The sequence below is a fragment of the Pseudorca crassidens genome, chromosome 2 (assembly GCF_039906515.1).
Source record: "Pseudorca crassidens isolate mPseCra1 chromosome 2, mPseCra1.hap1, whole genome shotgun sequence".
Taxonomy (NCBI): Eukaryota; Metazoa; Chordata; class Mammalia; order Artiodactyla; family Delphinidae; genus Pseudorca; species Pseudorca crassidens.
The window spans coordinates 88850770-88994948 of NC_090297.1; the positions used below are offsets into that span (position 1 = coordinate 88850770).

Consider the following 144179-nt stretch of genomic DNA (forward strand, 5'->3'; position numbering starts at 1 on the left):
CTAGTTTTGTGTCTTACTACTTCAAAGCTCTTCTCCATTTCTTTATCCCTAAGGGAAAAGAAATGTGATCAGTAAATATTTCTTCTTCACTAGGTTGTTTTGAAAATATCCTTCCTTGAATTAAAAAAAAAAGCCACCCCTTAGAAAAATCTTGAGGAAGGGACAGGAGGGGGAAACTGGTTTATAAATCCTTATCAAAACCATTTTTTAAGGCTTCAGTTGAACAGAAAATATAGAATACTGTACTGAAGCACTACAGTCCTATTTTCTGTGGTAGCAAATCTGCTGAATACTATTAACTGAAAACCTATTTTGGGACCGACTTCAAGGCAACTGGAAAGTTAACAAGCTGTATAATGACATGGTGATTCCTTCTAAGACTCACTTTTAGCAAATAATAGACAATACATATCTCTTTCTTTATGCATAAAGTAAGGACAACAATTTCCTCATTCAAGTAAAGTTCTACTCATTATTCAAAGACCTCTCCACACTTCTACTTTATGGGAGTGGATCAGATAAAGATGAGTGTGGTGAATCACTGTAGGACAGAGCTGAGGAACAGGTCAAAGTGGAGGTTTAAGTTCAAGCCAGCTGTGCTCTCAAAGAGGCAAAAAGTCTGGGACTTAATTTAAAAGCCACCCTGAAAAATTTCCATTTGATGTAATTTACATTTCTTCCCATATTATTTACTTTGTAAAAAATTCATGTCCCTAAATAAGATGTGGATGTGCCATACGTGGTCATTTAACTCCAGGTAGCATTCATTTTAAATACCTATTCTGGCTTTCTACATGCTTGGCAGTGGACTGCAGGGATGGGAACTGTGTATCACTGTAGATTTCTAGTGGTCCTTGTGGTGCTTTCCTTGCTGTGGTCAACCTGACCCCAAGAGGCCTATACATGCCTCTAGTCATTGTCAGTTCTGGGGTTTCTGTAACAACTACTGGAGCAGGAGATGTTTGTACAGGAGCTGTTTTATTCCAGGTACCTGAAGATGTTTCTACATCACCACCACCACCTCTACCTTCTTCCCGATTATCATCTGGTTCTTCTCTTTTTTCATTTTCTTTCTTTTTTTTTTCTTTTCATTTTAACATCTTTATTGGAGTATAATTGCTTTACAATGGTATGTTAGTTTCAGCTTCACAACAAAATGAATCAGTTATATATATACATATGTTCCCATATCTCTTCCTGCTTGCGTCTCCCTCCCTCCCACCCTCCCTATCGCACCCCTCCAGGCGGTCACAAAGCACCGAGCTGATCTCCCTGTGCTATGTGGCTGCTTCCCACTAGCTATCTACCTTACGTTTGGTAGTGTATATATGTCCATGCCTTTCTCTCGCTTTGTCACAGTTTACCCTTCCCCCTCCCCATATCCTCAAGTCCATTCTCTAGTAAGTCTGTGTCTTTATTCCTGTTTCACCCCTAGGTTTTTCATGACATTTTTTTTCTTAAATTCCATATATATGTGTTAGCATACGGTATTTCTCTCTCTCTTTCTGACTTCATGCTGTATGACAGACTCTAGGTCTATCCACCTCATTACAAATAGCTCAATTTTGTCTCTTTTTATGGCTGAGTAATATTCCATTGTATATATGTGCCACATCTTCTTTATCCATTCATCCGATGATGGACACCTAGGTTGTTTCCATCTCTGGGCTATTGTAAATAGAGCTGCAATGAACATTTTGGTACATGACTCTTTTTGAATTTTGGTTTTCTCACGGTATATGCCCAGTAGTGGGATTGCTGGGTCATATGGTAGTTCTATTTGTAGTTTTTTAAGGAACCTCCATACTGTTCTCCACAGTGGCTGTATCAATTTACATTCCCACCAACAGTGTAAGAGGGTTCCCTTTTCTCTACACCTTTTCCAGCATTTATTGTTTGTAGACTTTTTGATGATGGTCATTCTGACTGGTGTGAGATGATATCTCATTGTAGTTTTGATTTGCATTTCTCTAATGATTAGTGATGATGAGCAATCTTTCATGTGTTTGTTGGCAGTCTGTATATCTTCTTTGGAGAAATGTCTATTTAGGTCTTCTGCCCATTTTTGTATTGGGTTGTTTGTTTTTTTGTTATTAAGCTGCATGACCTGCTTATAAATTTTGGAGATTAATCCTTTGTCAGTTGCTTCATTTGCAAATATTTTCTCCCATTCTGAGGGTTGTCTTTTCGTCTTGTTTATGGTTTCCTTTGCTACGCAAAAGCTTTTAAGTTTCATTAGGTCCCATTTGTTTATTTTTGTTTTTATTTCCATTTCTCTAGGAGGTGGGTCAAAAAGGACCTTGCTGTGATTTATGTCATAGAGTGTTCTGCCTATGTTTTCCTCTAAGAGTTTGATAGTTTCTAGCCTTACATTTAGGTCTTTAATCTATTTGGAGCTTATTTTTGTGTATGGTGTTAGGGAGTGATCTAATCTCATACTTTTACATGTAGCTGTCCAGTTTTCCCAGCACCACTTATTGAAGAGGCTGTCCTTTCTCCACTGTACATTCCTGCCTCCTTTATCAAAGATAAGGTGACCATATGTGCGTGGATTTATCTCTGGGCTTTCTATCCTGTTCCTGTTTTTGTGCCAGTACCATACTGTCTTGATTACTGTAGCTTTGTAGTATAGTCTGAAGTCAGGAAGCCTGATTCCTCCAGCTCCGTTTTTCGTTCTCAAGACTGCTTTGGCTATTCGGGGTCTTTTGTGTTTCCATACAAATTGTGAAATTTGTTGTTCTAGTTCTGTGAAAAATGCCAGTGGTAATTTGATAGGGATTGCATTGAATCTGTAGATTGCTTTGGGTAGTAGAGTCATTTTCACAATGTTGATTCTTCCAATCCAAGAACATGGTATATCTCTCCATCTATTTGTATCATCTTTAATTTCTTTCATCAGTGTCTTATAATTTTCTGCATACAGGTCTTTTGTCTCCTTAGGTAGGTTTGTTCCTAGATATTTTATTCTTTTTGTTGCAATGGTAAATGGGAGTGTTTTCTTGATTTCAGTTTCAGATTTTTCATCATTATTATATAGGAATGCCAGAGATTTCTGTGCATTAATTTTGTATCCTGCTACTTTACCAAATTCATTAATTAGATCTAGTAGTTTTCTGGTAGCATCTTTAGGATTCTCTATGTATAGTATCATGTCATCTGCAAACAGTGACAGCTTTACTTCTTCTTTTCCGATTTGGATTCCTTTTATTTCCTTTTCTTCTCTGATTGCTGTGGCTAAAACTTCCAAAACTATGTTGAATAACAGTGGTGAGAGTGGGCAACCTTGTCTTGTTCCTGATCTTAGTGGAAATGCTTTCAGTTTTTCACCATTGAGGACGATGTTGGCTGTGGGTTTGTCATATATGGCCTTTATTATGTTGAGGGAAGTTCCCTCTATGCCTACTTTCTGCAGGGTTTTTATCATAAATGGGTGTTGAATTTTGTCAAAAGCTTTCTCTGCATCTATTGAGATGATCATATGGTTTTTCTCCTTCAATTTGTTAATATGGTGTATCACGTTGATTGATTTGCATATATTGAAGAATCCTTTCATTCCTGGAATAAGCCCCACTTGATCATGGTGTATGATCCATTTAATGTGCTGTTGGATTGTGTTTGCTAGTATTTTGTTGAGGATTTTTGCATCTATGTTCATCAGTGATATTGGCCTGTAGTTTTCTTTCTTTGTGACATCCTTGTCTGGTTTTGGTATCAAGACAATCTGTATCTTTTGGTGGGAGCATTTAGTCCATTTACATTTAAGGTAATTATCGATATGTATGTTCCCATTCCCATTTTCTTAATTGTTTTGGGTTCGTTATTGTAGGTCTTTTCCTTCTCTTGTGTTTCTTGCCTAGAGAAGTTCCTTTAGCAGTTGTTGTAGAGCTGGTTTGGTGGTGCTGAACTCTCTCAGCTTTTGCTTGTCTGTAAAGGTTTTAATTTCTCCGTCAAATCTGAATGAGATTCTTGCTGGGTAGAGTAATCTTGGTTGCAGGTTTTTCTCCTTCATCACTTTCAATATGTCCTGCCACTCCCTTCTGGCTTGCAGAGTTTCTGCTGAAAGATCAGCTGTTAACCTTATGGGGATTCCCTTGTGTGTTATTCGTTGTTTTTCCCTTGCTGCTTTTAATATGCTTTCTTTGAATTTAATTTTTGACAGTTTGATTAATATGTGTCTTGGCATATTTCTCCTTGCATTTATCCTGTATGGGACTCTCTGTGCTTCCTGAACTTGATTAACTATTTCCTTTCCCATATTAGGGAAGTTTTCAACTATAATCTCTTCAAATATTTTCTCAGTCCCTTTCTTTTTCTCTTCTTCTTCTGGATCCCCTATAATTCGAATGTTGGTGCATTTAATGTTGTCCCAGAGGTCTCTGAGACTGTCCTCAGTTCTTTTCATTCTTTTTTCTTTATTCTGCTCTGCAGTAGTTATTTCCACTATTTTGTCTTCCAGGTCACTTATCCGTTCTTCTGCTTCAGTTATTCTGCTATTGATTCCATCTAGAGTATTTTTCATTTCATTTATTGTGTTGTTCATCATTGTTTGTTTCATCTTTAGTTCTTCTAGGTCCTTGTTAAATGTTTCTTGCATTTTGTCTATTCTATTTCCAAGATTTTGGATCATCTTTACTATCATTATTCTGAATTCTTTTTCAGGTAGACTGCCTATTTCCTCTTCATTTGTTAGGTCTGGTGGGTTTTTATCTTGCTCCTTCATCTGCTGTGTGTTTTTCTGTCTTTTCATTTTGCTTACCTTACTGTGTTTGGGGTCTCCTTTTTGCAGGCTGAAGGTTCGTAGTTCCTGTTGTTTTTAGTGTCTGTCCCCAGTGGCTAAGGTTGGTTCAGTGGGTTGTGTAGGCTTCCTGGTGGAGGGTACTAGTGCCTGTGTTGTGGTGGATGAGGCTGGATCTTGTCTTTCTGGTGGGCAGGTCCACGTCTGTTGGTGTGTTTTGGGGTGTCTGTAGACTTATTATGATTTTGGGCAGCCTCTCTGCTAATGGGTGGGGTTGTGTTCCTGTCTTGCTACACGCCTGTGTGTGTAGGTCGCCCGAGGGCATCTGTTCTTTGCTCAGACAGGACAGGGTTAAAGGAGCCGCTGATTCGGAGGCTCTGGCTCACTCAGGCCGGGGGTAGGGAGGGTCACGGAGTGCAGGGCGAGCCTGCGGCGGCAGAGGCCGGAGTGACATTGCGCCAAGCCTGAGGCGAGCCGTGCGTTCTCCTGGGGAAGTTGTCCCTGGATCCCGGGACCCTGGCAGTGGCGGGCTGCACAGGCTCCCTGGAAGGGGGGCGTGGACAGTGACCTGTGTTCGCACACAGCCTTCTTGGTGGCGGCAGCAGCAGCCCTAGCGTCTCATGTCTGTCTCTGGGGTCTGCACTTTCAGCCGTGGCTCGCGCCCGGCTCTGGAGCTCCTTTAAGCAGCGTTCCTAATCCCCTGTCCTTGCGCACCAGGAAACAAAGAGGGAAGAAAATGTCTCTTGCCTCTCCGCAGGTCCAGACTTTTCCCCGGACTCCCTCCCGGCTAGCCGTGGTGCACTAACGCCCTGCAGGCTGTGTTCACGCCGCCAACCCCAGTCCTCTCCCGGTGCTCCGACTGAAGCCCGAGCCTCAGCTCCCAGCCCCGCCCGCCCCGGCGGGGGAGCAGACAAGCCTCTTGGCTGGTGAGTGGCGGTCGGCCCTGATCCTCTGTGCTGGAATCTCTCCGCTTTGCCCTCCGTACCCCTGTTGCTGTGCTGTCTTCCGCGGCTCCGAAGCTCCCCCCTCCACCACCCGCAGTCTCCGCCCGCGAAGGGGCTTCCTAGTGTGTGGACACTTTTCCTCCTTCACAGTTCCCTCCCGCTGGTGCAGGACCCGTCCCTATCCTTTTGTCTCTGTTTATTTTTTTCTTTTGCCCTACCCAGGTACGTGGGGGGTTTCTTGCCTTTTGGGAGGTCTGAGGTCTTCTGCCAGCGTTCAGTAGGTGTTCTGTAGGAGTTGTTCCACGTGTAGATGTATTTCTGGTGTATCTGTGGGGAGGAAGGTAATCTCCGCATCTTACTCTTCCGCCATCTTCCCGGAAGTCTTCCTCTTTTTTCATTTTCATCTTCTTCCTTTTCACTTATTTGCATTGTTTGAACTCTTAGGCTGCTGTAATCAACCTCTTTTTGCTCAGATTCTTTCCACTCATCTGCATCCTTTGTCACAACCTTGGTGGCAGCTCCGGGGCCCATGGCCTCCCTGCCTGCCGTCCCGCTGTAGCCCAGCCAGGTCCCTGCACCCCACCCTTTTGTCTTTATGTCCATTTGTCTTTATGTCGCTTTTTCATATTCCCATCTCAATTAAGAGAAACTCTCATTCATGGAGCAATGGCTAAATCTCCACCTCTTTGCTACTTCTAGTCATAGAACTGTGCAAGTATCATGTGATCTGCACCTTGGAGAGATAACCTACCATGAGCTGGAGTCCAGTCCTATGTTGTTCAGGTTAAGAAACTCAGTTGACTCACTAACTAAATCTTGCTTATTAACTGAGGTGCTATGGTTTATGCATTATAATAATGTGAATTTATCCTGTTATTATTTTGAATCAATAGTATGGCATCGTATCAAAGAGACTTTGTTATACTAACATACCAAATATAGTGTACAGAGTTATAGCAGAGATTTCTAAGACCCCAATGAGTGTAGTATATAGAAAGTACAGTGGATTAGAAATAAGGAGGCCTAACATTCTTATCTGAGTTCTGCTGATATTATCTATGTGTATTTGAGGCTAATTATTTAAATTCTCTGGGCCTTGACAAGAAAGGGAAAAGAACTAGAAGGTACACCCATTCCTTTTTAGAGTATGCTCCAGAATTTGCATGTATCACTTCTGCTCCTGTACCTTTGGCCAGAGCTTAGTCAGTTGGTCACATGTAGCTGGAAAGGAGACTGGAACATGTAGTCTGTAGCTAAAACTTGTAGGATTTTATGACTAAAGGAATTGGACTTTTGAAGGACAACTAACAGTCTTAGTCATTTTCCCCTTTTATTAGGAAAGTAAATGCTCTCTCAGCACCTTCCTTCCTCCCTCACCCCCAGCAGATTTCTGCTTAGGCTGGAATTGGCTCATATGGTCACCTCTAGATGCAAGGAAGCTGAGGAAACAGGAAACAGGATTTACATGATTGGCTTTCACCAAAGGTTTCCAAAATTTCATGGTTCACAGCTCCCTTGGGATCTCAGTAAATATTTTCATGGTGCCAAAAGAAATACGTAAAAGTTCTATTTACAACTTAGTAGCTGTTTGAATAAATTATGCACATAAATTGAAAGAAAAGTAATCCTTTTTCATTCTTAAATAAACATGTGTTGTTAATGGGTATTACCTGTGGGGTATTCCATAGCTTCTCAAACATTGGCGTCAGATTGGATAGTGTCATTTCTCATTCTACATGCTTTTCGTGACATACTTTCTTTGTTTTTTAGTCACAGCAACCACTGAAAATCCAGTTTTGCAATGATATGGCATGGTCTAAAGGTATGTAGTGATCGCATATGAAAACTGTACCCTAAGCTAGTAGTACGTGCTGTCCAACAGATGTTGAGTCCCACTGCGTTTCCCTTGAAAATTAAAATATGCTATTCCCCTGCACCCAGTGAATTTATTCTGGCACCCTTGGAGACTGGGCACACAGTTTGGGAATCATGGGTTTAAACTAATCATCATCCATTTTGTGGGGCTGGACATATTGCTCCCCGTACAAGAATCAGGTTTCTTTTAGAGAAGAAGAGAGAATGGAAATTGTTTAGGAAACTAACAATTTCTGCCTCAGTCGGCCCCAGGCAGACTATATGTTCTTTTAGAACAGAGGGCATGGCTGTTTTTTCATACTGTTTTGTGTGTAGCACAATTCTAGGTACTTAGAAGGAGCTCAGTACATATTTATTAAATGAATGGAGAAATGAAGACTATGTGGTTAACAGTATGGTTGATTCTATCAACCATAGAATGTCAGGTTATAGGAAATTTGTTGTCTGTTGGGTAAGTCTCTATGTAAATTCAAGGGCCTGGACTATGGCTTCCTCATTTATTAAGCTCAGAGCCCAGTGATATTGTAGGTGATAGAAAGTGTTGGTTGGATGAATGAGTGAATGTCTCAGTGAGAGCTAGTTCTGTCTCCAAACCCATTACAAAGGAGTTTCATTACACTGATAATGACAAATGCTTATTAGTGAGCTCTCAATATAAATGCCCATGCTGGCTGCTGAGAAAGAAAAATAACCACTCCATCTTATCACTAGAATCTAAGGCTTTCTTTTGTTACCACAGTCACCACTAGAAAAACTGACAAAAAAAGAAAAGCAGAACTTTTCTGAGATATGAGAAGGACTTTTTCTGCAATGGTTTACATTGTCAGGAGCTAAACTGTTTCATAATTCAGGATCATAAAGACTGGAAAGTGACTTTTTAAACAAAAGCCATGAAACTTTATAAGTATGATAGCCATTTGAGCAAAATCTGTCTTTCTCCTCTTTCTTGTCTCAACTCAAATTTATTTTTCTGTGTTTTCATTGTTTTTGCAACAGAGGAAGTCACTGAAGCTCTTTGCCCTTGGCTTCCCTCATAGTAAATTGTATAACTCTGTGACACTCTATAGAAGAATGTGCATGTGCTAGCATGTTAGTTACGTCTATGTCTAAAAATTGCCTATAGTTATTTGATTTTTCTAGTCATATATTTAGAAAGTTATGTATGTATCTGTCTCTATCACTAAATCAAAAGTATTTTGAAGGCAGGTTCTATGTCCTTTTCATTTTGGATCTGGTACAGAGTAGGTACCCAGTATATATTTGTTGAATTAGTAAACTATTTCTTATGGAGATTTTCCCAAAAGCATTAAGCAGTGTTTTGTTAAATACTCAGTGTGTGTATGTTTATTTTGTGAGAGCCAAAACCATCTCTACTTTAACTCCTTCAGTATTCCTATAAACTAAGGAAAACCAGAATTTATTTTCATTGTTTTGTAAATGGAAAAATATAATTATCTTTAATGTTGGATACCAAATCTTGAATTTGTACTATGAAAGAAATAAACTAGTTAATATATTTTAAAACCCCTTTTTTTAATATACATAAAATTTTATTTATTTATTTATTTTTGGCTGTGTTGGGTCTTTGTTGCTGCATGCCGGCTTTCGCTAGTTGTGGTGAGCGGGGGCTACTCTTTGTTGCGGTGCGTGGCCTTCTCATTGCGGTGGCTTCTCTTGCTGCAGAGCACAGGCTCTAGGCGCGTGGGCTTCAGGAGTTGTGGCTCGCGTTGTTTCTCTCATTTATTTATCTTCATTGGAGTACAATTGCCCCACAACGGTGTGTTAGTTTCTGCTTTATAACAAAGTGAACCAGCTGGACATATTCATATATCCCCATATCCCCTCCCTCTTGCATCTCCCTCCCCCCCTCCCTATCCCACCCCTCTAGTGGTCACAAAGCACAGAGCTGATCTCCCTGTGCTATGCAGCTGCTTCCCACTAGCTAGCTATTTTACATTTGGTAGTGTACATATGTCCATGCCACTCTCTCACTTCGTCCCAACTTACCCTTCCCCCTCCCCATGTCCTCAAGTCCATTCTCTACGTCTGTGTCTTTATTCTTGTCCTGCCCCTAGGTTCTTCAGAACCTTTTTTTTTTTTTTTAGATTCCATATATATGTGTTAGCACACAGTATTTATTTTTCTCTTTCTGACTTACTTCACTCTGTGTGACAGACTCTAGGTCCATTCACCTCACTACAAATAACTCAATTTCATTTCTTTTTATGGCTGAGTAATATTCCATTGTATATATGTGCCACATCTTCTTTATCCATTCATCTGTCAGTGGGCACTTAGGTTGCTTTGATGTCCTGGCTATTGTAAATAGAGCTGCAATGAGCATTGTGGTACATGACTCTTTTTGAATTATGGTAAAAACCCTTTTTAAATAGAAGAATATTTATTCTTTTGTTTGTTTGTTAATGTTTTTCTACCAATGTAATAAAAGCTTTCACTGAGCATTTACTAGATGCAGGTCAATGTCCAGGTGTCAGATTCATGCTGCAGTCAGTTTTACAACCTTAAATTTAATTTTATTTATTATTTTTAATGAGAACTTTTGCAGTTTACTCTCTTAGCAACTTTCAAATGTGCAATGCAGTATTATTATTATTATTTTTAATTGGAGTAAATTTTATTTTTTTAATACATTTTTATTTGTTATTTTTTTCTGAGCACAAAAGAAATACATATGCTCATAGCAAACAATTTAATCATTATAAAAATATTTAATAAAAATACTAGAGATAACTTCTGTTGATAGTTCAGAGTATATTCCTACAATTTTTTTCTGTGGATTTATAGCCACATAATAATATTGTTAAAACTTTGAGGTGCAACATTTTAAATGAAATCATAATGCACACCCTAGTTTGCAATTTCTTTTTTTTCACATAATGTATCTAAACTTTTAAGTGTAGAAGATTTTCCAACTAGTAAATATAAAATTTCCTGTCTGCTTAATTGCTGAATCTTGCTTTTAGATGTTGACAGTACCCTATACTCTCACTTAGAATTACTTGTCACAATTGTAATTTGAATTATTATTTATAAAATTGTAGGTTATATACCTGTCTTCCTAAGTAAATTGTACATTCCATGCCTAATGCACACTAACTGAAACATACACATAACAGCAATAGATGCTATGAATGAATGAGTGAATGATGGGCTTCTATCTCAAGACTTTCTTTACAAGGCTTGTGTTCTTACCACATTTCATACTGCCTCCCCTTAGTGGTTTTTTAAAAATATATTTTGAGAATTTTCATATTCTTGCTATTTATGTTTACATTATTTTTAGTTTTGTTTAGTATGTTTTAGGTCAATGTGAAAACAGAGAAATAAGCATTTTAGATATTTAGAAGTATAGGAATAATTATTACATAATGATAAAAATAATCAGCATTTTAAACCTGTAAAGTTATTGGAGCTTACTACTTTTCAAAATTAAAAAGACAATAATAGGGGCTTCCCTGGTGGTGCAGTGGTTGGGAGTCCGCCTGTCAGGGCGGGGGACACGGGTTTGGGCCCTGGTCCAGGAGGATCCCACATGCCGCGGAGCACCTGAGCCTGTGCGCTGCAACTGCTGAGCCTGTGGGCCACAACTGCTGAGCCCTACAGCCTGTGCTCCACAGCGGGTGAAGCCACCGCAGTGGGGGGCCTGCGCGCCGAGGTTAAGAGTAGCTCCAGCTTGATGCAACTGGAGAGGGCCTGTGCGTGGCGGCGAAGACCAAACGCAGCCAAAAATAAATAAAATAAATTAAAAAAAAGAAGAAGACAATAATAAACATTCACAGAGCAGCTTTATTTCAATTTTCTGACATATTTCTTAGCCCATTCTCTTTCTACTCATTCAAGAAGAAAAAGTTTCTAAACTGAAATAATTATATAAATTAAATGATAAATGGCAGAGACTGGTAGTTATCCCCATGTAGTTTTTCCCAGGTTCTAGAAGCTCAGATTTGTGACCATCTGCAGTGGGCATTCCATTTCCAGCTTGCAACCAGGCATGGTCAGTAGCATGCAAAAGGAAGTGTCTTGTGGCAGTTTTCATGAACATTCTTCAGGAGACAGTGAGGTGTAGGCCCCTTTATTCTTGTCCTCTGACCCTTTTCCTGTTTGCTCCTCTGGAATATGATGCTATCATCTTGGACTATGAGGTTGAAGCCTTGCAGTTCAGAACATCAAGATGCATGGATCCTGGGTTCCTGGCGACATGAGTCACTGTGCCAGTCACGAACAACTTCCTGGACATTTCTATGAGACAAAAATAAATTCCCATTTTTATTAAGCTATTGTTTCTGTCATTTTCTCCCAAACTTAATCTTAGTTAATACAGATATTGAATCTGGAATTTCTAAGATGGTCCCTATAAGCTTATTATTTGCCACACATAACCAGCCCCTACCAATAGCATTTCATCAAAGAAACCATATGCAGCATTACTCCCTATTTATAGATTAAAAAAATAAGGACCAGAGAAGTTTCAATTCAGATTCTAGGGCCAATGTGCTTCGTAAAAGACTGCATTTACATACTAATTGACAAGTAATAAGATAGAATACAAGTCAATAATAGCCTGTTTTTGTATACAGTTCTGTTATTTGTTTCAAGATGTTAATCTCATCTAGTTCCTCAAAAGCACTCTTAAAGTAGGTGCATATATGACAAAACTGAACCCCAGAAAGTGTCATCTGCACAAGGTAACAAAACTAGACAGTGGACTAATTTCCTGGGTTCTAGTTCTTTATGCTTTTTATCATATTGTTCATCAGTCTTTTAAAGCCTCATCATAAAGTATATTATTTTGCATTTTATTAACCAAGTTTGAGAAATAATTTTTTTCATCTTCATTGTAGACGACAGGACGTCCTTTTCACATCCACATGTGCACAACCGAGAGAAGTGCATGAGCATCAGAGAAGAATTTATTGTGTATTAAATAAAGGTACTGTTTCTCTCTCCCTCTGAGAAGGAGGAGATATTGGAAGGAAGAGTAGAAAAAATATATCTGACTTAAAACACTCTCTTGTTTCAAGAAAACAGTAGTATTAATTGCTACCTATACTCTTGACCTAGCTAATGGGTAATGATGTATCATTTCCAGTCTCAAATGTAAAATAGATAACTAGTGGGAAGCAGCTGCATAGCACAGGGAGATCAGCTCAGTGCTTTGTGACTGCCTGGAGGGGTGAGATACGGAGGGTGGGAGGGAGAGACAAGAGGGAGGAGATATGGGAACATATGTATATGTATAGCTGATTCACTTTGTTATAAAGCAGAAACTAACACACCATTGTAAAGCAACTATACTCCAACGAAGATGTTAAAAAAAAAAAAAAGTCAAGCAGTCCTTTCACTGACCAAAACAATATAATCCTAATTGAAAAATCCACATGCATAAAAAACCCAATTGCTGATTTGAGCATCCTAGCTAGTTGAAGCTGAATTTTTTTAGTGTGCAATTTGCATTTGGGTTCATGCCCTAGTGCACCCAAATTTCAGTATTATTCAGTTTCCTGAGGAACCCATATACGGACAACCTTAGTGAACAATATTTCCTCCACTTCCTATATAATTGTTTAGGTAACTGCTCCATATTGTTGTTGGTGTAGCCTTAGATCCTCTGAAGGATAATCCGTATTTTAAAATAATCTGACCTTGACTTCTTCTCCAATGTACTTTAAAAATAAACCATTTTGGGGGGTCTCTAATAGTTTCTCTTTTGATTTGTCTGCTGTTCTTATTGTTTAGTTTACTCCTTTTTGCTTGTGTGGGATAGGGACTGAATGTTGATTACTGAAAGTTTGGATTCCTTCCAGGCATTTATTCTGGGACAGTTCTCAGTCTGTTAGCACTAAAACCTACCTATTGCCCTGTCCTACCCTTTCCTACCCATAATATGATATACACCCACTCTTTTCCCACCATGTAGTGGGAAGGATGGGAGTTCTTTTAAGAATCTCTGTAAATTTAAGTATACCTAGAATATTTCTGGGTAAACATAAATAAGGCCCAGGGAACTTATTAAGGATAATAAAATTACTTACTGTACTATTTTTTTTAAGGAAATATTTTTAAACCACTTTCTTGCAGTTCCATCATTAGAGTTGCCTCTAACTAAACTTTCCTTAGTAGTCAATTCTTTTTTCAAAAAATTAATTAATTAAATTTTGGCTGCATTGTGTCTTTGTTGCTGTGCGGGGGCTTTTCTTTGGTTGCGGTGAGCGGGGACCACTCTTCTTCAGCATGCGCGGGTTTCTCCTTGCGGTGGCTTCTCTTGTTGTGGAACACAGGCCCTAGGTGCATAGGCTTCAGTAGTTGCAGCACTCGGGCTCAGTAGTTGTGGCTCGTGGGCTCTAGAGCGCAGGCTCAGTAGTTTTGGAGCACGGGCTTAGTTTCTCCCCAGCATGTGGGATCTTCCCGGACCAGGGCTCGAGCCCGTGTCCCCTGCATTGGCAGGCAGATTCATAAACCACTGTGCCACCACGGAAGTCCCAATAGTCAATTCTTATACAACTTCCTTTTCCCCTTCTACCGTATGTAGTATTTTACTTAAATGACTTTTCCTGGTATAAATTACATTTGCTTTTTAGGGAACTGGGAGATGTAACTCATTGTAGTCCCCTACTCTTTTTCTACATCCCACTGCTCATTTGAGGGTCCAGATTCCTAGTGTTTTCACTTTCATATTTCCATGCTATGATAACCTGAGTATAGTAAAGTTTTGAAATATAAGTTAGAAGTCCTGAATGTTACCAGATAACCTTGGACCAATCAATGACCTCTACATTTCTTACTAGTAAAGTGTATGTATAATAACTAGTAATCAAATGATCTATATGCTTGTTTGGGCTTGTCTAAAGTCAGAGAAACAGTAATTAAGTACTAGTAATTAATGCTAAAAGAATTACAAAGCAAGGGATTCTCATCATTTAATTGGCTTGGATTGAAGAAAAGGAAGAACAGTTTTTTCAAATATTATCACATGAATAGTTTTAAAAAGCTAGCAACCATTTTACTGAGTATTATAAGATATATTTTCAAAATGTACCTCCATAATTATAGTGATTTTTCAACAGTTCTAACAAAGTAGGTAAAATAAAACCATAATTATATTTAATTTATTAAAAACAGAAAGTAAAGTATCCTCTTTTATGAACCCTTGATTCTTTCCCTTCCTTGCAGACCCAGCTTCATTAGGCATAAAAACTCCTGCAATTATTTCATATCCCCAAAGTTTCTACCTTCTCTGAATTGTTGTATATCTCATGTATCTTATGACACTCATTCTAATCCTTCTTATGTACAATGTTGTAATTGTTCTCTAGAATTTTTTTTAAATGGCTTTCGTCTTCTAAAGGGAATTTTAATTTGCTGGGAAAAAAAAGGACTGTACACTCTCATTTACTCTCAAAATTTTATCTATTAACACAGAATAAATCTTAATAGATAAACTCTGACTTAAATAGCTCTATAGTTCCTTGGCACTAGAATGTATAAACACAACTGATGGGGCAATTCATATTAGTCTATGAAGTAAACAAGAAAGTTAGTTCTGATCAGTTTCTCAAAATTATATACTATTTCCTTCAAAAATAAACTTCTTCTTGACAAATGTAACATTTCATGTAATCTACTGTAGGTTCAAAGCATAAGAATCTTTGACTTATGGAGAGGGAGGTAATAACTAAAGCTTTACAATCATAATATTTTAATTTTTATAATGTTATATATATAATAACATTTATAATATTTTAAATTTTATAATGTTATATATTTTTCAAAATGTTTTCATGTATCTTGCGGGGGGTAGGCACAAAATATACTTTAATGTTACAATACATCATTTAATAATGAATATTAGGGGCTTCCCTGGCGCTGCAGTGGTTGAGAATCTGCCTGCCAGTGAAGGTGACACGGGTTCGAGACCTGGTCTGTGAAGATCCCACATGCCACGGGGCAACTGGGCCCATGAGCCACAACTACTGAGGCTGCGCGTCTGGAGCCTGTGCTCCGCAACAAGAGAGGCAGCGACAGTGAGAGGGCCACGCACCGCGATGAAGAGTGGCCCCCGCTCGCCACAACTAGAGAAAGCCCTCGCACAGAAACGAAGACCCAACACAGCCAAAAATAAATAAATAAAAATAAATAAATTTAAAAAAAGAAAAAAGATAATGAATATTAGGTTTTAGCTGAAATTCCTTGAGATCCAGTATAGAATAGTGGAAAACTAGAATCAAAATACTTGGGTTTGAATCCTGTTCCCACTTACAAGCTGTGTGACCTCTGTCAAGTTACTTAACCTCTCTGTATCTCATCTATAAAATATACATAATTATAATAATTGGTTGTAATAATTAAATGAATTAATACATATAAAACACTTAGAATCATGCCTAGAACTTAATTAGAATTAAATAAGTATCTTATTACTATTTTGGGAAAATTTTAATGTATTATTTCTAAAACATTAGTTGAATTTAGATTTATTACAAGTTTTATATAAAAATGGATCAGCTGTAGTTGATACAATAATTTCATTTCTCTAACTACAATGTGAGAAGCAAAAGTTTAATCACAGTGTCTTAAACTTTTCTATAAACTATCTCTCATCAAGCATATGGGACAATTTTTATTATTTGCTCATAAAACACTTGATTTACTATATAATTCACTTTCTATTGCTGGATAAATATTTATTGGAACATATTCAAATTTGGTCTCTTTTAATTTGCTTTTATTGCTAAACTGTCTTGGACAAGTTTTTTTTTGGTCAATTAAAACACATAAAAGTAAATATATGTGTTACATATATATACGTATATACCACCAAAAATATATTTTAGGAAAGGTATGAAATCTCTCCAATGTCACTCTATTTCTCCCAAAAGCATCCTTAAATCCCATTCTCCAGAGGTTTGCTACATATTCTCCATGTTTTTTTATATACTATATAAGAATGGTGACATGTCCATATGCATGCATACATGGTACATTTTTTCTCATAAAATAAGGATTATACCATGTCTAATGGTCTTTATGGTCTCATGTTTTTTCTTAATATATCCCATACATCTTACTATATTAATACATATAGATTTATCCTCATTCTTTCCTTTTCATTTTTTGGTGGAAATTCAGAAGCATGTAGAAACATGTACAATTATATATGCAAACAAATATATGCATAGTGAGCATCCAGACATCCATTACTCAGGTTGAGAAAAAGAACATTGCCAGGACGTTGGAAATCCTATCAGTGCCCTTTGAAATGGCTGCAATTTTTATGTTTACCCCTTCATTCATTGAACCATTCACTTAACAACAGATACATACGCTGTTCCTAAATTTTTGCTATTACTAACAATGTTGTAATGACCATGTTCTATTTTATTTTTACATTCTCATGAAACCATATCTATAGGATGGATTCCTAGAAGTGGGATCACTAGGTAACAGGGTATGTACTTTTCAGATTTTAATAAGGAAAATTCCATTATCCTCCAAAAGTTTTTACAAATTATATTTCCATCAAAAATGTAAAGCTCATTTCCCCACACTTCATACTATCCAAAAGTTATTGATATCAATCTTTTAAATTTTTCTAATCTGATTAGAAAAAATCATATTTATTTTAATTTATATGTTTTAACTGGTGAAGTTTAGCATTGTTTCATATGTTTATTATGTATTTGTACTTTGTTGGTGAATTGCCTTTTATACCCCAAACCCATTATTCTATTGATTTGTATATATTTCCTTACTAATTTGTAGGAATTTTTTATAAAACAGATATATAAATCACCTGTCAGTTATGAGGCAGAAGGATTTTCTTTTGGGTGTAATTTTAAAGTTTTTTTAATGCATCATTGAATGCATGAAAGCAGATGCCTTGAGGTTCAAGAATGAATATTTAATAAACCATTTTTTCACACTTCCATTTTCTCACAGTATCTTAACTTCTCACAGCAAAGGTTATTTAAAGAACATGGAATTTTTTTTAACATCTTTATTGGAGTATAATTGCTTTACAATGGTGTGTTAGTTTCTGCTTTATAACAAAGTGAATCAGCTATACATATACATATATCCCCATATCTCCTTCCTCTTTCATCAAGAACATGGATTGTCGAATCTAAAATTGTATTTATCATTTTGGGTTTCCATTCCTCGACATGCACCTGCATTTTAAATCATTTGCACTTAATTATTTTCATTTCTCATAGGCAGAAGCTGTTAAATTGTTAATTGTTAAGAACAGTATAGTCTGAACTACTATGCATAAAATTAAAAAGCTACAAGGATATATTATACAACATAGGGCATATAGCCAAATTTTATAATAACTATAAATGGAGTATGACCTTTAAAAATTGTGAATCACTGTGTTGTACACGTGAAATTTATATAATACTATACATCAACTATACCTCAAAAAAAGAACCTTATAGTCCATGGATACCATTTTAGAGTTGTGTATCTAGTTTTCCAAAGAAGCAATTTATTACTATACTAAGTAAATCACTATACAGAAGCTGCATATTCCTCAGTAAAGGGGAAATTACATTAGTTTAGAGTTAAGAGTTAAGACTTCAAATCACCTTTCTTAAAGGTTTTTATATATACCACTAACCTTCTCTTGGTATTTTATGTTTCTTGAATCGTTTGTTAAGATTCAACTTTGGATGTGATGGAAAGGTGATAAATATCCTAGAAAAGCTGACAATATTTAAAAATTACTTGAACACTCTATTGTTAATATAAATGAATACTTGCTCCTGTTAGAGAGGAAACTATGCTTGACTTTACTCTTACAAAAAATCAGAAAAGGACATACACACACTTTTGCAAAAGATATTAAATTAGAACCATAGGTAATTTTTCCACTTTTCCTTTTTAAAAATGTTTTCTTTTCTTTTTTAATTGAAGTATAGTTGATATACAATGTTGTGCCAATCTCTGATGACATCTTTTCCTTTTAAATCTATGGATTATATACCTTTGAGAAGCAAGGAATCTATCTTAATTGTAGCCTGGAGATAGGAAAGATATTCTGTCATTTGATAATTTTTAAAATTTAAAATTTCTAACTTGACTAAAATTTTATTTTGGCCTCTATCTATAGAAAAAAGGAAGAATAACATTTTGAGAAATAGGAAAATCTGATCTATAATTTCTTAAGATTATAATATGCTTCGGACTTCCCTGGTGGCGCAGTGGTTAAGAATACACCTGCCAATGCAGGGGACACGGGTTCGAGCCCTGGTTTGGGAAGATCCCACATGCCGCAGAGCCACTAAGCCTGTGTGCCACAACTACTGAGCCTGCACTCTAGAGCCGGCGAGCCGCAACTACTGAGCCCACGTGCCACAACTACTGAAGCCCATCACCTAGAGCTTGTTCTCAGCCACAAAGACAAGCCACAGCAATGAGAAGCCCGTGCACTGCAATGAAGTGCACGGAGCTGCGTGCAGCAACGAAGAGCCAACGCAGCCAAAAATAAATAATAAAATTAATTTTAAAAAGGTTATAATATGCTTGAAGGTAATTTCTTTTTAAATGTTTTAATGTATTTAATGTTTTTAATATGTTAGAAAAGAAGTGTATTCTCTATTTTTTTTAATCCTCTGCTAATTGTATTCTGTTTGTTGTTTAGTTCACATGCATGAAATAACTAAACCTTGGCAAGAGTTTTTAGCTGGGCTCAGCTTTTTGTAAGCCAAATGATTTTGAAAGAAGATGGGCATTCTTTAGCTTCCAAAATGTTGACTCTGGATTCAGCAGCTACCAAGTAATAATAGACTACCCACTGACTTAAAGGTCAAAATCATAGAATGATTAGAACATCATGATTATGTGAAGAAAAAACATTGCATCAATTAGTGCCAAGTTTGAATTAGATTGTGCTCTGTGACCTACTTTCCTCAGATTCATTTGGTCTCTATGGATAGAACATGTACCAGTATCCTCTGGAAACTATTAGTTATTTAAAATTTGAAGGTTTTAAAGAAATCATATATTAGTGAATCTTACCTTCCTGACAATACTAAAGGAGGTTAATTTGTCAACAGCTATGTGAAATAAAGAATATTACAGTGTACAAAAACTAAGACAAGCAATACTACTGGAGCCTTGATGTAGGCAAGTATTATAAATTTCACTGATACTTATACAGGTTACACTGGTTGTGTTAGTTTGTATACATATATATAAAACGACAAATGTATATTCATATACATAAAATAACAAATGTATTATATATAATTCAAATGCATACAATTCATCCTTTTAACATGAACAAGTCAGTGGTTTTTAGTATATTCACAGTTGCACAACCATCACCAATATTTAATTTCAGAACATTCTCATCACCCCCAAAAGAAACCCTGTACAAATAACAGTCATGCCCGAAAGCTGGTTCTTTGAGATAAGCCTCTGACTAGGCCGACCATGAAAAAGAGAGAAGACACAAATGCAGATTTTAAAGGGATAATAAGAGAATATCAGGCTTCCCTGGTGGCGCAGTGGTTGAGAGTCCACCTGCCCATGCAGGGGACACGGGTTCGTGCCTCGGTCCAGGAAGATCCCACATGCCGCGGAGCGGCTGGGCCCGTGAGCCATGGCCGCTGAGCCTGCGCGTCCGGAGCCTGTGCTCCGCGGCGGGAGAGGCCACAGTAGTGAGAGGCCCGATTATCACAAAAAAAACCCCACAAACAAACCCAGAATATCATTATCATCATTATTAGTAACAACTTTGTCAATAAATCCAAAAATTTAGATGGAATGGACAGATTCCTAGGAAAATATAATTCACTAAAAGTAAAGAAAGAGAAAAAATAGGAAAATCTGAATAGTCTTATAACTATTACGGAAAATGAATTTCTGTCAGCGGCAACATCATTTACCTCTTACCCAAGCCAGAATTAAAGGTGAGACTGCTTCCAGCTATGTACTTCCTTTGTAGAAATCAGAAAAAGGCACTCCTTGAAAATGCACGTAGCTCCATGCCAGGGGACAGGACTTTGTGAACTAAGTGTGTGCTGGATGTCAGCTTCCATGTGCCCTTGTCAGCTAGGGACACTTTGTCAGTGAACATCCTATACAACTGTATGTGGCAGCCCTGCCTTGATCTTCCCCCTTTTTTCTCTTTTCCCCCAATTCAATTAATTCACAAATACTGCCAAGTGTCTCCAAAGTATATCTTTTCCACTCTTTCGACCTTAGCTTAGCCACCATCATGTCCCACCCTGACTACTGTACAACACCCTCCTGTCTGGTCACTCTGTGTCTACACTTACCTCCTCCAATCTATTCTCCACACTGCAGGTGAAGTGATCATCTTAAAACATAAATCCAGGGACTTCCCCAGTGGTGCAGTGGATAAGAATCTGCCCTCCAATGCAGGGGACACTGGTTCGATCCCTGGTCCAGGAAAATCCCACATGCCGCGGAGCAGCGAAGCCCATGCGCCACAACTACTGAGCCTGCGCTCTAGAGCCTGCGAGCCACAACTACTGAGCCCGCGTGCTGCAACTACTGAAGCCCGCACGCCTAGAGCCCGTGCTTCGCAACAAGAGAAGCCACAATGAGAAGCTCGTGCACCCAATGAAGAGTAGCCCGCACTCACTGCAACTAGAGAAAGCCTGCGCTCAGGAACAAAAACCCATCACAGACCAAAAATAAATTTTAAAAAATTAAATCTTAAAAAAAACCCCACATAAATCCAGTAACATCAATCTCCTGCTTAAATTCTTCAGTGACTTCCCTTTTCACTAAGAAAAAAAATCCAAACTCTTTACTATGAACCACAAGGCCCTGAGTGATCTGACGCTATGTTTCTAGTCTCATCTTGTGCTACTCAGCTCTTTGCCTACTCTGCTCTAGCCACACTAGTCTTATCTCAGTTTAATTAATCTGCCAAAAATCTTTCCTGCCTCAGGCTTTTGCACTATTCCTTTTGGAATAGTAAGAATAACTAGTATTTATTTTGCTCTTGCTACATGCTAGGCACTGTTCTAAGTACCCTCTGTATATGCACACATTTAATCCTCACAAATAAATAAATTTATTTATTAAATAAATAAAATAAATAAAGGTTAAATAAATTTCCCAAAGTCCCACAGTTTGTACTTGATGACACTAAGATGAGCTTCTACACACTCTTTGTATAGCAGCCTCTTCTCATCCTCTAGGTCTCAGCATATCAATTCCATCCTTGGGGAAGACTTCTCTGGCCACTGTACCTAAGGTAGGTCTCATTGTTGGTCACCATCTCAGCTGTTAGTCTGTGTGCTTCATAGTACACACTATGACTTATTGTTATTATTTTTATCTTTTTTCTCCCTCTCTCACTAGAATGTAAGCTCCATAAGGACAGGAACTTACTATAGAAACATCAATATGCGAAATGCTTCAAAATACAAAATGATGAAAAAGAATACTCTTTCAGCATCTAGCACATTGTTTTGCACACAATAACTACTCAATCAATGCTACCAAATTAATAAGAATAATATATCTTTCCTATTCAGATACTTACCTGCAGAAGAATAAATCCCTTACAATTTAAAACTAAATGAAACAAAACTACTTTAATTACTCCTCAGTCAGCTTAGGTTTTACTAGAAAAATCCTGCCTGTGCTCAATTTACTGTGAAGATAACCAGACAGGAAAGAATGTGGCTAAGTTCTCTTTTTCATGAGAACTCATTTTGAGATCTTTTTTGATTCTGGACAACATTCCATGGCTTTAGTAATAACAATTATTTCAATTAGTTAGGAAATAAACATCCAGTATTTTCTTTTTTGTTGAATGACTTAATTTAATCTGATGTTCAGCTAAGTTTCTTATCAAAAGTGGCAGAAATTAATTAGCTAATTGAAGCAAAGGGGATTTGTTGAGAGGACATCAAGCTCACAGAACAAACAGAAGACTGGAGCATGGGAAGCTTCCAAATAGACAGGAACCAAAAGGTCCCTCGAGTCAAAAGCCAGAAACAGCCCAACAGTTACTGCTTCATCACTGGTTGGCCTGATCAGGGTGCCACCACAATACTGCCCTTGTCCCCCACCCTTGCATTACTCGTGAAATACAAAATCCCATGAGAAAGCATCTGATTAACCTAGCTCATGTGCTAGACTGCCCAAGTCTCAATTCTGACATTGAAACTACACACAGTTAATTTCCCAGAAGGAAATTGGAGACGTGAATGCTGGGAAGCCAAAAAAAAAAAAGAATGTCTTTTATATTTATGTAAGGAAAACCAAAAATGTATGTTTTCACCATTTCTTATTTTGGGATTTTAGAACTTTGTTAAAGACATAGATTTTAGGGACTTCCCTGGTGGTCCAGTGGTTAAGACTCCGTGGTCCCAATGCAGAGAGCCTGGGTTCGATTCCTGGTCAGGGAACTAGATCCCACATGCTGCATCTAAAGATCTCGCACGCGGCAACAAAGATCCCATGTGGTGCAACTAAGTCCCGGCGCAGCCAAAGTAAATAAATAAATAAATAAATAATTTTTAAAAAGACATAGATTTTACCCAAATATAGAGATCAGAATATTAGAAGGGACTTTATTCTTCCTCTAGCCAAACACTCTTATTTTGACATAAGCATTAAACAAGAAAAAAACCCTGCGTATTCTCACTGAATAGCGAAATATATGATGAACGTTTGTGAATAAGTCATGTGTGACACGAACTTGTCAGAATCAAAAGCCCAGAATGCATCCATGATCTTGGCAGAAGTAGAGGGGTTTGTTTCATTCAGGTCATGACCCAGTCACATTTTCAACCTACCTATTGGCCTCTTCACATGGTTTTCCATGCCAATGAATTTAATTTTGGACCTACTGAATTTGAACTCTAACTCAACATGTCCAAAACCACACTCGTCTCTTCACACCATCTACTTCTCCTGTTTTTCCCAATCTTGATAGGTGTACCACCATTCAATCTAGCCACCCAATCCAGAAACTCGGCACTCATATATGACTATTCCATACTTCACCCCACACACGCAGTCATATCACCAAACATTCTTCCTCCAAATTTCTTTTCAAATCTATGCCTTTCTCTTCATTCCCCCTTGCCAGTGTCTTGGTTCAAATTCATGACATCTGTATTTCTCACCACCTAACATATCTTCCAGTTTTGATTAATTTTAGTAGGTCCCAGAGGCTTTCAAGTTTTGCCCACTGGCTACAATTCTATCTGTATATACCATTGCTTCTTCCCATCTTACTGAACAACCTGAATTCTGAATATATCCTGTTTTTTCATGTACTCCAGATTTTAATGTGCTGATTCTTTTTTTTTTTTTTTTTTTTTTTTTTTTTTTTGCGGTACGTGGGCCTCTCACTGTCATGGCCTCTCCCGTTGCGGAGCACAGGCTCTGGACGCGCAGGCCCAGCGGCCATGGCTTACGGGCTCAGCCGCCCCGCGGCATGTGGGATCTTCCCGGACTGGGGCACGAACCCGAGTCCCCTGCATCGGCAGGCAGACTCTCAACCCCTGCGCCACCAGGGAAGCCCAATGTGCTGATTTTTAATTAGTTAATCTTTCCATCTGCTTCTATCAGGCTTGTTCTCTTAGTGTGCCTGCTAAACTTCTACTCCAGCCTTCCAGACTTTGTTTTTCGAATTTTTTCTGAAGACCTTCCCATCCCAGCCGTCACTATCCCCAAGTAAACTCAAGCCTTTCGCCTGAACCCCCATAACGCTTGTACATACTTCCTTACACTGTTTACTTACTCTCATTATTTGTTCATATGCCTGTTTTTCCTTTTGGATTGGGAGCAGGGACTGTGGCTCATTTAGAGTTTCGTTTTCTCACTGAATTCATTTAGTGCCTGGTACACCACAGGCAACAAAACATGTTTCTTTGGTAAACACATGAAGCGTGTTTCACTGAATGAAACCCCTGGATGAAGATGAGACCTTCGGAAACTCTAGAAGTTGAGAGAGTGAGCATACATCCTGACCCTGTTATGCCTGTTACTCCAGCTATGTAGCTGCACCCAAAGGGGAGGAGCTTCAGGAAAGCAGCCCTCATCACATCTCAAGTTCTGGGTCCTCTTCTCTCTTGCTCTCCCTAATTTTTGTTGCCTTATTGCATTTATCTAGAATACAAACTGCCCTTAGCTCCCATTTCTAGCCTAGGACTTGCCTCAAAGGCTTAACAATGGTCTTGGTTCATTCAGTTGCGAATCTCCATGTTTCTCCTTACCCAGGGTTTATTCTATCTTCTCCATGCTATCCATCACACTACTGCATGAGCCTTTGACCCCTGGACCATGCCTCAGTGTTGGCTCTCATGGGCCACATTGTTTTTGGGGTCAGGACTAAAGATAAGGACACTTTAGGCAGTGCCAAAATGAGTATCAGTTTAATTCCAAGAGAGAAAAAAAAAAAAAAAAAGCAGAGTCACGGGAGAGTCCAGAGTGCAGCCTTGCCGGTTTTACCTAGAAACATGTCTTCGTTTTAAAGCCACTTTTCATAGTCTTGTGTACCACATATGTCCACACATGCACGCATTCTTCCTTTCATTTATTCCTTTGAGCACCTACTGAGCTCAATCACTATGCTAGGCTCTGGGGTAAAAAGATTTGAGAACAAAGACATTTTTCCTGCTCTTCAGATTGCCCATAATCTGGGAAGGAGAGATAGTGTCATGAATGGTAATTAGAAAATAATAAAATAAATGTGTCAATAGAAATAAGCACAGGTCCAATAGTAGCAGAGGAGAGGGGGTCTGGAGTCTTAAAGTTGGCAGGTAGTGCCTGACTAAATCCCGAAATGTTAAATATTTCATGCAAGGCTTTCTATAACCTGCCCACTCTATCTTTTCAACTTTATTTCTTTATGCAATTTTACACTCTAAATTCCAACCATATGTGAGCCTACCATGGAAAATGTTCATCAGGAATTTTAGACAGTTTTTATTTGGGGTAGGGGGCATTTTTTTTATAGTAAATGCACACCAAATGCTGCTATGGCGGCAGCTTGTACGTTCTATAAAGTCTCGTAATTCAAGGTTATGAATTAAGATGGATTTGTTTCAGGGAGGAAATTTGATACAATACCTTTGTGTTAAATACAGTCAACCTTCTACCAGCACTATGTATAATCCCAAATGGTAAATAATCTAAATTTAGTTTCACAGGTAATTTTAAAATCATGTATAATTAGATTTAGAAAGTGTTTTTTGCTTTTCTGCTCTACCATCTACCCTAGGAGGTATACCCTATAGGTTTTCCCTTTTTTAGGCTGTCAACATTTAAAATTTAAAATTAACATGCATCTCCTAAACACATGACAGTGTTGATAGGTTTCTGATGATGAGGAAGGAAACTAAGGACTAAAATTTGTCTTGCATAATCCCCACATGAATAACCAAATAAATATAAATGGCTGTTTTATTGTTTTCATGTGTATGTGTCTAGGTACAGGTAGTCAAGATGTGAACAACTTGCAGAAAAATAACTCCTACCAAAGAAGTCTACAATACATGCAATAGCAGTGTTCACAAGTGTGTCTTAGAACCGACCTTTGGGTGGAGTTATATCACTGCCAACGGTTCAGTTGTTGTGGTTTATTCTAACACTTACTGTCACTTTGAACGATTAAGGTTGTTTGATCCAACGTTAGAAGAATGCGTTTCGTGAGAACCAAGACAACATATACTCTAGCTGTCTGGACCAGCAGTGTGCGTCAGACCACAGACAGCTTGCCCAGCCACTTCTTTCCGGTTCTTGTTTTTAATCTGAAAAATGGCAATGTTGGGAATTTAAAAAATAGTTGTAAAAGCCCTTAAATGTGATTCTTTATAATCAAAAGTCAATATAAAGAAAAGCATACTTGGTTTTGTTATCAAATATGAAAGTACACAGTATTATTTCATTTTTAAAAGAAATTTAATTATATCTGATGAAATAGCACAGTTTCTCTCTCTCCCTTTTGTGTTTTCAACCTAAGAACACTGCCTCTCTAGCCTTCAATGACAAGCATGTTCTAGTTTCCCTTTGCCTGAGACACTCTCCTTGGTAACTAACTGCACTGCTACCTCTACGTCCTCATTTTAATCTCATGCTTCACCAAATGCAGTCCAACTCTGCTCTCAAAAAACTGCTTAGGGCTTCCCTGGTGGTGCAGTGGTTAAGAATCCGCCTGCCAATGCAGGGGACACGGGTTCGAGCCCTGGCCCGGGAAGATCCCACATGCCACGGAGCAACTAAGCCTGTATGCCACACTGCTGAGCCTGAGCTCTAGAGCCCGCAAGTCACAACTACTGAGCCCATGCGCCACAACTACTGAAGCCCAGGAGCCTAGAGCCCGTGCTCCACAACAAGAGAAGCCACAATGAGAAGCCCGCGCACCACAACGAAGTGTAGCCCCCGCTCACCACAACTAGAGAAAGCCCGCGCGCTGCAATGAAGACCCAACTCAGCCAAAAATAAGTAAGTAAATAAATAAATTTATATTAAAAAAACCCCTGCTTAATCAAAACTTGCCAATCTCCCAACCCCATTTGCCACTTTTTGGTCATCATTCTATGCACGTTTTTTTGAAGTCTTCAGCACCTCCTAGCTAAGCACTCTTCTCTTAACTGTTAACCCTCAGGTATCTTTCATTCCTCTTTTTCCCCTTTCTATCTGACTCTCAAATTATATTTATGCTTAGAGTATTTCTCAGGTTCCTGCCTTTGGTCCTTTTCTTTCCTCCCTCTATACGCTCACTTGACAATCTTATTTTTTTCCACAGCTTTTTTTTTTTTTACTCTAAAAAGAACTTAAAACAGAAGCAATGAATGTGCATTATAACAATACAAAGAACACAGTGGATATCCAGTAAAAGATTAGTTGTCTTCCCCCTCCCATATATTTTTTCTGTATATATGTCTATAAGTATGTATATGTGTTATTTGCTTTTACACATATGTATATAATATATTCATACATATATGCATTTACATATATATTTTGTTATGAAAGTTGGATCACGTTAAACATTGTTCTACAACTTGTATTTTTTCTTTATAATAAACCATGAATATCTTTTCTAATTGATGCATATGGAGCTATCTAATCCTTTAAAAGTCTGCATAGTATTTCACAGTATGGAAGTATCATACTTCTAAACTCCTTATGGACATATCCACATGGTTATTCTACCAGCTAATCAAATGCAACAGCAAAAAAATATATATAATTTTCATTGTTAACTGTTGTGTATCTCTAAACTGTATTCCCTACCTTGGTTAATAATGTCACCCTGAGAAGAGCTTCAAGATGGCGGAAGAGTAAGACGTGGAGATCACATTCCTCCCCACAAATACATCAGAAATACATCTACATGTGGAACAACTCCTACAGAACACCTACTGAACGCTGGCAGAAGACCTCAGACCTCCCCAAAGGCAAGAAAGTCCCCACGTACCTGGGTAGGGCAAAAGAAAAAAGAATAAACAGAGACAAAAGGATAGGGACGGCACCTGCACCAGTGGGAGGGAGGTGTGAAGGAGAAAAGGCTTCCACACACTAGGAAGCCCCTTCGCGGGTGGAGACTGAGGGTGGCAGAGGGGGGAAGCTTCGGAGCCACGGAGGAGAGGACAGCAACAGGGGTGCAGAGGGCAAAGCAGAGAGATTCCCGCACAGAGGATCGGTGCCGATCGGCACTCACCAGCCCGAGAGGCTTGTCCGCTCACCCGTCGGGGCAGGCGGGGCTGGGAGCTGAGGCTCGGGTTTCGGTCGGAGCGCAGGGAGAGGACTGGGGTTGGTGGCCTGAACACAGCCTACAGGGGGTTAGTGCACCACGGCTAGCCCGGAGGGAGTCCGGGAAAAAGTCTGCACCTGCCTAAGAGGCAAGAGACTTTTTCTTCCCTTTTTGTTTCCTGGTGCGCGAGGAGAGGGGATTAAGAACGCTGCTTAAAGAGCTCCAGAGATGGGCGCGAGCCGCGGCTATCAGCATGGACCCCACAGACAGGCATGAGACACTAAGGCTGCTGCTGCTGCTGCCGCCACCAAGAAGCCTGTGTGTGAGCACAGGTCACTATCCACACCCCCCTTTCAGGGAGCCTGTGCAGCCCGTCACTGCCAGGGTCCCAGGATCCAGGGACAACTTCTCCGGGAGAACGCACGGCGCGCCTCAGGCTGCTGCAACGTCACGCCGGCCTCTGCCGCCGCAGGCCCGCCCCGCACTCCGTGCCCCTCCCTCCCCCCGGCCTGAGTGAGCCAGAGCCCCTGAATCAGCGGCTCCTTTAACCCCGTTCTGTCTGAGCGAAGAACAAACGCACTCCAGCGACCTACACGCAGAGGCGGGGCCCAATCCAAAGCTGAGCGCCTGGGAGCTGTGAGAACAAAGAAGAGTAAAGGGAAATCTCTCCCAGCAGCCTCAGGAGCAGCAGATTAAAGCTCCACAATCAACTTGATGTACCCTGCATCTGTGGAATACATGAATAGACAACGAGTCATCCCAAACTGAGGAGGTGGACTTTGACAGCAAGATTTATGATTTTTTCCCCTTTTCCTCTTTTTGTGAGTGTGTATGTGTATGCTTCTGTGTGAGATCTTGTATAACTTTGCTTTTACCATTTGTCCTCGGGTTCTATCTGTCTGTCTCTCTCTCTCTCTCTCTCTCTCTCTCTCTCTATATATATATATATTTAGTATAGTTTTTAGCACTTGTTATCATTGGTGGATTTGTTTTTCAGTTTGGTTACTATCTTCTTTCTTTCTTTCTTTTTTTTATTACTTAAAATTTTTTTAAATTATTTTTTATTTTAATAACTTTAATTTTACTTTATTTTATCTTCTTTCTTTCTTTTTTTCTCCCTTTTATTCTGATCTGTGTGGATGACAGGCTCTTGTTGCTCCAGCCAGGCATTAGGGCTGTGCCTCTGAGGTGGAAGAGCCAAGTTCAGGACACTGGTCCACAAGAGACCTCCCAGCTCCATGTGATATCAAACGGCGAAAAACTCCCAGAGATCTCCATCTCAATGCCAAGACCCAGCTCCACTCAACAACCAGCAAGCTACAGTGCTGGACACCCTATGTCCAACAACCAGCAAGACAGGAACACAACCCCATCCATTAGCAGAGAGGCTGCCTAAAATCATAATAAGGCCACAGACACCCCAAAACACACCACCAGACATGGACCTGCCCACCAGAAAGACAAGACCAGCCTCATCCACCACAACACAGGCACTAGTCCCCTCCACCAGGAAACCTACACAACCCACTGAAACAACCTTAGCCATTGGAGACAGACACCAAAAACAACGGGAACTATGAACCAGCAGCCTGCAAAAAGGAGACCCCAAACACAGTAAGATAAGCAAAATGAGAAGACAGAAAAACACACAGCAGATGAAGGAGCAAGATAAAAACCCACCAGACTTAACAAATGAAAAGGAAATAGGCAGTCTACCTGAAAAAGAATTCAGAATAATGATAGTAAAGATGATCCAAAATCTTGGAAATAGAATGGAGAAAATATAAGAAACGTTTAACAAGGACCTAGAAGAACTAAAGAGGAAACAAACAGTGATGAACAACACAATAAATGAAATTAAACATTCTCTAGAAGGGATCAATAGCAGAATAACCGAGGCAGAATAACAGATACATAACCTGGAAGATAAAATAGTGGAAATAACTATTGCAGAGCAGAATAAAGAAAAAGGAATGAAAAGAATTGAGAACAGTCTCAGAGACCTCTGGGACACCATTAAACACACCAACATTCGAATTATAGGGGTCCCAGAAGAAGAAGAGAAAATGAAAGGGACTGAGAAAATATTAGAAGAGATTATAGTTGAAAACTTCCCTAATATGGGAAAGGAAATAGTTAATCAAGTCCAGGAAGCCCAGAGAGTCCCATACAGGATAACTCCAATGAGAAACACACCAAGACACATATTAATGAAACTACTGAAAATTAAATATAAAGAGAACATATTAAAAGCAGCACGGGAAAAACAACAAATAACACACAAGGGAATCCCCATAAGGTTAACTGCTGAACTTTCAGCAGAAACTCTTCAAGCCAGAAGGGATTGGCAGGACATATTTAAAGTGATGAAGGAGAAAAACTTACAACCAAGATTACAAGACCCAGCAAGGATCTCATTCAGATTTGACGGAGAAATTAAAACCTTTACAGACAAGCAAAAGGTAAGAGAATTCAGCACCACCAAACCAGCTTTACCACAAATGCTAAACGAACTTCTCTAGGCAGGAAACACAAGAGAAGGAAAAGACCTAAAATAACAAACCCAAAACAATTAAGAAAATGGTAACAGAAACATATATATTGATAATTACCTTAAATGTAAATGGATTAAATGCTCCAACCAAAAGACATAGACTGGCTGAATGGATACAAAAACAAGACCCATATATATGCTGTCTACAAGAGACCCAGTTCAAACCTAGGGACACATACAGACTGAAAGTGAGGGGATAGAAAAAGATATTTCATGCAAATGGAAATCAAAAGAAAACTGGAGTAGCAATTCTCATATCAGACAAAATAGCTTTAAAATAGGGACTATTACAAGAGACAAAGAAGGATACTACATAATGATCCAGGGATCAATCCAAGAAAAAGATATAACAATTGTAAATATTTATGCACCCAACACAGGAGCACCTCAATACATAAGGCAAATACTAACAGCCATAAAAGGGGAAATCGACAGTAACACAATCATAGTAGGGGACTTTCACCAATGGACAGATCATCCAAAATGAAAATAAATAAGGAAACACAAGCTTTAAATGATACATTAAACAAGACGGACTTAATTGATATTTATAGGACATTCCATCCAAAAACAACAGGATACACATTCTTCTCAAGTGCTCATGGAACATTCTCCAGGATAGATCATATCTTGGGTCACAAATCAAGCCTTGGTAAATTTAAGAAAATTGAAATCATGTCAAGTATCTTTTCCGACCACAAAACTATGACACTAGATATCAATTACAGGAAAAAAATCTGTAAAAAATACAAAGACATGGAGGCTAAACAACACACTACTTAATAACCAAGAGATCACTGAAAAAATTAAAAAGGAAATCAAAAACTACCTAGAAACAAATGACAATGAAAACACAACGACCCAAAACCTATGGGATGCAGCAAAAGCAGTTCTAAGAGGGAAGGTTATAGCAATACAATCCTACATTGCGAAACAAGAATCATCTCAAATAAACAACCTAACCTTACACCTAAAGCAATTAGAGAAAGAATAAAAAAAAAAAAAAACCCAAAGTTAGCAGAAGGAAAGAAATCATAAAGATCAGATCAGAAATAAAAGAAAATGAAATGAAGGAAACAATAGCAAAGATCAATAAAACTAAAAGCTGGTTCTTTGAGAAGATAAACAAAATTCATAAACCATTAGCCAGACTCATCAAGAAAACAAGAGAGAAGACTCAAATCAATAGAATTAGAAATGAAAAAGAAGTAACAACTGACACTGTAGAAATACAAAGGATCATGAGAGATTACTACAAGCAACTATATGTCAATAAAATGGACAACCTGGAAGAAATGGACAAATTCTGAGAAATCCACAACCTTCCGAGACTAAACCAGGAAGAAATAGAAAATATGAACAGACCAATCACAAGCACTGAAATTGAAACTGTGATTAAAAATCTTCCAACAAACAAAAGCCCAGGACCAGATGGCTTTACAGGCGAATTCTATCAAACATTTAGAGAAGACCTAACACCTATCCTTCTCACACTCTTTCAAAATATAACAGAGTGTGGAACACTCCCAAACTCATTCTATGAGGCCACCATCACCCTAATACCAAACCCAGACAAAGATGTCACAAAAGAAGAAAACTACACACCAATATCACTGAACATAGATGCAAAAATCCTTGACAAAATACTAGGAAACAGAATCCAACAGCACATTAAAAGGATCATACACCATGATCAAGTGGGGTTTATCCCAGGAATGCAAGTTTTCTTTAATATACACAAATCAATCAATGTGATACACTGTATTAACAAATTGAAGGAGAATAACCATATGATCATCTCAATAGACGCAGAGAAAGCTTTTGACAAAATTCAACACCCATTTATGATAAAAACCCTGCAGAAAGTAGACATAGAGGGAACTTTCCTCAACATAATAAAGGCCATATATGACAAACCCGCAGCTAACGTCATCCTCAATGGTGAAAAACTGAAACCATTTCCACTAAGATCAGGAACAAGACAAGGTTGCCCACTCGCAGCAGTATTATTCAACATAATTTTGGAAGTTTTAGCCACAGTAATCAGAGAAGAAAAAGAAATGAAAGGAATCAAAATCGGAAAAGAAGAAGAAAAGCTGTCACTGTTTGCAGATGACATGATACTATACATAGAGAATCCTAAAGATGCTACCAGAAAACTACTAGAGCTAATCAGTGAATTTGGAAAAACAGCAGGATACAAAATTAATGCACAGAAATCTCTTGCAATCCTATACACTAATGATAAAAAATCTGAAAGTGAAATTAAGAAAACACTCCCATTTAGCATTGCAATAAAATGAATAAAATATCTAGGAATAAACCTACCTAAGGATACAAAAGACCTGTATGTAGAAAATTATAAGACACTGATGAAAGAAATTAAAGATGATATAAATAGATAGAGAGGTATACCATGTTCTTGGATTAGAAGAATCAACATTGTGAAAATGACTCTACTATCCAAAGCAATCTACACATTCAATGCAATCCCTATCAAACTACCACTGGCATTTTTCACAGAACTAGAACAAAAAATTTCACAATTTGTATGGAAACACAAAAGACCCCGAATAGCCAAAGTAATCTTGAGAAAGAAAAATGGAGCTGGAGGAATCAGGCCCCCTGACTTCAGACTATACTACAAAGCTATAGTAATCAAGACAGTATGGTACTGGCAGAAAAACAGAAATATAGATCAATGGAACAGGATAGAAAGCCCAGAGATAAACCCACACACATACGGTCACCTTATCTTTGATAAAGGAGGCAAGAATATACAGTGGAGAAAAGACAGCCTCTTCAATAAGTGGTGCTGGGAAAACTGGACAGCTACATATAAAAGAATGAAATTAGAACACTCCCTAACACCATACACAAAAATAAACTCAAAATAGATGAAAGACCAAAATGTAAGGCCAGACACTATCAAACTCTTAGAGGAAAACATAGAACACTCTATGACATAAATCAGAGCAGGATCCTTTTTGACCCACCTCCTAGAGAAATGGAAATAAAAACATAAATAAACAAATGAGACCTAATGAAACTTAAAAGCTTTTGCACAGCAAAGGAAACCATAAACAAGACGAAAAGACAACCCTCAGAATGGGAGAAAATATTTGCAAATGAAGCAGCTGACAGAGGATTAATCTCCAAAATTTACAAGCAGCTCATGTAGCTCAATATCAAAACAACAAACAACCCAATCCAAAAATGAGCAGAAGACCTAAATAGACATTTCTCCAAAGAAGATATACAGATTGCCAACAAACACATGAAAGAATGCTCAACATCATTAATCATTAGAGAAATGCAAATCAAAACTACAATGAGATATCATCTCACACCAGTCAGAATGACCATCATCAAAAAATCTACAAACAATAAATGCTGGAAAAGGTGTAGAGAAAAGGGAACCCTCATGCACTGTTGGTGGCACTTTAAATTGATACAGCCACTATGGAGAACAGTATGGAGGTTCCTTAAAAAACTAATAATAGAACTACCGTACAACCCAGCATTCCCACTACTGGGCATATACCCTGAGAAAACCATAATTCAAAAAGAGTCATGTACAACAATGTTCATTGCAGCTCTATTTACAATAGCCAGGACATGGAAGCAACCTAAGTGTCCATCAACAGATGAATCGATAAAGAAGATGTTGCACATATATACAATGGAATATTAGTCAGTCATAAAAAGAAACGAAATTGAGTTATTTGTAAGGAGGTGGATGGACCTAGCGTGTGTCATACAAAGTGAAGTAAGTCAAAAAGAGGAAAACAAATACCATATGCTAACACATATATATGGAATCTAAAAAAAAAAAAAAAGGTCATGAGCAACCTAGGGGCAAGACGTGAATAAAGACAGAGACCTACTAGAGAATGGACTTGAGCATATGGGGGGGGAAGGGTAAGCTGAGACAAAGTGAGAGAGTGGCATGGACATATATACACTATGAAACATAAAATAGATAGCTTGTGGGAAGCAGCCACATAGCACAGGAAGATCAGCTCAGTGCTTTGTGACCACCTAGAGGGGTGGGATTGGGAGGGTGGGAGGGAGGGAGATGCAAGAGGGAAGAGATATGGGGACATATGTATATGTATAACTGATTCACTTTGTTATACAGCAGAAACTAACACACCATTGTAAAGCAATTATACTCCAATAAAGATGTTAAAAGAACAGCAACAACAAAAAAAAATAATAATGTCACCTTGCTTCCAAGGGTGTAACTTGAGCACTAGCACTAACATTTCCCCTAAGTCATAGACATAAATTTCACTGTCTACAGAAACATTCCCTTGGGTATGCCGCAGATGCTTCAGACTCTGCTTATACCAAACCGAATCTTCATTTGGTGGCACAACTCTCAACCTAGTAGTTCAATCAGAAAACCTTGGAGTTGGTTGTTTCACATCCCGTATCACTGAATTTGTCCAATTTTATCAACTAAATATCTCTATTTCATTCTCTCTCTCCTTTCTCTATTATCACTGTCTTAGTAGGACTTCACGGTCTTTCAATCGACCTGTTGCAATAGACTCTTTGCCATTACCATTCTATCCTCACACCCACACTGCCCTCCTCCTCCCTCCCTATCCATTCACCAAGCTTTCATCAACGTGCTCCCCATTTGCCCTTTACTGATGGGTAGATCTACCAGCTGCTACAGAGCTTAGTAACCTTCACTGACTCTTATCTACGCACAGAATAAAGTTCATTCCCTTTAGCTTGCAATGCAGAGACTTTTTATCCCCTACCCAGCTCTCCAATCTCATTTCCCGTTAGTTCTCAGTTCCATGTTGCAATTTATGCTTTTGCAATACCAAAATACTTATACACATACGCACACATACAAATATACACACACACGAGAGAAGTTTTTTGAGACCTCCACATACTTAAAAATGTTAATTCCTCTGTGTGAGATGGGCTCCTGCGCTTCCTTACCTTGAAAACTCCTATTTATTCTCCAAAGTCCTACTCAACCACCATTTGCTCAATGGAGTCTTCCCTCATTCTCTGCAGAGAAAAATAAATTACTTTTCTTTGTTATTTGTGAACTTTGTACACACATTATTGCATATATATATATATATATACACACACAAAATTATTCTGTATTATTTATTTTTCTGTATTATTATTTATCTGTTCACTTAATGTCACCCCTAGTTTTTTGATAGTAGGGACCAGATATTAATTCATATTTATATATTTAATATCTACAGCACCCTGGCACAGAGTAAGTGCTCAGTAAATTTTTATCAGGGTAAATTGAGTAACGATTTTATTTCTTTGTCTCCCTCAGTATCTACATCCAGCCAGATAACATCTCTTTACAATGTCACCACCTCAGTTATACTGTCTCTATTGCATTTCTTTTCATTCCCACGGCTGTTTGCATAGTACAAGAACCAATTACCTTTCATCCATGCATTCAGCAGCACTTGTTATATATGTGTGGCTTGGGGAGTATAGCGTTGTGGAAAACATGGTGTCTGGCCTGGAGATGCTCATGACAACTCTCTGGGGGGACAGACAGACAGACCAATCACTAAAGTACTTCACCACTGGTTTTGCCACCATAATTTTCTTTTAATTTTATGTCCCATTCACAGTTCCCCCGAGTACTCCTCATAGCTCTGATCATATTACTTTTGAGCTCAAAAATCCGGTAGCTTTTTATTTATCACAGAATAAAGATTCAGCATTTAGACGAGCAATCAAGACTCTATGCCTTTTATATACTACTCCAGCCCTCTCCTTTCCTCTCCACTTCCTGATCTTGCCCATTTGTTAAAGATTAATTGAAATTATATCTTTTCCATGAAGTCTTCCAGAATCCTTCTAGGAATAATTAGCATGCCGCTTCTTCTTTTGTTGCAGCATTAATGTGCATCCTTCTTTGTGTTATAATTATTTATATATAAATCTATCTTTATTATTAAAGTGGGACAGCAATAAGATTTGGGAGGCTTTTTTGTTCTTGCTTCACAAAGTTAATACTAACAGAAATACAGTGGTCTTTTGAATTTGAAGATTATTTCTTATTCAATTTGAAGATTTTTCACTCTTCCCATTTACATAGTTCTCAGTGATATTTCTGTCTACAAGCTTTACAGAATCAAATATCATGATGGTAAAATTTATATTTTATAAAGAATATGATTATTTTATAAAATAAGTTCACACCAAATTTATCCAATGCTCTAGAAAGGGTATTATTGCCTAGAGCCACAATGAAATTACATAGCAACAAACCTTCATTAATGAAGAATAATTATTTTAGCGTGGTAATCTCAAATGCAAAATAGCATTACAATAAAGTATATGTATCACACTTGCCAAAATGAATTAATATTGCTTACTCTTTTGATTAAAAGATCAAAGATTTTTAATCATGTCTTTGCACATTTTGCATGTAATCCGCTGAATCCAGTAGTAAGTGGTAACAAACCTATCGTTTATGTAGATGTTCAGAAGCTTGGCAGAAATTAAGTTTGGATTAGTTCTTATGGAGAAATGAGGAGTGCAAATATGTAATCTTCTCACATGCATGCAGGGAAGGATAATTCTTTTTTTTTTCCAGTCCAGAGTCCTTTACTGATGCAAAATGATACATTGGGCTGGAGGCCGGATTACTGAAAAGAGTCGCTGTGAAGCTCAAGTAGAAACATGGAGAATTCTATTCCATGGCTGAATTACATGATAGAGATGAGTTTGCTATGCTTGTTACAGTTAAACTTAAATACCACTCACTCAGATACACTAAATTTCTTACTATTAGAAATCAAATTTTCTTTCAAGATGTGTTTTTTAAATTGATGTATCCTTCTATTTCTGTTTTACTGAGAGGCAGTACAGCTGTTGTAAGGAAAAGAACATGGACTTTAGAGTCTGATTACCTTCAACTTTAATTCTGGCTCTGGCACTTACGAACATTGTGGCTTTGAGCAAAATACTTATATTGTCTTAACTTCAGTTTCCTCATTTATAAAGCCTGAAAGGATCGTGACGATTAAATTAGGTAAAATACGTAAAGCATCTGGCACAACACTTGGCATATCACAGGCCACAACTAAGTGGAGATCGCTGGTATAGTTGTCATCATCAGCATTGGACTGTGTTCCTTAGACTTTACCATTTTTGTTATTGTGAACTGGGGAATGGCAAAACCTGAGCTCATAATCTGAATTTTTATGTCTGGCTTTGCCTGCGTTATCAACCTTTTAGTACTTTATACTTTGTTATTCCGTCTAGCACCTATCTATCTCATATCAGATTGTCATGATTATGTAGATAACGTTCCCAAGGTCATTTTAGTTATTTTTTTAAAATAAATTTATTTATTGATTGATTTTTGGCTGCGTCGGGTCTTCTCTGCTGCGCGCGGGCCTTCTCTAGTTGTGGCGAGCGGGGGCCTCTCACTGTGGAGCTCGGGCTTCTAGATGCATGGGCTTTAGTAATTGTGGCACGTGGGCTTCAGTAATTGTGGCTCACGGCCTCAGTAGTTGCAGAGCACGGGCTTAGTTGCTCTGTGGCATGTGGGATCCTCCTGGACCAGGGCTCGAACCCATGTCCTCTGCATTGGCAGGTGGATTCTTAACCACTGCGCCACCAGGGAATTCCCTAGTTATCTTTTAAGTTATACAGTTTATGCAGTGTAGAGTGTGGAAGTATGTGAAGCAGAGAGTATAAGTACCCTTTCCTGCTCATCTGTAATCTCACTGCTCAGAGAGAATCAATTCTGTCTCTTTTCAAGTCACACCTGTGCATACATATTTTTGACCCAAATGAGATCATATATATATGTATATATATGACATATATTCACCACTACAGTATCATACAGAATAGTTCACTGACCTAAAAATCTTTTGTGCTCTGCCTGTTCATCCCCTTCCCCACAACCCCTGAACAACCACTGATCTTTTCACTGTCTCTGCAGTTTTACTTTTTCCAGAATATCATACTATTGAAATAATATAGTCTGTAGCCCTTACAGATTGGCTTCTTTCACTTGGTGTTGTACATTTAAGTTTCCTCCAAGTCTTTTCATGGTTTAATAGCTCATTTCCTTTTATCGCTGAATAGTATTCAGTTGTCTGATGTACAGCAGTTTATTTATCCATTCACCTCCTGAAGGACATCTTGGTTATTTCCAAGTTTTAACAATTATGGATAAAGCTGTCATAAACATCTGTGTACAGGTTTTTGTGTGGACATTAGTTTTCAACTCCTTTGGGTAAGTATCAAGGAGTTCAATTGCTGGATCATATGGTAAGAAATTATTTAGTTTTGTAAGAAACTGCCAAACTCTCTTCCAAAGGGGCTATTCCATCTTGCATTTCCACCAGCAATAAATGAGAGTTCTTGGCATTCTGTATCCTTGCCAGCATTTGGTGGTGTTGGTGTTTTGGATTTTGGCTATTCTAATACGTGCATAGTGGGCTGTTAGAATGTTGATTGCAAGGTTTATTATTTAATTTGGGGTTAGCTCTCCATTACTTAAATTTTCTTTTGTGTCTTTTAATGGAGATTTATAATTTTTTCATGTAAATTCTGCATATTTTTGTGAAACTAATTTATATATGTATGCTATTATCAATAACACAATTTCATTTACATTTTCTAAATTATTTTGGAATAATTTGTGTCTGACAGTTATTGATTTTTATATATTTATTTTCTTCTGACTACCTTACTGAACTCCAATCATAGATGACATGGTATAATCATAAGAATAATTTAATCTCTTCCTATGGAAATTCAAATTTCTTATCTATGTGCCTTCTTGAGAACTCCATCTACACACTCTTCTTTCATGCATCTGGCATGAATTCAGTTCCCTCCATTTTAGCTGCAATCCTCAAATCTGTGTCTGCATTCCCTGCTTCTCTCCAGAACTTGAGACTCATTTATTTATTCATTCAAAAAATATTTATTGAATAGTTATTGTGAACTAGACCCTGTTCCAGATATATCTCTGGGATAGTAAAACAACTAATTCCTAAGAAGGCAAGTTCTACTTAGAACAGCACTGCTGTTTTGTTATTATAATGTTTAAGTTTTGAAAGATAATGGATTTTATTACAAAGAACTTACAGTTTCCCAAATAGTTTATATTTGTAAAATTATGCCCAAACCTCATTTAACCAGCATCCTACAATGCGTTTTGATGCCCTCACTGCTCATTTGATCCTAGAAATCCCTTTTTACATGTTTCAATTTCAAATTTTTGGTAAAGAACTCTAAAATGTAATGCTGTTCTATCAAAAGGATGTATGATGCTAACTGTCATGAGGATTTAATTCAGTGCTCACAAATAAATGTGATAAATCATTTACTCGCATGATTAACCATGCAGATTTTAAGTTGAAGATTAAATTCTATCATCTTTTATATTTTTCCACTGACTTGCTTCGATGGTTCATCTATAGTCAGATGATTAGCTCAACTTCATAACTCTATGAGCATTATTATAGAAATAGCATTGCTAGTAGGAAAAAAAAAAAACCCAAGAGTTTAGGAAGTGAGAGTTCATCTAAGAAGATTCAGATAATAGAAAGACTAGTTGTTTATAAACTACTTTGGTTATTCTGTAAGGAGAGAAAGAAGACCAAGGCTTAGGTTCCAGATCTACAAGGAATATGATTTGGGGGAAGTTATAGCTCTTTTCTTCAGCTATAAGATGAGAGAAAGTGTACTTGCTCCTCTACTTCAGAGGAATGTTAGGAAGATAAAATAATATATGAAAACCTTATAATCTCGTTTTTATTGCAGAATGTTAGGAAAGGTCACCTAGTACAACCTACTTTTCAGTACAGGGGATCCCATATGCAGTGCTTCTAACAGGGAGATAGATATCTAGTCTCTGCTGTGTATTACCAAAATCAAAGGTTATAAAGAAAGTAAGAAGCGTAATTATTAATATACAGCACTTTAACATATACTTTAATGATAAAAACTAAAATGGAGGAAATCATCTTGACTATCAGTTATTTCTTTATGATGAGATACTTTAAGGGCACATGAAATTTCCTAATGTCGGATCCTCTGGAGACAAAGCCAAATGATATGGAAGATATAAATAACATAATATATTTAAACTGAGTCCTAGTTACTGCACACTTTGAAGGATTTCTTTGCCAAATAAAGAACTCAACATTTTTGATATTTAAAATAACTCTGTTACTTTAGCAAATGTAAAATTTTCTATTCCAATGCAACTCAGCAGAGATAAAAAGTAAAATGATTATAGGGACTTCCCTGGTGGCACAGTGGTTAAGAATCCACCTGCCAAGGCAGGGGACACGTGTTCGAGCCCTGGTCCGGGAAGATCCCATATGCCGTGGAGCAACTAAGCCCGTGCGCCACAACTACTGAGCCTGCGCTCTAGAGCCCATGAGCCACAACTACTGAGTCCGCATGCTACAACTACTGAAGCTCACACACCTAGAGCCCGTGCTCTGCAACAAGAGAAGCCACAGCAATGAGAAGCCCGTGCACCGCAACGAAGAGTAGCCCCTGCTCGCCGCAACTTGAGAGAAAAGCCCAGGCGCAGCAACAAAGACCCAACGCCGCCAAAAAATAAATTAATTAATTTAAAAAAAAGTAAAAGGATTCTAAAAGCAAAATATTTGCTGTCAGTGGAAGTAAAGTACATCAGGGTTTTGCTTTATATTCCCAAACTGAAAACAAAACAAAACAAAACACCAAACATTCAAAGTACTATCACGTAGAGAAAATGCTTAAAGTGCAAAAAGTATTAATAATGGCAAGGCTAACCTGTTACATATCGACTCTGTGTGTCAGTGAAATGAGAGCATGGAACATGTGCTATTTCCATCATGGAAACTACTTAATAAAAAATGGGAGACATGAGATGCACGGAAGAAAAACTTGTTTTTCTGGTTTCAGCATCACTCTCATCCTTCATAGAGTTAAATAAATAAAATACACAGCCTCTTGGACTTAAATGAGTTTTTCATAGTTTTTATCCTACAACTGAATAAACAAACAAAGGACTGCATTCCAACTAGGTTGTGTCTTTAAAAACATTTATTTTGTATTCCTTAAAATGCTTTTGTGCAGGGAAGACGCCTAATTTAATATACTTGTTCCTATCTCTTGGCTCACATGAAGTACTTCCCCTAGTATTTCCCTTCCTCACTAAAAGTTATCAAATACCATCAGTTATTAGCAAATAGAGCCTAAAATACTGTGTTTTCTTAAAATTATGCACATTTTCTTTATAGCATTTACTAAAAACTATTCTGTGTTCTTAGGAAAAAAGCAATGAATCTTTATCATTTCTTAAAAAGCTCTCAGAGAAATAAACTCCTGGAAGTTTCTTAACTGCCTTTTTGTTTTCAAATGAAATACATCCTGTCTGAAGCAGAAATACTAACCAACTAAAAGCAAGAGCTTCAGGTTGACTGAATTTAAAACTATTTTACATTAAAAAAAAAAACGGTAGTTCTGAACGTAACAGACGACAGGCTTCAGTATAATAGAAAAACCCCTTCAAGGTGCTGTGGTAAGCCACAATAGCTTTTAAAATACCTGTTAAACAGAAAGTTGTGGCTCAGGCTAGTGGTCAGTGTGTGAGAAATTAGAAATGCTTAGAGTTTCAAATAATCAAATCATAGAATTGGCAAGAACCGGTATTTCTACACGGCAACTCAGTTTGTAGAATTTCAGAGTTGTATGGTGAAAGAAATATACTTTAATAGTCACTTTAAAGAAATTGTGAATCTATATACTTTGGAGTAGGGAACTTAAATTGCATAAGGTTTAGTCCCCTTGGTGCTAGTTCCCTGAAAATGAGACAACCATCACTATCGAGAAGGCCCAGAGCTGTTTCCCTCCCTGCAGGATGGAGCAGCTGCTGTTCCCTCACTTCCTTCCAGGCCTCAAGTTGTCACTGACTTGTTAAGGTAGAACTTTTTCCATCAGTGGAAGAAGTAGCAGCAATAGCAGAACTGCGTTTTATTTTTTGGTATTAACTTACTTATCAACCAACCAGTGACAAATAAGTATTTTTATGATTACCACTGCAGAGAAAAATAGAGCAATGGCAACCACAGGTTAAGAAAAGCTCTCTTGGGCTTTCCTGCTGGTGCAGTGGTTGAGAGTCTGCCTGCCAATGTAGGGGAGATGGGTTCGAGCCCTGGTCTGGGAAGATCCCACATGCCACGGAGCGGCTGGGCCCGTGAGCCATGGCCACTGAGCCTGTGCGTCTGGAGCCTGTGTTCCGCAACAAGAGAGGGCGCGACAGTGAGAGGCCCGCGCACCGCGATAAAGAGTGGCCCCCGCTTGCTGCAACTAGAGAAAGCCCTCGCACAGAAACGAAGACTCAATACAGCCAAAAATAAATAAATAAAATTAAAAAAAAAAAAAGAAAAGCTCTATAGAAGAAAACACGACAGAGTAGACTGGTGCCACCATTGTTGTCCCCACCAGAAACCTGGGCGACAGTCATGCTTAGTTCCTTCCTCTCCTGACTCCTCACATCCAGATGGTCACCAGTCTGCAAATTATTCCTAGTCAGTATTTCCTGAATGTAACCACTCTTTTCTTTCCCTGCTTCCCTGGCATCAATTAGGCCACCATTATAACTCACCTGGCATTTTGTAACAGCCTCCTTCCTGGCTGGCACTCCTTTTGCCTCCTCCAGTCCATTCTCCATGTGACAACTAAAATGATCTTTCTAATAATCTTTCACTAATTTCCCATTGGTATCAGGATGAAGTTAGAACTTCCTCATGTGGCCAAAAGGCCCTTCCTGATCTGAACCTTTCCCCCCAAATACTTCTGCAGCTTCACCTCTTTATGAATTCTGAAATTTCAATTCTCTGAACAAGTGATGTTCTTACCTCTGGATCTTTGCACATTCCCTGCATGATCTGACTCCTGCTTGTCTCCCCAGGGTCATCTCATACCTCTGTCCCATCACTCCACATTGGTCTTGAAGGCACCAAACCTGTTCTAACTCTAACAGCTCTAACAGCTGTTTGTGTTTTCTCTGGCTTGAATACTCCTCCTCAGCTATCAGGTATATCTGTATGACTTCAACCTGTTACACTCAATAGCTGTATGGAAAAAAAAAATGAGAGAGAGTACATACATACTTTAATCAAATCTTGAAATACAGATTCAGGAGTTTGAAATTCTAAGAAACCACTGTGGAAAACTAATATATAGAACACTAAAAAGGAATCAATAGAGTGACTCTTCTTGAACAGCATTCCAACAGCTGAGAGGCTGAGACAGAATCTAGACAGGTTCTTCAGGTAGTGCTAGTAGTTGTGAAAAATTTCCACGTGACGAATTGCTTATACTGCACTATAAGATAGCTCATGGTCCCTGAACTGTGGATGTTTCTAGACCAGTGAGGGAAGCAGAGATGTGCACAACCAGCTGGGAGGTCTGTTCAGTAGCAGCCACTGATTATTGAGCTTCTATCCTGTGTCATGTTCCCCTGCATTATCTCCAGACCTGTATTTCTAACCACATATTGTAAATCACTAGTTGGGTGCCAAATAGGAAGCTCAGAAAACTCTACCTATCTAGAACAGAATTTGTCATCTTTCCCACAAAATCTGATGCTTTTCCAATGTTCTATCTCCCAGTTAACGGCAACACCATCCACTCAGATACCCAAGTGAGAGATCCAGATGTTCCTTTATACCTTACACTCTTACCATCCACATGCAGCCTGTCACCCTCTCCTGTCAATATTACTTTCTTAATTTCTTATTAATGCTGAAATCTGTTTAATTCTCTTTCTCCTCACTGCCTCTACTTCAATGAAAGTTACACTTGTTTCTGAATAATAACAGGTCCCTAATGGATTTCACTCCCTCCAATCTTACTTCATCCTCATTCATTCTCCATATTGCAGCCAGAGGGATATTCTTCTGTTTAAGACCCTATAGTGATTCTTCAGAGCACTCAGGATAAAGCACGTGATGAATATTTGTTGAATGAATTATCTTCTCTAATCTTCAGAATAACATTTGGTGGGACATTATTTTTATTTTTCAGTTAAGTACACTAAGGCTAAAGGGAGGAGCTCACCCCCTAGTCAAATGGCTATAGGTTTGTCTGGATCCTGAGGCTGTACTGTTTCTAGGTCACACTGCCTATGCTTTCTTTTCATGTAGGCAGTGAAGACTGCTGGTTACATAGTGTAATTCTAACAGTCATACACAAGTAAACAATCTCTGATTCCCATGACATTGTAGTAATTACTTTACAGATTATCTTGTACTTCAGTAAAAGTATGATTAACCAGAACTTCAATGAAGTAGATTTTATTTTAAGAGCATGCAGAGGAAAGACATTGTAAACTTTTAGGCAAAATTGCCATATTACCAAAAACAAGCTGATTGATAGGATTTTTTAAGAGCACATTCCACAGTATAACTTGGAATCTTTACACATTGAACCCTGTTATCTATACTTCTTCTATAGCCTGTAGAAAGACCATCAAATAAAGCTTTTACCCAGAACAGTACCCGGCACATAGTTGATGTTCAATAAACATTTGTCAAATGAATGAATTAATAAAGGAAAAAGGTAAAACCCTCAGCATTCTACGATCCTGAATCATTTACTTATGGTTGTCATATTCTTCCTACTAAGGGAAGATAGTAAACTCGTATTTTTCAGCCAAGTTTTCCACTACAGAGATCAAAACAAAAAGTTTTCTTTTTTCTCATTAAACTAGAAAATTCATTCAATCGGAACAATTTATTTCCCAAATATACTGGTAAAAAACACATGTGATTCAAGTTTTTAAATTTTCTACCAATGCTTAATATATATATTTCTATTTATATTTTTTAAACTATGAATTCAGCTATATTGAGGAAGAAGATTGGCATAATTGGTTGAAATGAAAGTTTGGGATTTATTTGCAGATTTAAAATATCAGAGTTATCCCAATCTACATTAATATTTCAGATTCCCTTTTGGTCATCTTTTCCCTAATTCCCTCCACACTTTTTACACTGTTGAGTTACCTAACGCATGGTAATTTTAACCAAAGTTAACTTAAGGTTATAGTTGTCATATCAAAACAAAAGTAAAATATCCTGATTTTCTGGGTGAAATGTATAATAGATAATTCTTGATTATTCAGGAAAAAGATATCACTCAATTTGCTCATATCACATACTACAATTCTAGGTCTTTTTTTAATAATGAAAAATTACACTTATAATATTGTCTTCAATATTTTAACACATAAAGGTCTAATATGAAGAATTTTAAGAGGTACAACTTAAAGAAATTAAATCTTATCTCTAAAAAAAAAAATCAGATTTTTTTTTGTATTACTGGTTGTGATGTCTGATCTGATTTCAGGTCAAGCTGTAAATAGGCCAGAAAATTAGGGGGAAACTGAGCTTGAGTTCCCATTGTAGTGAAATTATGATTTGGTTATGATACATTGACAGTTTGTAGCATTACTAGTTATATATTCCCTGTTTATGAACATATATCTAATATGTCACTGCTTCTGAGAGAATCTGTGTGGGAAATTTATTGTATCACCAATACCAAGTTTTTGATGGACATTAATCCCATTCTGAGGCCTGGTGAAATTATTTTAGGACGGAGTTTGGATACTTTAATAAAAAGCATAATATTGGCAAATTTGGAAAATCTAGGGGTGGAGGTGATGATTAGATCAATATTAGATTTTTTTTTAAAGGCTGTAGAGTTTTCAGACCCTTTTTGGCAGGACACATACTTCTGGGGACTGTGATTACATCTGTTCTGGACATTGGCCTTGGCTGGGGAAGCACAATGTCATACTTTGCTCTGGAGGATCCCTCTCTTCTCTGATTCTTGAATCACAGGCAGATCAACCACAATTAGCCTGGTGTAGAAGCACATCTTCACAGCAGTTTTTAAGAGGAGGAAGTGCTGTATATCTATGCAAATTTGCTTCTCTGTGCGTGGTGGCACTCTGTGTGGAAGAATCCATCTAGGGCTGCTTTCCTCTCTGGGTCTCTGAGGGTCAGGCTTCCTTCCTGCAGTAAAGTGGGGGTGGGAATCTCTCTGAAACCACTCTATTTTCCTGCCTTTTTTTTTCACTCCTAGTGAGATACGCAGCAGTAGATCAAACTCATTCTCTTCGTTGACGTGTTCTGTGTCTGACTTCAGTGTGTTTTTTTGTAGTCTTCAAGTGAATTGTGCGCAAAACTCACAGCAGCTGCCTGTAGCAGATAACAGCCAAGGGCAGGGTAATAGAATGGTGTGGTCAGTCCTTCCCTTCCTAAGCTGCAGTCTTCTCCTTTGAGGTACCCCTGAGTTCTTAACTGCTAGAGTTCAAGGAAATCTGACCATCTTTTGACTTCAGTAGAAAAACAAATTTGGTTTGAAATTCAAAGTACCCATGTAATCATTTATAGAAAAAAAAAATCTCTAAACTTCTGTTCTAGAAAGTAAAGCAGTAAAGAGGTAGGAAATCCCCTAAACGGTTTTATTTAGAAAAAAAAAAAAATCATACCTATGCTACCTCTGTGGTGAGAAGTAAAAATCATAATGCAGGAGAAGAACTTGGTGAACATACTTTAATTAGATTATTAATGTTCACAGCATCAAGTACAAGAGCACTAGACATAACCTGCTTGACTTATAATCACTACTGCGCACTTAAATGACTTTCATAGACCATGCTGCTTCTCCTCAGGTGGCTTAGTGGTTACTGTGGATCATGATCCCCACCCTTTTAGATCAGATAAGGCTAAAATGTGATGATGAAGGGAGGGGGAAAAACCCTTATATTTATAAGCCAGTGCTTATAAAGATATATAAGACATCTAAAATGAAAATCTATTTATCAGAGTCAGAGTCTTTAATAAGTTTGCCACAATATTTTAAGCAATACTATTGCTTATCAAATTGCCTCTCATGGGGCTACAATCTTCTGAAGCACTTACGTTAATAGAAGAGTTACTTGATTTTTCTCATGCTTACATGTGAGTTTTTAAGACAACATGAGCTTCAGGTAAATGTTTTTGTCTGTCATTCCACACACACCAACAAGACTTTACTTCTATCGTTAAGTTCCTGCTGTAAGGAAAGTCTGAAGTTATCACTGGCAGCAGGTCTTTTGTTCTACCTTTAAAAGTCTCTAGAGTCAGACATAGAGAATGGACTTCAGGACATGGGGAGGGGGAAGGGTAAGCTGGGACGAAGTGAGAGAGTGGCATGGACTTATATATACTACCAAATGTAAAACAGATAGTTGTGGGAAGCAGCCGCATAGCACAGGGAGATCAGCTCATGCTTTGTGACCACCTAGAGAGGTGGGCTAGGGAGGGAGAGAGGGAGATGCAAGAGGGAGGAGATATGGGGATATATGTATATGTATAGCTGATTCACTTTGTTATAAAGCATAAACTAACACACCATTGTAAAGCAATTATACTCCAATAAAGATGTTAACAAAATGATACAACAGCATTATTATATTTGAAAAAATGTAAAATAAATGTAAAATAAAATAAAATAAAAGCTGCCTTGGGGGTCATGTGAACTCAAAATAAAGCTCAACTTATAAACAAGCCCCATATGATCTGTATATTTTCATCTGATTGCTGGTATGCAGTTTACATATATTAAAATGTTTGTATCTTTAAAAAAAAAGTCTCTAGGGTATACCCTCTTTTCCGTGCTCACCAATGCCATATGACAAGCCTTTATAGCCGTTTCCTTATACTCATCTAGGAAAACTTCTAACTGATCTGATCACCTCCTGTCTGCTCTCTACACTCCTGCTAGAGTTATCTTTTTAAATGCAGCACTGATAATTTCACTTTTCTGCTTAGAAACATTCAATGGTTCATAGCTCACCAGTGGTTTAGTGGTGTGACCAGATATTGATAACAACAACCTTTGGGGTATCTGGGTGGGAGGAAGTAGCCAGAACCTCAGCTCATTGCCTCCACCTCAAGCAGCTTCTTCTGGTGACTCCAGTGTACTATTCAAATATTACCATTTTTTATTTGAGCTTCTACTTAAAAAGTTTGGAAGCACTGCCTTAAAGCAAGCGTTCTGACTCTGGACACATGAGAACATGGACCCAGGTTTACTAGATCTCTTACTTTTTCAAGAGCAGCTGGAAACCCAGATTTCTATGGTAACTTTTTGGTATTGCAGCAAGAAGGATCATGGTTCATGCCCAGTGTGGTATGCCTGTGAGGCATAAAACAGACTTTCATGTAGTTAAGTCAGATATTAACAAAGGGTGAAAAACATAGGCTAATTTTCTCTCTCTCTGATTTTCAGTGTTAGTTGAGTGTCAGGATTTCTGGCAACCGCAGAGGTTCCTGTACAGGAGTTATCATGATAGAAACCTGCTAGGTTCTTTTCATTCTTGGCCATTTTTCTCTTCAGCCTATCATAATTAACACCACTGCCAGAATAAGAAGATCCAGGAAACCAGAGCCTGGACGAATTAGTAGTCTGGGACAAATAATTTGGATCATGTCGACTGCAGAAAAACTGTGTCTAAATAAGGAGATCACTAGAGTGATTCCTTTAGTCTTTTACTAATGGCTTATGAGAAGAAAGACCTGGAAAAATATGGGCTCAGGAAATATTTGCTGAATACATTAATGAATGAATGAGCAAATTCATATATCTATGAAAAATTTTAGAAGAAGCTTCAGTGTCTTTTCAATGCATATTTTCTTTAATTCGATATCATGAAGATGTTCAATAAATGTATTGTGACGAGAAGTTTTATTTCAAATTACTTCAAATAACTTTTTTTTTTTTGGCGGTACTCGGGCCTCTCACCACTGTGGCCTCTCCCGCTGTGGAGCACAGGCTCTGGACGCGCAGGCCCAGCGGCCATGGCTCACGGGCCCAGACGCTCCACAGCATGTGGGATCTTCCCGGACTGGGGCACGAACCCGTGTCCCCTGCATCGGCAGGCGGACTCTCAACCACTGCGCCACCAGAGAAGCCCCAGAGAAATGTTTTTATACATCACTTTTTATCAGCTGAAGTTAAAAGTGAACTATTCATAATTTTCGTGCTTCAAAGGACACTATCAAGAGATTGAAAAGGTAGGGACTCCCCTGCAGTCCAGTGGTTAAGACTCCCCGCTTCCACTGCACGGGGCACGGGTTCCATTCTGCATGCCACTCAGCGTGCCCACAAACAAATAAAATAAAAATAAAAATAAATAAAAAGAGAGAGAGAGAGAGAGAGATTGAAAAGGTAACCCACAGAATGAGGGAAAGTATTTGCAAATCATATATCTGATAAGGGATTAATATCCAGAATACATAAAGGACTCCTACAACTCCTACCACAACCAACAAAAAAAACAAACAAGCTGATTTTAAAATGGGCAAAGGACTTGAATAATTTCCCCAAAGATAATGTATAAATGGCCAATAAGCACATGAAAAGATGCTCAGCATCATTAATCATTAGCGAAACAAATTAAAATCATAAGATACCACTTCACACCCATTAGGATGATTATTATTAAAATAAACAAATAGAAAATAACGGGTGTTGTCAAAGATCTAATGAAGTTGAAACCCTGTGCATTGCTGGTGGGACTATAATATTGTACAACTGCTATAGAGAACAGTATGGTGGTTCCTCAAAAAATTAAGCATAGAATTATCATGGTGCAGTAATTCTAATTATAGAGATATAGCCAAAAGAATTGACAGCAAGGATTAGAACAAATATTTGTACACTCAGTTCTTAGCAGCATTGTTCACAATACACTATATACATATATATATATATATATATATGAATATTACTTCAGCCTTAAAAGGGAAAGAAATTCTGATACATGCTACAATATGGGTGAACCTTGAAGACATTATGTTAAGTGAAATAAGCCAGACACAAAAGGACAAATATTGTATAATTCTAATTATCTGAGGAATTTAGAAAAATCCAATTCATAGAGACCGAAAGTAGAATGAAGATTACCAGGTATTAGGGGAGTGGAGAGTAGGAAGTTATTGTTTAATGGGTATAGAGTTTCAATTTGGGATGTTGAAAAAGTTCTGGAGATGGACAGTGGTGATGGTTACACAATTAATGTGAATGTACTTACTACCACTGAACTGTACATCTTAAAATGGTTAAAATGGTAAATTTTATGTTACGTATATTTTACCACAATTTTTAAAAAAACAAATTATTCATAATTGTGATCTTTATTTCTGGTCTACGTAGGGGTTTTTGTCAGGCTCCTTTGTGTGTTTACCCTAGTTCCTCCTAAATCAAGCGTTCTACTCTCCACATATATGTACACACATAAGAATGTGTGTGTGTGTGTGTGTGTGTGTGTGTGTGACAGAGAAGGTGTTAACAATAAATAGCTCAAAATTGAAGTGGGTAGGGCAAGTTAATATTGATATTCATCTCTGCAATCTAAAAACTTGTCTTTAGAGAGTCTTGTTGCTCCAAGGATGCTTAGTTCTAGCACTAGATGTTTTATTTTTATTTATATATGTATTTTTAAATGATACTGAGCACTTTTCTTATGTTTATTGGCCAGTTGCATTTGTTCTTTTTTAAATTTTTGTTTTTATTGAGCTATAGTTGACATATAACATTACATTAGTTTCAGGTGTACAGTATGATGAAATATATTTAATGCATATATTGTGCATATCATGCATATATTGTGAAATGACCACCACAATAAGTCTAGTCAACATCCATCACCATACAATATTTTTAAATCTTGTGATGAGGACTTTTATGATCTACTCTCTTAGCAACTTTCAAATATGCAATACAGCATTATTAACTATAGTCCCCATGCTGCACATTACATCCCCATCACTTATTTATTATATAACTGGAAATTTGTACCTTTGACCCCCTTCATGTATTTTGCCCACCATCGCCCACTGCCTGTGGCAACCACCAATCATCTGTTCTCTGAATCTATGAGCTTGGGGGGTTTTTTTGTTTGTTTGTTTTGGTGTTTTAGATTCTACATATAAGTGATATAACACGGAATTTCTCTTTGATGACTTATTTGACTTAGCATAATACCCTCAAGGTCCATTTATGTTGTCACAAATGGGAAGATTTCCTTCCTATTATGGCTGAATTATATTCCATTGTGTGTGTATATATGTATATATATATATATATATATATATATATATATATATACTTTATCCCACATTTTCTTTATTCACTTATCCATTGATGGAAACTTAGATTATCATATCTCGTCTATTATAAATAATGCTGCAGTGAGCATGGGGGTGCATGTCTTTTTGAGTTAGTATTTTCATTTTCTTTGTTTCTTCAGATAAATAACCAAAAGTGGAATTGCTGGACCTTACGGTAGTTATGTTTTAAATTTTTTGAGGAACCTTCATACCCTTTTCCAAAGTGGCTGCACCAATTTACATTCTTACCAACAGTGCACAAGTGTTTCTTTTTCTCCACATTCTCTCCAACACTTCTTACTTCTTATCTTTTTGATAATAGCCATTCTAACAAATGTGAGGTGATATCTCATTGTGGTTTTGATTTGCATTACCCTGCTGATTACTGATATTGAGCATTTTTTCATGTACCTGTTGACCATCTGTATGTCTTCTTTGGAACAATGTCTATTCAGATCCTCTGTCCATTTTTTAAAATCGAGTTGTTTCTTTGCTATTGAGCTGTATGAGTTCTTTATATATTTTAGATATTAACTCATCAGAAATTTGATTTGCAAATATTTTCTCCCATTCAGTAGATTGCCTTTTCATTTTGTTGATAGTTTTTTTGCTGTGCAGAAGTTTTTTAGTTTGATATAGTCCCACTTATTTATTTTAGCTTTTGTTGCCTTGCTTTTGGAATCAGGTTCAAAAAAATCATCACCAAGGTTGATGTCAAGGATCTTACTGCCTATGATTTTAACTATTGGTGTCATGTGGCAATTCCCATGGCATAGACATTGTCTATCAGGATTTGTTCCTCAGAGAAAAAATAATGCTTCTCACTTTCAGAAGAATATGAGAAAAAAAGCATGATGTCCACCTCTCTTTTCCAACCATATTGCCATCACTCCACTTAAGTCCCATATAAACTCACACCTAAACTATTAACGTTAGTTTCCTTTCTATACTTTTAACTCATCTCATTCAGTGTATACTGTACTATTCTACCATATTGATTTTCTAAAATAACACCTTTTCTTAGTAGGTGACTTTACTTCCTATTTCACAAAGATTATATCAAGCATGAATGCTCTTAAGTTCCTGCCCTTCCCCCCACTTCTACAAACACAACTGCAAATGCTGTAACCTTGCCTCTTTTCTCTGTTCTAAAAGGAGAGGTTACGAACCCTGATCCTAACCCAGCTGCTTGTGCTCTGGATCTCATTCTCTCCCACCTCCTCTGGGACCTGGATCCATCAGCTGCCTCTTTTCTGTCCCGTGTCTTTAACCTCTTCCTTTCCTTTAGCTCCTTACCTTTAGCCTATAAACAGGCTCAGCTCTATCTCAGCATAAAAAAAAAAAAAACAAAGTGCATTTCTCAAGCTGCCACCCTGAATTTCTCCTCCTCACTCCCAAGCTTCTTGAAAACCTGTGCTCTATTCGCTTTGTCCACTTCTTTCCCCCACCTGTCTCTATGAAACTGCTCTATGAATGTTACCTGTGGTTGTTTAGGTACTAAATCCAATAGGCAGTTTTCATTATTTATTTACCCTATCTGTCTTCAGCTTTGACAGTTTGGGCCAAAATCTTTTTTTACCTGGTTTCAGTGGAATCATTCTTGTAACTCTAAAATCATTCCTTCTTACTCTTCCTCTGTCCACCCTCAGCTACTGGTGTGTCCCACTGATCTGTCCTTTGTGGTCCCTTCTCAGCCTACACGTTGATGAAGTCTGCAGGCTGATGGCATCACCGTAAGCTGAAAACTCCAAAATTCTCCCTTTTCCTCAGCTTTTTCCTGTTTGCTAGACCCAGCTGTATACTGAACATGTCCACTTGGATGTGCAGCATATTTTATTATAATTCCCTGTTTTCCATATCTTGGTAAATAGTACTACCGTCTATCAATTGTCCATGTCAGAAATGTGGAAAAGATTCTTTTCTTGCCTTTCTATATACCTAATCCAATTAGGCACGAAGTCCTGTGTATTTTACTAAAGTATGTCTATACGCCTAGTTCTCTTATTCATCTATCCTGCCTGGTTCTTTAGCCGTTTAACTAATGGTTCTTTAGCTACATGGCACCATATTAACAGTCCTATAACATACTCCTTTGTGTTATAAAACCGTTGTAGTGAGTTTCAGATCTTTTGTAAAAACATCTAGAAATTTAGGCCAAAACTTTATTTTATGAAAAATTAAAATATGACAATATGATACCACCTCACACAATAACACTTGTTATTTTCTGGTTTTTTGATAATAGCCATCTATTATCAAAAAAACAGAAAAAATAAGTGTTGGCAAAGATGAAGAGAAACTGGAACTCCTTGTGCAGTATTGGTGGACACATAAAATGGTACAACTGCTGTGGAAAACTTCACAGCAGTTCCTCAAAAAATTAAACATAGAATTACCATATGACCCAGCGATTCCATTTCTAAGTGTATATACAAAAGAATTGAAAGCAGGGACTAGAACAAATATTTGTACATCCATATTCATAGCAGTATTATTCACAGTAGCCAAAAAGTGGAAACAACCTAAATGTCCATTGACAGGTGAATGGATACACTCTCAATGGAATATTCCTCAGACTTAAAAGTGAATGAAATTCTGACACATGGTATGACATGCATAAACTTTGAAGGCATGATGATAAGTGAAATAAACCGGATACAAAAGGGTAAATTGTATGATTCCACTTGTATGAGGTATCTGGAATAGTCCAATTCAGAGAGACAGAAAATAGAATGGTGGTTGTCAGGGGCTGGGAAGACAGATAGTACGGAAGTTACTATTTAATGGGTATTGATTTTCAATTTCAGATAATGAAAAGGTTCTGAAGATGTATAATGGTGATGGTTGCATAATAATATGAATGTACTTAATGTTACTGAACTATACATTTAAAAACAGTTAAAATGGTTAAATTTTGTTGTACATATTTTACTACTGTTATATTCAACTCAGCCTGCTATAACAAAAATACCATAGAATGGTTGGCTTAAACAATAAATATTTATTTCTCACAGTTCTGGAAGCTAGGATGTCCAAGATCAAGGTGCCAGCAGATATGGTGTCTGGTGAAGTCCTACTTTCTGGCTAGTAGACAGTTGCCTTCTTGCTGTATGGTCACATGGCTGAAAGATCATCTCTCTCTCTTCTTATAAAAGACACTAATCCCATTCACGAGGACTCCAGCCTCATGACCTAATTATCTCCCCAAAGCCCCACCTCTAAATACTATCACAGTGGGAATTTAGGTTTCAACATATGAATTTGGGGGGACACAAACATTCAGTCCATGGCAACCATTTAAAATTAGAATATATTTATCAGAATTTTTAAAATTTTCATTCTTGATATGTCTTTCTTTAGAGTTCTAGGAGTATATACTTTGTTCTTAATGATAGAAGGGGTATGAACTAAGTGAAGCAAGTGATTTCTTGAAGAAGGGTACAAGGCAGTGGTTCTGAGGGACAATCAGAGATGTCAAAAGTCACTTTGAAATTCCTGGGTGAAAAGAAATAGAAAACATCTACAGACCTGAGGGTGATCCTTCTGTAGGCTCTGTTCCTCCAGTGACTGCAAAGATGCCTTCCTCCCTCCCCTATCCCTCCAGAGTGTGTGTTTCACAGCTTGAACAGGACCTGTCCTACTTCTGTTAAAGCAAACAGTGCCCTCCAAAACAAAATAGAACTACACTTAGCAAAAAAAAAGTTTAAAAATACTTGCACATTTGCGGTAATGATGAAGCAATCTGAACGCTGAATAAAAGAGAAAGGCAACTGAACTCCCAAAGCCTTTGGGAGCTCTAACAGGAAAATATGCATATCATTGTTAAGTGCCAAAGTAAATACAGCATGCAAACCCCAAACTACTTATTTGTGTGGTTTCCATAGTGTCAACATATATGCACAGTTGGTCTGGCTTCACTGAGAGCCATTAAAGGTCATGGAAGTAAAAACAAAAGTCAGACTGTCTGTGTGAAACTTCGGCAAGAAAATTCCAGGTTTCCTCCACATTTTCTCAGTTCTAGAGAAGTGAGCGAGAGGTGGCAGTAATGTTCTTTTTCTCTCCCTCTCTCTCCCTCTCTCCTCCAGTCCCACCACCCCCTGGTCACCCCCCCATCCCCGCCCCATGAATTACAGCATTATTTTCTTTTGAGCCCCAGGAACTGAAATTCAAATTTACAGTGAAAGGTACCAAGGAAAGAGATGACCTGTTCCTTTGAATATACATTTATTTTCATGTTTGATTACACCATAGTTAAAATGAGAAATGTTTTCTTTAAAAATGACAGGCTTTGGGGGGAAAAAATAGGCACTTTCTTCAAAATTGCCTCTTACTTGTCAAATCAAAATAGCTTCAGGTAAGTGAATAACAGAGGAATACCTGCTGTAGCAACACAGCATCAAGATGACAGGGATAGCACATCACACAGTTTTCCCTGGTTGTGCTACAGTTTTTGAGCACAGATGGGGAGGCTCCTGAAATGTTAGGCGGATGTGGGTGACAAATTATATCAGTTATAAAAGTAGCTACTCTCAGTGGGATGGCTTTGCCTTGGTATTTCAGAAGTTTAATAGCAGCTGTGCACTGGGATAGTTTTTGGTTTGGTTTGTTTTGAACTTTTTTGAGTGGAAAGGAATGGAAATGAAGCAGTGAGTTAATTCTACAAGCATTTACTGAATGATTACTATATGCCAGGCACTCCGCTGGGTACAGGTGCAAATTGTTTGAAACTCACATCTGTTGAGTTACTTCCCTAAGGACTCACTGCTAATAAATAACAGAACACATGTCTTTGTAATTCTAAAGTCCAAGCTTTTAACTCCTATTCTATGTTACTTCTCAATTACTTTTGTTAAAAGGGCAAGGTTCTGCACTGTATGTCCCTATATTTTCTTACTCCTTCACACCTGATTCTCAGCCCCTGTGCCCTAGGACAGTTCCCATCTCATCAGTCCTCTCCTGTGGACCAAAACAGTCAATAGGTCTTATCAGCTGACCCCAAATTCCGTGGACGTGCTACTGCTGCTACGGTGACTACCACTGATACAGTTAATAGTACCGCTTCTATTACAAAACACTAACAATAACAATGATAATTGGTAATATTCACTGAAAACTTACTATATGACTGGAACTCTGCTAAGAGCTTTGTCAGCCTTCTTTCATTTAATACTTTCAATGGTGGCTGAATGTATATGCTCTGGATCAGACTCCTCTGTTTAGATCCTAGTCCCCTATTCACTAGCTGTGTGACCACGGGCAAGTTATTTATCTTTCCTGACTCTTGATTTCCTTATCTGTAAAACAGAAATAATAAAAGTATCTATCTAGGAGAGTTGTTGGGGAAATTAAGTAATATAAGTTAGAGAAGTAGCTAATGTACCTAATAAATATTGACTACAAATCATTATTATTCATACAAATACTGCTAATAATTTCAAAAAATTCCTGCCATGTTCATACAGCCCAGATATGAGGTCCTTTTGCCTTGGTTCCCCATATTTTTTATTCCAGTTCTCTGCCTGGAACTGAAACCTATTTTGAACCCCAATCCAGCTGGCTGGATCTCTGGCACCTTGTTCTCTATTCCTGGATTTTGTCATCAGCCTCTGGCTGGGATGCTACTTGATTTTTAATGTCCCCATGGCTACCATATCCCAGGCAAATTAGACCCCCCTTAGCTTTGTCTTTGACCAAGCTCCAGTTCTACATGCTCCTTTGTAAACTCCAGTTTGAACTGCTGACTAGTTTGCCTGTTTTGCTCAATCCTGCTTCTTGCCCTTCCCTGCAAGCTGGCTTTGAAATCGTAGTACACCTTAAGGTCAAACTCACCCAAGATACAGCATGTAGTATTATAGTCATACAGCACACAAAGCTGAAAATACATAGTCCTGCCCTTAATGAACTTATAATCTTTATAAAATAGAAAAAAAGAAACAAAAACACAAGACATAGGTTATATATCCCTTTGGATTCCACTGGCCTTTCCTGCCCTGCATTCTAGGCCATCAGATATTTCTCGAAAACTACGATGTACCTACTCTGTGCCTCACATGGTTCTGCTGTCTGGAGCTAACTTATTGCATAACTAAGAATACTGACCCTCCACTTTTGTTATCACCTTGCAGCCAGGTAACCAGCCACATGCCCAGGGTCTCTGGCTGCTTCTGCCATTTATGGGCTCAGATGAAACACCTCACCACAGGGCATGGGATTTGGCTTCCTGCTCAGTCAGACGTTATATACAAAAGTACAGGAGAATGAACTCCCTGTGGGGTCAACCTGAACTAATGGAAACCAAGAGACCAGAGGGTGCCAGGCAGATAGATTCTCTCTCCTCTCTTCCTCCCATTCATCCTCAGGCACAGTTTCCTAGGGTTGCTGAGCAGATGAAAGTGATTGCTTTAGTCTCTCCATGGCGTATTATGAAGCAGCGGCCAGCATAGTAACTTTGTGTTACTTCTCATCCTTCCTACCCTCGCCTTCCCTTTCCCTCACCCTTACTGTCCTGGGATTGTGCCTCCTTTATAAGGCTTAAAAACTTAATTCATGCCTCAGGTTCTGCTTTTTAGTGATGGATGAACTCCAGAGCTTCAAAATTTGAGACCCTTGGCCAAAGAATAAAAGGAGAAATGTGGGCTTCCCTGGTGGCGCAGTGGTTGAGAGTCCGCCTGCCAATGCAGGGCACACGGGTTTGTGCCCCTCGTGCCCCGGTCCGGGAAGATCCCACATGCCGCGGAGCGGCTGGGCCCATGAGCCATGGCCGCTGAGCCTGCGCGTCCGGAGGCTGTGCTCCGCAATGGGAGAGGCTACAACAGTGAGAGGCCCGCGTACCGCAAAAAAAAAAAAAAGGAGAAACGTTAGGCTTAAACGAAGAGAAGACATGGAATAAGCGGAGATTCTTATGTACCTGGTAGTCTTTCTGATCATTTTTCTCCACACAGAACTCTCTCACCACAACGTCCCCTCCCCTAACACACACAGCACCCTAATATAACTCAATTGTTTTGCCTTCAGGATTTAGCACTTAATCTAGCATTTTCCTTCTACTAAGTCTGTTTCGCCTAAAAGAAAACACATCACTTTAAACTGTTGATAAATCATTTCATTCCACAGTTAGAGATAAAGAGCTTAAAAATACAAATATCTGAATCAGTTTTAGCTGTAAAATAGGATATCACACTCTTTCCTGTTTTGATGGATGAGGAGAGTTAGAGGGCAAAAAGGCAGTGTGGGGCCCTGGAAGGGGACAGAGCAGACTAGAGGCAGGAAAGATGACCTTCTCCAATTATACAATTTATTCACAGTTCTGCACTGTTCATCTTCATCTGATAACAAGCCAAGAAACGCTGGGCATAGCAGTCCTGTGGGGTCACACACAGACAAATTATAATGGAAGCTATGATCAGATAATAAGCTTAAGCAGAGATCTAATCCCTGATGGAATATTTATAAAAAATGGAAAGAATTCCATATGGAATTCTAACTGTATTAAACAAGGCAATTCTAATCTGATACTGGATATTATGGAACTGAATGAATGCTATAGTTCAGATTTTGTTGCAGCAAATGTTATTTCAAGAAAATTCTTTTTTTTTTGGCGGTACGCGGGCCTCTCACTGTTGTGGCCTTTCCCGTTGCGGAGCACAGGCTCCAGATGCGCAGGCTCAGCGGCCAGTGGGATCTTCCCGGACTGGGGTACGAACCCGTGTCCCCTGAATCGGCAGGCGGACTCTCAACCCCTGCGCCACCAGGGAAGCCCAAAAAAATTCTTTATAGAAGAAAATCTAAACTTACTCTTGGAATCATAGTCCATTTAGTTAAAATTGTATTTGTTACATTTTATCAGCCAAACACGGATAGTGAGAGAGCTGTTATTTGAACTCAGATTCCACACTTCTATTAAGCTGAACTATACCCAACACCTTCTGTTAAGAATCACTGCACTAAAATTATCTGTTTTGCTAAAAAATAGATACTATCACATCTCTACCTTTCAAAACTTTCAGTTTAAAATTTTACCATAGCATTCAAAACTCTTTATAATCCACTTCTAACCTCAATATTGACCCTAACTATTTCATTCTAGTATCCTATCACATTTGCTTCCATTCAACAAACATTCAATGAGTGTCGGTTTTGAGATAGTCCCTTATTAGGTAAAAAGAATATAAAGACCCTGCAGAGTAACGGGGAATAAAGAAATAATTATAATAAATGGGGAGGGAATTAATTTATAGAACCTTTATGTGTCAGGCACTATTCTACTCACATTTTATTTACCCTTTGCCTAGCACGTGGCGTAGATAGCCCTTGTTTGACAGATGTAGCAACTGAAGTCCAGAATGGTTACATATTTAAACCAAGATTCTACAGCTGGGATGGCAGTAGTATAACTGAGATTCAGCATCAGGACCGTCTGCCTCCAAAACTCAAGGTTTTTCAACTATACCAGTGATTTTCAAAACTTTTATTTCCTGTCAAGTAACTTATTATTGAAATGAAAATAAGACAAATAGATCAAAGTTGACATGAAAATAAACCAAATAGATAAAAAAAGAACTGCTCTGATGAATCAGAGTGTGAAGCCTACAGCCCCTTCCTTCCTGAATCCCTGGGTCTCTGTGAAGGGGCAGCACAGAACTCAATTTGAAAACCAGTAATCTTCACAATGCTACTTATCTTTGGTTTGACCTTTAAACGGTGTTCGAAGTGCAACAGTATAGGGTGGATTTCACTAGTACCTGCTAAAGACTGCTTCAAGCTGTAATAAACATCGTTCTGTAGTTCATGAACAATATCTATTCCATTATCTTATATACAAACACGTGGAGGAAAAACTATTACAAATGTCATGGTTAACAGCTTGGGCTCTGCTACTTACCTACCTTATGATCCAGAGCAAGATTCTTGACTATCCTATGCTTCAATTTCCTTAGCTGATCATGTAAAGTTGTGGGCAGGGTTAAGTATATTAATGCACATAAAGTACATTGCCTGGCATATATAAAGAGTTCAGTAAGTGTTAACTATGATTATATGTGTGTTCACATGTGTATGTGTGTACACATACACATACATGCACTTACATGGCTAGAACTTTCAGAAGATTTGCAGGGTATACAAAATATATGGATTTTGAAAATGCAATGAAACAATAAAAATCTGATTTGTACTCTTAAATAGAAGCAACTATTTTTTTTCCAAATTAAATGTGGACTTTTATTATTACTTTTACTTTAGTTTAAAAAAGTGAAGAAATTGCATCATCCAATCTGTCCTTTTACTCTCTTATAACTTGGAGAGGCTTATTTTATTTATTTATTTTACTAATTTATTTTTTTAAAATTTATATATTTATTTTTGGCTGCGTTGGGTCTTCGTTGCTGCACACTGGCTTTCTCTCTAGTTGTGGTGAGTGGGGGCTACTCTTTGTTGTGGTGCGCGGGCTTCTCATTGCAGTGGCTTCTCTTGTTGTGGAGCACTGGCTCTAGGCGCAGTGGGCTTCAGTAGCTGTGGCACACGTGCTCAGTAGTTGTGGCTCGTGGGCTGTAGAGTACAGGCTCAGTAGTTGTGGCTAACGGGCTTAGTTGCTCCGCAGCATGTGGGATCTTCCCAGACCAGGGATCGAACCCGAGTCCCCTGTATTGGCAGGCGGATTCTTAACCACTGGGCCACTAAGGAAGCCTTGCTTATTTTATTCATAATAATTCATTTTCTAGACAGAAATAACCTATCCAGCTTCTATAACTCTGTATATAAATGGCTGTTTTGTATTAATTCAACAAAGAAAATAAGAATAATAGCTGTCATGTGTAAAATACCTCTGTGCCAGGCAATTTTAAGCACTTTACTCAATTGTCTCATGTATCCTCATAACAATTCTATGAAGGAGAAATCATTTTTCCTGTTTTACAGATGAGGAAAAGGAAGTGGAGAGAATTAAAGACACTGCCCAGGTCATATGACTAAGAAGCACAGAGCCAATTCCATCTGAAGCCTTGCCTTTCCAGCCATGCTTCTCTTCCCTCCTTGCAGTTTAGGACCCAGTGTTGCTTTGTGAGGAGAGCTTGAAACTGCTCTGAGATCCACACTTGATCATTAGTTACCAAATATGGCTAATGATTAAATCTTCTAAGAACCCAAATGTCCATAAACAAAATGCGATATACCCATACAATGAAATATTGTTTGGCTAGAAAAAGGAATGACATACTAACACATACAACAATTTGGTTGGACCTTGAAAACATTTTGCTAAGGGAAAGAAGCCAGTCATACAAGATCACAGTTTGTATGAATCCATTTGTATGAACGTCCAGTATAGGGAAATCTATAGAGTCAGGAATGATGGGGATGGGAGGATAGTAGGAGAATAGCTGAAGAGTTTTCTTAGAGGTGATAAAAATGGTCTAAGATTGACAGTGATGATGATCACACATATCTGTGAATACACTAAAAAAACATTGAAATGTATTCTTAAATAGGTAAATGGTAGGTAAATTACATCTCAATGAAGCTGCTTTAAAAAAATCCTCTGGGGAACTTTTTAAAAAATTCTGATTCTTATGTTCTGCCTCACCCTACCTCCAGAACCCCACCTCTAAGATTCCCATTCAATAAATCTAGGCTGGTTCTCTGGAAACCTGTATTTTGTCAAAGGTGTCTTGAGTGATTCCTGGTGATAATCTATGTTTGAATACTTCAGTGCTTTTGATAAGGGTTACACCAGCCAAGAACAAACCTGGTGGAATACCAAGTAGCTCAGAGTAGGCCAAAGCCACTGAAAATACCAAATACCAAAAAATTTGCCTGGATACCTTTTGTCTAAGAGTAAAGCAACTTCCAAAGGAATCTGAAAGAATACTGTTTTTTCAGAACATCTTCAGATTCTTGTACAGCAAATTTTTTACTTCTTACACTATTTTGGTGATCTCCTTTTCTCCCTTATAAATAAATTGCAAGCATTCTTCCTCAGTTGCCTTTTCCTTTTTCTAACATAGCAAGTTTGTTAATAAGAGTGCCCTATTTCTGAGGGGTGGTGGTGAGGAGAGAAAACAATTATTTAATATGGAGAAAACATGTTAAATCCAGAAGAAGGAAATATAATAAGGAAGAAGTGATAGGCAGAAGTTCAAGGTCTGAAATTTTACATTTTAATGATAGTTTAGTGAAACTACCAGAAAATACATTTAACAAATTGACACTAAACTGGAAGGGATGAAATAAATGAGCTTCTAACCAATGTTTAACCATATTTCATGATTATGTATATTTAACCAGGTGCATTTCTGGAGGGATTTCTATTCAAATTGGACCTCTGAAAAGACTACATTTTATTACTCTAAAGTTACAAATATATTTCAGTTTCTTTAGAATGTGATATGCTTTGCTGACTAAGAAGCATTATCTCTTCGTAGAGGTCCAATGCTATAATTTGACCCCCCTGAGAAATTAAGTACAATTATGCAAACTACCAGGATTTAGGCGTAATCTAATTAGTACGGTACATATGCAGCAGATAATAATTTCCCTGGTTGAAAACTATATTGTCTTATTTCATGTTTGAACTATGTTTTAGAAAAACATTTTACTATGTAAGCAAGATTTTGTTATCTAATATATTCTATTTGCTCAGCTCCATAATGGACATGTTTAGAAAAATAAAGCCAAAATTGGAATCTTCAAGTGATGACATATTTTTCAGAAATTTATAATTACAAAACAGGATATTCCATGAAACTAGGAAGAGAATTCAAGTGGAAACGATTGCTTTTCTCTAATAAAGTATAAATGAACACTACTATAACTTTTCTCTTTATATAGCCACGATCAATGTCAAGTATGATTTAATGGAGATAATTTGGTTCATTTAAACATAAAACTTTAGGAGTTGAAAATTGACCTGGATTAAATTCATACCAGTAAAATCCAGTCACACACTTTCTGAATGGTATTTATAATCATGAGATTGAGTGCACTCTTTTAAATATGTGAACCTCATTAGCATTAATCAGTATTACATGTATGCACTGAGCAGAAATCAGGAAAGATTTTTTTTAGAGCCCCTTACCAAAGAAACTAAAGAAATGATCTCTCTTATACAGAGAAAAAAGAAGCTTTTTTTTTTTCTTTTTCTTTCTTCCTACAAAAGTGAATTTCATATGTAAGAGAAGTTCTGACTAATAGCATTGGATATTGGTCTTTTATATAAAGAAAATAAATGTACGGGTATATCAAGGCCTCCAGTGTGCTATTGTCATTTCCAAATGTGTGAACGCAGTCTTCGCTCATTTATTCCTTAGCTTCTCCGGGAGACTGCCAACAAGTATGCCAGTTCTCAAGCTGTATTGCGCAAGGATTTGCAGCCCACAAAAATCTGGACGTTTTTTCATAGGTAATGTCAAGGTCATAAAAGGCCCTAAAGAGCTGTTAGGGCATAACAGCTTTTAAAAAGCAGCGGCCCATGTTAGTTCTTTGTTTCTATGTTAGCAGAGAAATGATCAGTTTGGTGGATAAAGAGGAAAAAAAGTGTTGTTAATTCTAATACTATCTTTCCCAATCTGCTTATAAACCCGTAGTGACAAATATATTCCTGAGAAATAAAATTGCAGAAGCTGTATTTGTGTTGTGAGTATATGTAACGGAGCTAATAAATAAGCACATTGCTAAGTGATGTTACCAGCTATTTTCATTATGCCAGGAGTTTCCTCCCCGTGGGCCACAGAATTTTGTGGTGGGGAGGGTGGCACAGAGTCATAGCAAAGAAGCAGGAGTGGGGTGGGCAATAATCCATGTGTACATGTAGATTTTCTTAATCAAGTATTATTACAAATGTAACCACTGAAGTGTGATGGGGGGGGCCCTCAAACATTTTACATTAGAAACAAAAGTAAATCATCTCATAATTTGTATCTGCTTCAAAAATAATGTGGGGTGGAATAAGTAGGTGGGTTATAGATGAAATAAGATTGGTCATGAGTTGATAATTGTTATACATGGAGATTTAGACTAGCTTTCCTTTTAACTTTATGTTTTTTGAAATTTTCCCATATGATAAGCTTAAAAATTATCCTAATCAAAAAGGTTAGGAACCACTGCTTTATATTAAATTGTCAAGTAATTTTGCTTAAAAATTCTTCCATTAGGGGCCTAGTCCGGACTCGCCGCCGCCGCCGCCATATTCCCGTGGCATCTTTCTTACCTTGTCCATTTTCCGGGCTCGAGATCTTCCTTCCGGAGCCATGTCAGAAGGAGTGGACTTGATTGATATATATGCTGACGAGGAGTTCAATCAGGACCCAGAGTTCAACAATACAGATCAGATTGACCTGTACGATGACGTGTTGACAGCCACCTCACAGCCCTCAGATGACAGAAGCAGCAGCACTGAGCCGCCACCTCCTGTTCGCCAGGAGCCATCTCCCAAGCCCAATAACAAGACCCCTGCAATTCTCTACACCTACAGTGGCCTGCGTAATAGGCGAGCTGCTGTCTATGTGGGCAGTTTCTCCTGGTGGACCACAGACCAGCAGCTGATCCAGGTTATTCGCTCTGTAGGAGTCTATGATGTGGTGGAGTTGAAATTTGCAGAGAATCGAGCAAATGGCCAGTCCAAAGGGTATGCTGAGGTGGTGGTAGCCTCTGAAAACTCTGTCCACAAGTTGTTGGAACTTCTGCCAGGAAAAGTTATTAATGGAGAAAAAGTGGATGTGAGGCCAGCCACCCGCCAGAATCTGTCACAGTTTGAGGCACAGGCTCGGAAACGAATACCTCCACGGGCCCACTCCCGAGATTCTAGTGATTCTGCTGATGGACGGGCCACACCCTCTGAGAACCTTGTACCCTCATCTGCCCGTGTGGATAAGCCCCCCAGTGTGCTGCCCTACTTCAATCGCCCTCCTTCAGCCCTTCCCCTGATGGGTCTGCCCCCACCCCCAATTCCACCCCCACCACCTCTCTCCTCAAGCTTTGGGGTCCCTCCTCCTCCTCCTGGCATCCACTACCAGCATCTCATGCCCCCTCCTCCTCGATTACCTCCTCATCTGACTGTACCTCCCCCTGGGGCCATCCCACCTGCCCTTCACCTCAATCCAGCCTTCTTCGCCCCACCAAATGCCACAGTGGGGCCTCCACCAGATACTTACATGAAGGCCTCGGCACCCTATAACCACCATGGCAGCCGAGATTCGGGCCCTCCGCCCTCTACAGTTAGTGAAGCAGAATTTGAAGAGATCATGAAGCGGAACAGAGCAATTTCCAGCAGTGCCATTTCCAAAGCTGTATCTGGAGCCAGTGCAGGGGATTACAGCGACGCGATTGAGACGCTGCTCACAGCCATTGCTGTTATCAAACAGTCCCGGGTCGCCAATGATGAGCGTTGCCGTGTCCTCATCTCCTCCCTTAAGGACTGTCTTCATGGCATTGAAGCCAAGTCTTACAGTGTGGGTGCCAGCGGGAGCTCATCCAGGAAAAGACATCGGTCCCGAGAGAGGTCACCAAGCCGGTCCCGGGAAAGCAGCAGGAGGCACCGGGACCTGCTTCATAATGAAGATCGGCATGATGATTATTTCCAAGAAAGGAACCGAGAGCACGAGAGACACCGGGATAGAGAACGGGACCGGCACCACTGAGAAAGGAGTCTGGTTGGAAGCAAATGTTTTTTTAATGGACTTGCATCTCCTCACCTTGATCAGGACTAAAGGACGGAGGCCGCTCCACCCCTTCCCCTTTCTCCAAGCCCCTAACCCCTTCCAGACACCCACAGGGAATACCCTCTGCCCTGCAAGATTGAAGATTGCCTGGCAGCCCTCCCAGTCCCACTCCTGTTTGCCAGGGTAAAGAACCTAAAGACTTCATGTGGTTGGGAGGGTGGCAGACAGGAAGAAACCATGTCCAGGTCCCTGGTCTCCATAGAGAACGGTGCTTTGTCCAAGGAAACGTATGAGTTTCTGATTCTCCAGGAGCAGTTCAGTGGTGAGGTTGATGGGAAGACATCCTTCCCAAAGGAAACGGATCCTCCCTGTGGGATCTAGGAGAGTGACTGGGTGTGCCAAAATATGCCCAGGGTCCTGCCCTCAGCACTAGGTTTGATGGGGCGAAGAGGGTCCAAACCCCTTGCTAACATACCACTTCTTTAACTCCTTTACCTGCCCAGCCCTTTGAGGAGGGACCATGAGAACAGAAATTACTTTATGGAAAGCTTCTCCTCTTCTTGCTTTTCCCTCTTACTCATTGACGGTTTGTTTCCCTGACCTCCCAGGGGGCTAAAACCCTTTTAACTCCCTGCTGCCCAGCCTGCTCAGTGGACTTGCCCCTCCTAAGCAGAGAAGGCCCATGAGGTTGCTTTCTGCTGGGGAGCCTGGCAGAGCCAGTTACCACCCTCTACTGCTTCTTGCTTGGTTCGGTTGCCTCTTGCAATAACCAGCTCCACTAGATGTTCCCTTTCCCTGGGGCTTTTCCATTTCACATGTGGAGCCCTTCCCCCAAGAAGGCTGCTTCCTTGTTTTAGAGGAAGGTACTGCCATTGGGAGTCGGGGACATCGGACCTCAGCAGTGAAGAACCCTTGTGAAATACTAGGAGTGGGGAAGGAGGCAAGTTGGGCGGGATATGGCCTACTTCCATAGGCTTTTCTTTTTTCAGGTTTGATGTGAGCATGGGCTTGCATCCTCCAGGTACATACTTTTACTTATTGTGGGATAACCCGGCACTAGTAGGTAAAGTCACAAATTTGGTATTTTTTCACCTTTTGAATTTTGACTTAATAGCTCCCCTCGCTCTGCCTGGAGGTACTTGCTGCCTCTGATAAGGAGCAAGGAAGAAGTGGAGCCTGACTTTAATGAGCTCAGCTCAGAATTCTAAGGACCACCACTCTGGGGGCCATATTCTACACAGGCAAATGGAATTGCTTTTCCCATAACATCCAAATTGTGAGGCGGCTGCTGCTGAAAGCAGCAGCAGCAACAGGGTCCTGCGGTACCCACGGGGCGACAGATGCTACTTCTGCACGCGTCTGTAGGGCACGCGACATCGAACAGGAAACGTGGCACGTGGGATGTAGGGTCGCTGGAGACCCTTCTGGCTCAGAGGGGAGAGACTGAGCTGGACCGAAGCCTTCCTCTGTTCCTTGCACGTTTCTGACATAGCCCTCGCTCAGTCACTGAGGGAGTCCCCCAGGGTTGGAGAGGCACATTCCCTTGGGACAGAGGCTACAGGTTTGTAGCTTTTTTCCCCCTGTCCCCCAACCCCATCCCCACCTCCACTTCAGAATATGGCACCCTGCCCAGCCGGCCAAGCGTTAAGTGATGTGCTTATCCTCAAGAGCAGCTCGGGTGTCTTTTTAATGTAGAGAAAACCAAGTAAGGTGACAGTTTAAGGAGAAAAAAATATATAGAATACCAGAAAAGCCGTTTACCCGGAGAATTTTTTTCTCCCCATTTTTGTTTTGTTTTTACTTGGTGACACAATTTTTAGTTTTATTTCCTGATAGCAAAAGGAAAAAAACCCAACCCTCAAAAAGGCCAAGGCCCCGTCCCCCTGTTGTTGGTGATTTGTTTGTCTTTCTGATAGGTTGAAAATTGTGTAATAAACTTGATGACACTGTCAAAAAAAAAAAAAAAAAAAATTCTTCCATTAGATACTCAAACAGTCAAGTTGTTAAAAGCGATTAAAATGGATTACTAAAGACTATATAAAAGATACATTGTCAATCACTTATTTAATATGGGGGTGCCCAGATCTACTGTTTTTACACTTAACCTATCTTTATCTCACAGCAAAAATTAAACGGGGAAAACATAGCATTCATGCACCTGTAATGCATTATAGGATGTATTGATCGGAAGAAGCCTAAAACTTAAAGTGCATTTCTCACTGTTACTTGTTAAGCCCTTTTTCCTTCCTCCCTCCCTCTCTCTGTTTTTCTCTAATGCAGCTATGTTTACCCGTTTGAAGATAATGACCTATTTCAAAATTTAAGTGGTAACAAATTAGAATGCATCCTTTTGGTCTGTTACAACCAATCTGTCTTCGGCAACTGTTCTACTTTTCTTTAGCCTTGGCAAGCTATTCAGAACATTTCCTTCTTTTCATTCTGATGCTGGGTGATTGTTTGGTGCTGATACGACATTGGCTTTTCCCATAATTTAGCTTAGAGTGTTTTACACTCGGGAGTTTCAATGTGTTTTTAGATTGTAAAGCTTTTTCCGAACACTTTTGGAGCAGAACTCCATGTTCTAATAGCCCCAGCAAAGTTGTTTTAAATACTTTTATCCCTGAATTTTCATTAAAATTTGACTCCATTTTAACTTTGATGGTTTATTGTCACTTTGCCCCAAAGATAAATTAAAACATACAAAGAGATGGTCATATCCTGTGTTATGTGTTTTTGTTCCTGTGTACAACATCAGCCTATTTTATTTAGGTATATGCCATTCCATGAGGGTAAGTAACTTCCTGATTAGTCATTAGGAGCAACTCCTGGAAAACTAATATAATCCTACATGTCAGCCACGTGTGTTATGCTGGAGGGGTCGAGGATTATGTGATCATGTGTATGTGTGTGCCGTTATTATATAAGAGAATTATCATTTATCACAGTGTGGCTTAATAGTATTATATGACATCAGCTTCCCAAATTCTTACTTCTTCCCTGATATGCCTTATGAGCAGGCGAATAGGTTTTAAGATGTAGTTGTAGAAGAACCAGGCAGACAACCGTAGGAGGTGTTGACTGAGACACAAATATTTCAGAAGGTTATGTTTGCTTTAGTAAAACTTGCTATGATTTCGTACTCTCGGGATACGATCTTCTGCCTTCTTCAGATTTTAGAAATATCTGCATTTCCTATACAAATGTTAGACAAACAATATGTTCCTGTAGCATAGTGGTCTTTAAACTTTCCTATTCACATACAGCCTAATAGAATATTGAAAAAGTATGTGTCCCTCTAGCACATTGTTACAGCTGAAAATTTTTACTGTAAGTGCAAATAGTTGCAGAGGATATAATTTCTCTCATGTAAATAATTTACTTCAAAATTAAAATGTTGTGTTACTTTTCTAATAGTAACTAATGTGATCTAAATACCATAGCAATTTAACACTCCTACCATCCATTTAAAAATAAATCATTAAGCTTTCTTTACAAATATTTACACCATTTTTCCCCTTAAACTTATGTTCCCATTCCACTTCATCCATGTAATTTTATTCTAATAAAATATATGTCTATTCTCTAACATCGTTTATTAATGACCTTCTCGTATTTCACTTCAACAAAAATATTTATATAAATTGAATTTTAAAAAATTTCCTGTAAACATGAGGTCCAAACTTCTCTGGAATAAGTCACCATTACAGTTACTATTATTATAAGTTGATTTTTAAAAGTTGGTTAAAAAAATTACACGATTTGAATGGATAAAGAAGATGTAGTACATATATACAATCGAATATTACTCAGCAATATAAAGAAATGAAATTGAGTTATTTGTAGTGAGGTGGATGGACCTAGAGTCTGTCATACAGACTGAAGTAAGTCAGAAAGAGAAAAACAAATACTGTAGGCTAACACATATATATGGAATCTAAAAAAAAAAAAAAAAAAATGGTTCTGAAAAACCTAGGGGCAGGACAGAAATAAAGATGCAGACATAGAGAATGGACTTGAGGACACAGGGAGGGGGAATGTTAAGCTGGGAAAAAGTGAGAATGGACTTATATATACTACCAAATGTAAAATAGCTAGTGGGAAGCAGCAGCATAGCACAGGGATATCAGCTCGCTGCTTTGTGTCCACCTAGAGGGGTGGGATAGCAAGTGTGGGAGGGAGATGCAAGAGGGAGGAGATATGGGCATATATGTATATGTATAGCTGATTCACTTTGTTATACAGCAGAAACTAACACACCATTGTAAAGCAATTATACTCCAATAAAGATGTTTAAAAAAAAATTCCACGATTTGACTTAACAGTAAACATAATTTTTTTAAAAAGTCTTTATTGGAGTATAATTGCTTTACAATGTCATGTTAGTTTTTGCTGTATAACAAAGTGAATCAGCTATATGTATACATATATCCCCATATCCCCTACCTCGTATGCCTCCCTTCCACCCTCCCTATCCCACCCCTCTAAGTGGTCACAAAGCACGAGCTTATCTCCCTGTGCTATGCGGCTGCTTCCCACTAGCTATCTATTTTACATTTGGCAATGTATATATGTCCATGCCACTCTCTCACTTCATCCCAGTTTCCCCTCCCCGCCCACCCTGAGTCCTCATCTTTACTCCTGTCCTGCCACTAGGCTCATCAGAACCATTTTTTTTTTGATTCCATGTATATGTGTTAGCCTACAGTATTTGTTTTTCTCTTTTTGACTTACTTCACTCTGTATGACAGACTCTAGGTCCATCCACCTCACTACAAATAACTCAGTTTCATTTCTTTATATGGCTGAGTAATATTCCATTGTATATATGTGCCACATCTTCTTTATCCATTCATCTGTCAATGGATATTTAGGTTGTTTCCATATCCTGGCTACTGTAAATAGTGCTGCAATGAACATTGGGGTACATGTCTCTTTTTGAATTATGATTTCCTCAGTGTATATGCCCAGTAGTGGGATTGTTAGGTCATATGGTAGTTCTATTTTTAGTTTCTTAAGGAATCACCATACTGTTCTCCATAGTGGCTATATCAATTTGCATTCCCACCAACAGTGCAAGAGGGTTCCTTTTTCTCCACACCCTTTCCAGCATTTATTGTTTGTAGATTTTTTTGATGTTGACCATTCTGACCGGTGTGAGGTGATACCTCATTGTGGTTTTGATTTACATTTCTCTAATGATTAGTGATGTTGATATCCTTTCATGTGTTTGTTGGCAATCTGTGTATCTTCTTTGGAGAAATGTTTATTTAGGTCTTCCACCCATTTTTGGATCGGATTGTTTGTTTTTTTGATATTGAGCTGCATGAGCTGCTTGTATATTTTGGAGATTAATCCTTTGTCAGTTGCTTCATTTGCAAATATTTTCTCCCATTCTGAGGGTTGTCTTTTGGTCTTGTTTATGGTTTCTTTTGCTGTGCAAAAGCTTTGAAGTTTCATTAGGTTCCATTTGTTTATTTTTGCTTTTATTTCCATTTCTTTAGGAGGTGGGTCAAAAAGTCTCTTGCTGTGATTTACGTCATAGAGGGTTCTGCCTATGTTTTCCTCTAAGAGTTTGATAGTGTCTGGCCTTAAATTTAGGTCTTTAATCCATTTTGAGTTTATTTTTGTGTATGGTGTTAGGGAGTGTTCTAATTTCATTCTTTTACACGTAGCTGTCCAGTTTTCCCAGCACCACTTATTGAAGTGGCTGTCATTTCTCCATTGTATACTGTTGCCTCCTTTGTCAAAGATAAGGTGACCATATGTGTGTGGATTATCTCTGGGCTTTCTATCTTGTTCCATTGATCTATATTTCTGTTTTGGTGCCAGTACCGTACTGTCTTGATTACTGTAGCTTTGTAGTATATTCTGAAGTCAGGGAGCCTGATTCCTCCTGCTCCATTTTTCTGTCTCAATGTTGCTTTAGCTATTCGGGCTCTTTTGTGTTTCCATACAAATTGTAAAGTTTTTTGTTCTAGTTCTGTGTAAAATGCCATTGGTAGTTTGATAGGAATTGCATTGAATCTGTAGATTGCTTTGGGTAATATAGTCATTTTCACATTGCTGATTCTTCCGATCCTAGAGCAACTGTTTGTATGGTCTTTGATTTCTTTCATCAGTGTCTTGTAGTTTTCTGCGTGCAGACCTTCTGTCTCCTTAGGTAGGTTTATTACTAGGTATTTTATTCTTTTTGTTGCAATGGTAAATGAGAGTGGTTCCTTAAATTTTCTTTCAGATTTTTCATTGTTAGTGTATAGGAATGCAAGAGATTTCTGTGCATTAATTTTGTATCCTGCTACTTTACCAAGTTCATTGATTAGCTGTAGTAGTTTTCTGGTCACATCTTTAGGATTCTCTATGTATAGTATCATGTCACCTGCAAATAGTGACAGCTTTACTTCTTCTTTTCTGATTTTGATTCCTTTTATTTCTTTTTCTTCTCTGATTGCTGTGGCTAGGACTTCCAAAACTATATTGAATAATAGTGGTGAGAGTGGGCACCCTTGTCTTTTTCCTGATCTTAGAGGAAATAGTTTCAGCTTTTCACCATTCAGAATGATGTTGGCTGAGGGTTTGTCATATATGGCCTTTATTATGTTGAGGTAGGTTCCCTCTATGCCTACTTTATGGAGAGTTTTTATCATAAATGGGTGTTGAATTTTGTCAAAGCTTTTCCTGCATCTATTGAGTTGATCATATGGTTTTTATCCTTCAGTTTGTTAATATGGTGTATCACATTGATTGGTTTGCATATATTGAAGAATCCTTGCATTCTTGGGAGTAAATATAATTTTATTAGAAATGCATCTCAATGAGATAAATGTGAAGTGAATTAGGCTTTAAAATCTTTTTAAAATTCTGCTTATTTTTGCTTTTGTTTTGGGGTTTTTGTTTTGTTTTACAAAACAAAATTAGTTTGTGTATCTATTGATGAATAGTTATTGCTTTTTGCTGGAATGAGACAGGCTCAATATCAATAAAATCTCTAGTTTTAATTTTTATAGATGCATTTCCTAAGAAGTCTTAGGCATATACTTAAGTAGATAGCTCTGTAAGGAGGACTTTTTGTGTTTTTTTAAATGAAAATTTACTTAAACTCTTTTCATTGCTTCTGAGTTATATGCCCAATTTGCTCTCTAATCTTTCACTGAAAAATAATTTGGAGATTTATCAGAGAACAACTTAATGGAGTTTCATGCTTGACCATTACTTCTCACTGCCTTTCTTCTAGGACCACTTAGGTGAGAAACGAGATCTCAAAAGGTTCACCAAGACCTCTGGGATCCCATCAGCCTGAGTGCAGCTCCTGTTACTGCTGCTTCTCTGACCAGCCAGTCAGTAGGTGGTCAGCAGACAATATACTCTTAGCCTGGCTCCTCCAACTGGAGAAAAGACCTTGCTTCCAGGTGACTTGGTGAGTGGAGGTCAAGCCCCAGATATTCTAGTGTGGAGGCACATTCTTCATGTCCTTTCTTCATCTGTAAATTGTGGATATGTTAATATCTACCTGATTCAAGGTTCAGTTGAGAAGATACATGTGAAACTTCTTCCCAAGAACCTTCTTAGGAAACTTATAAAATACTACATAAACATTAGTTGATCCATGTGGAGGGTATTTGAACACCATCAGTTCCAGCCCTCTTGGTCTCTTTATCAGGAAAACTGGCTCTGCTGACAGAGCATGGATGCTAAGAAACATACAAAAATGCAGCCATTTGGACCAACTGCTGAATCTTGTTCTCCAGCCACTTGCTTTCCTAGCAAGGACCTCACTAACCAACTTAGGGCCCCTTCTTTCATGAACATTTGGACACCGAGAGGTATTTCTCTCAGCGGTCTCTCCTTAGATAGCCTTTGATGCTTTCCCTCGCATTCTGCACATTATATAGTGTTGGGCAAGAAGCACTCCTATCTTCTTCCTTGGTCTCTTGCAGGCTGGACTGATCCCAGTCAACCACTCCCTGGAAGACTGATAGGATAAATATGTATACCACCAGATATAAAATGAAGAAGAAAATTTAAGTAAATTATCCTGTTCAGTAAATACACTAGATAAAATTAAGACTTAAAGAAAATTTTAACAACCAGTTGTGTGCAACTGTCTTTGGGTATTAATGGCTTACTTTTATTTAAATAAAAATGTCAATTACCAATATTTCCATGGTGAAAAATTAGACAAAGAATCAGATAATTCTTAGAGCCTTTATTGAATCTTTCTCTATTTTTGCTTTGTTTCAAAATTCACTTTGATTTATTGGCCAGAATTCTACCTCAGATTGATACTACACAGCAACTATTGTAGTAAATTCAGTTGTGTGGTAGTGACTAAAAAATTCCTTTGCACGCTCCAGGGTCAGTCAGCTTGTACCTTGAAGATAGGATTTGATAACATTTAATACTGGATCTCTTGATACAAAGGTTGAGAAAAGTTTACTGTATTAGTTGCCATTTACTGTCACCCTACTGAGAGGGTGACACTAGTGTTTATTAAGTATGAGGCACTTTGTGAACCTGAAGCACTCCTCAAAAGTGAGACTTATTCTCTGTAGAAAAAGTGAAGCTATCCATCCAGTGAAAGCAGCCCATAACTTTTACCTGCTCACTACTCCAAATCTAGTAAATTTCCTTGTACTTGGGTCAGAGGGAGTTGTGACATCCAGACATTGACAAAGAAATGAGCAAGGAATATAGGGAATAATATGTTAGGAGACTAGATGTAATTAAATATAGGTAGCTCCAAACTAACTAGTACAGTGTTAAGAATTTTGTGGATGCTCAATTAATATTTGTTGATCAGACCATTAAACATCCTTGCTTTCCTCAAATCTTTGCAAACAGCACATTTGAGTTTGTCTGGGTTCTGAAGTTCCTCTCAAAATATTTTCTCTGAACACAAGGAAATACATTCTGAAGTCTTTCGAGACTGTCTGAGAACTTGTAAACATTTATGTTTTGTTTTACATCTATAGACTCCCTAGAATAACTTTTTCAAAAATCTATAGATATTCCTTCACTTAAAAATTTTTTTATTGTGGTAAAATATATATCACATTAAATTTACCACTTTAACCATTTTTAAGTGTACAATTCAGTGGCATTAAGTACATTCACAATGTTGTGTTACTTTTTTGCCAGCTGAATAGAATTCTTAATGTGCCTGTGACAGAGGTGGATGAAGTATTAGCTAAGAAACAATTGTAGTCAGCTTGAAGAACAATTCATAATCACAGAATACTTATTAGAGGACACAAATATATACAACATGTGAATTGAGTAGATCCTGAATACCATCCCACAGAGTCAGGAAAACCCCGTAACTGTTGTGCAATGTGCAGCATCAGATCTTCGTTGGAACAGGATTGTCTTATGTCAGGCCAACAAAAACTTGGCATTGATGCATAATTAATGAACTGGGAAATGGATTAACGAAATTTCTCTCTAATTAATGTTTCCCCAATATTTGATGTGAAAGCAAAGCTGCATTAATTAGTAGAGTGGGTGTTATTTTTGTGTGTGTGTGTGATTGTGTGTGGATGTTGTGTGTCTGTGGTCATAGCCTGACATATTTCATTTGCAATGTTTTTCTTTCTCTGCTCTTATGCTTCTTCCTCATTTTCACCCCCTCATCACTCCTTTTGTTCTTCTCAGGACTGCCATTATGTTTTTGTATGTGGATAGGGGGAGGAGTGAAAGATTGAATGATTCTATTTTTAGATGGATGTCAGCATACATGAATTAATCAATATTTCATAATCTAGGTGGTGAAAGCCCCTCCCTTTCTTAGAGCTAAGAGGACATTATGCTGTGTGTGTGCAGATTAACTACCGTTAATGTTAATTAAATCACGCAGGCAAAGCCCCTTTCTTGAGTTGATAACATGCTCTAGTGTACATCATCATCAATTGTACTCAACTCTTAATCATATTGGAAAGCAGGAGAGATAAATCCCCTGCGGAGCAAAAGCACCTCACTTAGGGATTATTGAACAGCATTACGATCTGAACTTAAAGTCTTTCTTTTTCTTCAAACTTATTCTACTATTGTTAATTAAGTCAAAAATTCCCCCAGGAAATCAAAGAATATGTGTGTGTCTGTGTCTGTATAAGGTGGGGAGGGCTGGGGGGTGGGCCGGGATGAGGCGAAGATAAACAAACATGGAAGGCTAAAAGGAAGAATATTTTTGCATTCATATTTTAAGGCTATAAAAGTATGTAGTTCATTTTTCCAAAATGTTGTATTTGAATATATGTCTTTGCAGATATAAGATCTTTTATGTGGTATATAGTTCTGTTAGTTGGGAATTGGGAAAGGGCAATGATTTTGGTGAAGGCAAGGCACTCCTTGCCACACATATTAAGGCACTAAAGAGTTATCCTCTATATCCATTGCTTTTTAAATATTTCCACCTAAATACTAATATGTTTTTGAAACCTTCTTGCTTATCTTAAAAATTCATTTGAATTTTGCATCCTGCTCCATATTTGTGTTTTTCTTAAAATAAGAATAATGTGCTTTCTTTCTTCAAAAAAACTTCACAAATAAATAATGCTCCAGGAATATTTGCCATGGTTAGTTGTTATTTTATTGACTCTTGGAAAAGCCATACAAATACCCAGCTTGAGACACACACCACAGAACAGTCTTAGACAGAATGACCTGGCCAGATTTTCATTTTAAAAAGAACTCTCTGACAGCTGTGTGGAGTGTAGATTCCAGGAGACAGAGATCAGGGAGAATAGTTCAGATTTTTATAGTTATCTGGGTGAAAGATGATAAAGCATCTGATTTAGGTTAGTGCTGGTAGGAATAGTAGGAAATTAAATCAGCAGGACTAAACCAAGAAAGAAATTTAACTATGTAAAAATTAAATACTTCAGCAGAATCATAATAAAATTGTTTGTAAAACAAGGGACAAATTGGAAAACAAACAAACAAACTTGTGACACATGAATGCTATGAAAGATAAGAGGGTTGATAGTCCTAATAGTCAAAGAGGTCTTATGCCTCAATAAGATAAAAAGCTTTCTGACAGAAAAAATGGACACAGCAATGTATCAAAGAATATAATTGGCCTACAAAGTGCTAAAACCTCACCAAATATCAAAAAGTAGAAATAAAAGGACAAGAGCTATTTTTCATTATCAGATTAGTAAAGAAACTCTCATAATAGCACATATATATGTACAAGGTATTAGTAACAGTGCTGTCGTAACAGTCAAAATTAAAAAAAATTTCCTTCAATGAAAGATTTGTTAAATAAATTATGACATATCCCCATCAATGGAACATTATGCAACCATTAAAAATGATTGTGTATAACTATACTTACTGAAATAGAAAGATATCTGTGACCTGTTAAGTGAAAACAGAATGTTACCCAGCTCCTTGTATAACATGCCTCACTTTCTATAAAATTGTATGTGTGTTCAGGAGTGTGCACGTGTGTGTATAGAAATATATCTATAAGGCTTTTCCACTAAACATTAAAACAGTGCTTATTTCTGGGTAGTAGGGTTGGAGATGATTTTTAGTTTTTTTTCTCTTTTTATACTGTTTTGAAATATAAAAATAGATATGTATTATTTATAAGTAAATAAAACTTTATTATTTGGGGGAAAAAGAAAACAGCAGGTGTTTTATCCCTTGCAGTAAAAAAACAAGGAAGACTTGATGATGAGTTGTGTGTGGAGAGTGAAGGAGAAGGCTTGGTCAAGGAGGACCTCCAGCTTTCTCATCCCTATCATTCTCTGGCACTGGAAGAAAGGCAGCCTCCTCCCAGTTGCCTACCCTTTTCCCCCATTGTCATTCCTTCTGGTTTGTAACTTCTCAGCTCATATTCTGCCCCTCCTAACTCTGTATGCTTGTCCCATTGTTAACCTGCATCCTCTGCTTTATTTTAGAATGCTTTCTTCATCTACTTTCCATAACTGAGTAACAGAAGATTAGAGATGAGAGATATCATTGGAAATGACTGGCCTAGATATTCTCAAGTTGGTATGAGTCGTTTTGATGCCAGCATGTACTGAGGATCCCAGTTTGGCATCAGAGAAGACGGGTGTGTGAATTCCCAAGTTTCTGAGCGGCCCAGTGCTGGGTGGCTCTGTCTTATGGTGTTCAAAGTAGTGGTAAGAAAGGCCCATGGATACAGGGTAAGGATTCCCAGTTAGTGGCAAGGTTTGGTGAAGGGTAGGAAAGAGCTCATTGTCACCTGGATTGTTTAAAGCAAGAGCAGGAGGTTGAGTAATGGAAGCAATGGCCAATCTGGGTTAACAATTTAGGAGGAAATGCCAACTCATTCTTCTTCTGTAGTGCAGGTTTGCCTTGCAAAAAATTAAAAAAAAAAAAAGCCAGGTTATGTAGACACAAGCCTAAATGCTGTGTACATGTAGCTGTTAAACGTAAGAGCTCTTCACTGGTCAAGAAACATCAAAGATTGAAGTCTAGATGGGTTGGCTCCTTGAATCTTATTCTCAAGGGCCACCACACCCCAGACAGTCTGCCTTTCTTGTCGTCATTGAGATTTTTGCCATTTGAGGCTGACTCATCCTAGCCTTTAAGGGCCAGGGCATTTCTTAGTATGCATTGAACTCATGCCAAACTATTGTTTCATACTATTATTGTATAAAAAACAAAGTGTACTAGAAATGTGAAACAGGAAATGTCTATCTGACCTTATTACCAGAGAAGAAATTTTCCAGAGTCCATACACTGATGTAATTATTTTCATATTTTTAAAAACTGTTTAGTGGTCAGATCTTTGGAACAATTAATTGTCTTTGCTGTCATAGGCATAAAACTTCTTATCACTCTTTTAGAGGAATGGAACACTGTAACTGCCAAAATAAGGTTTTATAGTATTTTCAAATTAGGTTTTAGAGAGTTTTTTTTTTTTTTTTTTTTTGGCGATACGCTGGCCTCTCACCGCTGTGGCCCCTCCCGCTGCGGAGCACAGGCTCCGGACGCGCAGGCCCAGCGGCCACGGTTCACCGGCCCAGCCGCTCCGCGGCATGTGGGATCTTTTAGGGAGTTTTTTTATTTGCTCAGTTTGTGTGTATGTGTGAAGCATGTATATTTTAATGTATTAATTTTTATTTTCTTTGGAGGATCCTTAATTTATTTTACACAGAAATTTTTTCTCCATCTTCAAAGTCTATGACATATGCCCCATTCCCTTCTGTTCCAGTACCGTGCTTTGTACAATTTCCTGTAAACAGCGGTAAGCAACTTCAATATATGCTGGCTGGTTGGTTCACTGTTCTTGCAGAACTTACAATGGACATTTCTCAGCATAGCTAATCTCTGTTTTATTTTGGTCCTACTCTCATCAGCACCAATCCAGTGCTTTGAAATGAATTGAAATGCTGTACTCTTTGAAGGGATGAGGATTAAGGCTTAAACTGGGTCTAGGGATGAGGTGAGGAGGAAAAAGTCCTAAAAAATCTGGTACCTTTTTTCCTGAGAAGTGAAAAGAAATGAGCTGTATTCTATAAAGAAAAGAAACAGTAATTACAAGCTTTTCCCCAACTACTGTACACTGTCTTCGGTTTAGAGCAAAGCAGAAGCCAACCAGTTATTTAGTCCTCTAGCATATTTAAGTGTGAGATTTGATTTTATATATATGACATCAAGAAGTAGAGATCTTAATTCAGGTATGGCCATGTCTTTTCTTCTCTTTCGTTTATTATAAGTAGTTTCATATTCTCGTTTTATATAAGTTTGTGTCCATGATCTTTTTTCAACCTATGTGCTATGTTTCTGACAAACTCCATTTCATCCCATTTTTCAGTTCTTCTTTTTCTATAGACAATTTTGTAGAATCCCAGAAAGTTTTTTCTCCAGCTAAAATGCTATCACTAGTAGCATTATTTCTAATGTCAATTTGAACTTTATTCTAGTACACTCTGGGCAAGGTGAATTCTTTGTAGCTATAGAAAATAAATGACTGGTGTTCAGCCAAGCTCTGCCTATGTCTTTCCAAGACCAAAAACAATTAGGTGAAAGGGAAAAATCCAATTAGCTATTGTTTTGTCTGTCTAGTCCCAAACAACCTATATGAATATTTTGGGAAATTTTCTTAAGTTAAATTCACTGCGTGTATATATTTTATGTACGCTGATGGTTGAGTTTTTATTATGTAGCTATATAGTAAAAAGTTTTCAATGAGAAACAGTTTCATTTTTTAAAAAATAGCCATTTTGGAAACAAATGAGGTCAGCGGGTGTCTTGCTTTAGAGCACGGGGCGGGGGGGGGGGGTGGGTAGCGAGGACGTTGGAGTAAGAGGAAGTCTTATGTCAGAGGGCTCTGTGCACATTTTCCTGAACCGCCTCAGCTAAGCGTAAATGTAATCTGTTATTTTAACTAAATCATAATAGTTGCATTTTGCCTTTTCTCACATTAAACTGTGAAATCGGTAACTTATAAATATGATGAATCTTTATATTTCAAGGTTTCCTCTCCCTCCTCCCCGAGTCCTAACAGGTTGCATTTTATCCTTTCTGAAGACCTCAGAAGCTACCAGATTGTTGTTAAAATGTAAACATATTTTGGAAGACTGCTGACCATTAGCCAGAGGGGAGGTCTTGATTCATCCAAATGTCCTCTGGCTGGCAAAGAAGTATGAAAAAATTCCTGCCCAGCTCTGTATATGCTGGAGCGTCCAGGTAAGTCAGGGAAACACTTTCATGACAGTGTAGCAATTAAAAGGTAAACAAAATGTAATGTAATGTATTGTAAACTTTTCAGAACTCCCCAAATGTTTTCACTAGCTCTTCTGTTTTTCTTTTCTTTGTTTTTTTTAATAAATATTTATTTTGTTTATTTATTTTTGGCTGTATTGGGTCTCCGCTGCTGTGTGCGGGCTTTCTCTAGTTGCGACGAGCAGGGACTACTCTTTGTTGCAGTGCGCGGGCTTCTCATTGCGGTGGCTTTTCTTTTTGTGGAGCATGGGATCTAGGTGTGCGGGCTTCAGTAGTTGTGGCTCACGGGCTCTAGAGCTCAGGCTCAGTAGTTGTGGCGCACAGGCTTAGTTGCTCCGTGGCATGTGGTATCTTCCCGGATCACGGCTCGACCTGTGTCCCCTGCATTGGCAGGCATATTCTTAACCACTGTGCCACCAGGGAAGCCTTCTTCTGTTTTTCTTGTCTTAATACGTGATTATCATATTGAACTGCAGTGGGTTTTTTTTCCCCTAATACCACACAAAAAAATACAAAGCTAGCTGATATAATTTTCTTTACTAGTTTCTAACAAACGTCTATTTGATACTTTAACATTTTTCTTTCTTTCATTTTGGGCCAAGATATAACAGAATTATAAAACTCAGACTTTTGGAACAGGAGACAATTATGATACTCAGACATTTCTCTTAATAGCCTTGTGGAGTTCCATGACAATTCTGTTTGATGTTAACTTCCTCTTATGCCACTGGGCCCAAGCCAGGAGGTTCAATAGCTGAGTCTGAGAGTAAATTAAAATACCAGTCGAAATGGAATGGAGGGTGTAGACAGGGAGTGGGCCTACAGGGTATTATGAGATTTGTCCTTCCCGGTTTACCAGAAACCCTCCTCTGCTGAGGCATATCATTGTTTTTCATGCAAATAGACAATCAGATAAGAAAACAAACTACTTTCTTTTTTTATATTTGGCTTATTGGGCTTATAGACATCCCCCGTTCTCCTTTTTCATTAATGGCCGTAGGGCTGAATTGTTTCCAATGGAAGTTGTTACTTGAATTTAACCATATTGCTAAAATTGGTTTATCAAGCCATGTTATATTGAAGAGGGCTCCATATATAGTGACCCGCTGGGAGTTGGCTGACAGCTGAAATGATGTACAACCCTGTTCAGTTCTGCCTGGTATGCCTGCCAGAGACTAAGAATACCTTAAGCAACAAGGAGAGAGGAGCTTCCTTTACCTTTCTGGATTCTTTCTTCCAAGTTAGTATTTAACCCCAGGAAAGAATCAGTTTTGTGTGGCTTTTTAATAGTTAATTGGCTATGTAACATGGCTATGTAATATTTAAAGGCAACATAACACAGAGATTAAGGATGAAGGGTTGGAGTCAAACAGTCCTAAATTCAAATTCCAACTCTGCTGCTTACCAAACATGGGACCTTGGGAAAGTTACTTAACCTCTAATCATCACTTCGCTCATTTGTAAACTACATTTTGTTGCAAGGAATTATTCTTTTTTAAATGTATAAAGTGCATAGCTCAGGGCCTATAATATAAAGGGCATTCAATAAAAGTTATTGTTACAGTTTCTAGAACACTTTTTATACTTAACAACCATGTAGAAATATCAAGACAAATGCATAGGAACTGACACTTGGCCATCTCCCACTCCTTTCCCCTGCCCCTCACTCCTGAACCCACTCCTCTCAGGCAAACCAGAATTCCACTGACACTGCACTTGATCAGATGACCAATGATATTCACATTGCTAAATGCAGTGGCCAGTTTTCTATCCTTATTTCAGTTAAGCAAGCAGCAGCATTTGAAATAGTTAATCTTGCATTCCACTGACTGCTCTGTCTCATTTTTCTAATCTCTAAACATTGGACTTCTTCTGAGCTCAGTCCTCTGGCCTCTTCTCTATTCATAATTGCTCCCCTGGTGACCTTATTCAGTCTTTGAGCTTGAATATCACATATAAGCTACTGATCCCTTCCCTGGCGGTGCAATGGTTAAGAATCTGCCTGCCAATGCAGGGGACACAGGTTCAATCCCCGGTCCGGGAAGATCTCACATGCCACAGAGCAACTAAGTCCGTGTGCCACAGCTACTGAGGCCGCACGCCACAACTACTGAAGCCCACACGCCCTAGATCCCGTGCACCACAACTACAGAAGCCCGTGCACTCTAGGGCCCGCGTGGTGCAATTACTGAAGCCTGCGCACCTAGAGCCTGTGCTCCTCAACAAGAGAAGCCTCCACAATGAGAAGCCCACGCACTGCAATGAAGAGTAGCCCCCACTCGCCGGAACTAGAGAAAGCTTGCACTCAGCAATGAAGACCCAACGCAGCCAAAAATAAATAAATAAAATTTAAAAAAACCCTCCACTATGAACTGATGTATAACCACAAAAGATTCAACTTAAAAAAAAAAAAAGCAAAAAAACTTTCCTCTGGCTTCCAACCTCACCTAGAATGAAAACCAGACAAGTCCTACACAATGTGGTCTAACCTCCTATACTATCTGCCTTGCCCCTTGCTCCAGCCACGGCTCTCCTTGCTTTTCCTTGAATATGCTAAACACACTCTCAACTCAGGGCTTCTGCACTTGTTTCCCTTCCCAAAATGCTCTTCTGATGGATATCCACATGTCCAGTCTCTCATCTCCTTTAAGTCTTTGTTCAAATGCCATTGCCAGTGTGGCTATTCTAACCAAGCTATTTAAACTTACAGTCTCCCTTTGCTTTGTACCTTGGCTCCCTCCTTGCTTTACTTTTCTTCGTAGTACTTCCACCAATGAAGTTATTATATATTTTACTTATTTCTCTTGTTTATTTTCTGTCTTCACCTAAATGTAATCTATAAGGTCAGGATTATCATATGACTTGTTTACTGCTATATCTCCTGTGCAGTGTCTGACATTCAGTAGGTGCTACTAAATAAAAACTAAATCACTACTTAATACATATTTGTTTGAATGAATGCATGAGGGAATGCATGAATACATTTGAGAAAATACATTTCCTACCATGTATGATATAAAAGCATACTGTGCATGGAGTCAAGGGTCTGAATTCTGTTTTTGACTGGGCCTTCTATGAACTGTGTCTTCCATGTGGACTAGTAGTTCCATCTCTGAGCTTATTTTCCTGATCTTTAAAACCTATCTTGCAGGGCTATACCAGTCTTCAAATATTATAAGATTATTTCAGGGAGTGCAGTCCTATGTTTGCACAAAGAAGGAATTTAATTCCTCCTTACCCCCTACCTCCCCAGTATAATCACAGTCAAAGGTTTATGTCAACCTTATTTCAGGAAAATTAGGTTCCATATGGAATAGATTGTTTTTTAATTGTCACTGAAATAAATTCCCAATTAGGTAAATATTGTATCCAGAGATGGGAGGCATTACTCTAGCAGAATTAGGGTCCACCATATTTTAGGGTATATGAAAAGGAAATAGGAAAGAGACATTAGATACCTTTCTTTCTATCCTTGCCTTCATCTTAGAGTTTGAGTAAAGGAACAAGAAATGAAAAGCATTTTGCATTTTTCATGTTTAGCCAAGCTCCTCTGGTTTGCATAGTCATAATACAATTCAAATGACCATTTTTGAAGCTTTGATATTCAGTGCCCTTTGCCCCAGCTAGGCAAAATGAATAGCTGATGTTTTGTACTTGTAAATACGTTGCCATGTGGAAACTAAGGAATGCCCTTAAGCTTTTAAATATTTTAAAGGTAGTCTACTTATTGAGCTATTTTATAGTTTTCTAGGATTTAAAAAAATATTTTTTATATCCAATAAGATGATAAGACAATATAGTAAAACCATATTGGTTCAAATTTCCCTGATTCTATTTTCTGTTTTTTTTTTTTTTGCGTTACACGGGCCTCTCACTGTTGTGGCCTCTCCCATTGTGGAGCACAGGCTCCGGACGCACAGGCTCAGCGGCCATGGCTCACGGGCCCAGCCGCTCCGCGGCTTGTGGGATCTTCCCGGACCGGGGCACGAACCCGTGTCCCCTGCATCAGCAGGCAGACTCTCAACCACTGCACCACCAGAGAAGCCCCCTGGTTCTATTTTCTAATGACTACCTTCAAGATTTCTCTCGTGTGCTGGTCACTTTTTTAATAGATTCCCAATGGATACTTTTGATTGACTAATGTATAACTTGATCAGGTCCTGAATTTGCATTTACTTAGGAAAGGCTGCCTTGAAAAATAGTGCAAATAATTTGTGCAAGTAAGCTGGGAAAAGCAGAATCTTAACAATATTAAGCAAAACAAACTTTAGAGTGACTCTTCACTTGTAAACATTTCACACGTTGAGATATTCTAGGCCCATGTTAAAGGGATTCTAGTTCTAGATCTGCTTTCCATACACTTGAGTTCCAAGAAGGCTCTTCGGCGTTAAGTTCTTGACTGGCCTGTCTCGTGTTGCTTCATACATCTCTCCTGAGCTTGGCATTTGTCCTATTTGCTCCTCCTGTCCAAGCTTGCCATCCTCATGAAGCTTCCTTGTATTTGTGCTGCTACTCAAGTTTGTTTGTAAGTTGATGACCCATTCCTGGTCTCTACAGCATATATTGAGAGAGAGAGACAGCAATATAGAATTTTTTCCCCCTGCAGTGGGGAGCTCTTAAAGGTTTTCAGGCATGAGAGTGAGATAACCATTTCTGTATGGTGGTGTAGCATACAGCCTGTCTGAGGCCAGAGACCAGAGAGAGAACAGTGTGAGAAAGTACAAAAACTTTGAACTCTAGCATAGACGTGCAAGAAATAGCTGAGTGTTTAAATGAAGTACTGCTATTTCCCATGTTGTTTGCAATATTTTTTATTCTATCAATAAGGAAATTGAATAGACCAGACAATAATATTTTCATTGTTAACTTTGTAACACAACAATAAAGTAAGAAAACTCAAAAACAGTCTGTCAGAGTTCATCATCAGACAATCCTCAACTTCCTCAACTTCTCTCTAATCTCCCTGGAACTATAATACAATAAAACATTTGCATTTTGTTGGCACCTATGAGCCAACCTCAATTTTCTCTCCACTCACCTTCCTGCCCCCTGCCAGTCTGGGTTGGGTACCATACCCATACATTTCCATAGTACTCTGTTCTTACCTCTCTCCTAGAATGTGACATCATTTTTCAAGTCCACAGTCCTTTATCTGCAATTCCAAAATCCAAAAAGCTCTGAAAACCAAAAGTTTATTTTATAACGGGTGCCAAAACTTATTGGCAGCAAAATCTGACCAGAACGGACATGAGGCTATTTATAACGTTGTTTTACGACAGAAATGTTGCTGTATTCGCGCATAGGAGGCTGCCTCAGGCTCTATCGGGAGGTGTTACATGTTACAGGTAACATGTATTGTCTTACCTTTCTAAAAATCCACAAATAGTGCTGCTTCTGAAACACTTGTGGCCCAAATGGTTTGGATAAAGGCACATGGCGCCGCACTGTCGCCTGATTGCTAGGCTGCGTCCCCCACCAGCGGGTGAGGTCTCTGGAGTTAGTCCCGATTCCTTATACCTGCTGGCATCTAATGGGTCTCAACAAATGTTGAACCAAGACATAAGCAAATCAGTATTCACTATCAATTTAGCATATTTAACTTTATCGACTTTCTCTGCTCGCTTATTTATTTATTTATTTCATACAGCACAGAAAGCTTTACTCATCCACATTGCTCCGGAGAAATGCAGGCTCACTTTAATATGCCGTCCTCTCCAGCCCCTGCCAGTTCTCGCAATGCATTTCAGCTCATCCTGCTTCTTTTCCTCCTCAGCTGCTATCCTCCTCTCCTCTTCTGCCTGGGTTTCAGGTAATTGCAGCGCTTGGCTCTCTCTGTAGGCCACACTGAGGAGCAGGGCGGAGTAGCGGCCAAGCTTCATGAGCGGAGAGACCTGCACCGGTGGTACCACCTTGTCAGTGCTCTGTTCTTATTTTTTATATGTTACTATTTTGAGAAAGAAGAGTGAGAGCCAACAGTCCTTTTTTTAATCTCTTTTTTTTTTTAACAGAAAACATAAATATTTGGCCAGATTCAAAAATCCACGACAGAACCAAGAATAATATTATGTTTCCTAGTTTTTAGATTTGTGTTTTCTTATACGTAGAATGCCAGTGACTCAAAGGCCAAGGGAAACAACTTTCTTTCAAATGTTATATCAATCTTACTAGTTCAAATGTTGAAAAAATGATCATAATGTAGGCAAGGATACAGTGAAATGGACACTCTCAAACAGTGCTAGTAGGAGTATGGGTTGTTAGAAGCTGTCTAGAAAGCACTTTACAATACAAATCAAGAAGGTTAAAAAGTTTACATCCACAGTAGAATGGAGAATATTTAGCACCTATTATCTAAGAAACATTTGTGTTCTTGAGGCGTATCAGTTTTATTTCTTTAGGAGATTTCAGCATATGTGTTACTTTTTCTGAAAGCAGCCAATATTTAGTTTTATAAGGCCTGTTATGTTAATATTTTTATCTGAAAAGTTTTTAAGACTTTGTTTAAACATTCTTTTTAAAAGTTACAGCTCCTACTCCATCTTGTCTTAACACATTGTGTAAGTACATGATAGGGTAGCTTAAAAAGCTCTCATATGTAATATGCTTTGCTGGCTTTGGCTAATAATTCTATTACTATATTACAATACACAGTAATTTTTGAACACTCTATCAAAACAGTGTGGACAATACATAGTAACCTCCACGTTGTATTAAACAAAGTACATATAGAAAAACAGAGGTATTCTATGTACACTAAATATGAAGGGCCTTACTAAGGGAATGAGAGGCTTCCACAATCATTGGAAGAGTTGGGAAATTAAAGATCAGGGAAGTTGGTCCAATAATCTCAGTTTGCATTGACAAGGTGGTTGGCTCTGAGAACTTTCTTGGAAGCCTCTGTTTTTCTCAAGAATCTCCAGGAAGCTCCTACAAACTGTATAAGCTTGCAACACCAAATCAAATAATTCTCCAGCAGCCACCACTAGCCATCTCAATTGTCTACGGGATCAAAGAAGGTAATTTGCCAGGAACTCATCCAGAAGCTACTGTGAACTTCATGTCTACTCTCAGCCTATCTGTCACTACCCTGGGAAAGTAGTAGCTTCTGTTCCTCCCCATTCCAACGTCACATAAGTGCCTGTAGCTGGCAGACTCTAACCAGAACTATCTAGGGAAGGGGATTCTGGGAACAATAGTTCTCAGTTTCTCCTCTGAGATTCACAGATCATAAATGGGAAAGTATGATGCCAAATAGATAACAGCCATGTTTGTTTCAATGTTGATGACAACTGCATGATAATTTTCTTTACTAGTTTTTTATGCTATTAGTATTGGTTCAGTCAAATTCACTGTTATTAGTTGACTGAGACCCAGAAATCTCTCAGCAGGCAAGTAAAGCAAAATTGAATTCATCCTTTTTTGTTTGATTTTTTTTTCCACATTCAAGTGTATTATTACAGTTGGTTAATTTTTGATCAATATCCCAACTATGCCAATACAGTTCATTTGATTAACATGTCTCTTAGGTAAGGTGAATATATAATTTATTATCTAAACTAGGAAACTTTTAATACTGAAAGAGGATTTCCACCAACATTATACTGGGACCACAGGCATAAATCTGGATTGTCAAGGACAAATTGGGGTGTCTGGTCACTCTACCTTTTTTTTTTAACTGAGGTATAGTTGATTTACAATATTATATTAGTTTTAAGTGTACAACATAGTGATTCAAAATTTTTATAGATTATACTCCATTTAAAGTTATTATAAAATATTGGCTATATTCCCAATACAATATGTGATTGAATTCATCCTTGATCCACGATGCTGTCTATTAAAAATTATTGCTACTTGTTTCTTCATTTCAAAATGCTGAGGTGTGGGCTTCCCTGGTGGCGCAGTGGTTGAGAGTCTACCTGTCGATGCAGGGGACATGGGTTTATGCCCCGGTCCGGGAAGATCCCACATGCCTCGGAGTGGCTGGGCCCGTGAGTCATGGTCGCTGAGCCTGCGCGTCCGGAGCCTGTGCTCCACAACGGGAGAAGCCACAATAGTGAGAGGCCCACGTACTGCAAAAAAAAAAAAAAAAAAAAAAAAAAATGCTGAGGTGCAAGAAGCTGAAGCAGCACATCAAAGATTACCATTAATCATTTTTTCTTTTGTCGTATATGGCATTTATTATGTTGAGGTAGGTTCCCTCTATGCCCCCTTTCTGGAGAGTCTTATCATAAACGGGTGTTGAATTTTGTCAAAAGCTTTTTCTGCATCTATTGAGATGATCGTATGGTTTTTATTCTTCAATTTGTTAATATGGTGTATCACATTGATTGATTTGTGTATATGGAAGAATCCTTGCATCCCTGGGGTAAATCCTACTTGATCATGGTGTATGATCCTTTTAATGTGTTGTTGGATTCTGTTTGCTAGTATTTTGTTGAGGATTTTTGCATCTATTTTCCATCAGTGATATTGGTCTGTAATTTTCTTTTTTTGTAGTATCTTTTTCTGGTTTTGGTATCAGGGTGATGGTGGCCTCATAGAATGAGTTTGGGACTGTTCCTTCCTCTGCAATTTTTTGGAAGAGTTTGAGAAGGATGGGTGTTAGCTCTTCTCTAAATGATAGAATTCACCTGTGAAGCCATCTGGTCCTGGACTCTTGCTTGTTGGAAGATTTTTAATCACAGTTTCAATTTCATTACTTGTGATTGGTCTGTTCATATTTTCTATTTCTTCCTGGTTCAGCCTTGGAAGGTTATACTTTTCTAAGAATTTGTCCATTTCTTCCAGGTTGTCCATTTTATTGTCATAGAGTTGCTTGTAGTAATCTCTCATGATCCTTTGTATTTCTGTGGTGTCTGTTGTAACTTCTCCTTTTTTAATTTCTAATTTTATTTGAATCCTCTCCCTTTTTTCTTGATGAGTCTGGCTAATGGTTTATCAATTTTGTTTATCTTCTCAAAGAACCAGCTTTTAGTTTAATTGATCTTTGCTATTGTTTTCTTTGTTTCTATTTCATTTATTTCTGCTCTGATCTTGATGATTTCTTTCCTTCTGCTAACTTTGGGTTTTGTTTGTTCTTCTTTCTCTATTTCCTTTAGGTGTAAGTTTAGATTGTTTATTTGAGATTTTTCTTGTTTCTTGAGGTAGGCTTGTATAGCTATAAACTTCCCTCTTAGAACTTCTTTTGTTGCATCCCATAGGCTTTGGATCGTCGTGTTTTCATTGTCATTTGTCTCTAGGTATTTTTGATTTCCTCCTTGATTTCTTCAGTGATCTCTTGGTTATTTAGTAACGTATTGTTTAGCCTCCATGTGTTTGTGTTTTTTATGTTGTTTTCCCTGTAATTCATTTCTATTCTCATAGTGTTGTGGTCAGAAAAGATGCTTGATATGATTTCAATTTTCTTAAATTTACTGAGGCTTGATTTGTGACCCAAGATGTGATCTATCCTGGAGAATGTTCCATGCACACTTGAGAAGAAAGTGTAATCCACTGTTTTTGGATGGAATGTCCTATAAATATCAATTAAATTTATCTGGTCTATTGTGTCATTTAAAGCTTCTGTTTCCTTATTTATTTTCATTTTGGATGATCTGTCCATTGGTGTAAGTGAGGTGTTAAAGTCCCCCACTGTTACTGTGTTACTGTCGATTTCCTCTTTATAGCTCTTAGCAGTTGCCTTATGTATTGAGGTGCTCCTATGTTGGGTGCATATATATTTATAATTGTTATATCTTCTTCTTGGATTGATCCCTTGATCATTATGTAGTGTCCTTCCTTGTCTCTTGTAACATTTTTTATTTTAAAGTCTATTTTACCTGATATGAGTATTGCTACTCCAGCTTTCTTTTGATTTCCATTTGCATGGAATATATTTTTCCATCCCCTCACTTTCAGTCTGAATGTATCCGTAGGTCTGATGTGGGTCTCTTGTACACAGCATATATATAGGTCTTGTTTTTGTATCCATTCAGCAAGCCTGTCTCCTTTGGTTGGAGCATTTAATCCATTCACATTTAAGGTAATTATCAATATGTATGTTCCTATGACCATTTTCTTAATTGTTTTGGGTTTGTTTTTGTAGGTCCTTTTCTTCTCTTGTGTTTCCCACTTAGCAAAGTTCCTTTAGCGTTTGTTGTAGAGCTGGTTTGGTGGTGCTGAATTCTCTTAGCTTTTGCTTGTCTGTAAAGCTTTTGATTTCTCCATTGAATCTGAATGAGATCCTTGCTGGGTAGAATAATCTTGGTTGTAGGTTCTTCCCTTTCATCACTTTAAGTATATCATGCCACTCCCTTCTGGCTTGTAGAGTTTCTGCTGAGAAATCAGCTGTTAACCTTATGGGAGTTCCCTTGACTGTTATTTGTCATTTTCCCCTTGTGCTCTCAATAATTTTTCTTTGTCTTTAATTTTTGCCAGTTTGATTACAATGTGTCTCGGCATGTTTCTCCTTGGGTTTACCCTGTATGGGACTCTCTGTGCTTCCTGGACTTGGGTGGCTATTTCCTTTCCCATGTTAGGGAAGTTTTTGACTATAATTTCTTCAAATATTTTCTCTGGTCCTTTTTCTCTCTCTTCTCCTACTGGGACCCCTATAATGTGAATGTTGTTGCGTTTAATGTTGTCCCAGAGGTCTCTTAGGCTGTCTTCATTTCTTTTCATTCTTCTTTCTTTATTCTGTTCCACAGCAGTGAATTCCCCCATTTTGTCTTCCAGATCACTTATCCATTCTTCTGCCTCAGTTAGTCTGCTATTGATTCCTTCTAGTGTAGTTTTCGCTTCAGTTATTGTATTGTTCATCTCTGTTTGTTTGTTCTTTAATTATTCTAGGTCTTTGTTAAATGTTTCTTGCATCTTGTCGATCTTTGCCTCCATTCTTTTTCCGAGGTCCTGGATCATCTTCACTATCATTATTCTGAATGCTTTTTCTGGAAGGTTGCCTATCTCCACTTCATTTAGTTGTTTTTCTGGGGTTTTGTCTTGTTCCTTCATCTGGTGCATAGCCCTCTGCCTTTTCATCTTGTCTATCTTTCTGTGAATGTGGTTTTTGTTCCACAGGCTGCAGGACTGTAGTTCTTCTCGCTTCTGCTGTCTGCCCTCTACATTAATCTTTTTGTGTAAGGCAAAATACAAATAAGAAAGTAAGGTTTTCATTGATATATTGTCTAGAAGGGATTTTTTTTACCCAGGATTTGTAGTTAGAAAAGAATCTCTAATATTCTTCATTGTCAACTATAGAAAAGACAATTTGGGGGCAAGATTTTAATTTAAATTTGCAACCTCCATGTAGTCAATCTCAAAATAGTAATATTCTTAAAAACTTTTTAAATGTATTTTGAATACTTGATGTTTTTCTAATTCTTTCAACTTTTCTTTATACATGCTTTATTTTGGCTCAAAGATAACAGGTACATTGTACATGAGTTTGTAGCTTTTTCTATATTTTGAGGAAGTTTTTTAATATAACTTTATTTATTTATTTATTCATTAATTCATTTATTTATTTATTTTTAGCTGCATTGGGTCTTCGTTGCTATACGTAGGCTTTCTCTAGCTGCCGCGGGCTTTCTTCCACTGCTCCACTAGGGCAGTCCCTTGATGAAATTTTGAGGGACTAAAATTCTGCTTTATCAAGGAAACTCTCAAGATATGAATAATATGAAACAGGGCCTTTTCAGAAAACACTCAAATTGAATAAAATAACAAAAATTTTATTAAAGTTAGAATGCCAGTACACAAGCACTATTAAAAAGATTAGAATTATGATATAATATAACATCTATAATTCTGCCTTTTATTTTAATTTGTAATTTTATAAGTATTTGTTGGCTCAAATAAGATACAATATTCTTCTTTGTGTCATCTAAGTCACTCTCTCCTGATATTCAATTTATTGAACAAGTTGTCATTTTATTTCATCTGATAAATTTTATGTTATGTCAATTTAAAAACTTAACTAGTGTTTGGGCTTCCCTGGTGGCGCAGTGGTTGAGAGTCTGCCTGCCAATGCAGGGTACACTGGAAGATCCCACATGCCATGGAGCAACTACGCCCGTGCACTACAACTACTGAGCCCATGTGCCACAACTACTGAAGCCTGCTTGGCTAGAGCTTGTGCTCTGCAACAAGAGAAGCCACGGCAATGAGAGGCCCGCACACTGCAACGAAGCGTAGCCCCTGCTCATCGCAGCTGGAGAGAGCCGGCGCACAGCAACAAAGAACCAACACAGCCCCAACCTCCAAATAATTAATTAATTAATTAAAATAAATACTTAACTATTTGCATCCATTTACAAGTTATTAATAATTGTGTATAAAAATAACAGTTTTCACAATCATCAGTAATTATTCCAGCATTTTACTCCTGAAATAATATATATCCATTTCTATTTCAAATGACATTGAAGTAGACATTAATGAGCAAGGCGGTCCAGGAAAATTAATGTAGCAGGACTGAATAGAATGGACTAAGGAAATAGGCTTAATGCAGAGATATATTGGCTACAACTCTATTACCATTATTTAAAGAGGAGTTAATGAGTTCCTCAACTAGGAAAGAGACCAAAGAAACAGAAAGATGGGACAATTGCAAGATGTAATGGGCGGGGTGAGAGGGGGATTGTGGGGGGAGAATTGACAGGTTTTGGTAACTGGCTGAATGTAAGAAGGAAGAGAGATTATCCAAGATTATGCTTAGACATTTTAGATAGAAGATAATATGGGTGTGAGAAGAAGATGCTGAGATGGTATTACAGAGTACAGAGAAGGCCAAGGACAGCCTTTTGAGGAATACCTACCCTTGAAGAGTCTGTAGGAAGGAGCGAGCAGAGAAAGCTAGAGGAGAAGAAAAGGAACAGTCTCACAAAGCCATAGGAAAGAGTTTAAGGAGATGGTGGTAACAGTATTCAGTGTTGCAGAAATAGCTCTGGATTTTGTGACTAGGAAGTGTTTTGTGAACTTTAAGAGTATAGGGTTCTGGGACTTCCCTGGTGGTCCAGTGGTTAAGACTTCACCTTCCAATGCAGGGGGTGTGGGTTTGATCCCTGGTCAGGGAGCTAAGATCCCACATGTCTTGGGTCCAAAAAACCAAAACATAAAGCAGAAGCAATATTGTAACAAATTCAATAAAGACTTTAAAAATGGTCCACATCAAGAAAAAAAAAAAGGATGAATGAGGGATAAGGAAATATGACAGAGTATTTTTTCAAAAAGAATATATAATCAAGCCACTTAAAGACATGGAAGTACCTTAAATGCATATTACTAAGTAAGAGAAGCCAATTCAAAAAGTCTGCATATTGTATGATTCCAACTATATGACATTCTGGAGAAGGCAAAATTATGGAGACAGTAAAAAGATCAGTTGTTTCCAAGGGATAGAAGGGAGGCAGAGACGTATAGGTGGAGCACAGAGGATTTTTAGGGCAATGTATGATACTTTAATGGTGAATACATGTCATTATACATTTGCCCAAACCCATAGAATGTACAACTCCAAGAGTGATTGTAATGTAAACTATGGGTTTGGGTCATAATGATGTGTCAGTGTAGACTTGTCCATTGTAACAAATGTACCATTGTGATGTGGGATGTTGATGGGGGAGAGTTCTGTGTATATGTGGGGGCAGGGGGTATATGGGAACGCTCTGTACTTTTCACTCAATTTTCCTGTGAACCTAAAACTGCTCTAAAAAATAAAGTCTATTTTTTAAAATGAATATATAACCATTTTTCATTAATATAAACTTCTGGATTCTATTCATGTATATATCACTCTTATTGTACCATTTTGTAGCTCTTACAAATTTCAACAAAATATACCAACTTATTTTTGTGCCCAATGAAGTAAAGAGAGTATGGTGGTGTTATTCAGTTAAATATATGATAGAGGGACTTCCCTGGTGGCACAGTGGTTAGGAATCTGCCTGCCAATGCGGGGGACATGGGTTCGAGCCCTGGTCTGGGAAGATCCCACATGCCGCAGAGCAACTAAGCCTGTGTGCCACAACTACTGAGCCTGCGCTCTAGGGCCCACGAGCCACAACTACTGAGCCCACGTGCCACAACTACAGACGGCTGCACACCTACAGCCTGTGCTCCACAACAAGAGAAGCCACCACAATGAGAAGCCTGCGCACCGCAAAGAAGAGTAGCCCCCTCTTGCCACAACTAGAGAAAGCCCGCGCACAGCAACGAAGACCCAACGCAGCCAAAAATAAAATTAATTAATTAATTAATTAAAAATATATATATATGATAGATATATATTTAGAATTAGTTACATTTCAGAATGACAGGATGGTGCTGAATTTTATACTAAGTACTATAGAGAAATAAAGAAGTATTAGATCTGTCTTTAGATGCTTATTACATGTTCCAGTTATTTTATTGCTGTGTTAACAAACCACCTCAAAACTTGGTAGGTTAAAACAACAATTTATTATTATGTTTCACTTTTCTGGTTGTTAACAGACAGAGCTGGGCACTTATCAGTTGGGGTCCTTCAAACAGTTGCAGTCAGTTGACAGCTGAGGTTGAAGTACAAAAAGTGAAAGCTTCTTTACTCACATCTCGTTGCTTGGCTGAGATATCTGCAACAGCTGGGGACTGGTGGGGCATTTCTCTCTTTTTTTTCTCCATGTGGCCACTCTACAAGTCTGGCTTGGGCTTCAACCACATGACGACTTAAGGAGCAAGCATTCCAAGAGACCAAAGCAGAAGCTTCAAATCCTGGGAACCAGTGTGGGAAGTCATGCAGCATCACTTTCACTATATTTTATTAGGCAAAGATGTTATAAAACCAGCCCAGATTCAAGGGAGTAGATATAGGGAAGGAAGAAATTGGAGGTATAGCAATTTATTTGGGGGATATTTATAAATAAACACACACATATATGGAGATAAACATATCCCTATGAAAAAATTTAAGAATAATTATAATGAATGTTCAAGTATAAAATAATATGCAAATATAAGACCTTAGTAATTAAGGTGGGAAATAAGATTAACTCCTAGAGATCTATTCAAAGACATTGCATTTTTTTTAGCAAGGTTTCTCAAGAGATTGAGGACCTAATGCCTGCAATGACCTTTGAGATATCTAATCAAGCAAGTCGTGATGCCAAACTATCTGGCGGCCAGATAATTAATCCAGAACACCTCTGAACTTCTCACATAGTTCAAGATCTAAGTTCCAGAATATTTTTGGCCAAGGTATCCTCTATCTTATATTCTCATGGCTGCCTCTGTTTTTCTCAGTCTCTCTCCTTGTCCTTCGGCCCCTAAAGTCCACTGTTCTCTACATTTCCAGCAGCACAATGGCAAATCTACTATTTAGTTCTGATTCTGTAGTTAATTATCATTTGAACAAGCTTGGAACCTTTTAACACTAGCGGCCAGGAAAGAGCTTGTTTTCTTTTATTCCCTTTATTTAGTTAATTTTCTTTTCTTGTCTTTTTCTTCGTTCATTCAATTTTGGTAAGACTTCTTATGTCTTTTATAATGTACTCTCCTGACATTTATAAACGAGGTTCAATGTAAGTTGTTACTTTAATTTGATAAAACATATAATCTCTACGTTTGAAAATATTTGAATGTCTCAGAAACTTTGTCTCTGCTGCACACACAGGCAGAATGGAATGATATTTTAAGATTTCCTGCAACTAGAAAGGTATGGAAAGTTTGACTGATTTATATTGTGTTCTGACTTCCTGAGGCAGTTTTCCTAATACTATTCCATTTAACTCATACCCTAAAACAAAGCTTGTTGTTTTTTTTTCTTTTTTTTAATAAAAATTCAATCTAGAATTGTGTGTTTCAGTTTTGTTCTTTGTCTCTTAAGCTTAATTTCTATGGAGTTTTACAGTGGTAGCAATTTTATTTTATAAAACTTCTGTTGGGATGATTTTGAAAGCATTTAAGAAAAAGAAATCCTAGTTTAATTTTCAAAATTACTTTTAAAAATAAATAACTTGACTATTTAACATATATTTGTTGTTCTATAATTGCTTTTATTTCGGTACCACAAAATTTAAGATTTTATCTATTCTCTAATTACTTTGTGTGTGAGAGTCACATCTTTTGCAATAACAGTGTTTGTTCTTTGGGGCAGGAATCATGTTTTATGGTTCTTTTTTATCCCTAAATCCTGTACTGCAGTGTTAAACATAACGTTTGTAGAGGCTTCCTTGATAAATCAGTGTTTGTTATATTCTTTCAGTTTAATTCTTATAATTGAGTCTTACTTGCTCTCCTTAACCACATGCTATAGAAACATTATAGACTTTCCCGTGGCTTAGTTTAGTCTTAAATAGCATTATTGGTTATTTGTACATAGGTCTTTCCGATTTAAATCTTTCCCCTAAGAATTAAAACAGAGAAGGGATCATTTCATCTTTCTGAAAAGATCTCTCTCTGTCATTTGTTTCTTCATGGCTCTTTATCCGTGCAGTATGGAGGTTCTGGCTCTGGAACCAGACTACTTGGGTTCAAATCCTAGTTGTACTACTAACTAACTCTGTATTCATGGGGAACTTTTCTGTGTCTCAGTTTCCTCAATTTCAAAAGGGGCTCACAATAGTAATAACCACTTAATAGGGTTGTTGTGAGGATTAAATGAGCTTGCTCATAAAAGCAATAGGACAATTCTTAGAACATGGTAATTAAGCAATAAATGTTAGCTATTGTTTTTGTTGTATTGTTTATTTAGATTTAATAGCTTTCATTCTTTGCTAATAGTATCTTCTTAATGATTTTACTAAATGCCTATTGAAGCAATCACATTTTGAAAATCATGTAAGCAGCGAGCTTTCATCAATAAGCTTGTTTCTAAGCTGCTTTCGGGGGATAAAAAAGGAGGAGGGGGCAGGAAAATTTCATTTTTCCATACCAGCATTTAATCCTTCCACCCTTCTTCGGTAAAGATTTAAAAACCGTGTGTTAGAGATACCGCTATGGACTAAATGTTTGTATTCCATTTATATGTGGAAGCCTAATCCTCATTGTGATGGTATTTAGAAGTAAGGCCTTTGGGAAGTAATTAGGATATAAGGGTGGAGCTCTCATGAATGAGATTAGTGACTTCATAAGAAGAGACATGGGAGAGATGATTTCTCTCTATCATGTGAGGATACAGCATGAAGGCAAACCATCTGCAAACCAGGAAAATGGCTCTCGCTAGGAACTGAATCAGCTGGCACCTGGATCTCGGGCATCCCAGCCTCCAGAACTGCGAGAAATAAATTTCTGTTGTTTAAGCCATCCAGTCAATGGTATTTTTGTTATAGCAACCCAAACTGACTAGGACAGATACCAATGTGAATAAACACACAGCCTACAGCTTTGAAGATCTCACAGTGAGAGAGTCAAAAACACAAGATCTCAGTCCAACGGATTACAAGGTGATGTGGAATGTGTTGTTATATACATGTGCTCTATAGGATAGAGCAATTTAGCAGCCTGGAAAAGTCAAGGAAACCTCTGAGCAATTGACTTTTGCATGAGTTGAGTATTAAAGATTGAATGGGAACTTACTAGGCGAGAAAGTAGACAGGTCATTCCAGATAGAAGTAAGCACATGCAAAGGCATAGAGTCATGGAATGGCCTGGAAGTCTGAAGAATTGTGAGAAGTCCAGACCTGATGGAGCTTACAAGACACCATAGGAGTGGAGGTAAAGGAAGCTTAAAAAGCAGAGACATATTGGAGAGGATTTCTTTTTCTTTGTATGTCAGATCAAAGAGTTTATATTTTATTCTGTAAGTGAGAGCCAGTAGTAAAAACTTTTTTCCAGTAGTGATTTGTTTTAAGAAAAAGATGACATGACCAGGAAGTGAGTGAGATAGCTAGTGTCAGAAAGAGGGAAGTTTAAATGCCAGCTCTGGTACTGTAACAGCCATGTTTTCTAGAATCAATTATTTAATCTCCCTTAATTTCCTCACTTAGAAATACTAAGGTAATACAACTCTGCTGCATGTTGTATTAGAGATAATGTGTTTTTTTTTTTTCCTTTTTGCAATACACAGGCCTCTCACTGTTGTGGCCTCTCCCGTTGCGGAGCACAGGCTCCGGATGCGCAGGCTCAGTGGCCGTGGCTCACGGGCCTAGCCGCTCCGCAGCATGTGGGATCCTCCCGGACCGGGGCACGAACCCGCGTCCCCTGCATCGGCAGGCGGACTCTCAACCACTGCGCCACCAGGAAAGCCCGATAATGTGTTTTAAATGCTTGACGTTGTACTTGGCATATAGTTATCTTGAAAAGGTTCCTCTCTCCTCTCTATGCAAAAAGGAATCTCTGAGGGCAGTGAGGAAGAGAGACTGCAATAGATAGATAGGAGTATTGGGACAAGTGAGGGGGCCAATGCAATTGACCTAGAGGATATAACCTTTAGCACAGAATTGGGAGTGGTGAAGCAAGGTGAGATTTCAAAGATCTTTCTCGGGGCTTCCCTGTCGGCACAGTGGCTAAGAGTCCACCTGCCAATGAAAGGGACACGGGTTTGAGCCCTGGTCTGGGAAGATCCCACATGCTGCAGAGCAACTAAGCCCGTGTGCCACAACTACTGAGCCTGTGCTCTAGGGCCCACAAGCCACAACTACTGAACCCATGTACCACAACTACTGAAGCCTGCGCGCCTAGAGGCAGTTCTCCGCAACAAGAGAAGCCACCGCAATGAGAAGCCCGTACACAGCAATGAAGAGTAGCCCCTGCTCACCGCAACTAGAGAAAGCCCACATGCAGCAACGAAGACCCAACGCAGCCAAAAATTAAAAAAAAAAAAAAAAAAAGATCTTTCTCTTCTGAGGTAAATATTTTGTGGCTGTTGGAATCGGTGAGATAGAGAAACTGACAAATGAGACTTTAATTGAGGAAGCCTGAAACATCTTCCATATTTTAAGCACCATTCTAGGTGCTGTGGATGAATAAAACATATTTTCTTCCTTGAGGTTTTCAAAATCTATCAGGGAGACAGATACTTGTATGAATGGACACAATATAAAGATTTATATCCTAGGTGGGGTTTTTGTAACAGCATCACCTTTTATATATTTTCCAAGTGGAAGGAATAATTTATTATGGACAATTTACTGAATTATTGTTAAATTACGCGAGCACTGTCAGCTTTCAGAATTTATTCTTTTAAATTGTAGTAACCATGTATTCTCAGCACTACATTTCCCAGATCAGTCTTTTATCCCTTATGTATAATATAATTTTTTAAACTTTTTTATAAAGTTCAGAATATAATTAAAGTCATCTCATTAAGATTTAAGATAAGCACTTTGAATCCTTGCGTGAAAGGTCTTGTTATCACAAATCTCAGCAAATATCAATTCTTTAAATTACATAAGTTTATCAAGAAATGGAAAGAACTGTTAAGAATAATGAAAAAGGGGCTTCCCTGGTGGCGCAGTGGTTGAGAGTCTGCCTGCCAATGCAGGGGACACGGGTTCGAGCCCTGGTCTGGGAAGATCCCACATGCCGCGGAGCAATTAGGCCCGTGAGCCACAACTACTGAGCCTGCGCGTCTGGAGCCTGTGCTCCGCAACAAGACAGGCCGCGATAGTGAGAGGTCTGCACACCGCAATGAAGAGTGGCCACCGCTAGCCGCAACTAGAGAAAGCCCTTGCACAGAAACGAAGACCCAACACAGCCAAAAATAAATAAATAAATATAAAGGAATTCCCTTTTTAAAAAAAAAAGAATAATGAAAAAAGAAAAAAAGTACAGTGACACATAAAGAAATGAGACATTTCCAGAAAATCAGTTTGTTCTTTTCACTATTAATTTTCTTCCTTCTAGACTGACTAATAAATAGGATTTTCAGTCAGTTGTACCTTTTAAAACTTTCTGTAGGGTGTTGTTTATTTCACTGTTGCATATGTATCCTGAGCACAACTCTTACTATTAACACTTTTGAGGTTGCCAGTGGTTTCAGTTTCTTGTGTTCTTTCGCCTGGCACCCAGAAAAGTACATCACTTTCTCTACATTTGTCATCATTTTTACTATGTTATTGACCCATCTTAATATATTATGTTCTCTTAATATTTACAGTCAGAATTAAATAAAGAATTCACATTTGGATCTTATTTTAGTACTCATCAAAACTTCTATTCCTGTTGGAGAGTTTTTAAAGCATGTAATGAAGGAGTTAGAAGAAGAGAGAGATCAGACGATTCATAGTATCTGGGTGAAGTGTTTCAATTAGGAAGAATACGGGACCAAGAACACACAGTAAAAGGAGACAGAGGAAGTGGAGGCCCCAGAATTAAGAGTCATAAAGGCATAGAAGTGGGGTGGTAAATGTATGTATTTCTTTAAGAAGATGAAAGAATTTGAAAATGCATGCCAGTGGAAGGATGGAGGAACTAAGTGACTGGCAGTCCATTGCCATGATGGCCCATAAAGAAAGCAGGGTGGGACAATTACTGTTTTCTCAAAGGAAAAATTTAACCTCTGAAGGCTCAGATAAGGTTCCTGGTATAAAAGAAAACAGTCTATAAAGATGGCTGCTGATTATATTTAAATGAAAGAGAAAGTATTTGATTTCTAGCTTATTAAATTCTGTGTTTGTGAGCATATCACAGATTACCTAAACCCATTCATCATTTGTATCTTTCTGAAGAGATCTGATGTTTTTCTTCTAATTAAAACAAATTCAACAAACATTTATTGAGCATCTGAACATGCCAGATACAAAAGATGAAGAAGATCTGCCTTCTAGAAGCTTAGTCTAATGAGGAGGAGCAATGCAGGGGGATTAAAACAAATGTCCAGATGCGTAAATGGTTTTAGGGTAAAAATGCAGGGGCAGCATGGAAGAAGTCAGGCAAGGCTTTGTGCAGGAGGTGTTTCTGGAGCTGATGAGTCAACTCATACTCAAGTAGAAATCTCCTAAGGTAGGAAAAGAATTTCAGACAAGGCAAAAGCGTGTTTCTCACCTCTGTCCCCCTTCCCCACCCCCGCTCACTTCTTGTAAACTACGCTGAGTCATAAATTCCTAGGTTGTGCGAGAAGACAGGAACAGGACTTACTTAAAACCTTGGAAGACCCTAAGTAATGAGAAGATGATACTGTTCTCCATCTTCTATATATAAAAAACAAAATAAAAAGCAATTCTAAACTGTAAGATAAATGTAGGAAAATCCAACAAATTTCTAATTTTTCTAGGATTACTATTTTGGTGCATGTTTAATGGCAAGTACAAAAAAAATCTTTTCCTAATATTTTTCTCTTTTTTAAGGTATGTTAAGAACTTACAGCTAAAAGCCAAATAATAATAATCATAATTATAGCGAACTTTTACTGATGCCATACTGTATTCTAGGAGCTTTGATAAACCCTCTACGTAGACTATTTCATGGAACCCTCCCAACAGCCATTTGGGGAATATACTATTATTGCTGCTGTTATTATTATTAGTGATAAATAAATTGAGGCTTAGAGAGTTTACTTAACTTATCACACAGCTAGGGTGTGGTCAAGCTAGGACTGAAGGACTGGGCGGTCTGACTATACAGCCTAAATGAAGTCTGCCTTGACATCATGAGGCAGCAAGTCTTAGTATACGTCAAAACAGATGTGCTGGTGAGGACCTTTGCACCTTGAAGGTGTCTTTAAACCTTGGACTCATTCATTTATTCAGTCAATATTTAATGAGTACCTACTATGTGCCAAAACTGTGGTAAGCATTGAGGATCAGAGGTGAATACTATAGAAGTTATCTCTGCCCTCATGGAGTTACCACTGTAAAGAAGAAAACAAAAATAAGTGAGTTGGGACTTCCCTGGTGGCACAGTGGTTAAGAATCCGCCTGCCAATGCATGGGACAGGGGTTCAAGCCCTGGTCCAGGAAGATCCCACATGCTGCAGAGCAACTAAGCCAGTGCACCACAACTACTGAGCCTGAGCTCTAGAGCTTGCAAGCCACAACTGCTGAGTCCACGCGCCACAACTAAGGGTAGCCCCAACTCTCCACAACTAGAGAAAGCCCATACGCAGCAACGAAGACCCAACCCAGCCAAAAATAAATAAATAAATAAATATATAAAAAGAAATAAGTGACTGATCACAATTAAGTATGGCAAGGATTATGAAAAGGTTGGTACTAAAGAAATACGGGAAGTTTGACAGAAGCCAACCGTGTTTGGGAATTTGGGAATCCCTCTCTGAAGAAGTAAGAATTACACTGAGATCTGAGGGATGAGCAGAAATTACCTAGGTGAACTGGAGGAGAAGAGCTTCATGAATAGTAGGGTGACGTGGACATACAAATGCCTCGCCCAGATCCCCCTTTAAGGAAAGACTTGATTCCCCAGGCTCTAGCAGTGCTGGCAACCACTTCAGGCACTGCCTCAACTGCAGAGAGCCCCCTTGCCCAAGGTCACGTCCTCCCTGTACGCGCAGGCCTACTCTGATGGGCCATTTCTGTTTCATAGCTACCCGCGCGGTTGGCTGAGGCTGTCAGGCTTGCATCACAGCCTGATTTTGCCTTCTTCCCAATCCTGCTCCTGCCCCCTCCCTTCCATGGGTGTTGATCTCAAGAACACTCCCTAATAAACATCCTGAACACTAAACCCTGCCTGAGTCTGCTTCCTGGAGCACCCAACTGCCTGACAACATGAAAAGCTTTGACGAATTAAGGCATTCAGAATGGCTGTAGTTTGAGAGAGACAGAGAGATGAGCCGAAGCTGAAAAGGCAGATAAGGGTCAGATCCTGAGCTCCTGGTAAAACATGCTAAGGATTTTTCCTCAAGGCAGTAGCTAATAGGAAGCCATAATAGGATATTAAGCAGGAATGACATGATTAAATTTATAGTTTTGAAATATGCAATGGATGGCAGGGGTGCTTTGAATACCAAATTCATATCTTTCAAAAAAATTTTTTTTCTTCTTCAGATATTAATGGTAAAATAAAGGTACCAAACTGTCTTTCCTATACTTGAATCATTGTTTTTCATTCTCCTTTCCTTTATCAATAAAAGCTATAAATCTGCTCCATGTTTCATGCAGTTACAATCCTATGAGATATTATCTGATGTTAGCTTCTTGAGAGACCATAGGAAATAGTATTATGTGGGGGCTTGGATGGTTATTTGTTCTGTGGTGATGAAAGCAAACTTCAGGGCTGTTGGAAAAGCTTAAAGTGATAAGTCATTAAAGACGTGACCCCCAGATACAGCAAGAAAGACCTGTCCTCCTGCCAATCATGTGCCTGGGTTCTCTTTCTTATTTTGAATTTTCACCTTAATCCTTAGATTTGTGTAATATATGGTAGTTATATTATCACAGTTCACATAGAGAGGAATAACTTGACAGTCAAGAATGGATTTTTTAAAAAAGCTTTATTCAGGTATAATTGACATAAAATAAGCTGCATAGATTTAAAGTATACAATTCTGATAAATTTTAACCTATGTATACATCTGTGAAACCATCATCACAATCAAGGTAACAAATATTTCCAGCACCCCAAAACTTTCTTTGTGTCCCTTGGTAATCCCTGCCTCTGCTCCTTCCCTGCCCTCTCTCCCAGGCTACCACTGATCCACTTTCTGTCACTAGAGATTACTTGACATTGTCTAGAATTGTATACAGATGTAATCATATGGTATATACTCTTTTTTGTCTGACTTCTTTCATTCAGCATAATTATTTGGAAAACTAGATGTAAAACATTCAATCATATTTTGTATGTAATCAAACTTGTTACACATAAAAAACCTTGTATTTATCTACATGAAACCACATGAATTGTAAGTATTAGCAGTGAAAGTGATGCTCAACTTTTTAAGTATAATTGTTCACTGTGCCTCAGACTAAAACTTTGCTAATAACCAAAGCCATTTTCCTTTGAAGTTATGAACAAAAAGCAAGTGATCTGTGAAGTTCACCAGCAAGCCTATATTTAAGGGAATATAAATGAGACATTTGGTAAAAGACTCTCCTCTCACCAAAACTGGTGGCCAAATAATCTGGAAAACGAAGCTGAAGAGCGTCTGTTCTGAAGTGCTGAACAAGAAGACGAGACAGGATCTGCTGAATTCCTCTAACACGCTTGGTTAGACTGGAGGCTGCCCCCCTCAACACACACGCCCGTATGTGCATACACACATGCATTTACATTAGTTCAGCAATTGCTCCACGTTACCATTTAGTTTTTTTTGGTTTTGTTTTTGTTTTTTTGTGGTACGCGGGCCTCTCACTGTTGTGGCCTCTCCCATTGTGGAGCACAGGCTCCGGACGCGCAGGCTCAGCGGCCATGGCTCACGGGCCCAGCCGCTCCGCAGCATGTGGGATCTTCCCGGACCGGGGCACGAACCCGTGTCCCCTGCAACGGCAGGCGGACTCTCAACCACTGCGCCACCAGGGAAGTCCCTAGTTTTCTTTATATATCTAAAAAGGATTAAAATTAAAAATAGTTTTAAAATATTATATGCCAACCTCAGAACTATTTAATGGTGCATATAAAATTGCGAACCTAAGAATGTCACAAAATCACATCTTTTAACTTTTTAAAAAAGTTTCACATACAGCACCATGATATACACATAGGAGGCACTCAGTGTATATTTTTCAAGTGAATGACACAAAGCGCTCTCCTCTGTGATTGTGTCTTCTCTGGTGTCATGTCACCTCACTTTGGCACACCTGACAAGCCAATGTTTTCACTTCCTTCAAGGTAACATATGCTTAATATGATTGTAATTTTCGTAAAGTTCATGAATATCTTTTTCTTTTTTAATGTGTGTGCCTTTATATTTTAATCATTTTCTTTGGTTCTACATAGCCTAGATCTTTTTAATTATTTCAGAGGAGGGATGGGTGACGATTTCCCATTTCTTAGTTTCTGGCTTATTATTTTGCATGTTTAACTATCATACCCTAGGGGAGAACTGTTTTTATTTCACAGTCCCATACAGCTTGGTACCATATACCTCATAATATAAACCACAGTGGATTAAACCTGATCCATACTATCTTCCTCTGAAGTATGATATGATGTATAAATGTTGCCACTGTGCCTCCACTAACCATAAGCCATCTTTCTTTCTTTCTTCCTTCCTTTCTTTCTTTCTTTCTTCATTGGGTTTTCATTGCTATGCAGGGGCTTTCTCTAGTTGCAGAGAGCAGGGGCTTCTCTTCTTTGTGGTGCGTGGGCTTCTCATTGCGGTGGCTTCTCTTGTAGCAAAGCATGGGCTCTAGGCGTGCGGGCTTCAGTGGTTTTGGCACACGTGCTCAGTAGTTGTGGTGCACGAGCTGAGTTGCTCCACGGCAGATGGGATCTTCCTGGAACAGGGCTCGAATCCGTGTCCCCTGCATTGGCAGGTGGATTTTTAACCATTGCACCAGCAGGGAAGTCCCCATTGTTTTCTTTTGTATGTATTAACCCCTACACACTACAAGAATGGAATCCTGTTATCTTGGGCTGGCTGGGGATATTGTGGCAGCTGGGAGTTTTGTCTGTGTTACAGCACAAGTTGTCTTTTTCTTGTCAAATGTGTTGTCTAGTTTTCATACCGTGACAATTGTTTTTTGTTTGTTTTTGTTTTGCGGTACGCAGGCCTCTCACTGCTGTGGCCTCTCCCGTTGTGGAGCACACGCTCTGGACGCGCAGGCTCAGCGGCCATGGCTCACGGGCCCAGCCGCTCCATGGCATGTGGGATCTTCCCGGACCCGGGCACGAACCCGTGTCCCCTGCATCATCAGGCGGACTCTCAACCACTGCGCCACCAGGGAAGCCCCATGACAATGTTTTTAAAGATGCTTTCTGTATACTTTATCTTGGATCTGATAATTTTTCAAAGAATTAAAAAATATATAACCCTTCAGCTCATAAACCAGAGAACCTCATTTGTCAGGTACCTCTGAGTTTATATGTACCTACATGGCAAATTCCCATTTATTTGAGAAATATTCTAGGATCCTTAGAAACTCTAGTGTGGAAAATAATAAAAGCGAAAGGAACTTTTGGTTTCTGAATAAATATGAATGTCATTTGGCTTACTTAAACAGGAAACGAGTAGTACTGATTTTTTTCTGGAGCCTCTAATACTAACTTTTTTTTGCAAGCAAAGGAATTGAAAGACAGAAAATTGAAAACTCAATTCTTCCTGGATTTCTTCTTAGAGTTTTCTCATAGGTTGTAACTAAGATACAACAGAGCTTAGTTTCTGGACATGATAACAACAGAGGATAGTTTTTAAGTATCAGTTAAACCAAGGTAATGATAAAGCTCATGTTAGGTTTTTTTTTTTTTTTTCAATACTTTAAAGAGAAGTCTTGTGTGACTTTTTCTTTCATGTCAATCACTGCAGAGGTGTGAGGGAATATTGATGGCTCTTCCCACCCTCTCACGCTGCAGGGACAGGCTGTGGCAGAAAAACAGCACCCTTTAGGGACACCTCCAAGCCCACGTGCTCCGCTCTTCAGTTCTCCTACTGAATCCTTTTCCACCCTGCCGTACATCTTATTCATATTCAATAACTCCTGATAGAAAAACTGATAAGTCGGTAGTGTGTATATAAACTGAATTTCCCAGCTTTGCTTGGACCATGGTACTCACTAGAGGAATGGAAAATCAATTTAAAACAATAAACAGGGAAAGCAGAAAGAGTAAACAAAACGTGGAAGGGCACGGCTTGTTCTGATGAGTGACTAAGTAGGCAGCTTCCCGAGAGAGCTTTAAAGAATGATTTTTTAAAAGCTATTCTTCCCTATCAGTTCCTAACTGGAAAGCAGACAAATTTGTTTGAACAGAGTGTTGATAATTAGGTAAAACATAAATATATGGGATTTATTTTTAAAATGCCAAAGAGACTATGTTATTCCAATAATCATAGTCTCTGAAATGGACATCTACTGCTAAATTTTAAAATAAGGAACTTATACTCATTCATATCCATGTAGATTCCTCATTTATAAATTAGATCCATAGACTAAATCCTTTAGGCATTGTGTGAAATATAAATTTATTTCTTTCCTTAACTGTCATTTAAATTTATTGTAGGATAACACCTGTTACAATTTTTAAATATCTAACCTGCTTTAGGTAGTCACGCCACTAATAAGCATGTTGCTGCTTTGTGTCTCTTGGTGTTTTCTTTCCAGGTTAAATGCACACCCCAGGAGAACAGACCACATTTTACTCTTCCATTTCCCATGCACTTAATTAGTGCTTAATAAATACTGAATTGATTGAATTATGTGAATGTGTGAGAAGTCGATATAAGTTGCCATGAGATGACAAACGTCAGACATCATGTGGGTAGAAATTTATGCTCAGTGGAAAGAGCAGGGGGAACCTTGAAAAATGAACTCCTTGTTCAGGAACATAGTAGCAACATGACCTTGAGGGAGTTACTTGACTTTTCTGAGGTTCAGTTTCTTTAACAAAATGAAGATAATAATAAGTAACTTGGGATTCTTGCAAAGATTAGAGGTAAATGATTTAAAGAGGCCGCATGAGGCTGCCCCGCAGCCCCTGAATTCATGATGCTATAATTCCCACTTTAAAGATGAGAAGATTGAGGGGTCAATGTTGAAGCAACTCTCCCACCATCACAGCACCATTAAATGCTAGGGCCTGGTTTCAAACCCAGCTTTGTCTGACTTTGTATGCAGTGCTTAGAGATTCCCTATATTGCTCTGGCTCTTGAATGAACACGAGGGGATCCAAAATGAAGGTAGGTAACAAATGAGAATAGAATCTTTCAAATTTTTTGACCATGACCCACAGTGTTACATTGTACACCCTGAATATACACAACTATACAAAACTGTTGAATTTTGCCGCATATGCTGCGCTCAGATATTTTCTACTCTATTTCACGCTTTAAAAAAATTCTGGTTCTAGTGAGCTGAGCAGCCCGCTGGGGAGGTGTCATAGGGGTGTTAAGGACATCAACACCTCAGGCACAAGCCACCTGGCAGCAAGGACCACCCCCTCACAACGAAAGTGAGGGCATGGCCTCAGCCTCTTCACCTGGTCACGGTCCTTGCCCTAGTGGTCTTGCTGGGCCTCGAGGTGCTGAGGACCGTTCCCCACATGGCCACAGGCTTGGACTGGCCCAGTGGTCAGGACTGGCAGGCTAGGTAGATCTGGAGACCTTAGGATGGCCCCTGCTGCAATGAGTCAGTACCTTTCCTGGGGATGCCTGTTTGCCCGGCTTTACGCAGAACAGGAGGAAACTGAGACAGTGAATAGTGTTTCCTCCAAGGCCACAAAGCAGGTATGGAGAGGCTTGGAACAACTCCCGTCCAAAGTAAGAGTTGCTTCAGGAAGGGAAAAGATTTGATGGAGACGTGATTACTGGACTTGTTGACACTGGGGAAAATTTCATGGTTAGTGGAAAATTTAGCTCCGGACTAGACCATGGAACTAGAAAATAAAACTTCACTGACCAACCTGAAGCAAGAGTACCTGACTGCTCTTTCAAATCCAGGATGACTGCTACAGCTAGTGTTTAGAAAAGGTGAAGAATTTATTCCAGGGTTTCCCTGGTGGCGCAGTGGTTGAGAGTCCGCCTGCCGATGCAGGGGACACGGGTTCGTGCCCCTGTCCGGGAAGATCCCACATGCCGCGGAGCGGCTGGGCCCGTGAGCCATGGCCGCTGAGCCTGCGCGTCTGGAGCCTGTGCTCTGCAATGGGAGAGGCCACAACAGTGAGAGGTCCACGTACAAAAAAGAATTTATTCCAAGGAGCTCATCCCTTTGGGGCAGGAAACATAATGAATATGGACGCAAATAACATTGCAGAGAAATTAAATGTTTTTCACAATCACGATGCATATGTAAATCACATTAAAACTAAATTGTCACTGTATTTGATAATGCTATCCACTAAGTGCTATTCATATATCATTTCTCCCCTCAGTTTAAGTGTATGGGGGCAGGGGACTGGCTTTCTCTCTTAGACGTGTCTTTGTGCTCGTTCAAAATGTTTCGAGTGCTTTGACCTTTACAAAAACAGAAAGGTTGCCAGTAAACATCTCTGTGTTGCTACTAATTTTGATCCTGCTGATTTCTGGCTTGTAGAAAGAAATAATATTGAGATTTTTTCAAAATCTTGTTATGACCCACTAAATTGACTTGATGTCTCATTAAGGGGTCACGAACCACATTTTGAGAAATAATTAGGTGATTGTTACATTCATCCATGTAAGAACAAATGATAGGTATAACTAAAGTAGTAGCGTAGTGAAGTAGTGAAAATGAGAGAAATAGATGCAATAATTATTTGGGAAGTAGAATCAACAGGTCCTTAAGACTGCGTGAGGGGAAGAGAGAATGAGGAGTTTGCCAGGCTGGACGACCTCATTCATTGGACAGGGAGCACACTGGAGGAAGAGCTCTTTTTTTTTTTTTTTTAAATTCTTTCATAGTTACGTGTTTTATTAATACGTCTGAGAAAAGTCATTGATTTTCATTTTGTACAGCATTATCTTGTAAGGACAAGATACAGTGACAACTTCCAAGCTTTTTGCATATCAGAGCTGAAATTGAAAGTACCTCCATAACTGAATTTTCACTTATTTGTAATAACTTTATCCTTAGGAGGATACTTTCATAGTGTTTGATCACAGATGAGTTTGGGCATTGCTATCACTCAATAATGTTAAGCATCTGTCAGGTTCTCTCCTATACTATATATTAATTTTTTCTCCGTGAAGCAAATATTTATTGGCGGCCTGTGGGAATAAGATACACCTAGGTCCTCTTTCCTTGGTATATTCACAAAAGCCTCTGAAACTAAATTTCCAAGTCAGGCCATACTAAGGCCTTGTATAAGAAGTAGGAAGAGCTCTTTTGATGGAAAATAAAATCTGCTTTGGAAATACTGAATGTGTGATGCCCAGGGGCATCTAGACAGAGTTGTCTAGTAAGTATGTTGGAAGAGTGAGTCGGAGATGAGGAGAGGAATCTGGGCCGGGGGGATAGATTCATCAGCATGTAGATGGTAGTTGAAGTTATGGCAATGGACTTGACTACTGAGGGGACCAGTGGGGAAGGTGGGCCAAGAGTGGAACTCAGGATTAGCTGAAGGAAAGGTAGAGGGAGAAGAAGCAGAGAAGAGATGGAGAGACCCCAGAGAGACTGAAGGTAAGAGAGAAGGGCCTTTGAATAATACCACTTTAGTTACCTGTACTCGAGTTATTATGCATTGTCAATAGCACCAAGGTGCAGTAGAGTTTGGCTGGAAGAAGGTGACTGGTTGCTTGGTTTGCGGAAGAGATCTGGAAGAAGAGCAAGAGCGAGTCCCAAGATAACCTTCACCTCAGCTGACAGGTTTCTTCCCCTATGAAATGAGAGTGTTGAGCTAGATGATCTGTGTGGTGTTTAATTTGGAGCAGTGGGTGGATGGATGGAGAGTCTGAGAAGATATGAAAATTCACCGATTCATTCCTTCAACAAATATTTATCGACTTTCTATGATGTTCAGTTACTATTTTAGTCACAGGGACATAAAGATGAACCAGACAGATTATAAAAGCTGACACTGCAGTGATGGAAACAGACCATAAACAATTAAACAATGTAAGTTATAGTGTATTTTCAGGTACCGCTAAGAACTAGGAAGAAAAATAAAATGCGCAAGGAAAAGATACAATGATTTGGGCAGATTTCTTTAAGTAGCTGATAGAGCTGAATGAAGTGAGGATGCTTTAATGCAAAGGGTTTGCTGAAGAGCATTCCTGTAAAGGAGGACAGCAAGTGCAAAGGTCCTGGAATGACTTGGCATATCTGAGAATCAGTAGGAAGGGAAAATTTACGTGAAGACCAGTGCAAAGAGAGAGCTGTAGATGTGAAGCCAGACCAGCTTGGGCCTTGTTGGCCATGGTAAGATCTTTGGATTTCTTTTGCGATTGGGAAGCTATTGTAGGGTTTTGTACAGGTGAATGGCTTGACATGATTTCTGTTTTTAAAACTTCTGTTTAAATATAAGGTAGAAGTAATGTAGTATAATGTTAGAGAAATATTGTCCTGGGATCAGTCTCTCAGCCTTTTCACATATTCTTAGTCAAATGCAATTTCCATTTGGGAAATCGAATGGGATAGTTTACTAATAATGCAGCCAAACATGCAAGTCAGCCAGATATCACTTTTATCAGCAATCTGTCAGTCAGTGAGCAAATGTTTTTAATAAGAAACTCCCAGGAAGCTCATCACCTCGGACCTCAGGTCAGAGTACCAGGTACTGCAACCCTCAACTTTCTAGGGTTTCTAAGAGGGCAGATTCTCCCAGCTAGAGAATTAAAGCTGACTTTGGCATTGCCACCACAGTGCCCCTGCCTCCACTGCTGCCTGTCGGTTGCTGAACCTTTTCTGCATAACACACAAGATTGCACAATCCCAAACTTGCTCAGATTAACAAAATACTGCCCCCTTGTCTGCATCATCCCACCTTAGTATTTGCCTTTTCACTTTATCTGACTTTGGATGATCCAATCCCTTTAGACAGGCCTCAGACTTAAGACTCACCCTCCGGGTCCTGTCTCGTTCTCCCTGAGCCGAGTCTGATGCCTACTGAGTGCTTACTTTGCTAGAAATGCTGCCTGTCTTGATTGGTAGGGTGGGTGGTTACACAAGTACATATGTTTTTCAATACTCATCAAACTATACACTTAGCATCTCAATTTTAAAATACCTCATATTGAAAAATGATATTATGCTAGGTGCTTTTCAAATAAAAAATTTTTTTTGCCCTCAAAAAGCTTATAATCTGAAGAAGGTATAATAGCAAACAATAGCAGATAACATCTAAGTGCTAAGTGAGTAGCCTCCAAATAAATGTTATAGGAATTGGATCGTGAAAAAAAAAAAAACTTCACAGAGAAGAGGTCCCTTGATTTAAGCATTAGGGGTTTAATAGACTGAAGAAACAGAGAGAAGAGGAAGATTCTAGGCAAGGGAAATAGTGTGAGCAAAGGTGCTGATACAAGAATGAAAAGAACTTCTGGGGAGACAGTGAGTAGACCGGCCTGGATTTATTTTAAGAAACAGTGGAAAGTAATATTGAGAGGGACCCAATTTATCGAGGCTCTTCATTGTCAAGATAAGAAGTTTAGAAAGTACTGTAAGGGCAGCAAGGACCTATCGAGAGTGGTTGAGCAGAAGACGTATGTAATCTGTGTTTTTTAAAGGAAATCTGCCCTCCCCCTCAACATTCCACTGCAGAATCATTGGTTTATGTGACTCACAGTTCGAGGCATAGAGTGTTTTCGGTATATCCTCCTTAACAAGACCTTCTGGGACATGGGTCAAAGAAAAATGTCCTAGCTCTGGGTAATCAGATTTTCATGCATCCATGGCCCTGTTTTCATTCCAGAGCTTTTTCTACCTTTATTCTGAGTCTATTCCAGCTGTATCTTCACATTCTCTTCTTCACTTGACTTTTCCATCCACCTATAAAAAGTGTGGCGACTGGGCTTCCCTGGTGGCGCAGTGGTTGAGAGTCCGCCTGCCGATGCAGGGGAAACAGGTTCGTGCCCCGATCCAGGAAGATCCCACATGCTGCGGAGCTGCTGGGCCTGTGAGCCATGGCCGCTGAGCCTGCGCGTCCGGAGGCTGTGCTCCGCAACGGGAGAGGCCACAACAGTGAGAGGCCCGCATACCGCAAAAAAAAAAAAAAAAAAAGTGTGGCGACTTGTGTCAATTACCCTTCAGGCTCATCTGCTTTTCAAACTGCCTTTTACGAAGGCATTTCTGATGACAGAGAAGGAAGTAACATCCTCCGTCCTTGTTTTCCTTAACTCTTTTGCTACATTGATTCTGTTGACCTCTTGAGTTTTTTAGAATTCTCTCTTCCTTGGTCCCATTAAAGTCATGACCCTGGTTCTCCTCTTGCTTCTCTGGGTGACCTTCTCTGTCTCTCACTAGTTTTTCTAATATTCCAACATCCTCATACTCTCTTAAATGGACCATTTAAATTCTATAAAGAAGCTCAGTTGAATCCATCCAATATACTGCTACAAAAATATTCTTCTTAAGACATTGTGTTAGTCCTCTACTCAAAATCCTTCAGTGATTCCCATTCAGTTGAAAAAATAAAGCCAAATGCCTTCCGCCTGAATTTGAGGCTCTCGTGTACTGAATCCAATCTACCTCTCCAAGTCTGTCTCATCACTCTCTTTCCAGTACCCTGTGATCTGTCCAAACTCAACTACTTGCTGTTTCCTGGACATTTCTCACACTCTCTTACCCCCATGCTTTTGCTTACACTGCCTGCCATGATTAGATACTCCAGCTGAAACCCCTTCATTTGACACGGTCCAGCTCAAATTCACGACATGTCTGTTCCAAATTGAGGGAAATGGGCCTTTGCAAGAGATTGGGTAACTCTACATGTACTTTGCATACTCTAAAGAACCTAGTACAACGCCTAGTGCAAACTGAGTTTTCAATCAATGAAGGTAAAAATGTTATCTGAATGTAAATATACCTTCTTTTACATCTCCAAATGACTGCCAGCATTTCTTTTAATAAGACATTTTTCCTTACTTTTTAAAAATTATTTTTAAATTCATGAATATATTTTTATCATAAAAAGGAAATCAAACAATTGATAAATTGCTAAAGGTTTCTTCACTATTTCCAATCTGGTTCTCCAAAACGGGATTTACTGTCAGCCACATCATATGTATCTTTCCAGATCTGTTTCTGTGCATTTGTGTCCCTATTCAAACAAGTAGTTACACACATAAATGGTGAATCAACTTATGCTCTGTGATAAGAATGCTGAATTCTAAATTTAAAAACCAATTTACACATGGATATGAAATATTCATAATCAGTATCATTCTTTTAATCATTTTAAGTATGTAGGTGCACCCAATAATAATGCTACATTCATTGGACATTTACTCCTTTTATTTATTTATTTATGGCTGCATTGGGTCTTTGTTGCTGCATGCGGGCTTTCTCTAGTTGCAGTGAGCGGGGCTACTTTTTTTTTTTTTTTTTTTTTTGCAGTACGCGGGCCTCTCACTGTTGTGGCCTCTCTCGTTGCGGAACACAGGCTCCGGACGCGCAGGCTCAGCGGCCATGGCTCACGGGCCCAGCCGCTCCGCGGCACGTGGGATCTTCCCGGACCGGGGCACGAACCCGTGTCCCCTGCATCGGCAGGCGGACTCTCAACCACTGCGCCACCAGGGAAACCCGGGGCTACTCTTTGTTGCGGTGTGTGGGCTTCTCATTTTAGTGGCTTCTTTTGTTGAGAGCACGGGCTTTAGGTGTGCAGGCTTCAGTAGTTGTGGCTCTTAGGCTCTAGAGTGCAGGCTCAGTAGTTGTGGCTCACGGACTTAGTTCCTCCTCGGCAGGTGGGATCTTCCCAGACCAGGGCTCGATCCCGTGACCCCTGCATTGGCAGGCAGATTCTTAACCACTGTGCTACCAGGGAAGCCCTGGACATTTATTCTTGCCAGCCACTCTTCTAAGTGCTTCAGGTAAGTGAATTCTAACCACCATGAGGTAGCTACTATTGTTATCCTCTTTACAGAGATGAGGTATTGTAGCCCCATCAAAGTCTGGTAATTTATCTGGAATCATACTTCCAGCTCACAAATGGAAAAATGAAATTCTGACCCAGGAAGTCTGGCTCCAGAGCCTGCACCCTTAAACACTCCATTCTACCTGTGCATGAGTCCTTCACTGAGGCAAGAAACTTCATGAACCAGGGTCATGCCTTTAATGACCCTGTTAAATAATTCAGTGCTTGTGATTATATCCTCATGGTTTCTCCTCCAGCGTGACGGTAGGTGCTGCGTTTCTGGGCTCAAACCTCCCTAACTGCTCACGCCGTTTGGATGACTACTTGGTAGTACTGCATATCAGACCACCACTCAGCTAAGTAGAGAAGGAGGGGAGGTCAAAATTAAATAACAACTGTCTTATACTCATCCTTCCCACAAATGTAAGCTCCATGAGAACAAGGACCACATCCCTCTTGCCCACCACCATATCCCCCATGCCTGACATGTAGTGATCAGCAACAAATATGTTGAGATGAATAGAATTGTACTCAGTCGACCAGGGAGTTCCTGAGTGAGTGTGTCTTCCATTCCAAAAATTGAGAGCTAGTCGTGAAAGCCGTGGATGGAAGAAAGGACTGAAGAGAAAGAGCTAAGCTGGTTTTTTATTTTCCTTATTTTTATCATGTGCATACATATGATAGAAGATAAAATAAAAGGGTGTATAATGAAAAGCAACAATCCCCTGCTCTACCTTTCCCAACCACCAGTTACTTTCCCAGGGCCAACACTTGAAACATTTTCTATTTTTAGTTCTTCTAGTGGTTAGCTCCATATCTTTAAATATGTTTATGTCGTTACTTCTTAATTAATTAACTTAGACACTATCATTACCTTCCCATTGAGAAATATGAGGATTTATAAGCTTGTTCTTTAAAATATAAATATATGGTAGAACTGGGGTAGTAAGAAGTAAGCCTTCTTCTTCTTTTTTTTTTAATTTTAAATTTATTTATTAATGGCTGCGTGGGTTTCTCATTGCGGTGGCCTCTCTTGTTGTGGAGCACAGGCTCTAGATGCAAGGGCTTCAGTAGCTGTGGCTCGAAGGCTCTAGAGCGCAGGCTCAGTAGTTCTGGCGCACGGGCTTAGTTGCTTGGTGGCATGTGGGATCTTCCCAGACCAGGGCTTGAACCCATGTCTCCTGCACTGGCAGGCGGATTCTTAACCACTGCACCACCAGGGAAGCCCAAGCCTGCTTCCTGTCTAAGGATTTACTAGAGCTCTCTGTGCATAATTCTATTATATTAAGGCAATTGTCACATTCTTGGAAATCATCAACTTTCTTGATGGTTCCCTTGTGAGAAGCTGAGTAATTTGAGGACAACAGTCATATCTCTAATTTTGTGTCCCCCAGACCTACCAGTGCCTTCCAATTAGCAGACAAGCTCATTATATCTATTTATTGAATGAATCAGTGGATGACTCATTGATAAATTTACTGAATGAATCAATGACTGTTGGTAAAGTTACTGAAAACTGATGAGTCATAAAAAAGGGAAGGTCTCAATGACTGATCATCCAAGAAACAAGTGAACAACTGGTTTCAAGGTTGACTGACCAAATCTTCCCGCCACCCAAACAGACAAAACTTGATATGGCCAAACACTGTCTGAACTGAGCATGGATAGACTGCATCCATTTCCCAGTGAGGGGAACTGTTCTCATCATTTCTGAATAAGTAATAAGATGTTTAAATATAAGAATTATCATTATTACCATTATGTCATTCAGAAAAACAGGGAAGTCATCAGGAAGGCAACCTTAGGAAAGACGATGGGTTTGTTTTGGGAGTTGTTGACATTGAATTGCTAGATGGTCATCTGAGCTGAAACAAACACCAGTCATTTGAAGATCCGTGTTCCTGCACAGAGAAGATGGTCAAAGATGTAGGCATGGATAAGATGGTCTGGTAGAAAGTGTAGAGCAAGAGAAGGATGATGACAGAGACTTGAGGAATGGTTTACTTTTAGGATGTTGGAATATTAGAAAAACTAGTGAGAGACAGAGAAGGTCACCCAGAGAGGCAAGAGGAGAACCAGGGTCATGCCTTTAATGGAACCAAGGATAAAGAGAATTCTAAAAAAAAAAAGGAGAGGTCAACTACTGATAGAAGTAATTCTGAGTAGTATAGAGTCATAGTTGATACATTTTAAGTGATTATTTAAATTAACAGATCTTTTCAAACAGGAGTTGGAGATTTATTCTACTCTTAACAATTGTTTCAAACTAATAATTTTAATCAACTCTATTATATTCCATAGTCTAGAATTAGAACCTAAAAATTATATATATTTATTAACTATTTTAGAAAGGGCCTATAAGTTCCTCTCTAAACTTGATCTTTCTCCTTATTTCCTGTCTCAGTAAATGACATCTTCAGGACTTCCCCGGTGGCGTAGTGCTTAAGAATCTGCCTGCCAATGCAGGGGACATGGGTTTGAGTCCTGGTCAGGGAAGATACCACATGCCACGGAGCAACTAAGCCCATGTGCCACAACTACTGAGCCTGTGTTCTAGAGCCTGTGCTCCGCAACAAGAGAAGCCACCACAAGAAGCCCGCGCACTGCAGCGAAGAGTAGCCCCCGCTCACAGCAAATAGAAAAAGCCCATGTGCAGCAGTGAAGAACCAACACAGCCAAAAATAGGTATAAATAAATTAATTAATTTAAAAAATGGCCTCTTCATTGACTGAGTAATCCACACCAAAACTCGTTTTCTTGACCTCTCTCTTGTCCCCTATGTATACTCTGTGATCAGGGCCTATTAGTTCTATTTTCTTAGTATTCCTTGCATCTGTTTCCCCCTACCAACATCTCTGTAGCTCCCATATATCAAGCAAGCTCTCATCACCTTTTTTCAAGGCCTTTGCAATAACCTCCTGCTTCAGTCTCCCTCCATACTCAATCAACAATCCCTCTGCCACATGCCACCAGAGTGGTCTTTTGAAAATATAAATCTCATTAGGGTATTTTTTTAATGTACCCAGGTTGTTTGATGCTCAAGAGCTCCCTTAGCCTGGAATACCTTCCACTTCCTTTCTCCCATCCTCTCCTTGAGGCAGGCTATCTTAGAGCTTAACATTAATTTGACTATTCATCCTGATTTGTCCAGAACAATCGCATTTTATTGTGTTGTCTCTGCATATTTACTGATAACTACCCTTTGGCCATTCTCAAAAGTTTCCCATTGTACATGCTTGCTAGGGCTGCTATAACAAAATACCACCAGAAACTGAGGTTGCTCAAACAACAGAAATTAATTTTCTTACAGTTCTGGAGGCTGGAAGTCCAAAATCAAGGTGTAGGCAGGTTTGGTCTTTCCTGAGGCCCCTCTCCTTGGCTTGCAGATGGCCTGCTGTGTCCTCACGTGGTCTTCTCTCTGTGGGTATGTATCCCTGGTGTCTCTCTTTGTGTCCTAATCTCCTCTTATAAGAACACCAGTCAGATTAGATTAAGGCTCATCCTAAGGGCCTCATTTTAACTTAATGATCTCTCTGAAGGTCTTCTCTCCAAATACAGTCTGACATACTAGGAGTTAGGAATTCAACATATGAATTTGGAGGGACACAGTTCAGTCTGTAGCACCCAGATTGGGTGTTGTAAAGTTACTCTACCTAAAATAGGTCTTCTGCAGACCTCTGTCATATATCCTAAAGCTAGGAAAAGGAAAATGAGGTGGAGATGGTGCTAAAAGTCAGGGAGAGCAGTAGTATCATGTCTCTCTGGCAATTCCTGATGCACCCCAATAGTCAAGGGACCTAGAGGGCAGGATTGAGGGAGAGGATTGATAAAAGATACGTAATTGCAAAGTTGATATTCAGGATTAAACTCTAGTCCTTGGTGGAAGATGGAGGGTTAAGTAAGGAAAGTGAGACATGAGTACAAGGATGCAGGTAATGCTAGAGTTCAGAGGCTTCCTGCATCCAGGCCTTCTGGGTACACCAGATGCACAGGCTGTCCACAGCAAGACTCAGTTCCAGGCTTCAACCGCACAATGCAACTGATGCCCCTAATCTATACTACTTGCCTCCAGTTAGTTGATTTTGGAATGAAGAGTAATTCTCAACTCTGGGGAGCAAGTATCAGCATAGTCAAAAGTTGCTCCTGATTCTAGGAAGTTCAAGTCTGTTGAATCACATGAAAATATAAGTGGTATTTTCCACTACCATAGAAAGTAATCATTTTCACTGAATACATCAATATATAATAATTCTATGAAAGCTAAACTGTTCCTTCCAAGATTCACTAAAAGCCAAAATATTATTTCAGTAAAGTCTTGCTCAGAGAAATGAGAATCATTGTTTTATTCTTTGTAAACTCTGACTTTTATCAATGATGTGATTAGATGATTTTATAATTTTACAATTTGGGGAAATTAACACTAGACTTTAACTCTTTAAAACTACTATATAACTCAGTGAGTTTTATGTGACTTAATCAAATGTAACTTAAAATTTTTTTCTTTGAATTAGATGTCCAATTTGTTTCTGAAAGAAGAGGGTATGGACTTGTTAAACTCAAAGAACAGCAGCAAAAAGTTAATTCATCTCACCTACCCATTACGGAAAGGAAAGCAGAAAACTGGAATTGATTTCTACACAAAAAACAAATCGATTAATGTAAAATAAGGAACATTCCCTATCAACTTGTTCATTTTCTTTCAAAAGTGCTAAACATTTTCATTTTATATGATACATCTGTACTACTGATATGCTTTTCATTCCTTTACCTCTGTATGACAGAATACTGTATTTCATTGTATATAGTTTTTCAAATTTAAAACTAAGCCCTCTATTGTCACTTCACTGCAGTAAGAGGATTATTTTAAGTATTAAAGTGTTTACTCTTTTTTTTTTGCGGTACGCGGGCCTCTCACTGTTGTGGCCTCTCCCGCTGCGGAGCACAGGCTCCGGACGCGCAGGCTCAGCGGCCATGGCTCACGGGCCTAGTTGCTCCGCGGCATGTGGGATCCTCCCAGACTGGTGCACGAATCCGTGTCCCCTGCATTGGCAGGGGGACTCTCAACCACTGTGTCACCAGGGAAGCCCTTTTTCCCTAATTTTTGTCCTCATTTTTTATTTGTTAATAGATGTACTCTCTTTCTTATGTAACTGGTAGGCATACTCCTAGGTCATAGAAACACGTGGGCTCTTGAGTTGTGTCCCAAATACCACCATGTTAATCCCATTATCCAAGAATTTGGCTGATAGAATAAGGTAAAGTAAGCCACTTAAATATTGCGTTGACAATATTGAAGAACTACCATGAAAGTATATGAAGTGTCTTTGTATTCTATCTTCCATTTTCGGAAATCTATTTATCTGAATTCTGGTTTTCACTGAAGAGTTTAAATAGCTAGGGTTCCCCTCTTCCCTTTGCATTAGTTTCCTATGGCTGCTATAATAAGTCACCACGAAGTTAGTGGCTTAAAACAACACAATTTATTCTTTCATAATTCCATATGTGAGAAGTCCAAAATTGGGTCTTATGGCGTTAAAATCAAGTGTCAGCAGGGTCGGTTTTTTTCTGAATGCTCTAGGGGAAAATCTATTTCCTGCTTTTTCCAGCTTCTAAATGCTGCCTGCATTCCTTGGCTCCAGGCCTCTTACATCTCTCCAGCCTCTTCCGTCCACCCGTACATATCCTTGTACTGAATTTGATCCATCTGCTCCTTCTTATAAAGGCCCATGTGATTACATTAGACCCACTCAAATAATCCATGTTAATCTCCCCATCTCAAGATCCTTAACCTAATTGCATGTGCAGAGTCCCTTTTGCCATATAGACATCATATTCAGAAGTTTCAAGGGTTAGGGTGTGGATATCTTTGGAGGGGAGGCATTACTTAACCTACCATACACTTATTGACGTCTCTATTTTTATCCTATTGCATTATACTTTTGTACATTTATTTTTTTATAATTAGGTATTGTAGCAAACAATATACCTTGGATTTGTTTTAAAATCACCCAGTTTATATAATGGACAGTGCCTCTTTTGACTCCCTTAATCGATAAGGCTTATGAGAGTCAGAGCCCAAATTCTTGCTACAGAAGCTCAGGGGGCCTGATTCTCCCTTCCCCCATGCCCTGGCATCTGGGCTGTTGTTCTGTGACCTTGGTCCAGCCCATGTGGACTCCAGCTCCATATACAGAAACCATTTAGACATTCTTTACAGTACGGTGGGACAGCCAGGGTCCAATGGCAGCAAATCCATACAGCTCCTGTAGAATGACGTCAGCTGTGATTTCTGCTGTCTAATCTCCTTTGGCTGATTTTTAAAAATTGAAGTATAATCAACGTATAACATTGTATTGGTTCAGGTGTACATCATGATTCAATATTGTATACATTGCCAAATGATCACCACAATAAATTTAGTTAACGTCTATTACCTTGTATAGTTACAAATTTTTTTTTTCTTGTGATGAGAACTTTTAAGAGCTACTCTCTTAGCAACTTTCAAATATGCAATATAGTGCTATTAACTATAGTCACCAACCAGTACACTACACCCCCATGATTTATTTACTTTATGAAGCTTTTACCTTTTGAGGCCCCTCCATCATTTCTCCCACACTCCAGTCTCTGGCAACCACTAATCTGTTCTCTGTAACTATAAGCTTGTTTTTTTTTTTTTTTTCTATTTCTTTCTTTCTTCTTTTTTTTAGATTCCACATATAAATGAGACCATACAGTATTTGTCTCTGTCTGACTTATTTCACTTAGCATAATGCCCTTGAGGTCCAGCCTTGTTGAAAATGGCAAGATTTCCTTCTTTTTATGGCTAAATAATATTCCTATATATACATATATTTACACTATATTTTCTTTATCCATTCAACCCTTCACGGACAATTAGGTTGTTTCCATATCTTGGCTATTGTAAATAATGCTGCAGTGAACATGGGGGTACATATATCTTTTCAATTTAGTATTTTTGTTTTCTTAGGATAAATACCAGAGGTGGAATTGCTGGATGAAGTTCCATACTGTTTTCCATAGTGGTTGCAACAATTTATTACATTCCCACCAACAATGCACAAGGATTCCCTTTTCTCCACATTCTTGCCAGCACTTGTTATTCATTGTCTTTTTGATAATAGCCATTCTCACAGGTGTGAAGTACTATTTCACTGTAGTCTTGATTTACATTTCCCTAGTGATTAATGACGTTGAGCATTTTTCACGTACCTGTTGGCCATCTGTATGTCTTCTTTGGAAAAATGTCTAATCAGATGTTCTGTCCATTTATTAATTGGGTTGTTTCTTTGCTATTGTGTTGTATGAGTTCTTTATAAATTTGGGATATTAACCTGTTATCAGATATATAATTTGCAAATATTTTCTCTCGTTCAGTAGGTTGCCTTTTCATTTTGTTGATGGTTTATCATTATCTTTCAAATGAATTTCTTTTATATTTAGTTTAGTCAGAGTTAGTTTCGGTTGCTTTCACAAACAACATTCTTTTTTTTTTTTTAATTTATTTATTTATTTATTTGTTTTTGGCTGTGTTGGGTCTTCGTTGCTGTGCAAGGGCTTTCTCTAGTTGTGGCGAGCGGGAGCTACTCTTCATCGCGGTGCACGGGCCTCTCACTATTGCAGCCTCTCTTGTTGTGGAGCACGGGCTCCAGACGCGCAGACTCAGTAATTGTGGCTCATGGGCTTAGTTGCTCCGCGGCATGTGGGATCTTCCCAGACCAGGGCTCGAACCCGTGTCCCCTGCATTGGCAGACAGATTCTCAACCACTGCGCCACCAGGGAAGCCCAACAACATTCTTTTAATATAGGGTTCTTTACTTTTTTCTTAATTATTTTTTAAATAATTAACTGTAGTGTAGGGGTCTCATCATAATTATGTATTATCAATTGAGTATAAAAAAATAAATATCAGTAAGAGGAAGAGTATTTACTAATCCAAGCTCTTAACCCCATGTACAGATAGAGCTTGTACAATGGTAAATGGTTCCTTAATGACAACTGTGAGATACACATTGCCTTTTAATCATCAAGGAATGATTTAGTTGTGTTTAGGTATTGAGTTTATTTTTAAATTGATATTACCAGGACTTCCCTGGTGGCACAGTGGTTAAGAATCTGCCTGCCAATTCAGGGGACACGGGTTCGAGCCCTCTTTCGGGAAGATCCTACATGCCACGGAGCAACTAAGCCCATGCACCACAACTACTGAGCCTGCGCTCTAGAACCCGTGAGCCACAACTACTGAACCCACGTGCCACAACTACTGAAGCCCACATGCTCTAGGGCCCATGTGCCACAACTACTGAGCTCATGTGCTGCAACTACTGAAGCCCGGGCATCTAGAGCCCATGCTCCACAAGAGAAGCCACCACAATGAGAAGCTCGTGCACAATTAGAGAAAGCCTGCGCACAGCAATGAAGATCCAATGCAGCCAAAAAATAATTTAAAAAAAGAATTTGATGTTGGCAAATACAGACTTCTCTATTACATAACAAAATATTTAATTGGAATGCTCTAGCCTTTAACCACTAGATAAATAGGAATGTATTAAACAGTTGTCTAATTGCCACAGGTTGATTTTCCTAATTCAAAAAGCTTGGGTATTATAGCATATTTTGAGAAAACACATTCAAGTAACCGCGACCACAGTGTTTGGGTTTAGCCCCCTCAGTGAGTCATATTTTACCCATGGCACTTATTGAATGCCTGCCATGTGCTGGCCTCTGGATGAGATGCTGGGTACAAGGATGAATAAGGCTCCTGGCTCCTCACACAATGCCTGGCAGTGGCAAGAGACCCCTGATGAATGCTTTTTGAATTAATGACCTAATCCCTGCCTCTAAGGATCTCTATCCTGTGGGAAAGGCAGACACCTAATTGTGACGTACCGTGCTGTGTCAGTGCCCAAAAGTGCGTTTGAGTGAGAGTGGGTGTGCAGAGGCATGTTTCAATTGCCTTTGTGAGTTCTTATCATGGTGTTGAGGTCACACTGTCCTGTCCAATAACACCTCCTGGCTCTCAGAATTGTTATTCCGGCCTCTCTTTCCAGGCCCTCATAGTTAAGCTTGTGACACTGTGTTTGAACTCCTATTAATAGGCCGAGTCAGCTCCTCAGCAGATTGCATCTTAACATCAAACAGCCAGAATCCCCAGCAATCTCAGCAATGACTTCTTGGCGCAAAGCCAATCCTCAAGCATCAAAGCCATATTCCTCGTAAATCAGCTCCACGTGATGATAAATAATGGCATCAGGATTCCAAACCAATTATCCCCCGGTGAAAGGCATATTCCTCAAAGGCACGCTGGGCTTTATTTAAAAAATGGTAACATCACAGGTGCTAGCCCTGAAACGTGAACAATGAACACAACAAGCGGATGAGAGCAACACACACATTGCATCAACTCTCTTGAAAAGTTCAAGAAAAAGTGCGTCTAGGAACACTTTAAAAACTTTCCACCAGGAAAGCTACTGGAACCCTATCTTGCCTGGAACTGTATAATGGAGTAGACGCGTGTGCTTTTAAATTCAGATCCTAACACTCGCATTAGCTATGTGATCGTAGGCAAATAATTCTCTAAGCCTCAATCTCCATACCTGTAAAATGAGGGGTATTAAGACCTACCTTAAGTCTGTTTTATGGATAGCAATATCATGTCAAAAACTCAATAAATGGTAGATATTAATGTTAATTAGAACTACTATGTCAATCATCACACGAAGCATTTTACGAGCAGTATGTTAGTCCTCCTATCAACACTCTGAGGTAGGTATTTTTACCCCCAACAGTAGATGAGCAAATGGAGACTTGGGTTACTTACCCGACACCCCAGATAGTGAGAGAGAGAGTGGATTCAAACTCAGGCTGGCTGACTCCTATGGCCAGGCTCTTACCCACACTGCTGATGCTTCCCTCTGACAGCCATCAGGGTCCTCATCTTGCTGTCTTGTTCCTCTCTATTGCTCCCACGACTCCCCATATCTCTCAGTTGACCTAACCAGCACAGGACAGTCATCAACACTGTGTTCACCAGATTCACTGGACAATCTGCCTTGTGAGTAAAATTCTCATGGCGGATATGCAGCGAAGGACCTCCTTAGGGATCTTCATTGAAGTAACTCAGTTTGAAACAGAATATTATATTTGACACAAACAACACAATACTTCTCAATCATCAGCAACTAAGCCATTAACTAAGTGTATTGGAAAAAAACACTGGCTTCAGAGGGTCTGGAAACTTGCATTTAAGTCTCAGATCAGGGATTATGAGTTGTGTCAATTTAATCGGGCACTTAATCTCTCTGAGCCTGTTCTATTCTGAGTTAATATATGTGGTTGGTTATTCTCTGGATTTTCCCCCAGACACATTTCCCTCCCCTCCTCTGCTTTCTCTGTGCCCTAAGGATTTGCTGTCTCCTACTAACTCCATTGCCAGAACCCCCTTGCCATCTGGCTTCTGGTTCAGTAGATCAGAAGGTGGGAAAGAGGAACAAGATAATTCTGCCTTGGGCTTCCCTGGTGGCGCAGTGGTTGAGAGTCCGCCTGCCGATTCAGGGGACACGAGTTCGTGCCCCAGTCCGGGAAGATCCCACATGCCACGGAACGGCTGGGCCCGTGAGCCATGGCTGCTGAGCCTGCGCATCCGGAGCCTGTGCTCCGCAGCGGGAGAGGCCACAACAGTGAGAGGCCCGCGTACCGCAAAAAAAAAAAAGATAATTCTGCCTTCTCTCACAGCTTCCATACTACATCTGTGGCATCAGCAGGGTGACCCCTCTTCCTTAGCTCTTAACTTTCCATGGGGCTCTGGTAATGCTGTTTTCATCTTTTAGACGTTAGGTTCTAGAGGAAGTAATGGCTTTCTGCTCTCGCTAGTCTCTGGTGGCCTCAACATCCCTTGTTTGCTCTATAACCTCTCTACAACCTCCGTAAGTAGTCCCTTCATTAAACTCTTTTCATTGAATCTTCTGAGCAAATTCTGTTGTTTTCCTCAGAACCTGATGGGTACAGTATTCAAAAATATTTGAAAACTATAAAACACTATCTATAAAAATATGTCATCAGGGACTTCCCTGGTGGTCCAGTGGGTCAGACTCTGCACTCCCAATGCAGGGTGCCCCGGTTTGATCCCTGGTTCGGGGAACTAGATCCCACAGCAACTATGAAGTCCACATGACGCAACTAAGAGCCTGCATGCCACAACAAAGATCCTGCATGTTGCAGCTAAAAGATCCCACGTGCCGCATCTAAGAGCCGCACAGCCAAAATTAGAAAAACAAAAAAAGTCATCAAGTTAGTGGTACTTATTATTATTTGTCCACATTTTCACAATCAACACTATATTCTGAAGTTTGCAGAACTTACCCGATTCATCTAAACATTGTGCCAGCCAGAAATTAAAAAATGAGAAGCCAGTGAGCAAGGTTATGTTGATTAAGATGCACCTGGATCTGATTTGCTTCCTCTTTATAAATTAGGAAATGGTGACAAAGCTGAGTAATTATCAGAACTGAAAGATTTCCAATCATAATTAAACTTTACATCTTCAAGGAATGGTTGCCTGAAAGCAGAATAAGTAGATATTGTTTTTGTACAGATGTAAATATATGTGTGTCTATACACACACACACACACATATATATATATATGACCTTTCTTAGTGAAGGGACTATGGCAGTAGCTCCCAAAGGAAACTATTACAGTGACTCATTTTATTTCTGCTCTAAGAATCTCATTTTGGAAGCTGGAGTTTACGTGCATTACAGAATTTATTTGAACATTAACAGTTTTACATAAAAATGCCAGTAGTTGCAGTAGTTGGGAATCTGCCTTCCAATGCAGCAGACACGGGTTCGAGCCCTGGTCTGGGAAGATCCCACATGCCGCGGAGCAACTAAGCCCATGAGCCACAACTACTGAGCCTGCGCGTCTGGAGTCTGTGCTCCGCAGCAGGAAAGGCCGCAACAGTGAGAGGCCCACGCACCATGATGAAGAGTGGCCCCCACTCACCGCAACTGGAGAAAGCCCTCGCACAGAAACGAAGACCCAACACAGCCAAAAATAAATAAATAAATTTATTTTAGAAAAGGCCACTATATTTATAATTCCTTTTTAAAAATAATGGTTTTTTTTAAATAAATAAATAAAATAATGTGTTTTTTTAAGAATACAGTTTTTCTCAATACATTAAGAAAAGTTATGCTTTTTGAGTATATATTTAAACTGTGTTTTTGTGCCCTGGGGAGTGAACTTTTGGATGACTCAAGGAAAAACAAAATTAATTCTCATTTTTGTCAGTCTCAACAAATGTATTTTTAAAGGTCTGATAATTATTTATTACATTCTCCAATCTATTTATATGGGTAAGTATATTAGGATTCATTGGGCACAAGCAACAGCAGTCAATTTAGGCATATTGAAGTAAAAGGGAATTTTACTGGAAGGATATATGGGGAAGTTCAGTTAAGCTTGGTGATCTAGATGGCAGGAAAGAATGGATGATTTCTTCAGGCCTCCACCATCAGAAAGTCCTGGCTACAAATATTTTCTGACCTTGAGTCACCCTGCTCAAGATTCAAATCCCAGGAGAATCAGCCTCGCCTGGCTCAGGTCCCAGGCACAGTGGTTGGCCAAGGGAGTTGGGTTGGTTGATTGGCAGTCCTGGCATGTGGAATGAAGTGGATGGTCTGCCAGAGGACAAGTGGGGTGCTGAGATCAGGGGAAGAGGGAAGAAACTTTAAACCAGCAAAAAGAACAGATTCTACCACAAAAATCTTTGGAGCATTTTATAACATATTAAGATATTGGATATGGTACATTTTTTTCCTTAAGATAACTTCTCCAATTTGGACATTGGAACATTAAGAATATGACATGAACCTAGGGTTCAAAGGAGGCCACAGAGGTGGTTCTTGAAATTCCCGGAGAAACTACAGTTTCTTCGACCAGATTGCCTGCCTGAGGAGGGTGCAGGAAGGAGCAGCTTTCCCTGCTCCTTCTTCAATGATTCAGTTAACACACCTTCCATAAGGGGTAGCAAAGATTTCCTTGTCACAGTGAAAATGAAATAACATTGGCAGCAGTAAAGACTGTTACCCATATCCATCCCTCCAGTTAGAAAAAATGTTTTGGATTTCAGGAGCTTTTCAATTGACAAAACAAACAGGAGAGAGGTAGTTATTAACTTTAGGGTAAATGTGCTGTGCAGACTCATGCTTTTTCAAATCCATGCCTTCTCCATGAAATCCTGGTATGAATATAAAATATTTGCCCATGAGGACAGGGATTGTGTCTATACTGTTGCTGCCATTTTCTGTACCAAATAAGCCCTTGATACATAATTTTGAACTAAAAGGACCAATGACTGAATGAATATACCTGTTATTAATAAAAGACATCTTATTACTACATACATTTCTGCAGAAAATTTCTTTAAAAAGTGAATGGGGGCTTCCCTGGTGGCGCAGTGGTTGGGAGTCCGCCTGCCGATGCAGGGTACACGGGTTCGTGCACCGGTCCGGGAAGATCCCACATGCCGGGGAGCGGCTGGGTCCGTGAGCCACGGCCACTGAGCCTGTGAGTCCGGAGCCTGTGCTCCACAACGGGAGAGGCCACAACAGTGAGAGGCCCGCGTACCGCAAAAAAAAAAAAAAAAAAAAATAGTGAATGGTTTTTGCTTTCATAGTATGCAGAAGCTTTGAAATTTTTGGAAGGAAAGAAAATATATTTCAGGACTTCCCTGGTCGCGCACTGGTTAACAATCCACCTGCCATTGCGAGGGACACGGGTTCGATCCTTGGTCGGTAAAGAGCCCACATGCCGCGGAACAACTAAGCCCATGCGCCACAACTACCAAGCTTGTACTCTAGAGCCCGTGAGCCACAACTACTGAACCTGCATGCCACAACTACTGAAGCCTGCGCACCTAGAGCCCTTGCTCCACAGCAAGAAAAGCCACTGCAATGAGAAGCCCGTGCATTGAAACGAAGAGTATCACCCACTCGCCACAACTAGAGAAAGCCTGTGTGCAGCAATGAAGACCCAATGCAGCCAAAAATAAATAAATAAAGTAAATAAATTTATTTTTAAAAAAAGAAAATATATTTCAACCATTTCCTCTGTTTTGGATTTAGATTTATTAGTTTTAACTCTTTCTAATGTGCTATATAATTTACTTATTTATTATGTTTGCTGTCTATCTCCCCTTGTTAGAAAGTGGAATGCACAGGGATAGAGATCTTTGTCTGGTTTGTTTACTGCTAGGCTTCTAAATATTCAATAAATATTTTAATGGATTAATACTACATAATTTACTTATTATATTGATGGTTAATTGGATGTCTCCTCTATTAGAATATAATCTCCACAAGGGCAAGAATCTTTTTCTGCTTTATTCGTGAGGTATATCCCAAGTACCTTGAACCGGACGTGGTGCTTTTTTTTTTTTTTTTTGACCATATCACACGTCTTGTGGGATCTTAGTTCACTAACCAGGGATTGAACTCAGGCCCACAGCAGTGAAAGCACCACATCCTAACCACTGGGCCACCAGGGAATGACATGGTTAATTTTTGGTTTTAAACAAATATTTGATGAATGGGCTAAAGAATGAATACAATATCTTAATAAAAGTCATTCTATCTCTAACCACACCTCAATTATAGAAACAGTTTCAGAACTTATTTAAAATGCTGCTAAATTGAAGTTTTAACATAATATTTCCTTATTGAAGATAGGTTTTTTTAAAAAAAATAAGACATAATTGACATTTAACACTTTGTAAGTTTAAGGTGTACAGTGTGTTGGTTTCCTACATTTGTATATTGCAACATGCTTACCACAGTAGAGTTAGCGAACACATCTCTCACATTGCATAATTATCATTTCTTTTTTTTTGTGGTGAGAACATTTAAGATCTAGTCTCTAAGCAACTCTGAGGTTTATAATACAGTATTGTTAACTATAATCACTACGTTGTTCATTAGATCTCCAGGACTTATTCATCTTCAGGTTGCCATTTTGTATCCTTTAACATCTCCCCAATCCCCCAAGTTCTGGTAACCACAATTTTACTCTCCATGTCTATGAGTTCAGCTAAAGATAGCCTTTAAAAAGAACATATACTACAGGACCACATTCTCTGCTATTTGTAGAATTTGCACAAGATTTGAGCCCTACTGGAACCTATTCCCACTTCCATTCCAAGAACAATTCCAAGAGGCTGGCTGAGCCTCTCCTTTCTCAGTTCATAGTTCAAAAAGTCATTTACAATATTTAATAAAACTTTAAAGGTTTCCTCTAAAACTTCATTTTAATATAATACCTACTTAAGTTTAATCCTTATTAAAAATAAAAGTCAGTGGTGCCCACATTCCAAAGATCAGTTAACTTGTTGAGGATTATACGTTTATTTGTCTGAGGAAAATACAGAAGGTATTAAAGAGTCAGAACAAAGAAAATCATTCTCCGCCAACTAGTTTCTTTTTCTGTCTCCATAGGCAAAAATATCACCTAAGTAGCAGCTGGAGCCCTGCTTCTTATATAATTAACAAAAGGCTTGCTGGTGGACTCTTCATGAACTGTTTCCTAGGAGGCCCAAGAGGTCTAATGATAGCATTAGAATTGGGAAGAATTTTCTTCTTTGCAGAATATCTACTTCAGAGAAAAAAGAAAGGAATATTATCATACTTTTTGTTATAGCTGTAGTCATTTTACACACAAGACAGCCAGAATAAATTTTTTTATGTTACCTAATTACAAGAATATTATATATCCTTGCAAATGAATTCTAGTGTTGAAAAGATTGACAGATCTCACCTGAAACATACTTGTATTGTTCTGATGTATATGTGATTATGTAGATATGGGCTAGAGGTTTCACTCACTTGCACAACTAGCAGTTATTGACACCTTGCTGTGCACCAGGCATTGTGCCAGCGAGACCACAATAAACAGCATGACAAAATCCCTGGCCTCATAGAGCTTACAATCTAATAAGAATATCCCCATTATGCAGACCAACTACACAAAGATTCAATCAACTGTGACTTAATATGTGCCAAAACAGAATACAAGTGAAATGCCAGCATGTAACATGGGGGCTTGACCCAGTCAAGAGGGTCAGGGAAGGCTTCCCTGAGAAGTGATGTTTAAACTGGCACTCAAAGGGCATGAAGAAGGAGTTAGCCTGGTGCAGAGAGGGTGGTGGGGCTGGTGGCAGGTTGGAAAGAATATTTCTTACAACAGAAACAGCATGTGTGAAGGCCTTGAGGTGTGCAAGGGCAGGCATGTATAGAGAAGCAAAGGAAGTCCCCTATGACTGGAGAATAAAAAGCAAGGAGGGAGAACAGATAGAAATGCAGAGGTTGGCAGAGGGTCTTGGAAGCCTTGTTAAATATCTGGGCTTCATTCTAAGGACAAGAAGAAGCTTTCGCAGGATTTGTTTTTAAAACACAGTAAAGTTTTTAAAAACTTCTTCTGTTGGAGGATTGACACTGCCCAACTTTAAGTCTTACTATAAAGCTATAGCGGTCAAGATAGTGTGGTATTGGTGAAAGAATAGACAAGTAGATCAGTGGAACAGAATAGAGAGCCCAGAAATAGGTCCACATAAATACAGTCAACTGATATTCGACAAAGAAGTAAAGGCAACACAATGGAGAAAAGACAGGCTTTTTAGCAAATGGTGTTGAAACAACCAGACGTCAAACATGCAAAATAATGAATCTAGACACAGACCATACTCCCTTCACAACAATTAACTCAAAATGGATCATAGACCTAAATGTAAAGTTCAAAATTATAAAACTCCTAGAAGATAACATAGAGGAAATCTAGGTGACCTTGGGTATAACAATGCCTTTTTAGATACAACACCAAAGGCAGGATCTGCAAGAGAAAACATGGAGAAGCTGGACTTCATTAAAATTAAAAACTTCTTGACACTGTCAAGGGAATAAGGAGATAAGCCACAGACTAAGAGAAAATATTTTCAAAAGACAAATCTGATAAAGCGCTATTATCCAAAATATACAAAGAGCACTTAGGCTGGGACGAAGTGAGGGAGTAGCGTGGACATATATACACTACCAAACGTAAAATAGATAGCTAGTGGGTAGTAGCTGCATAGCACAGGGGGATCAGCTCAGTGCTTTGTGACCACCTAGAGGGGTGGGATAGGGAGGGTGGGAGGGAGGGAGACGCAAGAGGGAGGAGATTTGGGGATATATGTATAAGTATAGCTGATGCACTTTGTTATAAAGCAGAAACTAACACACCATTGTAAAGCAATTATACTCCAATAAAGATGTTAAAAAACAAAACAAAACAAAACTTAATGATAAGAAAATGAACAACTCAATTAAAAAATGAGCCAAAGACCTGAACAGACACCTCACCAGAAAAGACATACAGATGACAAATAAGCACGTGAAAATATATTTAACATCATATATCATTAGGGAATTACAAAACAACAGTGAGATACCTCTGTACACTTATTAGAATGACCAAAATCCAAAACACTGACAACAAATGCTGATGAGGATGTGAAGCAGTAGGAACTCTCATTCATTGCTGGTGGGAATGCAAAAACGACACTTTGGAAAACAATTTGATAGTTTCTTACAAAACTAAACATGTGATCCAAAAATTGTGCTCCTTGGTACTTACCCAAATGAATTGTTATATCCGCACAAAAGTCTGCACACAGATGTCTATAGTAACTTTATTTATAATTGCCAAAACTTGGAAGCAACCTCGATGTCCTTTAGGTGGTGAATGGATAAATAACTGTGGTACATCCAAATTATGGAATATTATTCGGTGCTAAAAGTAACTGAGCTGTCAAGCCATTAAAAGACATGAGAGGGCTTCCCTGGTGGTGCAGTGGTTGAGAGTCCGCCTGCCGATCCAGGGGATGCGGGTTTGTGCCCCGGTCCGGGAAGATCCCACATGCCGCAGAGCGGCTGGGCCTGTGAGCCATGGCCGCTGGGCCTGCGCGTCTGGAGCCTGTGCTCCGCAACGGGAGAGGCCACAACAGTGAGAAGCCCACGTACCGCAAAAAAAAAAAAAAAAAAAAAAAAAAACACAAAAAAAGACATGACAGAACCTAAAACTCATATTACTAAGTGAAAGAAGCCAATCTGAAATGGTTCTATACTGTATGATCCCAACTCTATGACATTCTGGAAAAGGCAAGCTATGGAGACAGTCAAAAGACTAGTAGTGGTTGTCAGAGGTTAGCAGGGAGGGGGTGATGAACAGGAGGAACACAGAGGACTTTTAGGGCAGTGTAACTATCCTATATGATACTATAATGGTGGATAGATCTTTATATAGTTGTCAAAATTAGAGAATGTACAACACCAAGAGTGACTCTTAATGTAAACGGTGGACTTGGGTGATTATGTGTCAATGTTGGTTCATCAATTGTAACAAATGTCCCATTATGGTGGGAGATGTTGGCAGTGGGGAGGTTGTGTGTGTGCAGGTATAAGGGGTATGTGGGGACTCCTTGTACCACCCACTCAACTTTGCTGCGAACTTAGAACTCCTCTAAAATATTAAGTTCATTAATTTAAAAAAAATGGAATTACCTAGCAAAAGATGAAAATAAGCTCCTTGTTGTTCCTGAGTGGAGAATGGACTGGAGATGAGCAGAAGCGGAAGCTGAAGAAACTACTGCAGTAATCCAGTGAGAGGTGATGGCAGCTTGGACACAAGGGGGACACTGGAACAAGAAAGAAGTGGACAGATTCAGGATGTGTTTTGGTGATTGGATGCCAGAACTTGCTGAGGGATTGGATCTGTTGGTAAAGAAAAGGAACAACCAAGGGTGACCCTGGGTGAGAACTGGAAAATGGGAGGGAGCTGGGGGTGGCTGTGGGGCACAGGGGGTTTTTGGGAAGGAGAAACCAAGCGTTCCACTGTAGTTGTGCTGAGTCTGAGATATTCAATTGGAGATAGTAGGTTATTTTTGTTTGTTCTTACTTTGTGGCAATAGAAGTTTCACTCTCTGATGGCACAGTTTCTCAAAAGTGACCTTTCCTGATTTGGATTTTTAACTTTTCATTTACATAACTGTTGGGCCCATTTTGATGGTTTTTCAATAAAAGAAAAATCTGACTCAGATACATATTGAGTGTCAAATTCTCCAGAAAATTGCTTGCAGTTTTGAAATGAGTTTTTCCATCTCTCTTTCCATCCTTGCCGAGGTTTCAGTGATTTGAGGCCAGTTTCAGACAGCTCAGGCCCTAGTAGTCTCTACAAGAAGGAAAACTCTGAGTCTGGGTGCATAAGAACACAAGCTCAGCTGAGGACGTGGAACCACACACTGATGACAATACTTACTGTGCTGGACGGTACATATTTTTTATTTCTCAGTCATCCCTACTAGACTGTGAGCATGCTAAGGCCAGGGATTTTATATCCTTAGCATTAGCATATATGCAATATTGGATATTTGTGTATTGGATTAACATATAAGCCAACTTTGAGCCACTGGGTTTTTCATTTAGAGATTCAATGCTGTCTTACCCGAAGTCAGGTCAATGGTTAAAAACTATAACCAAGCAACCTGTTGTTTTCTCTATGCAATGACAACCAGTTAAGACTGATTTCTTTCACTGGATTGACTAAATTTAGTAATTTAGTCATAATTTAGCGGAAACTCCCTCTTGTAAAGTTGATGCAATGTCAGTGTTAGGTGCGGTTTGAGGCTGTCCATAAACACTGTTATGAAAGCTCTAGATTTTACTTTAAAGATTTAGATGTTCTGATTCTTTCTTTTTGGCCTTTAATGAGAACTGGTTTTTTTCAATCAGAGAATATTCACTTTCCAAAAAAACAAAATCATTTGGTGTTTAAGGAGAAATATCACTATTTTTTTTGTGATTTTTCATTCATTCACTCAACAAATATCTGCGTGACTGCTGTCTCAGAGACTTTTCTGGGCCACCAACAAAACAGTTCACTTGTAGAGTTTATGCTCTGGTGGGAGAAGACAAACAAATTACGAACAAATGATGTGTTTGGTGTTAATTTAAGTACTATAAAGAAAAATTAAGTAGATGGAGTGTAGAGAAAATTGTGCATTTTTAGATAGGGGTCAGGGCCAACTTCTCTGAGGAGACAACATTTGATCTAAGATCTGAATGAAGTAAGGATGGGAGTTATTTGAGGATAGTAAGAACATTCCAGAAAGAATAGCAAGTGCAAAAGCCTAGAGTTGAAGGATTTGCACATAATTTCTAGTGTATTTAAATAACAAGCTTTAATTATTTTCCTTTTCATTACTTAAAGTAGCTTATTTTTATGTGTAATATACACATACTTATGTATATCTAATATAGACATATATATAATAACATATAAGTACTTATATTACCTAAAGTAGTACACTTTTATTTCAAATAAGCAGGACATCAGGGGAGTAATTATTTTGGAGTAACCTTCCAAAATTCCTCAGTTTTCGGTAATTTGAATTTAACCATCGAGAGAAAACTCCAGTGGTTGAAAATCCTTGACTGAATTGTGGGACCATAGAGAAGTCACTTTATCTGTTTATCCTTTTGTCTTTCTGTTCAATTATCAACTTCTCCTCTGCCACAGAAAAGAGATTTAAAATGTTATAAGCAATGCAACATATAAGAGTCACGATGGACTGAGGGCAAAATAACCTGTGAAGACAAAGTTTACTAAGCTGTTTGAGTCTAAACAATTCTTAAGGGCTCTGAGTAAACATGTTAAGATCCCTTAAGCCCTTGAGAGGCATTTGTTTATCTCACATATATGAGAGCTGGTTTTGACCCATTCTTTTCATTCAGTCAAAGCCACCTCCTGGGACTTCCCTGGTGGCGCAGTGGTTAAGAATCCGCCTGCCAATGCAGGGGACACGGGTTCGAGCCCTGGTCTGAGAAGATCCCACATGCCGCGAAGCAACTACGCCCGTGCACCACAACTACTGAGCCTGCGCTCTAGAGCCCGCGAGCCACAACTACGGAGCCTGTATGCCACAACTGCTGAACCCCGTGCACCTAGGCCCTGTGTTCCACAACAAGAGAGGCCACCGCAATGAGAAGTACACGTACTGCCATGAAGAGTAGCCGCTGCTCGCGCCAACAAGAGAAAGCCCACGTGCAACAACAAAGACCCAATGCAGCCAAAAATAAATAAAATTAAAAAAAGAAAAAAGCCACCCCCTAAACAATATGTGATTACCCTCATTCTTGTAATTCAGGGAATTTTAATGGAATTAGGCTGAATTTACTTTTAAAATACTTTTTTTTTTCTTTTCTGGCCACATTGCGCAGCACGCGGGATCTTAGTTCCCGACCAGAGATCGAACCCACGCCCCCTGCAGTGGAAGCGTGGAGTCTTAACCACTGGACCGCCAGGGAAGTCCCAATACTTTCTATTTCTATGTCTCACTAATCTGATTCGGCCTTTTCTACGTAACGACGATTAATGTGATTTTGCCATGTTGATATTAACAAATTTGCAGGAACAGTATTATTTGTAATTTATGTAAAGAAAATTTACATCACCATGCAAAACTTGCTGGACAGACTTTTCTCAAAATGAGAGGTTGTAATTAAGATGGTTTGACTTAAAATATATAGATAAAAACTTGGAGTGCCACAGGATACCCCAGAAAGACTAGGTTAACATTCTTCAGTGCAGTTGGAGCAATGGAACAAAGAGAGATTAAAGTTACTGTCTCTAGGAACATGAACCCTAGACAGAGGCAACAAAATTATGAAATTCTTCAATTAAAAAAAAATTTAATAAACTGTATTTTACTTTATTTTTTAAACATCTTTATTGGAGTATAATTGCTTTACAATGTTGTGTTAGTTTCTGCTTTATAACAAAGTGAATCAGCTATACATATACATATATCCCCAAATCTCCTCCCTCTTGCGTCTCCCTCCCTCCCACCCTCCCTATCCCACCCCTCTAGGTGGTCACAAAGCACCAAGCTGATCTCCCTGTGCTATGCGGCTGCTTCCCACTAGCTATTTATTTTACACTTGGCAGTGTATATATGTCCATGCCACTCTCTCACTTTGTCACAGCTTACCCTTCCCTCTCCCGGTATTCTCAAGTCCATCCTCTAGTAGGTCTGCATCTTTATTCTCGTCTTGCCCCTGGGCTCTTCTGATCATTTTTTTTTCTTTTCTTTTCTTTTTTTTTTAGATTCCATATATATGTGTTAGCATACGGTATTTTTTTTTCTCTTTCTGACTTACTTCACTCTGTATGACAGTCTCTAGGTCCATCCACCTCAATACAAATAACTCAGTTTCGTTCCTTTTTATGGCTGAGTAATATTCCATTGTATATATGTACCACATCTTCTTTATCCATTCATCTGTTAATGGACACTTAGGTAGCTTCCATGTCCTGGCTATTGTAAATAGTGCTGCAATGAACATTGTGGTACATGTCTCTTTTTGAATTATGGTTTTCTCAGGGTATATGCCCAGTAGTGGGATTGTTGGGTCGTATGGTAGTTCTATTTTTAGTTTTTTTTAAGGAACCTCCATACTGTTCTCCATAGTGGCTGTATCAATTTACAGTCCCACCAACAGTGCAAGAGGGTTCCCTTTTCTCCACACCCTCTCCAGCATTACTTGTTTGTAGATTTTTTGATGATGGCCATTCTGACTGGTGTGAGATGATATCTCATTGTAGAATAAACTGTATTTTAGGTCAGAATTGAGTGGAAGGTACAGAGATCTCCCATATACCATCTACCTCCACGTCACAGCCTCCCCCATTATCAGCATCCCCCACTAGAGTTTTGCTACAACTGCTAAACCTACAGTGACACATCATTGTCCCCCACAGTCCAGAGTTTACAGTAGGGTTCACTTTTGATGTTGCACATTCTGTGAGTTTGGACAATTGTACAATGAGTGACATGTATTCATCATTATTGTATTATACAGAGTAGTTTCACTGCCTTAAAAATCCTCTGTGCCCTGCCTATCCATCTTTCCCACCCCCCAACCCCTGGTAACCACTGATTTTTTGACTGTCTCCATAACTTTCCAGAATGTCATGCAGCTGGAATCGTACAGTGATTCTATTCACTATTCTATTTACTATTCACTTAGTAATAGTGCATCTTAGCTCCCTCCATGTCTTTTCATGGATCAATAGCTCCATATCTTTATAATTAGAAACTAAAATAAAAAATCAAAGTAACACTCCAATTTATAATCTAGCTGCTTTCAAATGGTTCATCTCATTTGACATAATTCAGGATGAATCAGAGACACTTTTAATTTATTCATTCACTCATCATCAATATTTATTGAGTATCTCTGTGTGCCAGGCACTATGCTAGGTACTAATATATAATATACAGCAGTAAAAGATATAGACAACATGTTGTTTTTATGGAACTTACACTCCAGTAGGAGAGTCAGACAATAAACAAATTAGTAAGCAATATAGAATAGCAAATACTAGTTGAGTATTTCTCTCTTTTTCCCTCCTTTCGTTTATTTCTTCTCTCCTTCATCCCTTCAACATTTTCATTTAACTCTTCTTCAAGCACTGGTAAGGAGCCAGGAATCTATCATTTCTCATCTGGCTCTGCTACAGACTCTCTGTTAGACCTTGGGCAGTTCACTTTCCTTCCTAGGCATTTTCCTTAGCCTGTAAAATGAGGATGACAATCCCTGCTTACTACTTAGTAGGGAGGTACAAACAAATGAAAAGTTGTGAACTTGTTTTAAAAGTATAATAATACCTTCAATTTGTGAGATTAAAATGCCTTTGGATTTCTTATCAATTTAAAATTCGTATTTATGTACAGACAATTCAGTTCAATCTCCTTAAACACACAAATGTGGCAGCAATCACTGTTTCTTCCTCCTCGTGGCCTGCTCTGCTGGGCAGTGCAGAGCAAGATGTTCTCTTTAGGTTTTATCTCAACACTGCACAACTGGGAAAGAAAACTACAGCCCAGAGTGCCCTTAATTACCTCTTCAATTCATGTGAATAATAAGATTTTTTTGAGGCTTGTGAAAATGACACAATAAAAGAAAATACAAATGTAAAAGAGCTAACTTCAAACCTATAAGGCACATTTGGAAACTCTAAAAACAGAGTTAGATAACATAAAATTTGTTGGAGAATCTGTCTTCATTTTGCTTCTAAAATACCTGGAGAAATGATTCAAGAGAAAGATCATCTATTGAGTGGATTTTCAAAGCCAACGACGTCTTGATTTAGTTTATATGAAGCAAAATTCCTTCCGAAATTTTTATTCACTGTAAATTTATATATATTTATATAAATTTTTATATATAATATGAATTTATATATATATTACATATATAAATTTATGTGTAATTTATATAGAAAAATAAAGAGTCATTTTAATGATTTTCTTTATTTAATAAATTCATCTTGAATACTTAAATTATTTATTTATTTATTGTTTATTTGGTTGCAGCAAGCAGGCTCCTTAGTTGCAGCTCACTGTCTCCTTAGTTGTGACATGCGAACTCTTAGAACTCTTAGTTGTGGCATGCATGTGGGATCTAGTTCCCTTACCAGGGATCGAACCCAGGCCCCCTGCATTAGGAGCATGGAGCACTGCACCACCAAGGAAGTCCCTTGAATACTTAGATTTTGCTAACATGTTACTTACAGATGTGTAATCCTTCAATTGAACAGATTATTTTCCCTCAGGAGAAAACTTTCCTCAGGAGAAGGTGGTCTTTCTTTTCTTTTTTTGGGGGGGGGCCTGCTGCGTTGAGTCTTTTTTGCTGTGCTAGGGCTTTCTCTAGTTGCCTCAAGCAGGGGCTTCTCATTGCAGTGGCTTCTCTTGTTGCGGAGCACTGGCTCTAGGCATGTGGGCTTCAGTAGTTGTGGCATGCAGGCTCAGTAGTTGTGGTGCATGGGCTTAGTTGCTCTCTGGCATGCGGGATCTTCCCGGACCAGGGCTCGAACCCGTGTCCCCTGTATTGGCAGGCGAATTCTTAACCTCTGTGCCATCAGGAAAGTCCTGAGAAGGTGGTCTTATGGAATGTTAGAGAGGCTTTTCTGTGGTTCCGATGTCCCTCAAGACCCTCCAGCCTGGTAGAGTTAAGGGACCCACCAGTCACGTGTTTGCTGAGAGCTACTCCCGGCATTTACCACCCTACGCTCTGGCTGCCTGATGCTCTTCTCACCACTGGCCAAGCAAGGTTCCATGGCAGATGGAGCAGAGGCTCAGCCAGGCCTTGCAGTTGAGGTCCTAAACTGGAGAAAAAGAGGTAGCAGTTGTAGAAGATTGTTTTGGGGGACCCAGGACCCAAGAAAGCAAGTAATGGAGAGCTGGAGGTAGAAAGGACTTTAGAGGTCCAGAGAGAGGTGGAAACTTGTCTTAGGCCACTGAGCGAGTCCCCTGGGTTGGTCCCATGGCGCCTACTTCAGAGCTCCCCTCACTGGGCCTGCTGCTCTCAGGACAGAGTTCTACTCAGGCCTTCCTGATGTCATTCCAGGGAGCCCCGAGCCTGCCATGGTGCACTGGTATCAAATGCCAGCCACTCAGAGAGGTCAACGCTGGCCACCCAGAGCAATAACTCAAGGCCACGTCATCCTGCCTTCATGCTCAGCATTGTTCTCATTACTTTCTGATACCTTCTTATTTACTTATTTCTTTAGTATTAGTCTTCAGTATAGGAATGTAAACTCCATGGTATCAGGGAGCTTATCTGTCTTTTTCAAGGCTGCAATGCCAGTTCCTAGAAGAATGCCTGTTGGTTCATAGTAGGTGCTCAATGACAAATTATTGAATAAATAAATGAAGGTCCATTTTTATCTCTATGATTCCAGAATTGCTTTAGCTTAGTTTCTGATTAGTACTTAATCATCAATGGTTTGGAACATTACAGCTTTCAGTTTCTCTTGGTATGTGTCTATTGATCTGTAAAACACATACATGTGGTGTTTCTTGAAGGGATCTTGCTAGCCTTTTGTTATGTAAGGAACCCTTCCCTCCCATGGAGATTACCTGTCCACCCTCAATAAGCAGAAAAAACAGAACTTAGGCATTTAGGAAAGCAACTCTGATGGTGGTCAGGCCAGTTAGGAGGAAGACATTATAAATAGGGGATAAGGACCTAACAATGACACTGGAAGGATGGTGAGGAAATGAATTCAGAAGCCCCTTCAGAGGACAACAGTCTTGGCAGCAAATTTCACATAGAGGGTGAGACAGAAGGAGCAGTCAGAATGGACTCAATGTTGTAGGTCGTCTGATGAGATGAATGGATGCCGTTAACTGATATGTATGACACAGAGTAGGTTGAGTTGTTCCGAAAAGTGAATGGTGAAAATGACATGGCTAGGCCTTGGATATTTTTATCTTGAGGTGGGTGTGAGACATGCAAAAGGAGGCTTCCAATAAATATTTGGGAATTGAGTCTGTAGCTTAGGAGAAAGGGGGCCTAGAGATATACAGTTCAGAGTTGTCTACATGTGATAGAAAAAGTCCTAGAAGTAGATGAGAAAAGCCAAGAAAGGGTAAATGAATAAGAGGGTAGACCAAGGATACAGCATTTGAAGAGGCAATATTCACAGTGGGAAAAAGCTGGGAACTGGGACAAATTACTTAAGCTTTCTGTGCCTCAGTTTCTTCATCTGTAAAATGGGTTTTTTAATAGTATCTCGCTTGTAGAGTTGTTGAGGGGACAAACTTATTACAAAATGCTTATTTAGTACAGTGACTGGAACATAATACAGGTTATATAATTATTTCCTGTTACTGGAGTAAGGATATTTAAGATAATATAGAAAAGGAGAAGGCAGTTAAGAGTTCTGGGAAAGAGCAATCTGAGTCAGAAGAGAATGAGAGAGAGTAGCACTACAGAAGAGCCCAGTGGAGAGTTTCAACAAGGGGGAGGTCAACGGTGCTAAATGTTACAGTAAGTTCCCCTAAGTGAGGATTCACTAGAGGCCTTTGTCTCTGTCCATTAAAGAGTCATTTGTGTCCTTAGAAAGGGCAAGCTCAGGAGAACGACTGCAGCAGAAGCCAGACTGCTGCGGGTTTAAGAGAAAATGGAAATGACCTCTCTTCAGAGGTGGTAAATTGAACACTTTCACTTCCTTCTACTCCTACACTTCAGGGACATAATAGTAAAGGGCTTTTTTTTTTTTTTTTTTTTTTGCATAAACAAACAAAGAGAAGGAAAAGACAAGTGATCACAGCAACAAAATTCTGAAAACTGAAAAGCAGAGGATGGATGCTAATTTACTTAGTACAATTAGGAAAACTGAAAACTAAGGCTGCTATAGACCAAAAACCAGGTGAGTCATTAGAGTTGCTATAAAACTGCAGAAAAGCCCCAAATTGGGAATTTTAGGTATCTCTGAAAGTGGGGTTGAAAGTTAAGACGAAAAGAGAAAGTCTGCTTTAGAAGAAGTTAAACTCTTGTAAATCAACTTTATATATATGTGTGTGTGTGTGTGTGTGTGTGTGTGTGTGTGTGTGTAACAACTACATAAAACATTTTAAAAATTAGAAGCTGAAAAAATCTTTAAAAAAAAGAAAAATGAAGCAGTTAGACTCATCTTCATCCCCTCATACTGCGACCTTCACTAACCTTGCATAGCCAGAGTGAATGTCTCTTTCCCCTTGGGGCAGAAGCTGTGGGGTAGAACAGAATGACTTTTTAAAAAATATTTTATCGGAGTATAGTTGATTTTCAATGTTGTGTTAGTTTCAGGTGTGCAGCAAAGTGATTCCATTATACATATACATATTCATTCTTTTTCAGATTCTTTTCTCATATAGGTTATTACAGAGTATTAAGTACAGTTCCCTGTGCTATATAGTAGGCCCTTGTTGGTTATCTATCTTATATATAGTAGCGTGTATACATAGAACAGAACAACTTTGACTGTGGAACACTACAGTAGAAACAGGTGGATTAAGTGGAAGTCTGTATGCTGAACAGTTATATATGTCCAAATGAGGAGTCTGTAATTTCTCTCATATTTTATTGAAATAATCCTAAGCTTATTTCCAAATTGCAATAGTTATACCCTACAAATACTGAACATATACACAAATTCTGATCAATCTTTTTTGTGTGAATTCCATCAAAAATGGAAAAAAGTATATGATGTGTTTAATAATTATATATACTAAGTTATCAAATATATTCTGGAAAGAAGAGAACTTCTGTTTTAACTAGGTATTAGTGAGAATCAAATGCTCCAATTACAATTTACACACAACATCTCTGGAAGAATTTCCCCAGACTAGCTTCTGGCTCAGAGTCATGTGACAC

The 144179-nt window shown here is 38.9% G+C and overlaps 2 long non-coding RNA genes and 1 pseudogene across 2 annotated transcripts; 2 read left to right on the forward strand and 1 right to left on the reverse strand.

The window, feature by feature from the left end:
* Positions 1 to 11341: 11341 nt before the first annotated feature.
* Positions 11342 to 55714, reverse strand: LOC137219046 (uncharacterized). Its single transcript, XR_010940960.1, has 4 exons — positions 55562 to 55714; positions 36268 to 36371; positions 35793 to 35864; positions 11342 to 11814 (listed from the first exon to the last, which is right to left on the reverse strand). It is a non-coding gene; the product is annotated as an uncharacterized lncRNA (long non-coding RNA).
* A 9469-nt stretch (positions 55715 to 65183) lies between these two features.
* LOC137219047 (cleavage and polyadenylation specificity factor subunit 7 pseudogene) lies at positions 65184 to 68288 on the forward strand (annotated as a pseudogene).
* Positions 68289 to 79667: 11379 nt separating this feature from the next.
* Positions 79668 to 95080, forward strand: LOC137211027 (uncharacterized). Its single transcript, XR_010936866.1, has 3 exons — positions 79668 to 80333; positions 81155 to 81345; positions 93364 to 95080. It is a non-coding gene; the product is annotated as an uncharacterized lncRNA (long non-coding RNA).
* The last annotated feature ends 49099 nt before the right edge of the window (positions 95081 to 144179 follow it).